We start from the raw sequence: 143,455 nt of genomic DNA, 5'->3' as shown, positions 1-143,455 counted from the left end.
ACGGAACCAGGCTAAGACCACGTGCTTACTTTTCCTGTGCTTTTCCCGTGCTCCATGCTGCCTCTCTCTGCGGCCTTCTGCCCCAGTAAATCACTCCTGTAAGTATCCCTCTCTCTCGGGCTGCAATTATAAGGTGATCCGGGAAGGCCTTGCTGAGAGGGTGAAACTTGCATGAGGCCACTGGCATCCGCGACTTTGAAGAGAAGGAGTTGAAATCTCTTGTTTCAGAGAAAAGGGGACGGAGGTGCAGAGAAGTACCCTGCTTTGGCCAAGGTTCTGTAGGAGCAGGGGCCACACGGGGACTCGGACCACAGCCCTGGGCGTCCACCTCCCCATCCCCTTCTCTCTTTTTTTTTTTTTTTTTAACATTGATTTATTTATTTGGCTGCATCGGGTCTTAGTTGCGGCTCGCAGGATCTTCGTTGTGGCATGTGGGATCTTTCGCTGCGGCGCCTGGGCTTCTCTCTAGTTGTGGCATGGGCTCCAGAGCCTGCGGGCTCAGTAGTTGCAGCGCTGGCTTAGTTGCCCCAGGGCATGTGGGATCTTCGTTCCCCGACCAGGGATCAAACCCATGTCCCCTGCGTTGGAAGGCGGATTCTTAACTATTGGACCACCAGGGAAGTCCCCCCATCCCCTTCTTTACCTGCGGCAGGCTCGGCCTGGCTGTCTAAGTGTAGAGCTGATGTGGCACCAGCCTGTCCCCAGCGTCCAAAAGTCCTTCCGAAGCCTGTGGAAAATCTGGTTTGAGAGCTAATGGCCAGGAACGGCCAGGAACAGCAGGCCTCTACTCCCTGGGACCTGTCCCCGGGCCCCGCCTGCCGGAAGCGAACCGTGTCTTATTAAATCCACAGTCAGCACGCTTGACCCAGACTCTGATCTCAGGGGCGCGGCCCCGTGACCTCACCAAGGGGTTACCAGCTGAAGCCGTGAGCACAGAGCACACAGGGGGAAGGGGAAGGGAATCACAGGGCCCGGGGCCTGGCCTGGGAAGTCTCATTTCTGGGTGGCAGAGAGCAAGCAGGGGTGTCTCAAAGATACGCACAGCTCCAGGTTTCATTCTCGACTTTCTTTGCTGAAATAATCACTGTGTACAAACATGAAATATTGGGTCCCCAGACAGCACTAATTGTGTCTCCTTTGAAAGGACTGGTGACAGGATGTTGCATTGAAATAATTATGGCTTTTGCATGTGAAAGGGGAGGGAGGGGAGGGAGGGAGAAGATCTTATTTGATTATTTATAGTAAATAGCAGAAGCCGAGTTGGATAAAGAGAGAGTTTCCAGTTTTTTGCAGAGAGACAGGCAGCCACCCCTGTCTGGGGCTGTGGAGTGACTTCTGGCCAGACGTGGGCTCCTTCATTAGGGGGACAAGAGACTTTGCTGGACCAGAAATCGAGAAAGATAGATATGCCCTGTTTGACAGGGCAGTCAGGTGGCTGGTAGAATCCGGGTCCCTTGTCCTAATTAATAGTCAAGTGTTAACAGTGTAAAGATTGCCAAGATGTTCCAAATATGGCCCTCCATGACCTACTGGTGTTTAGAGAAGAAGATGTGGGGAGAAGGGAACATCGCGTGTTAAGCACCTACTATGTCCCTGATGGGTTCTTTATCAAGATACCTTTCATTGTCTGTGGCTGTATGTTCAAATATGCAACAAAGCTTTACTGAACACCTACTATAAGCTGCACGGCAAACAATCACAGAAGCTCAGCGCATAACAAAATGAGCATCGATTTAGCTGGGTACAGGGTGGCCGGGACCCACTGCTCTAGGCTGGCTCACCTGGCAGTCTCTAGAGGCGTCACCTGGATGGGTTTTGCCGCTGCAGGTTGGGTAATGGAGCGGCTCAGAGGCTCAGCTCTCTCATCCTCTCTGGGACCAGCATCCTCTCCTCATGGGGATGGAAAAGGAGCAGAAGCACAAGTAAAATCCAGCAAGGGCTATGCCACGTGGTTAAAGCCAAAATCAAGCTGTGGAAAAGCAAACTCCGCCCCCAGAGTGGGAAGAGCTGGGCAGTGGGAGGAGCTAGGAGACTGGGAGCAGCTGGGCAGCGGGAGGAGCTAGAAGACTGGAGGAGCTGGGCAGTGGGAGGAGGTGGAAAGGCGTAGAGGGTGAGGAACAGAAGCCAAGGCCAAAATATGTTGCTCGCACATCCTCTGTGCCAGACTCTGTGCTGTTTGCTTGAGGAAGCCATTGTTTTAGACACTGAGTGTGGGCCACTTATTCATACATTCCGCAAATATTTACTGAGCGCCTGCCAGCCAGCACTGTGGAACCGGCACCGTGGAGTGCTGGAGAAACCCTTGTCAACAAAAACAGATAAGTCACTGCCCTGGTGGTCCTCACAGGGTGTGTAGGCGGAGGAGGTCACAAAACAATGTACCGCGTGCATGAATGTCAGCTGTGCTTAGCGTTGCAAACAAGAGGCTCTTGTGCTAGGGACGCCTATAATACGGGACCTGACCTAGCCTTGGGGGCTGAGGGAAAGCTCTCCTAAGGAAACCACCGATGATGGAGCTGAACCTTGAGAGATGCGTGGTAATGCCCTTGTGAGGAGGGAAGAGAAAAGCATCCTGGGAGGAGGGCTCAGCAGGTGCAAAGGTCCTGCGAGGAGAAGTTTGCTTGCAGAGGCAGAGAAGGGTGGGGAGGCTGGTGGCGGAGCGCGGGTACAGGCAGCACGCTATGAACACCAGCCCCCAGGGCACTGCGGCTGATGGCCCGGTGGGCACAACACTCAGAATCTGGCAGCTCTAAGGGCTGGTGACAATGTCCAGGACCTTAAACAGAGCATATGCTGCCTCTAAAATAGAAAAGACAGTGGCAGAACTGAAGTCAATAACTGTCAACTTGGATCTTGACGGAACCTGTATTTTGTTAACAAGTCATGTGCAGCTCAGAGCAACTCTTAGAGGTCTCTGCTTTTAAACCACAGTAGTGGCAGGACTGGTGCTTCCCAGAAGATGGAGTAGATGTGCTTTTCCCCTCTTCTTCTCACTACATATGACTTAAACCTAATGCTGGCTTACACTTACGTAGTCTTTTCCATCTGCAGGCACTGTTTCAAGTGCTCTAAGACCCATTCTATTAATCTCCCCCATGTACTATGTCAGATATTGGTAAGTGTTAAGGATAAAACAGGGCAGGGAACCCAGGAGGTGCAATTTTAAGTAGAGTAGCAGAGGCGTCGCCACCGGGAAGGGGTCGGTTCACCTAAAAGAGGAAGACGGCACAGCCAGTGCAAAGGCCCGGAGGCTGGAATGTGCCTGGAAAATTTCAGGAACTATTAGGAGGCCAGTGTGGCTCGTGCTGAGTCAGCGAAGGGGTCAGTATTGGGAAACGAAGGCAGAAAGGGCGTGGGGGCGTGTGCTGAGAAGCCTGAGCTGGTATGTTGCATTAAGAATGTACAGACTGGGACTTCCCTGGTGGTCTAGTGGTTAAGAATCCACGCTTCCCCTGCAGGGGGGCGCGGGTTCAGTCCCTGGTTAGGGAACTAAGATCTTGCATGCTGCACAGCCAAAAAAAACAGAATGTGTAGATTGGGAATTCCCTGGCTGTCCAGTGGTTAGGACTTGGTGCTTTCACTGCTGGGGGCCTGGATTCGATCCCTGGTCAGGGAACTAAGATCCAGCAAGCTCCGCAAGCTGTGCAGTGTGGTTTAAAAAAGAAAAGAAAAAAAAAATGTGCACAAGCCGCCCAAAACGGGGGTCAGACACAGGCGGCTCCCTCCGCATCCAAGCTCCCACTTTAGGGAAGTGAAACCCACGGGGCTGTTCTCACGGAAGATGCAGTTTCAATACACCCCTGCCAAGGAAGCAGAGTCACAAGATTTATTCCTTACACATCCCAGAAACGAGGGCACATAATGAGTTGGGGAGAGAAGGGCAGTTCTCTGCCCCAGGTCACCAGCCAGCAAAAGACAGAAAGCAGGGTAGCGGGCACTGATGACTTACACGGTGGTCGGGACAGAGATCGCTAACTTTTTGCGAGCTTAACTCTAAGTGGTTATTTTAAAATGTGCCCCGGGAAGATCAAAGTGGGAACTCGTGGCGGGCAGCCTAAACCCAGGGCCTTATCTAAATGTCCAGACTCTGGATGTGAGCAGGGTTATCAAACCATAAATTGTCTGGGCAGCAACTCAGAAAGAAAAAAGTTGTTTTTCTCATCACAGGAGGTGAGAGCATACAGAGCTTTGAGACCACAGTGAGAACTTTGATTTTTACTCTGAGGGAAGTGGGAGCCATGGAAGGCTCTAGAGCAGAGGAGCAGGTCTTAAGAGGATCCCTCTGGCTGCCATGTGGGGAATGGACTCAGCGGGGCCAGTCCAGGCTGGGACCTGGGTGAGGGCAGTGGAGGTTAGATAAAGTGATCAGACTCTGGATCTATTGTGAACAGAAAAGCAACAGGATTTCTTAATGGATTGGAAGCCGGGAGTGAGAGCCTCAGGCTGCTGGCACTTGGCAGAAAGAGGAGTCGGGGATGACTGAGGATTTTAGCCCAGCAACCAGAAGATGAAGTTAGCGTCCGCAGAGATGGGCAGACGGCAGCAGGAGCAGGTCTGAGGTCGATTTTAAACACGAGCTGCCCGTGAGGCATCTGCAGCTAGCCAGCTTTTCCTCTAAGGACACAGCAGCAGAAAATGTAATGCACTGTCTGGTTGAAGCTTCTGAAAATCTTCACTTGTCAGATTTGTTGCCTCTGGGGATAAAACAAACCGACCAGACCTTTCTCCACCATCTCTCCTGAGCGCAGCGAGCCTCCAACTGGGTCGGCCTCAATCGGCTGGGCAGCTGGCGCCATAAATCACCGAGCGATGATGCCAGGGCCCTCAGAGGACGTCTCCTGGTATGAGGCTCAGACAATAGAAGGGGATTCGGATGAGCTCACACAGCGGCGGGCACATTAGATTTGCCATAAATTATTACAAAGTAACAGGAAATCACAGTGATCTCAGCTGAGCTGCAGAAGGAACAAGGGGAGGGTGGAGGGACCCTCACAGCCCCGCATGCTCCAAACCATCACCTTGCTCTGTGTGTGTGCATACGTGTGTGTGTGCACGTGTGTATGTGTTTGTATCCCAGAGTACACCATAAACAGACGTGGCATGAATGAGAAATGTGAAGGTTGAGAACACCGGGTGATTTCTTTGCTTAGCTACTTAAAAGCTGTGTGTCCTTGAGCAAGTTACCTGACCTCTCTGAGCCTCAGTTCTCTTATCTGAAAAATGGTCGACAATAACTGCACCTACTTCATAACACAGCGAGGGAGGAAGGGTGATAGCCATTCATCCCTAAACCATTTGTTGCCTTTCTGGTTCTCCTCCCCAGCACACAGTAGGATTGCATTTCCCCACCCCTTGAATTTAAGTGAGGTCATGTGACTTGCTTCCACCAATGAAACATGAATGGGAGTGATTGTATTGCATTAAGAGCCCATGCACGGTGCACCATGATTCACTGCGTTCACTTCCCTTCAAATGTTCTGTTTACCAAGAGCAGAGCTGCTCAAGAATATATATATATATTTTTAAGATTCTTTTCCATTATATGTTATTACAAGATATTGAGTAGAGTTCCCTGTGCTATACAGTAGGTCCTCATTGGTTATCTATTTTATATACAGTAGTTTGTATCTGTTAATCCCAAACTCCTAATTTATCCCCCATCCCCCCTTCCCACTTTCATGACTATAAGTTTGTTTTCTATGTCTGTGAGTCTACTTCTGTTTTGTAAATAAGTTCATTTGTATCATTTTTTTAGATTCCACATATAAGTGATATGATATTTGTCTTTCTCTGATTTACTTCCCTTAGTATGATAATTTCATCTTCTTACAAGTACAGCAGTCCTATTGGATTAGGGCCCACCCTAATGACCTCATTTTAACTTAATTACCTCTTCAAAGACCCTGTTTCCAAATACAGTCACATTCTGAGGTACTGGGGGTTAGGACTTCAACATATGAATTTGGGAGGGGACACAATTCATCCCATAATGGTTGGTTACCCTCCTTTGACGGCGCACAAGTCCTGCTGACACTACGTGAGCACATAAGCGATCCTTCCCCAGTTGGGCCTCCAGATGAGACCCCGTCCAGCCAACACCTTACTGCAGCCTTGCAGAGGAACCAGCTAAGCCAGTCCAGACTCCCGACCCACAGAAACTGTGAGATAAGAAGTGTGGGTCATTTTAAGCTACTCACTTTGTGATGACTTGAAAAGCAGCAGTAGGCAATGAACACACTGAGTCACGTCAGCACACTTGTCCAACTTTGTTGCCCTCTGCTGACTCTCCATTCTCCATCCTCGGCACAAAAGCTTCTATTTCCACATTCTCAAGATATTCTTCTGGAAGAACTTCAAGGACCTACATTATTCTTCAGGTTCCTCTTCTGTTTAACCTGATAACTCATCCCACTGGGCTCTCAATCCTTCACTGAAGTGATGGAATTTTGTTTTTATCAAAGTGCTTTCACATGCTTCGTTAATCAATCAGTTCATTTGCTTGTTGGGTTTTTATCTTTTTTCCAGTCCCACAAGATAACTGTTCCCTCCTAAATGCAGCCGGGAAGGTGAACGTCAGAGAGGAGATGCAATCATTGAAATAGACTCCATTCTCTGGGTGCCTTTCACATCAGTAATCCAGGGTGCTCTGCAGCAAACTTGTTGGAGCACAAAGATGCTCTTTGAAAAAGGGATTCGATGGAAAACCGCAGCTCCACTTAGAGATGCACATTGGGCATACTGCAGGCACTGATAAATCCAGCACGGGGAGAAACCACTTCAATGCCTTTTGCTCTGATGCACACGGTGACATTGCAGGGTAAGTAAAATTATCCCTACTTTCCAGATGAGAACATTGGGGCTTATTCTAGCGCCTTGCCCAAGGTCCTCCAGTTGATACAGTCAGCCTGGGAGTCACACCCAGGCTGGGAACACCAGAGCCTGGCCCCATATGACTTCTTAAACCAAGCAAGGAATTGAATAAGGCTTCAGCGGATCCTAAGGGGTTGGTTAAGGTCAAGAATTTGCTGGAACAAGGGCAGGGGCTGACTCAGGGGCCAAGTTGATGTTTTTTTTCTGCTGAAAATATCCCCTGAGTGAAATTCCAACCATCTCCTTTTGCTTTTAAGAACTACAAATACATATATTTTTTAAATTTTTATTTTCTTTAAAATGAAATGGGATGAAGGAACTGGCCATCTGGGCTCTGGTGCCCAGAACTAACATATGGCTTTTTCCCCAGAGATCTTGCTGGGAATAGTAATACTGTTATTAAAAATGGTTCACATCTAGTGAGCCCTCGTCTGTGCGTAGGGCGTGTGCTGTGCTAAGCACTGGACAGTAGTTTCTCATTTAATCCCAACAAGAACCCTGTGAAGTTAGGACTCTTCATGCTCCATTTTGCAGATGAGGAAATTGGGGCATGTAGAGATCAAGTGGCTCGGCGAATACCAGGCCAGCAGCAAGAAGCAAGTGGCCTTCAGACACAGCGGGAGGAAACTTCGTGACATTGTATAGAGAATTGCCAAGAGTATGAGAGATTGTGAACTTTGCCAACATTAACACTGACTACCGGGCCTTGGTTAAAAACAGCAGCTGTTTTCACCACGTGCCTAGTGCTGTTTTCAGGCCTTTGTCTGTACGCAGTTGTTTAGTTCTCAGGACAATCCAAGAAGGGAAGAAATGTTATCATCGTCCCTGTTTTCCAGGTGATGAAACGGAGGCACAGAAACGTGGAGTGCCGTGTCCAGGGTTCCATAGCTAAGAAGTGGCGGAGCTGGGACTCCAGCACAGAGCCCTGGGCCCTTAACCTTGCACCCCACTGCCTCTCTGGGCCTTACCTCTTTTCTTTCCCGTGTTAGCGCATTTTGCAAAGGCAGAAACTGAGCTTCTGCAAGGTGACGCAGGTTGCTCAGGACCACGCAGCTGCGTGGAAGCAAACTCAATACCTATCTGACCCAGAGCCAGTGTTCTAACCACCAGGCTCCCCCATCGCTTCCCGGGAGCACCTGATGCCAGGCCAGAGGTGAATGGGTTTCGCCTTCACTGTACCACATGCAGCTTGACCAGACAGGCCCCGATGGACCCCACCCTTTCCAGGCCCATTGCCACTCTCTGCTGAGATAATGCTGACCCGAAAGATCAGAGGCAGAAGATGGCTTGGTACTTTTCACATCTGCTGCTTGCTCAGCATTCGTGCTGAACTTAAAAAAAAAAAAAATCCTTGAGAATGCCAGAACCAGAGCTGTAGCTTGCTTAAAATGAAAAAAAAGAAAAGAAAAAACTGATAATGTCAGGAATCTTTCTTGCAAGCCAATGCAAATCAAAGGAGCTTAAGCAGAAAAGGGAATTTATTGGCTCAAGTAACTAAAATTCCAGGAATAGTTTCAGCTTCAGGCATAGCTGGATCCAGGGGCTTATATAATGTCATCAGGCCTGAGGGTCTCTCTCTCTCTCTCTCTCTCTCCATGTTGGCTTCACTCACAGATGCCACATGGTGGCAAAATGGCTGCCAGGAGTTTTATGCTACATCCCCCAGATGGGGCTCTAACAGGAAAGAGATGGTCCCACAGCCAAGTCTCCAGGATCAGCCCTAATTGGCTATCCTCGACCAATCACAGAGGTCAAAGGAATGCAATAAGCTGATTGGCTTAGATCAGGATCCTCCTCCCTGGAGTTGGGGATGCACCATTGTTGGACTAAGAGTGGAAGGCTGGATCTCCTGAAGACAAATAGGGCTGCTGTCAGAAGAGGAGAAGCGGGTGCTGTGAAGACAGACACAGACGTTCACTAGGCCAGGAAGCGAATCAGACACTGTGTGCGGCGTCTTCTGTTTGCCCGCCTCACTCTTCTCCTTGCTGCCACCGGCTCTCTGCCTGGAGGCTGATCTACACCCCCCGCCCGCAGCCCGCTGCTCTCCGCCTTCTGTATGGACTTGGCCCATGCGGAGCCCCTGCAGGACTCTGGGGGAGAGCGAGGTCAAGGGCTCCCTAGGGCTGGCTGTTTGCTTCCACTGAGGGGCACCAGGCCTCTCAAGGCAGCAGATGCTACCTCCTCTCTCCTGCTGGTTTCTGCAATTTTCCCTCCCCTCCTCCCTTCCAGCCCCGGGTGATAACAGCTCCTCCATTTCTAATCCAGGATTTCCCCCGGGCGTGCCGACACCTTTGCAAATAGGCCCTTTATTCCACCCTCCTGGAATTACCCTTCTGTGCCTGCGCCTACATTTCCTGAAGTCTGGCTCCCAGAAAAGATGCGGAGAGGAAATCCAGTCCGGGCTGGGACACCTGCCTTCTCCCGTGATCCTCGTGCACCGGCCCCGCCCCCAGGCACCCCGACCCCACCTGACCTTCCCCAAATCCGGAAGCCAGTGAGTTGGGGAAAACGAAGAAGTTCTGATGCTGGTACAACAATGTGAATGTAACTTAATGCCGCTGAAGTGCGCGCTTAAATATGGTGAAATGGTACATTTTATGTTATGTCTGTTTTACCACAATCTATTTAAATGCTTGGGCGGGGGAGAGCCAATACACACGAAGCCTTCGCCACCCAGTGGCCCATTTCTGACCCCCCTCCCCGAAGGGGGCGGTTCTGAAGATTCCTGCTCGGAGGCACTTGATGAGGGAGGCGGTCTCCTCTGAATCAATGCCGTATTGATTCTTGTTTTGTGGAGAGAACAAGGCACAGGCTGATTTCCTTCCAGTGGATCTGAACTTCAGATGCCCACAGGCCTCGGGTACGAAATGATGCAAACCATTTCCGCAGCCAACAGGGAGGCGTCCCGGCAACCCGGCCGTGGCCGTCCAGGGGGCGGGAGGGCAGGGAGAAAGGCGTTTGGCAAACCCGACCTGGGAAGGAGCCATGGTCCCATCAGAAGCCCAATTCCCCTTCCCGGCGCGGGAACTGAATCACCCTGCCCGCGCCCCCTCCCCCACCCCACCCCCCCAGCAGCTGCTCTCCCTCCTGTGGGCCGGGAATGCCCTGGTTCTGAGGACAGACGCCCACGGTCAGCAAATGAAGGATGATCCCTTCCGCTGGGAGAAACGAGGACGCAGACCACACGGCAGCCCAGGTTCTAGATGTTGGTGATAAAGAAGTGAGTCCAGAGACCAGTGGCTGCCTTCACCCAGCTGGCATTCCAGAGCAGCTCGGAAATATAAGTGAGCCACATGCAGAATTAAAAATTTCCTGTAGCCACGTTAAGGAAAAAGAAAAATAAAAAAGCAAAAGAAACAGATGAAATTGTATAGCACACGGAACTCTACTCAATATTCAGTGATAACCTATGAGAAAAGAATCTTAAAAAGAATGAATATATGGGACTTCGCTGGTGGTGCAGTGGTTAAGAATCCGCCTGCCAATGCAGGGAACATGGGTTCGAGCCCGGGTCCGGGAAGACCCCACATGCCGTGAAACACCTAAGCCTGTACGCCACAACTCCTGAGCCTGTGCTCTAGAGTCCACGAGCCACAACTACTGAGCCCCTGTGCCACAACTACTGAAGCTCGTGCTCCTAGAGCCCATGTTCCACAACAAGGGAAGCCACCACAATAAGAAGCCCACGCACCGCCGCGAAGAGTAGCCCCGGCTCTCCATAACTAGAGAAAGCCCGCGCGCAGCAAGGAAGACCCAGTGCAGCCAAAAATAAATAAATAAATTTATATTTAAAAAAAAAAGAATGAATATATGTATAACTGAATCACTTTGCTGTACACCTGAAATAACCCAACATTGTAAATCAACTATACTCCAATAAAATTAAATTATAAAAAATTATTTTAAAAAAGAAACAGATGAAATTAAGTTTAATATTTTATTTAACCTAATCAATCCAAAATATTATTATTTCAGCATCCAATCCACATGAAAAACTATCAGTGAGATATTTACATTCCTTTTTTTCATGTGAACACTTTGGAATCCACTGTATATTCTAATTTGCAGCCCATCCCAATGTGGATGGTCAGTTCTCATCGGAAATACTTGATCTGTAGTTTGATTTCATAAAATGGACAGTTAGTAAGGTAGATGGACCCACCTGAGTTGTTCTGCAGAGACTGAAGTCTTCCAAGCACTGCATATCCAAAAATCCTTTTGTTTTAATATTTGCGTCCACATTTGTCGAAACCAGCTGGGTTTTTCATTGTAAACGTAAATTGATTAAAATTAAGTAGAATTTAAAATTGTTTTGCAGTCTCAACAACCACATTTCAGGTGCTCTACAGTCACATGCAGCTATTGTTTTGGGGCAAGGCAGGAGAGAGACGATTAAAATATATATAAATAGAATCATTTCATGTACATGGAATCACAGAGTAGGTCCTCCTTTTGTATCTGACTTTTTTCATTTAGCATAATTATTTTGAGTCATCCATGTTGCTCCTTTATGTGTTTATATACCTATAATTTTAACCAAATGGAGTTTAGTGCTAACAGAGAAATAAAGCACAAAAGGCAAGGCCGAAGAGGGGTCTGGAGTTCTTTTAGACAGAGAAGAGATCTGGGCAGGCCTCTCCGTGGAGGTGACATTTGGGCAAAGACTAGAAGGCAGTAAGGGTCTGAGCCATGTTTGGATCTAGGGGAATAGGAACTAGACGGTGCAAAGGTCCTGAGGCAGGAGTATGCCTGGTGGGTCCAGGAAGCAGGGCAGAGGTGGGGAGGGCTGGAGTGGATGGAGGAGGGGGAGAAAATGAAATCAGAGGGGTCTCAGGGCCAGATCTTGTGGATCCCGTGGGACTTTGTAAGGACTTGGGCTCCCACTCTGAGAGTATTGGTCTCCGCACTGGTCTCCACTGCCCCTTCCCCAGTCCCTTCTCAGCCCAGTTTGCCCTCTTCTTGTCTGGTTTCTTTCCTGCTGCATAGTTATGCTGAGAGTCACCCATATGGTTATGCGTATCAATAGTTCATTTCTTATTGCTGCTGAAGAGCGTTCCACTGTGTGCCTAAACCACCGTATGCTTATCCATTCACCTGTTGATGGACGATTGCTCTAGTTCCAGTTTTTGGTTATCCCCCAAAAAAGCAACTCTGAACATTCACGTACAAGTCTCCTTGTGAACATACGCTTGCATTTCTCTTAGGTAAGTACCTAGAAGTGGGATTGCTTGGTCCTACGGCAGGTATATGTCTAACCTCTTAAGAAACTCCCAGACTGTTTTCCAAAGCAGTTGCGCCACCTTACATCCCTTCCAGCTGTGGATGAGTCCTGCGCCTCCACATCCTCATCAACCCTGGATACTGTCTGTCTTTTTTTTTTTTCCGGTACGTGGGCCTCTCACTGTTGTGGCCTCTCCCGTTGCGGAGCACAGGCCCCGGACGCGCAGGCTCAGCGGCCATGGCTCACGGGCCCAGCCACTTCGCGGCATGTGGGAGCTTCCCGGACCGGGGCACGAACCCGCGTCCCCTGCATCGGCAGGTGGACTCTCAACCACTGCGCCACCAGGGAAGCCCCTGTCTGTCTTTTTAAGTTTAGTCATTCTAGTTGGTGTGCAGTGGTATCTCATCATGATTTTGGACTACGAGATCTTTCAGGTCCAGAACATTCACTCATGCATTCAACACATATTGGCTGAGCACTCAGAAAGCCCCAGGCACTGCGCTATGCACAGCTATGAATGAAAGCAAGCACAATCTTGTGGCGCACTCCGTTCTGTGTACGAGACTGAAATTTACCAATTGTTGAACCACAGGAGCTTCAGAGGCACGTCATGCTAGGAGAGTGTGAAGCGGAAAGCATGATCTGCTCTTGGGGGGAGGGAGTCGGGGCAGGCTCCTCTGAGGAAATGGCATAGGAGTTGAGCTCTGCATAATGAGGAAGAACTACCTAGCTGAGGGGGAAGGAGGCAGGGAAGAGAACTCCACGTACCAAGGCCATGAATGAACTAGGATGCTTTCGGCTGCAAGTAACAGCTATGAAGCAATTGAATTATCTCAGATAATAAATAAGAAGCCTGGAGAGCATCAGTTTCACGTTGATTTTGGCTCCACAGTCAAGGGACTTCCCCAGTGGTCCAGCGGTTAAGACTCCACGCTCCCAATGCAGGGGGCCCAGGTTCGATCCCTGGTCGGGGAACTAGATTGCACATGCTGCAACTAAAAGATCCCGCTTGTCACAACTAAGACCCAGCACAACTAACTAAATAAATAAATATTAAAAAAAAAAAAAAAAAAAGAACCTAGGAGCTTACCGAATTTCTGCCCTACCAAACTCAGTGGGTCAGCCATGTTTAGCCTCATAGCCATAAAAAGGTTGCTGTGGCTCCAGGCAACACTTACTCACACAACAGTGAACCGAGCAGGAAAGAAGGGGGTGGTAACAAGAAGAGCTTTCTTCTCATGTGCTTCTCTCTTCTTACGGGGGGAAGTCTGTCCCCAGCAGAGTTCCCATAACATCTCATTGGCTAGACCTGATTCTCATGCCCACCTCAGATCTACAAGAAATAGGATTTTCTTGGACCTATCTGATTAATCTCCTGGGAGAGGGCAGCTCATCCTCCAAATAAAATCCAGGCTCTGTTGGAAAAGAAAAACAGGGAAGAGTTGCTGTGGCACCAGGGCCTGCCTGGCTCGTAGATTACTATTTAACTGAATTGGCTGCCATCTTAGGAATGTTCAGGTTGCTGGCCTGAGAGAATTCACCTAAGGCAACATGGCAAAAAGTGAGGGACAGTCCAGGTGGCCTCGTTTCATACGCCAAGACTTGATTCTCCCAAGAGGGCCCAGTGGGAGGCACAGCTGGAAGCAAGGGGTGAGTTACATGAGCCCACCCCAAGGCTTTCTGAGTGAGGGTCCAGGGCCCCCCTCTCCATGCACCACTGAAACATCTGGAGTGGAGCTGGGGGCTGGGCTTGGTGGTAGCTCAAATCCTCCTTGGCATCGACCGCAGCCCAGCCAGCCACTGGCACTCAGCCAGTCCCCTCTCTTTCTCTCTTGCAAAAGCTCTTTGTTTTTTCACTTCCCTGTGGGAAACATCTCAGCGATTCCAGAATGCAGCTCAGAAGAGGAAGGTCAACCTGCAACGGGACTCGTCGAATGTCGGCCCTAACTCCATCCCACCCCCTCCCAGGTGAGGGGAGCCCAGCTGGGTTTGTGTGCAAGAGTCTGTCCACATCTGCGATTATGTGTTCTCAGGGGGCGTGGGTGAAGCATGTGTGAGTGGGTCTGTGTTTGCAGGGGGCATGGACAGCACCTGATAGGTGTGTGCTGCTCTTTTCATTCATTCGGCCGGGACTGACAAACAACCAACTTGGTGCCTGGTGGTTCTGAGTTTCCAAGAAAATAGCAGGAACAAGATTACCCCCAGCTAGCAGGCTTACATTGTCCTGGGGAAAGAGATACAATAAATAAGAAAACAAAAAAAACCAGGGTCATTTTAGATAACACTTCTCCATGCTGGGATGCAAGGAGAGCCTGATGAGGCCTTAGATTCTCCTGTCTAAGAGGTCAGAGCAGGCCTCCCTGCACAGTTGACATCTGAGCCAAAAACTAGGTAAGAAGGAGCCAGCTGTGCTAAGACCTTGGGGAGGCTGGTTCCGGGTAGAAAGTACGTTGAACACGAAAGCCCCGAAGTGGGAGAGTAACCAAGGAAAAGAAAGGAAAATCTGTGAGTGTGGGGGGCAGCGTGTGTGCCGCTGAGGCTGTGTGTGAATATGATTGGAGGGCCTGGATATTAAGTCAAATCAGACCAGGAGGACTCTGTGGGCTTTGTTAGAGAAGATTTACTCTTTCTGGAAACCCTGGAGGCAGCTGGAGCTGTTAAGAAGCTGTCTTTGACTCTAGGGGCTGGGGGGCCGTGGGTGGTGTGTTCCTGGCTGAAGATTTCCTTTTCCAGCCTCTCTTGCAGACATAGGTGGTCAATGAGTGGCGAGCAGTTGTTAGGACAGACTTCTTGGAAACCGTTCTTTTTTTTGGTCAGATTTATTGAGGCATAATTTTACACAGTGTTCAGTAGCATTCCAGCAGTTTTCAGGAATTTTGTGCAGAGGTTAAGCTGTTGGCATCTTGAGATCGGCAGTGCTGGGAGTATCTACACCATGGAAATGGGCAAGCACTACACATCAGGACTTCCGGCTACCTGTTCCTACTCCCCCCAACCTAAAATAAAAAATTGACTTAAAAGATGCAACTGATATACATTTTAGCCTTTTTATGAACAGTTCAATGAATGTTGGCAAATACATAGAGTTTCTGTATTCATCACGATCAAAATACAGAACCTGTATCATCACCCCCCACATTCTCTAGTTCCTTTGTAGTCAAGCCTTCCCCCACCCTAGTCCCTACCAACCACTGACCTGTCTACTGTTCTTCTAGCGTCGTCTTTTCCAGAATGTCATGTAAATGAAATCACACATCTTCTTTCATTTAGCAAAATGAATTTGAGATGTACCCATGTTGTTGAATGAATCAGTGGCTCATTCTTATTTCACTGTATGGGTACATTACAGTTTATTTATCCATTCACTTATTGAATCTGCCCTTGCCCCTCTCCCCTCCTTCCCACCTACATGTGGACGTGATGACTGGAGCTACAGCAGCCACATTGTCACCGTGAGACAAACAGAGGCCACAATAAGAATGGTAGTGTAAAATGGAAGGAGAAACCTGAAGACAGCAGCCCTCAACTGTCTACCTGCCTCCAGAATTCCTATAGTAAAAGAAAAAGCTCTTTTACCTAATCAACTTTTAAATGGATTTTCTATTACTCAGCCAAATCTAATCCTAACTCAAACACTAAGCAAAGTCTAAACTTCTTTCCTCTCTCTCACCCTGTGGGTTTCTCCAGGAGAAGGAAGGGATGTTGGAGGGCTATACACTTTAGATAGGGAGCGAAGACCATTACATGAGACAGATTCATGGGTCAGAGTCCAAAGGACCCTCCAAGCCAAGTGGCCATTCCTTCTCACTCCTTCCAAACTGGGATTCTCCCAGAATTCAAAGAGTATATTAGTTTCCAATGCTGGGTAACAAATCACCACAAACGTATCAGCTGACAACACTGATTTATTATCTCACAGTTTCTGTGGGGTGGGAATGCAGGCCCAGGCTAGCTTGGTCCTCCACTCAGGGTCTCACCAGGCTGGAATCCAGGTGTCAGCAGGGTTGCCATCCCATCTGAGGCTCCGGTTTCTCTTGCAAACCCCCTTCAGTTGTTGGCAGAATTCACTAGGACTGAGAGCCCCACTTTCTTGCTGGGGGTCCGCTGGGGCTGGCTCTCGGCTCTCAGACACCAATTAAGCTGCGCCCAGCATACAGCTTAATTCCTCAAAGCCAGCGGGGTGGGGCGGGGCGGTGGGGGGAGGGGAGGTGGTCTCGCTCCCATTTGCTAATACAAACTATTGTATAACGTAACCATGGGAGTGACTATACATTTATTTATTTATTTATTTTGAACCTTTAACATAAGCTAATCAAGGGAACATCCATCCCTTCATCCTCACACCCCAGCAGTGGGGATTGCACAAGGCATGCACACCAGAGGAGGGAAGGTCTCGGGGCTATTTTAGGATTCTGCCTACCATAGAGGACAAAGCTTTTGGTGGAGGCCTGGCCTGATACAGATGCCAAACCCCAAGTCCCAGGAGGGCACAGAGACACCGCCCCCAGGGTGGTGTCCCCAGTCTCACTGGGAATCCTCCACTGGCCAACCTTGAGCAACAAATTGCTCACTCCTCACCCTGCGTGACCCAGACGCTCTTGAATAATCCAGGGGAAGTGAAGGAAAGCAGGGACAAGCCTGGAGAAAGCCAGACTCAACACGGAGCCTCAGGACTTCCCCGGTGGCACAGTGGTTGCAGGGGACACGGGTTCGAGCCCTGGTCCGGGAAGATCTCACATGCCACAGAGCAACCAAGCCCGTGCGCCACAACTACTGAGCTTGCGCTCTAGAGCCCACGAGCCACAAGTACTGAACCCGTGCGCCACAACTACTGAAGCCTGGGCGCCTAGAGCCCGTGCTCCGCAACAAGAGAAGCCACCGCAATAAGAAGCCCACGCACCGCAACGAAGAGTAGCCCCCGCTCGCTGCAACTAGAGAAAGCCCACGCACAGCAATGAAGACCCAATGCAGCCAAAAAGAAAATAAATTAAAAATAAATTTTAGAAAAAGACAGAGCCTCAAGAGGGGTAGAGGAGGCACCACCCAGGGAACCAGAGGACAAAGGGCCAGAGAAATGTAAAGTTAAGAGGTTGAATTAGATTCGGTTGCGTGTAATAGAGAATCCATTTACTGAGCAGGGCGGGGGCCACAGGGAATTCCTAGTGGCCACAGTCTGTAAATACAAAACAAAGCCAGCTGCCCACAGAAGGTTACCTCCATTTTACAGGTTAAGAAACTGACACTCAGAGAGGTCAAGTGACTTGCCCAGGGTCACACAGCTAGTAAGTCGCAGCACTAGGATTTGAACACATTTGATTTGGCTGATTTTTTAATCAGCTAGTAGTCCTAATTAGTAGATCGTGCAACCCTTGACACCCACTCTGAGTCAAACCGGGGGCTGAGCTGGCCCTCAATGAGCCCGTCCCTTCTCAACAAATGGGCCGAAGTCCCAGCCTTCCTGACAGGAACCCCTGACAAACAAAGATGGCTGGCGCCCACGCCAGCACAAGAAGCATGCAGATGGGGTCAGGAGCCACTAGACCGCAAACGGAAGGAGGCACATTTCTTTCTCCCATGCCACCAACAGACCAGGGAGGATTTGCCGAGAAGTTCAGACTCCTTTGAAGTCTGAGTCACCAGATGAAGATTCTATTTTAAAGCCCCGATAAAGCCAAACCACTGAAACCTCTGAAGCTTGAGCATGCACGCCACCCAGGACCCTGGGGCTGGTTTGGCAGTAACTGAAGAGGGGTCAGAGCTGGCCTGTTACTCGAGAATGATCCCAGCCTGAGGAAGTCATAAGGCTGTGGCCATCAGCCTCCTTTTCCAGGTGAGAAAACAGGGGACAAGAGAGGTTGCACCACCTACCCGAGGTCACACAGCTCATGAGACAGAAAATTGGGAATAAAACCCAAGTCTCCTAATGCCCCCCCAATGCTCTTTCCTCGCACCTCAGAACCAGGTGAGAATTCTCCCTCCTCTGTTGTAAGAATGGTTGCTATTTTTAGCTACACTCCCCTTTCTAACATGAGCAGAACCCTGGAGTTCCTTCACCTGCCAAGGCTCTTCAGTACAGGATGGTCCTGTGAGGCTCCACCCCCTCAAGGGGCAGAGCCTTGACCCACACCTGGCCAATCAGAGCATTGTTAGCCAGGTGATTGGCTCAGAGATGGGCATGTGACCTAAGCTGGTCCAATGAGAGTAATAACTAGGACTTGTTTAGGAGTTACAGGGGAGAAAGTGTTCCATCTTTTCCGCTAGACTTGAACCAAGGCAGACGTGAGTTAAAACAACACAGATTTACTACTGTAGAGCACAGGGAACTCTACTCAATATTCTGTAATAATCTATGTGGGCAAAGCATCTGAAAAAGGGGCTTCCCTGGTGGCGCAGTGGTTAAGAATCCTCCTACCAATGCAGGGGACACGGGTTCGAGCCCTGGTCTGGGAAGATCCCACATGCCTCGGAGCAACTAAGTCCGTGCGCCACAACTACTGAGCCTACGCTCTAGAGCTCGCAAGCCACAACTACTGAGCCCGTGTGCCGCAACTACTGAAGCCCGCGTGCCTAGAGCCCGTGCTCCACAACAAGAGAAGCCATTGCAATGAGAAGCCCGCGCACCGCAACGAAGAGTAGCTCCCGCTCGCCACAACTAGAGAAAGCCCGCGTGCAGCAACGAAGACCCAACGCAGCCAAAAATAAAATTAAATTAAATTAAAAAAAAAAGAATCTGAAAAAGAATGGATATATGGAGATGTATAACTGAATCACTTTGCTGTACACCTGAAACTAACACAATATTATAAATCAACTATAGTCCAATATAAAATAAAAATTAAATTAAAAAATAAAGTAGCAAAAACCTAAAAAACCACACAGATTTATTATCTTATGGTTCTGGAGCTCAGAAGTCTGCAATGAGCCTCACTGGGCTAAAATCAAGATGTCAGTAGGGCTGTGTTCTTTCTGGCCATCCTAGGAGAGAAGCCATGGCTTGCCTTTCCCAGCCCTTTCTAGAGGTTGCCCACATTCCGTGCCTCGTGACCCCTTCCAGCAATGGCATCGCTCTGATGTCTACTTCCGCAGAGTCACACCTCCTCTCTCTGACTGATTCTCCTTCCTCTCTTTCACTGATAAGGACCCTTGTGATCATGTTACCCATATGACAATCCAGGATAATCTGCCCATCTCAAGATCCTGAACTGAATCACATCTGCAAAGTCCCTTTTACCATGTAAGGTAACATAGTCACAGGTTCCCTGGGATGAGGACATATGGACATCTTTGGAGGGGGTCCATTATTCAGCCTACCACAGAAATCAAAACCATGAGTTCTGAGCTGGAGAGAAAGTAAATCCTAGTAAATGTTTTGAGCCCCTGAGTCAAGCTGTACCTGAACCTTTCAGTTACATGATGACTATCGCATCCGTTTTTTGCCTAACCAAGTTTGAGGTTTTTGCTTTGTTTTATCACTTGCAAACAGAGCCTGACTAATACAATCCTGAACCCATAAGAATGTCACAATGAGTAATTACCGGCTTGAGAGTCTCTCTCACATGAGGCGGAAGTTCTCTGAGAGCAGGGACAATACCTTATTTAACTTTGCATCTTCGGACCACGCACAGTCCTGGCATATAGGAGGTACTGAACAAGTGTTTGCTGATTGAATAACAATTTGTATAAACACCCTCCCATGTGCCCTCCCTCAGGGCCATCACTAGGACAAGAGGGCAGAGAGAACCCTCAGCAGAATTTTCCAGGGGTGAACTGCAGGCCAGTGATTTCCTCTCTGGGGGTGGCAGCTTACTCAGAGAGAGGCCCTGAGAGTGACCCAGACAGAAGGCTCAGAGAAGACCTGACCTTCGTGGGCAGCCAGCAGCCCTGCCATCCTGAGCCAGCACTTCCAAATTAATCCAGGAATGGCAGCTGCAGCCCTCCACCGACAAATCTATCTGAGTCATTTCTGGTCAGGAAGCGCCTCGCTCTTAAATGAGAATCACAGCAGGTCCCTTTGTGCACCCGGAAAAGACAGACTCCTCATGTTCCGCGGCTGCAGGGCCAGCCGGCCAAGGCCTGGTGAGGAGGGTTTCCATGGAGCAAGGAGAGGAAATGAGAGAAGAAAAATCTCCCTGGAAAACCTGTCTCTGTCCTCAGAACTGAGCTATCATTTTAATCAACAAAGTCCCTGCAATTTTTGTTCCCACGCCTGTCTGAGAAATGAGGTCTGAGGGAGTGTGCCTTCTCTCTTTCCTGCACCCCACCCCACCCAAACACACCTGCCTGTCCCTTTCCCACCCCACACTAGAGGGTCTCATGTCTCCTCTGCGAACTCCGAAGGGCAGGGCTCAGCCTTTGCCACATCTGCACTAAGCCTTGCACTCAGCTCAAAGTGCATTTAGGTGTAGCGACAATGCAAGTCTTTGCACATGCTGTTCCTTCTACCTGGAACACCCTTCCCCACACTGGCTATACCTTTGACCGGCTACTGTCTCCCACTGATGCTCAAAGAATAAGTAGATGTGTCACTTTTGTTTATTTAATCAACTGAGATTGATACGAAGAATTAATGACATATATACATGGCACTTAGGATGTACCAGACTCTGTTCCTTCTATTATAGATACGCATAACTCACTTAATCCTCACCAAAAGTCTAAGAGGCGAGAAAACTGGCACAACTGGTGAGTGGCGGACAGGCAAAGCTGTCCACAGGGCTGGTTGTTTAACCCCTGAGCTGTACCAAGCTGGGGACTTGTGAGCCTCGGGGCAGACTCCCTGGACCCCTGCATTTTACTCAAGCCCTCTGCTGTGTCCGCCACCAGCCCCCAACAGACCCTGTGCTCCATGAGGACGGGAACTGCCTCATTCACCTCTGAACCCCCAGCACCATCATTGAATGGATGTGTAAATACATAAATAATTGAGGATGCAGTCAAGCCACGTGACCTTGGGCACTTAACCTTTTTGTGCCTCAGTTTCTCTTTTGTGAAATGGGGATGATCAGAGCACCCACCTTGACAAGGGTGGACCTGAGTCCCTCCTCCTACAGGACTTAGGGGGCTCTCAAAAGTGATTCAAACAAGAGATGGGGAGGTGGTCTCAAAATACACCTTTAAGTTTGTGATTGAGGTCACACTGCCCCATAGAGGCCCAAAGGGGTGATGTTATAAATATTAACAGGCTTGCCGGCCTGGGCACCCCCATCAGAACCAGCCATACACTTCACCCAGGACAGTGGACTGGCATGGATCCAGGTAACTGGGCCCCCCGGGCACCTGCCAGGGGATGCAGCTCTGCCAGGTGGGTGCTCCAACCAGCCCACACCTGCACTGTGACAAGCCAGGGGGATCTTAGAGGAGAAGGAACGGTGCCCAGGATGAGTGAGTCACTGAGGCCCTCTGCAGATTCCAGGGGCAGTAGCCAAGCCTGGGAAAAACCGGCGGGGGGGCGCACCCTCCACTCTCCACCCAGGTTGTCCTCCCCACACCCAGGGGAGACTCTGAGGCCTGCCCGGTCCTGATACCTGCCAGGCAGAGCTTCTCCCCTGGTTCAGGCAAGTGGCTAGAGGTCCCACGGATGGTTCGGGACTTTAGAAGTCCAGGCTGCTGAAATTCACCAAGCCAGGAGTCCCCCAGAGAGCTGGGCTCAGAGAAAGCCTCTGAACCCACGTATCTCTCTGATTCTGCTTAACAAGTGTAAGATCATAGGATGAATCCTGGCAGCTTCCTAATCTAATGAAGCCAAATCTGGATCTTGACAAATTATAGCCACAGGGGTTCTCACGCGAGCCAGCATGTGTGGGCTTCCTCTGGCAGAGGACCGACTTATCTTTGGGGACAGGAATTACAATTGCAAGCTGGCCCCAGCGGGCAGCCGACTTCTACTTACACACCCCCAGAGACGGGGAGCTCACTCCTTTCTGAGTTCCTGATCCGGGACCATGAATTGAGTTCGCCTCTGCAGAGAGGACTCCAGCAGCCACCCGCTTGCCCAGCTCTGCTCACACAGCTGCAAGTGCATCTCTGTACTTTGTCAAGTTCACCGTTCATCCTCCCCCAGCCCCACAGCCATTGAAATCAGTCCCAAATTGCCAGGAACCCCAGACCCTGGGCCTCCTAGGACTTTAGAATGAGGAGGCAGACACCCCCAAACAATCAAAGAAAGAAATCTATAGTTACAAATTGTGATACATTCCACAGAAAGAAACGGCAGGCAAAGGAGACAGTGGTTACTTGTAAATATGAGTTTTGACACCAAAATATTAGAACCTCCAGGATATTTCCTGGGCTTGGGGGAATGAGGATTTTTGTCCCAAAAAAGAAAGAAAGGAAAAAAGGAAGGAAGGAGGGAAGGAGAGAGGGAGGAAGAGGGAGGGAGGGGAAAGAAAAAAATAAGGAAAAAGGAGAAAGAAGAGATGTTCGGTCCCCATAACTATAATCTAATCCAGGAGTCAGCAAACTATAGCTGGGAGCAAACCCAGCCTGTTTCTGTGCAGCCTGAGAACTAAGAATGTTTTTTGTTTTTTTTTTTTTTTTTACATTTTTAAAGGGTCGTAAAAAAAAAAATCAATCAAACAAAAAAACAAAGAAGAACACGCAACAGACCTTACGGCACACAAAGCCTAAAACATTTACTATTTGGCCCTTTTCAGAAAAAGTCTGCCGCCTCTGAATCCCACCAGTTTAAGCTCCCGAACAACTTTCCCAGCCTGGACGAGCTGGGAAATGCAGAACGAAGGGACGGACCAGACAGCAGAGAATTTTCCATTTCTGCCCACGAGGCCAAGCATGGTCCATCATAAACCTTTCAAAGCCAAGGCCCAGAAGGTTAAGTGATTTCTGCTCGAGCTCAGTGAGGCGAGGCCAGGGGCCGCGGGAGAATGGATGTCCTCAGACACCAAAGAGAAAGGAGTGGTCGTGCGGCCTCTCTCGTTATCCATTTCTCATCAGCTTTTTAGAAAGCAAGGGAACTAATTTTACCTGTTCCGCACATGGTGAGGTCGCATTTCTGTTTTATGAAATGAAGGAAGAGAAAAGACCTAGTTATGAGTCAGGGTTCTTGGTTCCAAGTGATAAAATCCCAATTCAAAAGGACTGAAGCAACAAAGAGAATTTATTGGACCATGTTATTGAAAAGTCCAGGAGTTGCACAAGCTTCAGGCATAGCTGGATCTAGGGACACCATCAGTATTCATCCTCTCCTTTTGTTCCGGGTTAGTTTCATTCTCAGGGAGGCTCTCCCCTCTGAGGCAAGATGGTACCACCGCATCCCTTCCACTTGCCAAGCCCAGTCTAAAGAGGTTCTCTCCTTAATGTTCCCAAACTGAATCTCATTGAACGCTGTCTGGATCATGTGACCCCTCCCAACCAATGACTGTGGTCAGGGGATGGAATGAGCTGATTGGCCAGGTTTGCTCATGTGCTCCTCCAGGAGTGTGGTGGGAGGGATCCGCCCCACCTGAACCACAGCCGCGGAGAGGAGAGAAGGGAATCGTTTCCCCATACAAGTTCAGGGGGCCGTTATCAGAAGGAGGAACAGGTGCTGAGCCGTCAAAAGCAACTTCTGTTCCCTACAGAAGCCAACTGATATTTCTGTTATCTTTCTTTTCTTTGTTTTTGGCCACGCCGCGTGGCTTGTGGGATCTTAGCTCCCCGACCAGGGATCAAACCCAGGAGCCCTGCAGTGGAAGCACCGAGTCTTAACCACTGGACCGCCAGGGAAGTCCCCCAACTCACACTTCCCAGGCACCTTTGCCGAGTTTCACTACCACCCATTTTATAGTTGAGTAAACTGAGATCCTGGAGGTAAAAAGTCAGTCTCTCAAGGCGACAAACTTAGTTCATGAGGGAGGCAGGGTTCTAATCATCTGAGTCTGACTCACACTCCTGCTGCTAACACTGACCGTCATGCATCACCCATCCTGCCCTCAAAGAGCCGAAGAACCCTGTACACAGTCAGTGCGCAGTAAACGCACATCACATTGAATCGTTATTGAGTGACTGCCCCCCACTGGACCATAAGATGCCTGAGGGTAGAGCACATGTCTATCTCGTTCACCGCAGCATTCCCGCCACCTGTACACAGGAGGTGCTCCCAAGACACGTGGCGAATCAATGCACGTGACCTTAGCATTTAGCACCTAGTAGGTGTTGCACAAATCGTTGGTGAATAAATGAATGAATCTCAGTGGGAGTCAAGCTGCCTGGTTGTTCAAACCTTTCTAGATCATTAACAAGATAGATGGAGATAGGGAGAGGGAGGAGGGGGGAGGGATGAATGAATGAATGAAGAACAGAAGCCTTTTCTAGAGTCTGAAGCACTCAGAGCAAGGTCCATAGATCTTGTCCTAGACAGTAAGAGTGCCGAGGTTCCTTGGAGAGCAAACCCCAGTTTTGGAAAGGGACATGGGGTCTTTGTGAGCCAGGAGGGGGTGGGTGGAGCTGGCAGGAGGAAGCCAGGTCAGCCAGAGCCCAGCCAACCGGCTGTGCCAGGGACACGGCGCCCCGCCCCACTGCCCCTGACCTTGCTTCATCCCACAATAGAGCGTCCATTGTAAGTGGGTAATTGGGTTCCGGCGCATCCCCTCCCCCGGCTGGGGGTGGAAGCGAAGGGAAACACAATCTGTTTTCTATTTGTCACAGCTGCCAAGATGCCACTCCCTCCTCTGTCCCCCACCCCCGCCCCCTGAGCGACAGCCGCGCGGTGACATTCTTTGGCTGGGGCTGAGCGCGGATTAGAGCTGCCGCCCAGGCTGGCTACCCCGGGAGAAACGTGACAAAAACCTAAAAGCAGCCTAGCAGGCCTCCCGGGTTTTGTTCGTATCCTTACCTACGGGGAGCCTAAAATATTGTCCTAATTGGACAAAGGAGGGGTTCACGTCCTGGCTCCTTCTCTTTGTAGCTGTGTGACCTTGAGCCAGTCACCTAACTTCTCTGTGCCACAGTTTCCTCATTTGTAAAATGGGGATGATGATAACCCTAGGAAAGGCTGTAGGTTGTCTTTTTTTTTTTTTTTGTCTGTCTACAGGAAATCCTCTTTCTTTTTTAAAAAATTTTATTGGAGTATTGTTGATTTACAACGTTGTGTTAGTTTCTGCTGTACAGCAAAATGAGTCAGTTATCCATACACATATATTCACTCTTTTTTAGATTCTATTCCCATACAGGTCGTTACAGAGTACTGAGTAGAGTTCCCTGTGCTATACAGTTAGGTCCTTATTAGTTACCTATTTTATATATAGTAGTGTGTACATGTCAATCCCAGTCTCCCAGTTTATCCCTCCCCTACCCAGCCCCCCGTAGGTTGTCTTGAATGTGTTCATCCAGGCAGGGTGCTGGGCATGTAGTGTTTGGTAACAGCTGGTGATCGTTGGATTTGCTGTTTAGGGAGCTGGTGCTTCCCTGTGTCAGTTTGCAGACTTGAGTGTCTTTGCCTCAGACCACTCTGAGGTGGGGGAGTAAAGGGCAAATGCTCAGAGAGGGTCCTCTGTGTGAACCCCGGGGTTGCCCTCTTGCTCTGAGCACTCACATCCAGAGGACCTACTGTGTGTCTGGTGTGTGCCCATCTTAGGCTGATGGGAGAAAAGCAGGGAGGTAAGAGAAGGGACATGAAAAGAACTGCAAGGTTTGGGCTCTGCTCTAACCAACTGAGTTGGGTTTGAAGACAAACAGGCTCTGGGGATGCATCCCCAGGCCCCCAAGTTCTGTAGGAGTTGAGGGAATGCAGCAGGCGTGGAGGGCTTCCTGGAGGAGGTGAGCCAGGTTTGAATCCTGTCTCTGCTGGGGATCTTAGGCAATATCTTCACCTCTCTGGGCCTTGTCATCTTTTGGGGACTTCAAGAAAAACAGTCCAAGTCAGCCAAGCCTTTAACAGACAGGATTAGGGCCATTTATGAGACAAGTTCAAGACATCTTGAAGACATCTTGAACTTGGCTTTTGCTGGAGAAAATCCCAGCAAGGCCTTGGCCTGGATGTTCAGAGTGACCCTGCCCCAGCCCCTGAAGGTCCAGCCAGACCTGCACTGTCTGGCTCCATTCCCAAGCCACTGAACCCCTCAGGCAAATCTTAATCTCTGAGACTCAGTTTCCTCGTCTGTAAAATGGGACACCATGCCCACCAGCGTGACTGGGAGGACTTAAGCCAATATAGACTTGGCACACAGTGACTGCTCAATAAATCACAGCCAATACTCCTAATTTCTAGGGCCAAGTGATGTCTGAAAAAAGGGAGGAGGAATAACCAAGAGGCAGCAGAAGCCAGGGCTTATTTGTCGGTCTCATCAAGACCCCCTCCTCCCCTTTTGATGAATAAACTTGGATGTAGCAGTAATAGCCAGCATTAGTTCTGAATGACCTCAGGTACACAAAACTGGGTGAATCGTAGTCTCCTGACTCACTCCCATTGTTGGTGGGTACCTGGCCTGTTTTTATTTCATAGGCTTGTCTATTTCTTTAGTACTTTCTGTACCATTTAATTTATTATTCCATAATATAGTGGACACTCATGTGAATCACTCCCCAATGCAAGAACAAGGCTATGACTCCTACAGGCACCCATGTGTTCCCTCACCTCTCCCCAGGAGTGAGCACCACTCCTTGATGTAATAAGCATTTATTTTGTCCTCACTCCGGGCCAGGCACACAATCCTGAATTTGTGTTTGTCATTCCCTTGATTTTATTTTATTTTTTCCACATCACGCAGCTTGTGGGATCTTAGTTCCCCAACCAGGGACTGAACCCACGCCTCCTGCACTGGAAGCGTGGAATCTTAACCACTGGACAGCCAGGGAAGTCCCCATTCCCTTGCTTCTTTGGATCAAGGTCATTGGTTGCGTCTGTGGGTATGTGTGCCCGCGCCAGTGGTCCTCAGGCTTGAGTGTGTTCAGAATCACCCAAAAGGCTCTGAAAACAGATTCCGGGCCCCACCCCCAGAGTGTCTGATTCTGCAGGTCTGGAGCAGGGCCCAAGAATCTGCATTTCTAGCACATTTCCGGGGGACGCGGATTCTGCTTCTCTGAGGACAACACTTTGAGAACCACGGCCCTAAATAATATAGTATGGAGTTTTAGCTGTTTGCAAACTTCATAACCAGGGTGTCGTGTTATAGGTGGTCTTCTGTGGCTAGGTTTTGTCACTCAACCCCTGTGATTTTTCTACCAGGGGCAGATTTGCCTCCAGGGGTGGTTGCTCAATGTCTTGAGACATTTTTCGTATCATGACTGGTTGGGCGGGATGTGTCACTGGCATCTAGTGGGTCGGCTCCAGGTATGCTGTTAAAACATCCTACCACACCCAGGAAGCTCCCTGCGACAGAAAGATCCTGCCCCAAACGTCCACAACCTCAGGAGGAATGAAAACAGTTGTCCACACAAAAATCTGTACACAAATGTTCATCACAGCAGCATTCACAAGAGTCGAAAAGCGGGAGCCGCCCAGATGTCCATCGATGGATGAATAAATAGAATACGGTCCATCCATACAAACGAATGTGATTCAGCCGTATAAAGTAACGGAGTTCCGACACATGCCACAGGGTGGATGAACCTTGAAAACATGATGCTGAGCGAAAGAAGCCACACACAGAAGGTCCCATATCGTATGATTCCATTTATGTGAAATGCCCAGAAAGGACAAAGCCGCGGAGACAAAAAGTAGATTGGCCGTTTCCAGGAGCTGGGGACAAGGGAAAGGGGAGTGACTGATGAGAGGGAGGGGGCTTCCTTTCAGATATGATGCACATGTTCTAAAACGGATTGTGGTGGTAGTTGCACAACTCTGTGAATAGACTAAAATCCATCGAATTGTACGATTTAAGTGAGTGGGTTGCGTCCTATGTGAATTACATCTCAATAAAATTGCTATTAAAAACAATAACGAGGGGTTTCCCTGGCAGTCCAATGGTTAAGACTCTGCACCTCCACTGCAGGGGGCGCAGGTTCAATCCCTGGTTGGGGAACTAAGATCCCACATGCCACACAGCCAAAAAGAAAATAATAATAATAATGAGAGAAATGTCAATAGCGTCAAAGTTGAGGGATTCTGCCATACACTGTCTCACTAAGATTCACCCTGTGTGGGCCTGGAGCTGCTGCTTTTTCATTCCCACTGCTGTGTAATACTCCATGGTGTGAACATACCACGATGTAGTTGTCCAATTTCCTGCCAGTGAGTATTTGGTTTGGTCCCAGGTTTTGCCACAGTGAACAGAGCTGCCGTGCACATTCTTGTACCCGTCACTCAGGACCCACATGCAAGAGTTTCACTTTAGGGCTTCCCTGGTGGCGCAGTGGCTGAGAGTCCGCCTGCCGATGCAGGGGACGCGGGTTCGTGCCCCGGTCCGGGAAGATCCCACATGCCGCGGAGCGGCTGGGCCCGTGAGCCATGGCCGCTGAGCCTGCGCGTCCGGAGCCTGTGCTCCGCAACGGGAGAGGCCACAACAGTGAGAGGCCCGCATGCAGCAAAAAAAAAAAAAAAAAAAAGAGAGAGAGAGAGTTTCACTTTGGCACATACCTAAGAGAAAAATGACTGAGTCACAAGGAACAGGAAAGTTTACTAGAAAATGCCAGCCGTTATATGAAGGACTTTCTACTGACGCCAGGCACTGGGCTAAAGATCTACCTGTTTTCTCACCCATTTCAAGAGACGAGAATGCTGAGGCTCAGAGAAGTGAATGAACTGGCCCGGCCCAGGAGGGGCAGACCAGACATAAGCTCTTGGCCACACGTCCTACAGCAAACTCCCCTGCAAGCGTGAGTGACGGGCTTCCCCAGGCAGACGCGCTGCAAGCAGCAAGGGCGTGGGGAGGGGCCTTGCACAGAAGCCGCTTCCAGCCCAGCCTGGGTGCGGAGCTGACAGCAGGTGACAGCTTGTTTAGAAAACAGCCCATTGCTTCTGAGACATACATATGGAAGCGCCTCCAAGAGTCTTCCCAACCTGGGACCTGCTGAACTTTCTGGAATGTTAGGCCAACCCACATCACACATCGCAGCCGTCTCCTCAGGCAACCAGAATCCTCCAGCACCCCAACACCTCTTTCCTGCCTTGTGTCTCAACTCCGAACGACACTTGCCCACCAAGCAGGGGCATGAGGGTGCAGCAGTGATGCCCGTGAGGTCTACTAACCACAGGCCTTGTTCCAAATCCCACTTTTACCACGGACTTGCTGTGTGACCGGGGGACGGTGACTTGACATCTCTGAGCCTATCTCCTCACTTAAAATGGGGACATCGATACAGCAGCTATACATCCCAGGCCCCAAATCCAGGTCTACAAGATAGAACCAATTTTTATTTCTTTCCAATCGACGCAGAGTCAATTCCAAGCCCTCGTCCTCCCAAGATGATAGAAAATTTAGTCTCAGTCTCAGGATTGTGGGTCCTCCATGCTGGCTCCGGTCAGAGACCAAATCTGAGAGGTCCCTCTGGCCACTGGTTCCCACTGAGGACCCGGGAGATGTTTGGGATCCAGGACCATGTGGCCGCTTCTGGTGGGAAATTCTTCAGCATCTGTGTGGTGGGGTCAGGGGGGAGGGAGCTTGCCTGCCCTGGGACCTCTTCGGTCAGGGCACCCTCTTCCTGGTGCACGATGTAGCTTCTAGATCCTGTCCCCTCCCAGGAGCACCGCTACCAAATGAGGTCATCAGGCCTGCTTCCCTCCTGCCAACTCCAGCGTGTGCAAATCTCCCTCCCTCTCTCGCTCTCCCTCCAGAACCAAAGGCAACTTCACAGCCAGTTCCCGGATGCCTCCTGTCCTACAGGAAGAGAACTTCTGCTGGGACCTGGCTGCTGAGCCAGAGACGCCCTCACCCAGCAGCTTCTGCTCCCCTGGGCTGCGACCGGGAATGGTTTGTTCATCTTGCACACCACTTGCTCAACAGGAAGTTGCCTGCCTCCACTTTTTTTTTCTCTTTCTCCCCATTTCTGAGAGCATGTGGATCTGGTTTTCACTCTGCTTCAACCATGCCGTGAAAGACCGTATCCTAGAGGTGCTGGAATAAGCCAGAAGGATCTGGGTCCCCAAATGGCTGCAGAGCTGAACCTCTGGCCCTCCTGGGCATACTCCCCTCCCTCAGACCTCTTACTTCAGAGAGATACAAACTTCTCTCTTGTTTTAATCAATGTGGTTTCTCTGGTTTTTGGTGGGGAGGTGGGTCTTTGTTACAGCAGCTGAGCTTATGCCCTGACTAATACGTGGGGTTTTCACAAAATGTTTGTGATGGTTAATTTTATGGTCCTGACTGGACCCTGGGCTGCCCAGATATTTGGTTAAACACTATTCTGGGTATGGTCCTGAGGAAGCTTCTGGAGGAGACTGACATTTGAATCAGGAGACCAAGTAAAGCAGATTGCCCTCCTTAATGTGGGTGGGTCTCATTCAACCATGTGAAGGCTTGAGTAGAAGAGAAAGGTGATGAAGGGAGAATTCACTCTCTCTGCCTGACTGTCTTCAAGCTGGGACATTGGTCTTCTCCTGCCTTGGGACCCAGACGCAAACGGGAGCTCCCACCATCAGCTCTCCCGGGTTACCAGCTAGCAGATGGCAGACTGTGGGACTTCTCAGCCCCCATCACCATGTGTGCCCATTCCTTATTTATTAATTCCTTATAATAAATCTCTTTGGACTTCCCTGGCGGGCCAGTGGTTAAGACTCCACGCTCCCAATGCATAGGGCATGGGTTTGATCCCCGGTCAGGGAACTAAGATCCCGAATGCCACACAGTGCAACCAGAAAAAAAAAAAAAAAATCTCCTTATAAATAGATGGATAGAGATGCTAGGGATAGAGATATACAGTATCCTATTGGTCTGTGTCTCTAACGAGCCCAGATTAATACAAGGCAAATAGACTATCTTCCAGAAACTTCTACCCTCTACTTGGAAAAAACCAGAAATCAAGAAAATACAAAGGGCTGAAGTCCGCCTTGGAATCCGGGGAAAGAAAATTACAGGGTGAATAAACACGAGTGAGCAGCTCCGCGAAGAATCCTGCCAATAGTTAACAATACCGTATCATATATTTGAAACTTGCTAAGAGAGTAGACCTTAAAAGTTCTCATCACAAGAAAGAAAAACTTGTCACTATGTGAGGGGGTGGATGTTAACTAAATTTATTGTGGTGAACATTTCACAATGTATATGTCAAATCATCATGTGGAACTCCTAAAAGGAATACTATATTTTATGTCTATTATATCTCAGTGAAACTGCGGGAGGGGAATTGAAAAACAAAAGACTCCTGCTACAGCCATGCCTACTGTGGAGGGTTGTTTGAGGGATGAAGGGGGGAACGCATGCACACAGGGCAGCTGGCTCGTGAGGCCTGGCCTGCACTGAGTGCCCTGTAAGTGGCAATGAACCTTGGGGCAGGGGCACCGAGCACGTAGGATCCTGCCTTTGAGGCTTCCCAGGACATGTGATGCTGGGTACCTCATTTCACAATGGCAACAAGTAATTATTGAACACTTGCTGTGTGCCAGGCACTGTTCTAGATTCTGCGGAGATGGTTGGGGGGTAAGAAATGCCTAGTCACAGTCCTCTGTGAGCTGGATCTGGGGACCTTGAGAGGTCCCAGCACGGGGCTTCTTAAATGCCAGGTTGACCAGCTCTAGGGTTCAGCAACAGACATGGAAGCCCACAGCAGATGGAGTGACGTGGCAGAGGTGGGGGGAGGGTGACGAAGCTGGCCAGGAAATGCATAATGGATTAGACTCAGATAATTAGCATCTCCAGAAGGGAGAAGAAAAACCCTGACTTCTGTGATGGCTCAGCAGAACAACTATCTCTAATAAATACTAACCCTTCTAGCTTTCCTGCTAATGGTCACGTGGTAGGATTTTTCTTCTCTCCTCTCACCACCGCTCCAGAAGTTAGGCATGGCCGTGTGACCTGCCTGGACCAACGTGATGTGAGTGGAAGTGATGTAAGTTGCTCCTGAGAAGAAGCGTTAAGAACCAGTGAACAACTTCCCCCATGCCCAGTGACGGTCCATGTTGCACATGGCACGTTCCATCCGTCTGTGTCTCAGAACGAGGAGCCCATGCAGCATAAATGAGACACGAACTTTGGTTGTTTTAAGCCGCAGGATTCCCGGGGTTGTTTGTTACTGCAACGTAACTGAGCTGACGCTGACCTGTACACCTCCATTTCACAGATGAAGAAACAAAGTCTGGAAGAGGTCACATAGCTTACCCACAGTCAAACATGGGGCACAGCCAGGACTCAAAGCCAGGCCTGCCCATCTCTGCAACCTTTCCGGAGGTGGGGTGTCTCCACCCTCAACACATCCAGCCAAACCCCGTGCTGCTAACCCCTTCAATTAGAGCCAATTTCAAGGTCTTCTGGTTTCTAAATGAACGGCCCCGATCATGTTCACTGAAGGCCCTGTCTTTTCAGGCTGCTCATTTTATCAGGAGCCGCCAACAAGATAAATGGCCCTGTAACTTATTGTTCTGCTGCAAAGCACCTCGCCGCCAGTGGCAGCACAGATGCCAGGAATAAATCGCATCTGATCTTCCGAGAGTCAGGCTGAGCTCCCTTGAGGGACGTCAGAGGCCGGAGGGTGGCCTGGAGTAGCCACGGACCCTGGGGGACTTCACTGAGGACCACAGAGCTGCTGGGAGGTCTTCCTCAGGACCCCAGAGGTCTGGGGTGAGATCATTGGTTTCTAATCTTCCCAGCATCTATTTCCCCTTCTTAAGGTTTAACAGCAACACTTTTTCTTTGGGGAAAATCATCTCTCAGTCCGGATGGGTCAGGTGGGGTCATGACTTTCACCCAGCTTCAGAGAGTGGACACGTGATCTAGCCCAGCCACTCGCAGCCCCACGTCCTGTCACTGCCACGATTGGTTCAGGGTGGGGATATACCCTGGGGTGATGGGACTCGATTCTCAGATTTCTGTTGAAACTCTAAGAATAGAGAAGTTGTCTCTTTTTTTTTTTTTAAATAAGAGGAGTATATTTATTTATTTTCTTGACTATAGATCTAATATTTTATTTATTTAAAAAAATTTTTTAACATCTCTATTGGAGTATAATTGCTTTACAACGTTGTGTTAGTTGTTGCTGTATAAAAAAGTGAATCAGCTATACGTATACATATATCCCCATATCCCCTAACCTCTTGCATCTCCCTCCCACCCTCCTTATCCCACCCCTCTAGGTGGTCACAAAGCACCGAGCTGATCTCCCTGTGTGATGCAGTTGCTTCCCACTAGCTATCTATTTTACAGTTGGTAGTGTATGAGAAGTTCCCTTTTAACAGTGGTTGCTTGCAGAATGAATGTCTTTTTCATTGTGCTGTCTCTAGCTGCTGGCACAATTACATGCATGTAGTAGGTGCTCAGTAAAATGGGCTGAATGAATGAGTAAGCAAGCTGGAGTCAAGACAGCTGGGTTCTTGTTTGGACTCGGCCAAATCGACTGTGTAACATCAAGAATCTCTCCTCATCTCAGTTTCCTTGCCTATGGAAACGGAGTTAATGATAGCACTTACAAATAGCTGGTTATATCGGTTAGCTATTGCCACCAATATGCTGTGTAACAAATAACCCCTAAATTCAGTGGCTTAAAACAACAATCGTGCATTATCATTCACACATCTGTCAGTTGCATCTGAGGGGTCACCTGATCCAGGCTGGGGCCTGGCTGGTTAGCTCTGCTCCACCTGTGTCTCACCCTCTTGGATCAGCTGGCTAATCCAGGGTGTGTTTGTCACATACCATGGCAAAGGTGCAGAAAAGTACAAAGCCCCTTAAGGGACAGAGCTAGCCCAGAATCACTTCCACTTCTTTTTTTGGCTAAAGCAAGTCACGTGGCCACACCCACAGTCAAAGGGTAGAGAAACGTGCTCTATCCCTTTGGTGAGCAGAAGTGTCAAGTCACACAGCAAAGAGCATAGATGCAGGGAGGGGTGAAAAACAGAGCCCTAGGGTGCGCTCCTCTACGCAGATGTGACCATCTTTGTTTATCTGTTTCTTTGCTCAGTGTCTGCTTCTCCACCGGAGTATAACTTCCTCCTGTGTTTGGCTCCTTACCTACTCTGCTCCTGGCGGTGGTGGTACCTCCGGCCCCTAGAACAGGGCCTGGGACAGCGGTGGTGTTCAGCAAACACTTGTCAAAAGACGAGAAGCTGTCCCCAACCTCCCTACACTGTCATGAAGACTAAACCAGGTCAGGCATGCAAGCAACACTCTGGGAGTTACAGAAGCCCTCCCAGAGTCACGATTCTGACCCCACCTCCACCTTAAATCTCTGCAGGGGACAGGGGTGACTGTCCCATCTCCGGGACGGGGTCCAGAGCCAGGGGTCCAGTTGTGGTTGGCGGCGTCACATCCACATCTTGGTCAGTCTGTGTCTCTCAGCCTGGCCTGGTGGTCCTGGAGAGGCCCCACGGTGCAGCTCAGACCCCATTCCCTTGGATCGGGAATTTCAGGTTCAACTCCGCGCCAGGGACACAGATCTCTCTGGGGTAAGAAGGAAGTGCCCCGAAAGGCCCCAGGAGAGACAGCCCGCTGTGGCCGCTCGCTTGGCCCAGAGCCCCTGAGGCCACAGTGCCGCCTTGTGTGGTTTCCCTCGAGCCCTCCCTCCTGTCTGCTAGAAACAGCAAAGTCACGGACCCTCTGCCCCTCCCTGTTTGCCCTTCCTGGGGGAGCTGCCCGCCCCTCACGTCCATCTGGCCCTCGGTGTCTCCATCCCTCCAGGTGGACTGGGCTCCCTCCAGCCCTGCACACAGGAAACATCTCCATTCTGCCCCCGCACTGCACACTTCAGCACAAAAACCTTCTCCAGGCCCAGCCCGAAAGAACCAAATGTTCCTCTATTATGCAAGCTCATTTCTCTCTTCCTGGCGGGCCCAAATTGCAATCTGCACCAGGGGAAGAGAAGGCGACGGAGGCCTGAATCGGGGAGCCGAACAGCTGTGGCAGGAAACCCTCCCCCCCCAACCAAGGCTGCACTGTCACCGGGCCCCTCCCCTCCCCAGGACCCAGCAGGACACATCAGCAGAGGGGCACTGTGTCAGTGCCTGTCACCAAGAGCTAACCCAGCTGTCCTTGGGGTTTGCCCAGGACAGATAACCCCTGGCTACGTTCAGAAAGAGCAGAAAAGCGTCACCCTTAGCAGTACATCAGGAGTGGGGTCAAAGGCAGGAACTTTGCATAAAACAAGGCAAGAACTTTGCATAAAACAACACATGGGTGTCATTTACTCTGTGCCAGGCTTGGCTCTAAACACCTTCTCATTTAATCTTCATACTCTCTGAATAGATGCCCGTATTATCCCCCTTTCACAGAGGAGGAAACTGAGGCTCAGAGCGGGTGACTCAGCTGAGAAAACACAATTAGGAAGCAGCAGAGCTGGGATCCGCACCAAACAGTCGGGCCCCAGGACAGAGCTTGTCCAATAACTGCTGCTCTGTCAAATGTGTGGATCCGTTTTTACGTCCCAAAGGGTTTCCCGCGAGGCTAAAAGCCACACGACTTGTGAGCCAGCAAAACTGCTTCTGGGTGTACAGTTGACCCCTGAACAACATGGGTTTGAACTGCATGGGTTTGAACTCTCATGCCGATTTTTTTTTTTAATAAATGTACCGTGTACACTACAGGATTGCACGGTGCAGGGCTGGTTGAATCCATGGACACAGAACCTTGGATACAGACAGCTGACTACAAAGTTATACTCAGATTTTCAATTGGGAGTGGGGGTCCACACCCCTAACCTCCACATTGTTCAAGGATCAACTCTATACGCAAAAGGATTGAAAGCAGAGGCTCGAAGATATACTTGCACACCCGTGTTCATAGCAGCTTTTTTCACAATAGCCAAAGGGTGGAAGCAACCCAGATTTCCATCAATGGATGAATGGATAAGCAAAGTGTGGTCTATCCATACAATGGAATATTATTTAACCTTGAAAAAGGGAAGGAAATCCTGACACACTACAACATAGATAAACCTTGAGGGCATTATCCTAAGTGAAATAAGCCAGTCCCCAAAAGACAAATTCTGCATGATTCCACTCATATGAGGTCCCTGGAGGAGTCAAATTCATAGAGACAGAAGGCAGAAGAGTGACTGCCAGGGCCTGAGGGAAGGGGATGGGGAGTTAGTGTTTAATGGGGACAGAGTTCCAGTTTTGCAAGATGAACAAATTCCTGCTTGCCCTCCTGCACCTCCGCCATCACCGTGGATCACATCCAGGCTAGCCTGCTGGTAGAGACACATGGAACAGAGCAGAGCTCTCCCAGCAATCCATGCAGAGGCCACCCAAGATCAGCCAACAGCCAGCCACCCCCAGACATGTGCATGAGCCCAGCTGAGACAGAAGAACCCCCAGCCAAGTCTAGCCCCAACTGTTGACCTGCAGATTCATGAACCAAATGAATGCTTGTTGTTTGAGGTAATCAATATCTGGGGCGATTTGTTACACAGCATTATTTTGCCAGTAGATGACTGATACAAACTCACATAAAAGGCCTCCAGCCCTTCAATCATTTATTCAGCTGCTCCAACACATAAGTTTTAAGCACCTACTCTGTATCCAGGACAGAACAGCTGGCAAGGCCCTCCTGGAGCCCACCGTTGAAAGGGGGGAGACAGACTAAGATCCAAGTACTTATGACAATGTGATTAAGTGAAGGTCTTAAGTATAGGGGCTGTGGGAGAAGCACATGAGAAGGGCACATATCTCAGGCTTGGGAGGTCAGAGAAGGCTTCCTGGAAGAGCAGTTGTTGAAATGAAGGCCTGAAGAAGTGGGAGACGGCCAGGTGACGTTTGTGTGTAGGTAGAATCAGGGAAGGGTGTCCCAGGCAGAAGGAACAAGGGTAAAGGCCTTGGCCTGTTGCGGGGACAGAGCCTGGCTGCTTGGAAGAATGGCAAGGACGTTGAGAAAGTTGTGCTGGAGCCATTTCTGAGCTAGGACTTTATCCTGAGGGCCGGGGGGCGGGTGGATTTCAACCGTATGCTGCATGATCAGATGTGCACTTGAGAAAGATCACTGGGCAGCGGTGCGGAAGGGGTGTTAGCTGAGCATGCACTTAAGCTCAGCTGTGAAAGCTGCCTGGAGAGCCAGAGGTCCCTGTGCCAGAGTGCAGTGCGGACGGTGCCCGGGTCACCAGGAGTCGCCAGTGTCCCCGCTGTCTCGGCTGCCCTTTCCCGGGCTGGCTCCCTCTGGGGTAGCGATGCAGAAACTGAGGTTGTCCCCGGGCACCAATGAGGAGGCAGAGAGGAGGCCTTCTGCCACATGTCCGCCCTCTCCCCACCCAATCAGCAGGCCATCACCAGCTGCAGAAGACGCCCTGCCCAATCGGGAACCAGGACACCCCCCACGGGCCACCTCCAGCGCATCGGTGGAGAGTGAATTTGCTGATTCTGGGCAGTGACAGGGCCAGAACCCTCCTGCCAACCCCATCCAAACGTGGCCACCTGGCCCTGCCCCCGGCACCCCTGCCCCAGCTGGCCTCCCTCTGTATCCCCAAGACCCCGCATCCGTCAAACACGACCATCCACTGGCATCCGTCACTCCAGAGAAAAGAAATAAAGATGTTGCCGTAACGTTGTCCCAGGATTAATGTCCCTGCTGTGAAAACAAACGTCGCGTCTTCCCGCCAACATTTATTTTTGATAAATGCTGTGACTTTGCCTTGACATTTCGGAAGCAGCGGGAAACCATTACCCGGTGACAATGTTCTATTCCACTGACATTATCTCTTAATTATAATATGCAAGTAATGCTGAAAAAAATGGCCCATAAATAGCTCGTTTGGAGTTGCTGCATTCTGTCCTGTCGAGGAAATGCTGAACGATTTCATTCAGCGCTTGCAAATGAGGGGAGACAAATGAATCTCTGGGGGCTCCGTGTGTGTCCTGCCTCTTCAATGACAAAGCTCACAGGGTGGTGGGAGGTGGCAGGGAAGTGATGATTTCAGGGCATCAGCTGGGCTTGCACCCCAACCCCGTCCCATCCATCCCCATCCCCAAATCGGAGTGCACTTCACCCTGATCACAATTAATAAGGCTTCAACTCCAGTCCTGCAAAACGGTTTGCTATGAGCATAGAGGAGAAAGGTAGTGCTTTTTTTTTTTTCCCCAGGAAATTAATTCCGTTCAGGGGCAAAGAGGTCGAGGGAAGAAAGTCTGGAGGAAATCCCATTTTGCAACTCCTCTGGGTCCTTAAGAGCCAAAGAAACATCTGCTGAAGTTCAGAGGGAACAGCGTTCCGGGAGGGGGTGCCTGGGGACAGGGCACGCAGCGGCTTTGGAATGACGCAGGAAAGAAACCTGGACACCCCTTTGGAACTGGTGGACAGCGGAAAGGGGTCAACCAAAAGTCAGACTCATAAGATTAACATTTATGGGAACCTGACACTTTGGGAGCAAAAAGGGCCGAGTGAATTCACGCTTTGGAAGTCTCAGTGCTCCAAACACAAACCAGTGAAAACTCAAACTCTCAACCAGCGGTTCTCAACCAGGGGTGGTTTTGCCCTCCCCCCGCGGGGGGGGGGGGGCATTCGGCACCGTCTGGAAACGGCTTTGGTTGTTACAACCAAGGGTTGGGCACTACTGGCATCTAGTGGGTAGAGACCAGAGATGCTGATGCCCAAGATGGTCCCACCACAAAGAACTGTCCGGTCCAAAGGTCAACAGTGATGGTGATGAGAGGGGAGGGGTTGGTGAGTTTGTTGGAGAAGACAAAGAGCCTTGATGGTGGTTGAGAAGAATCTAGAAATAGCTACCCACTTTGTGAAGAAAATGTACAAATACATAGCTTAAACATCCGGGGGGGGCTCTAAAAGGAGGGAATACAACCTATAGTTTCTAGATGGCGGGGAAAGGGGAGCATATGAAAGCCCATGCTGGGACTTCCCTGGCAGTCCGGTCGTTTAGACTCCGCGTTTCTACTACAGGGAGCACGGGTTGGATCCCTGGTTGGGGAACTAAGATCCTGCGTGGTACGGCCAAAAAAAGAAAGAAAGAAAGCAGCCTATCCTGGAGTATAAGTACAAAAACCAACCCTGTCTCGGTTGAGTTTTCTCATCTGCCCGTTGAGACTGTTATTATGTTTTCTTTTTACTTTACAGACCAGGAAACGGAGGTTCCCCAGGTAGGAATGCCCAGTCACTACGGCAGTCAGGGAGACGCAGGGGTCCCGGGAAGAGGGTGGCCTGGGCTCAGATCCTGGCCACATCGCTTGCCAGCTGGTCACACTGGGTGAGCAACTTGACCTCTCAGGGCCTTTGTTTCCTCATCTGTAAAATGGGCTCATAAACCTGCCCCACGAGTTTGCCCCAGGAATGAGCTGAGATGGCCCTTATACACCAAGCAGGAGATAGGAGCCAGCCCCAGTGGTTTAGGAGATTTTAATCAAAGGAACCACGGACAGAGACGTGGGCAATGCTGGGCAGGGGTGGTGAGGCAGCCAGGGGCCGGCACCAGTGCGGAGCTGTTGCCAGGGGAACAGGGAAAGGGGCTGGGGAAGGAATATCATGCATGGAGGCGGGGGAGAGACCAAGCCAGGTTCTGGGAATTAGGACATGGACATCGTGAGGGAGGGGACACACAATCATCATCATTACCGTTGGCTCCGTCCCACGCCCCCTCAATCTGGTTTGCTCCCCACTGTTCAATGCTGCTTCTCAAGAGAAAACCTGGAGCGTCGAGGGGTCGTTTTCAAGGTGGCAGCAGGATGGAAATGAGGCGCTGCCCTGCTTCTCAGAACGTGTTCCCGCATCCTGGACAGCCCCCTGCCAGCTTCTAAAAGTCTGTCCCAAGAGTTCAGGTTCAGTGCAAGGTTGAGGGCTCAGATGCCACCAGGGCACGTCAGCATTTATCGAGCGCAGCTGGCCTGGGCAGTGACACGGAGAATGTGTGTCCCTGCTCAGAGCAGCCACGACCCCAGGGGAGGGGGACGGGGACAGCTGCCAGGGAGGCACGAGGGCCCATTGTGGCCAGATCCTTACTAGATTTTGCAAAAGTAGCTGAAATGCAGATTTTTCCATGAAGTCCCTTGATTTTTAAATATTGGCCACTAATTCAGGTCCCACCCTCCTTAAACACTGCATAAGCCAAAGACAACAATCCTATAGGCCACTGGTTCGCACCCTCTGGTCTGGTCCACGGCCATTCCTCTCCCTTGGGTGATGACCTCACACCGGCCTGGAGTTACCCTAGAACTCACCTGCCCCGGGTCACGGCCGGAGACACAGCCATGGTGGCTCCCTGCCAATGGGCCCCAGCGAACATGCACCTGAAGCTCGCTGACCCTTTACCTGTCCCCAGAGCTCTGAGCCAAATCATCTCCACAAAGACGCCCCAAGCCAGCTGGCCACCTGGCTAAGTCAGGTCACCTCCCTGAGCCTCGGTGCCCTCATCTGTATAATGGACCTCTGTGAGGCGCTGTGATCATGGAATGAGGGTGTCCAGCAGGGCCCGGAACACAGCAGTTCTCAGTCACCAGGGCAAAAATCATCGAAACCAAAAGGAACAATACAAGATGGCCTTGGCTGGATTCTCTGGGAGAAGAGAAGGGGCCCCAAGGCTGTCTTGTCTGTGTTTTCCTCTTGTTCCCAAGAATATCATGAGAGCTTAGCACAGGACCTGAGGGTAGAAGACCTGGGTTTGAAGCCCAGCTGCCCTACGACCCTGCTGTGCAGCTTTGGCCAGCTCACTCAACCTCTCTGAGCCTTGGTTTCCTCACCTGTAATCTGGGATGAATTTCTCCTTGTAGGAGGAATTTGTAGGGACTGAAAGGCATAAGATTAAGGAGCACTAAGCACATGAAAAGGCACTTGAAATGTTAGCGTCCTCCCAGAAATTCCCCACGTCCTCTTTTCACCTGCTTCCTGGTTTAGGTATCGAAGAGCTTGAACCAAAAGCTTTACACCTTTAGGTGTTCTGAGATGTGCGGTGCCTTCCTCCCCAAGTTCACGCAGATGTGTCTTGTACCAGCTCTGCGTCTCCTGCTCCCCAGGCAGTGTCAGTACCGGCCTCTGCCCAAGGCCTGGCTGTTAATGACATCACGGTGGGCAGCCTGGGGTAACCTGACCACAACCTGCCTGCTTCCTCCTCCAAGGGGAGGGGCTCCCCAATCCCTGCTTCCCTGCATCTGTGGACTTTCCTTCAATCCACCTGGAGGAGACAGCCACCGGGTGGCTAGAAAGGAAACTCGGTGGGTCAGGGATTTGGGTCTCTTTTGTTCACTACTCTATCCCCCAGGGCCTGTTTCATTGAATCCTTACTACATTCCCGGGAGGTGGGTTGTATCAGTCAGGATGGTCTAGGTTATGGTGCAGTAACAAACAATCCCCCATATCTCAGTAGTTTAAAATAACAAAGGTTTAGTTCTTGCTCACATTAGAGAAGTCAACATGGGGCCATACTTTGTGGAGTCCTCATTCCAGGACCTGGGCTGGTGGAGTACCCAAAATCTCAGACATTGCCTGTCACAAGGGCAGAGAGAAAAGGAGTTCTGAAGGTTCTCAACCCCACAGTTAAATGCTGCAGCCCAAGAAGTGATACTCCACTCTCATCTCATTGGCCGGAATGAATCACATGATCCTATCCAACCATGCAGAGGCCAGGAAGTACCTTCCTCCCAGGTGCCCAGAAGGTGAAAGTAAAAAGATTTGGTGTACAGACTACCAATGGCTACCACGTTGGTATTTTTATTATCCTCATTTTTATAGATGAGGATATTGAAGCTCAGAGAGGTTAAGTGACTTGCCTAAGATCACACAGCTAGTAAATAGCAGATCTGGGATCCAATACCCTGCTCTGTCTGACTCTAGAAACTAGTAACTCAGCCATTATCATTTATAAACCCCAAAGTATGAGCTGTTCTACCCTGTTTGTACATAAGATAAACACATTCTGGGAGTTCGCTGGTGGCCTAGTGGTTAGGATTCCGGGCTTTCACTGCCGTGGCCCGGGTTCAGTCCCTGGTCAAGGAACTGAGATCCCACAAGCTATGCAACGCTGCCCCCAAAAAAGATTAAAATTCATTTCAGTGAATTGGGCTGATGCAAGACACCTACCTACACACCTCCAGAAAGGGGCGTATCACCACCGTCACTTATACTTAAATTACACAACTAACAAGCAAAGGCAAATACTGCTCAAAAACAAATAGACGAAGTCCTGTCCAAGGCATGTTTGCTTCAGCCCACAGAGTATTTTATTTAATTGGAATATGTTGCCAATAATTAAAAATCAGGAGATTTCAGGTTTTCAAAAACCATTTTCTCTTGAAATTAAAAAAAAAAAAAATGGAAAGACCTGGCAGGAAGAGCCTGCATTCCCATAAGGCAGTCGTCAGCGTGACCGAAGACAAAGCTAGGTTCTCAGATGACAGAAAGGCAGCCTGGACTGGAGTCTGCAAGGAGGGGTGTCAATTAGCCCAGAACCCAAGACACAAAATCCTGCTCTCTTTAACTACAGATGTAACAGCCTCACTTTCACACTTTAACATAATTCCATTGAAGTCTTAGCAATAATGGTGTCAACCGTGTACCTTTAAAAATGTTGAAAATGTGCCACTTTGGGGAAGGAAAGCATCGGCCGTCCCCACGCATACCCACCCGCTGTCTAGCTAAGCTCTGGGCAGGTAAAACCTTCCCCCACTAGCTACCCTACCGCTCAGAGACCAAACATCTGGGCTTCCGGGCGTATTGACACTGCTGCTTTGCTCTGTGGGCTGAACTCGCCTCCACTGATCTAACACACCATTTAAAGAAGCTAGTTTTTCACAATAGGATAGCCACCGGATGATTCAAGTGTGAGACTGCCCATGCCGTGTGTGACAGTGACATCTCCTGGTGATGTACAGTTTCACAGCTCAGCTCTACTAGACCTTGTAAATATTTAGATAAACTGCGTCCTGAACCTTCCTGTTTGTTTCAGGAGTACTTTGTGACACATTTGAAAGTCTTTTCAGGACTTCCGTGGTGGTCCAGTGGTTAAGACTCTGTGCTTCCACTGCAGGGGACACGGGTTCAATCCCTGGTCAGGGAACTAAGATTCCTGCATACGTGGCCAAAAAAATTTCTTAAATAAAATAAAGTATTTTCAAACTACTTTCATCTTGAAGTGCATAAAATGTCCTTCTGTGTGACCCCCATGAGGACCTGTGAAATCAACGCAGCAGGAGTTAGAGTGCCTGTTGGAAAGAAGAGGGGGCAGGGGTGCCGAGGGGGCCAAAGTGACTTGCCTGCAGGACACAGCATGTCCAGGCCTCTTTTGCAAACAGCTCTGGCTTCCAAACCCCACCACCTGCCTAATCTCTGGGGCTGATCTCATGGGAGAAACCACATCCTTCCCCCAAACAGCTGCTGCTGCCACAGCTGGAGACCATAGGGCTGAGTATACCATGAACAGGACCAGAGATCTTAGTGTCTCATCTGGGAGTTCCTGTCCCCTAAAATGCAAGCAATTCCAGCAGCCCAGGGAATAGCAGATGGAAGACACACAGACAGAAGGTCCCAGAGACCAGAAGAATGTTCCACAGCTCTGAAAGCCTGCCACAGGCTGGGCCACCACGTGAATGCCTTCCACACCGCAGCGTTCCAATCCATCTGCTGGGATGCTTTCCCAGGGCAGTGGAAGTCCCATTTTGTAATGGAAGTGGAGGAGGTAAGCGAGATCCAGTTTGCAGAAATGTGCATCGTGGCTAATGTTGTTCCCACATCTGTCGCTTAAAGTCGAAAACAAACACCTCCGTCTCGAAGGCCCCCCTTCGTGCTTAGCCGAAGACTCCGGATCTTGCCAAGTTTGCAGCAGCTCAGGCTTCACGGCAAATGTGTCCATAAAACCTGGAAACATTCATGACTCCAGACTCCAAGACACAGCCATTTGGCCTTCACCCTCTGGGAAGACACGCCAGACCTGGAACCCTCAGAAGCTGGCACCTGAGACAAGTCAGAGAAATGGCTCCCACCGAAGCGGTGGACCGTAGCCGTCCCTCTGGCAAAAGTCCTGGGTGGCTTCCTCCAGTCTCCCCTGCCCTCCCTTTGGAGTTTTGTTGTGGGTATGAGAGAGCCAAGCGCTATTTTTAGAAATGTTTATTCTTAATCCTCTCCTTCCCCTCCCATTCTCGACCTCTCTGGAATGAGCCTGCATGTTCCCTGCTGGAGGCTTTTCCGGAGGAGTCAGTCGCTGGGCACACGCTGGATGGAGCTGGGATTGAGTTTGGAGTAAATGAGTTTTTCAATCTCAGATCCTCCAGAATCAGGACCCGTCTGTACAGTTTGCTTGGAAATGACGTTCCTCGAAGCTGGTTTCCCCAGCGTGATTCCAGAAGGGGATACAAGAGAGTAGGAGTCTCTGGTGGAGACTCCCCAGCAACAGTCACGCGTCCTGGTTAACTGGACCACGAGGAGATGAAGACAGCAGCAGCTGAGCACACGTGCCTTGGACCTGCCCGCTGAGCTTCAAATCTGGACCCTGACACTTTCCAACCATAAGACCTTGGACGGGGACTTCCCTGGGGGTCCAGCGGCTAAGACTCCCAATGCAGGGGGCCCGGGTTTGATTCCTGGTCAGGGAACTAGATCCCACATGCCGCAACTAAGAGTTCGCATGCCGCAACTAAAGATCCCGCAGGCCGCAACTAAGACCCAATGCAGCCAAATAAATAAATAAATAATTTTAAAAACAAACAAACAAAAACTTGGGCGTTTACGTTGCCTCTCTGCACCTGTTTCCTCTGTAAAAGGAGGACAGTGACGATAATAGCGTTTACCTGGGTTGTGAGGAAAATGAGATGCGCTCAGATCAAGGATTTAAAACAGTGCATGGCACGTAGGAAGCCCTCAGCCCCGCGGCCTGGGCCCTGCATTCACCAGGAGCCATTCTCCAGACCAGGGTGAACGTACTGTCCTTGAGCCCGGCCACCCAGACTGAAAGAATCGTAGTCATTTCCCATCAGCTAATCCTGCCCTCTGTGGACATTGCTAATTAATAACTTTATAGACCCTATTTTTCACACAGGAATGCTACACATATTTTTATGCGTAGAGACTCTTAACATGTTCCATGGAAACATACAAGGAGCACAGGTTATGCAGCCCTGGTCTGTCAATTTTTCTTTTTCTTTCTTCTTTTTTTTTTTTTACTTTTAATATACCCAGATCCTCAAAATAGAGACGTGGCTCAGACGTGGCTCAGGCCCCCAGGCTGGCCAGACAGGCCCAAGGTGAGCCCAGGTCTTTGTACGCTGGACCAAGAGCTGCCGTTCGGAGGGCGAGCCCACAGCGCCCCCTGGTGACCAAAGCTTACACTTCCAGCATCTGGCGGCGCCCTGGGCGGGTTCTGAGGCCTGAATACAGGAGGCGGGTGAGGGGGGGAAAGGAGGGAGGGGTGCGGAGCGGAGCAGCTGCACGTGGGCGGGCTCTGCACTCTCTCCTCCGGCAGCCACACCCCCCAACGCCACCACTCCCCAACGAGTCGTTCTTTTATTCCACAGAGACTTTGCACACACACCTTCCAGCCAGGCCCTCGGGGATGCAGCCGGGAGCCTCACAGACCCAGCACCGACCCTCAGGAGCTTACAGTCTGGGGGCGGGGGCAGAGCGTAACCAACTGCTTACACACAAATAAAGATCAAAGCCCAAAGGGCAGAGGCCTTGAGAGTGAAAAGCAAAGGGATGCAGCCTCCCCTAAAGGGATCACTTAGGCAGCAAAAAGGACGGAGAAGCCAGGAAGGTGCCTCAGTCTCCCCACTTGTAAAACTGGCCTGATTCTATTGCCCCACCATCTCACGGGGCCTCCGAGGGTCCCGTGGCAAGAGCAGGGGGCAAGAGAGACTTTGTAAACTGTAGAGTGCCTCCTGCCGAATGTGTCTGCATCCCGCCTGCCCCCCCCACCGCAATTCCCCATACAGCCAATCAGCGATCACGTTGCTGCCCAGCTTAAACCCTCCAATGGCTCCCATTGTACTAAAATCCAAACTACAGGGCCCTGCTGTGTTTAGCCCCTGCTTAGCTCTCCAACCTCGTCAGCCTCTCAGCTTACCACACTCCAGCCACGCCCCACTCATTTCTGGTCTGTGTGTCGCTACCCCAGGGACTTTGCACGTGCAGTTCTCAGTTCGTAACGGGCTCTTTTCCTGATCCCTTCAAAATCCTTCGGGAATCAGCATAAATGGCCCTTCTCAGAGGTCACGTCTCTCATCTAAGTAGCACCTCCCTCCCCCAAACACCTCCTCTCCTCACAGCACCTGTTTTCTTTCATTGCTTGCACCCATCACTCTCTGGAGTTATCTCACTTATTCATTTACTTGTTCACTGTCTCCCCCCACCCGAAGATAAACCCACGAGGGCAGGGACCTCTCCTGCTTTTTCCACCACTGTTCTTCTGAGGCAGATAACACTGGTGCTCTAACAAATCCAAACAGACACCTTTTGACTGTTTCTGAGTCCCTCTGGTTTCCGGATACTTTCGCATTCAAAACCTAGTACCTGCTGGTCTTCCAGTTTGACTCCCTCTCAGTGCCCAGCCAGTGCTTAGCACCCAGTGGGTATCTAATACATGCTTGCCGGAGGCTCAGCATCTGAGATCTTTCACAATGGTCCTGGACCCCGTAGAGCATGCTCACACAGCCATTTCTATTCCACCCTCACAAGGCTTCTTGGGGATTCACAGAGCAGCGATCTTCACTCTCATGGGTGGGAAACCTGAGGCTCAGAGAGGTTACAGATTGCTGCAAGGCTGCGCAGCCGCTGGCACAACCGAATTAGCATGCAGGCAGCCTGCCTCCAAGGCCAGAGCCCTTTCCTTTACATGCTAAGGAAGCGCGAATATCCCATGACCCTGGTTTTATTTTAGGAGTGTCACTCTTGCCCATGGGACCCTTGGAGAGCGTCAAGGTCCCTTTGAAAATCTGAAGAATATTAAGAAAACGCTTCCCAGGAAAAAAAAATGCTCAGACATAGGCATAAAATGAAATCTCTGGAGGTTGCAATTTCCTGAAGCCAGACTGTGACCCCCAGGTAACACCCCACAATTTAAGGAATGTAAGAGATGATCTCAGCACCTCTGAGAACGCGGACCTCTGAACAACCTGTGTGCGCAGCTCGCCCCCCAGTGGCCGAGCCCGGAATTTCCGGGAATTGCCCAGAAGCGCAGAATCGCAGCCAGAAACCGGGAAGGATTTTCCCAGCAGCCCTCGAGAAAGGAACTTGATCCTCCAGGTGTGGGAAAGCCGCCCAAGGATTTAAACAAGGGATGAACCTACTGATAGTTTATATTTCAGGAAGACCTGTCAGGCCGCTGCTTGGAGAACTGACCGCACAGGACACTTGTGGGAGCCAAGTGGGCCAGGCTGGCAGAGACCCCAGGGGCGTCAGTCAGGACAGCTCTGGAACAGTTGGCTCGAATGCAGGGTCCCCAGTGCTGAACCCATCAGGCAGGGCCGCCAACTCTTTTGAATGCCACACTGACCCTGCCAGGCAGGTATTAGATTATCCCTCCCCCTTTTTTTTTCAGACGAGAAAAGCCACCCTAGTAACTTTAGTCACAGTGCATAGCGAGCACTCGATAAATACTGGTGGAAAAAGTGACCATCTGAGTTAGCGAAGGAATGGAGAGTAAACATCTTGGTTAAGCAATTTTCCAGTTTCCCGTGCAATTGCAGGTACCAGGGATTACATTACAGGCCTTTGGGGTTTAGGGGCTCCAGCAACTGGAGCTAGGACTTGTAGTATTCTAGAACATTCTAGTATCATCTAGGGTACAGACGCAGCAACCCAGGAATTCCAAGAGGGGGGAGAGCTGAGTGAGCAGAAGTGACCAGGGAGGCTTCCTGGAGGAGGGGCAATAGTTGGAATTGAGTCTTTGATGATGGCCAGGACTGAGCCAGACAGAGGAGGGGAACCTGCCACACACTTACTCCACAGGCAGAGTGGAAAGATGAGGGAGTGCAGGACACGATAGGCACAGTGAAGTGTTCTCAAATAGGGCAGGTCTGGTAGCACCTGGAGGAACATCTTTAAGCTTTAACAGTTAAGTATTTTTTTTAATATGTTTTCTTTTTTTTTTTAGCGTTACGCGGGCCTTTCACTGTTGTGGCCTCTCCCGGTGCGGAGCACAGGCTCCGGACGCGCAGGCTCGGCGGCCATGGCTCACGGGCCCAGCCGCTCCGCGGCATGTGGGATCTTCCCGGACCGGGGCACGAACCCGTGTCCCCTGCATTGGCAGGCGGACTCTCAAACACTGCGCCACCAGGGAAGCCCTATTTTTTCTTTTTTAATTGAGATAAAGGATGTACAATATTATGTAAGTTTCAGGTGTGCGACATAGTGGTTCACAATTTTTAAAGGTTATAGAATCCATTTATAGTTGTTGTAAAATATTGGCTGTATTCCCTGTGCTGTATAGTATATCCTTATAGCTAATTTTTTTATACATAGTAATTTGTACCTCTTAGTTCCCTACCCCTATCGTGCCCCTCCCCCTCCTCCTCTCCACTGGTAACCACTAGTTTGTTCTCTACATCTGTGAGTCTGTTTCTTTTCTGTTATATTCACTAGTGGGTTTTTTTTTTAAATATTTATTTACTTATTTGGCTGCACCGGGTCTTAGTTGCAGCATGCGGGCTCTTAGTTGTGGTATGCGGGATGTAGTTCCCTGACCAGGGATCGAACCCAGGCCCCCTGCATTGGGAGTGGGGAGCCTTAACCATTGGACCACCAGGGAAGTCCCACTAATTTGTTTCATTTTTTAGATTCCACATAGTTAAGTATTTATTTTCATGGATACTAGAAAAATATAACTTGCCTGTTGGACCCACAAGTCCAGATAAAACTGCTTTTTCAAAAGAAACAAACTTTTTACAGAAAAATTTTCTTTTAAAAGAAAATTTAAGTAAAAAAGTGGCTCAAATTGAAAAAAAATATATTGTTAGCAGAGTCACATAGTGGGTGGGGTTGCGGTGTAAAGTGAGAGGGTAGGAATCAAGCCTCAGGGTCAAAGACACCCCTGAGAATTCCTGAGGCCACGAGGAGGTCTGATGCCATGTCCCTTAAGGTGGCCTCACAGCCCGTCTTTCCCGTGTGGGACCAGAGGGCAGTTTCCCTCTGAGCCCTGGATGAAGTCATTGGCTGGGTTTAGGGACCACAGTTGTACCAAAAAAAAAAAAAAACCACACAAATCAGCTTGAACCTTATCAAGGTGTTCACAAGCAAGATGTTCACACAATGAGACATGTGGAGGGTAAATTCACCTCTTCCGTCCCAACACACACACACACACACACCAGAATGCTTTGTGGAGATTGTCTCTTTTTTCTCTTTATGAGCAGGCAGGGCTGAATGCAAAAGTTGCAGGTGTCTGTGATGCGGCTTGGACACAGGGAAGTCAACAATCCTCTCAGTGGTCATCAGACTCAAACTGGGGAACGCTTTTCACCTTCGGGTCTCCCAGGGATCAGGGCCAGGCGGCAGGCGCCCTTCCCCAGGCCCCCGACCCCGCAGCAGGCAGGCACAGCTCTCCCCAGCCCTCCAGCCCCGACCTGAGGGACACTCCCAAACACTGGCTTCGAGAACTGATCTAAAGATTGAGTAATCTTTTTGCAGTTCTTTTGCAAGTCCGTGGTTTCCACTTTGCTGCCTTCTACAAATGTGAAGAAAGGTCAGATGGACGCGTCAGCTGATAAATCAGTAAAAATACTTTTTGATGACAGATTGTCACCTGATTTTTGCCCATTACTCAGCAGTATTAAGAATTGAGTGACTCTATTAAGATATTCCTTCCACTGCCAGCTATGTACTTATGTAAACAAGGCTTCTCTGCACTTATACAAAATAAGAATAGAATCGACGACAAAATTGGTCGCATCCTGGCAGTAACAGTCATTCATAGATACATAAATTCGTTGGGGGTGAAGAGGAAATCACCAGCTCATTAGGAGATGTATTTCCCTGCAAATAAAAAACACAGTGTGATACCACTACAAATGACGACAGTTTTTTAAAAGCTGGAAGTGCCAAGGTATCAGCCTGTATGCAGAGCAGGTGAAACGATCATACCTTGATGGTGGGAATGCAGAATGGTGCAGTTACCGTGAATATTGTTAAACACAACCTATATCACGTGTTACCATATGACCTAGCACTCTCACTCCTAGGTATTTTACTTAAGAGAAATGAAAATCGGGAATTCCCTGGCGGTCCGGTGGTTAAGACTCGGCGCTTTTGCTGCTGTCGGCCCCCGTTCGATCCCTGGTCAGGGAACTAAGATCCCGCAAGCAAAACAAAAGAAAAAGAAAAGAAAATATATGTTCACACAAAACCCTGTACATTCGTGTTTTTAGTAGCTTTATATTCATAATCGTCAAAAACTGTAAACATCTGAAATGTCCTTCAACTCATGAATGCTTGGAAACCTGTGGTACGTGCCTACGATGGAATTCTACTCAACGATCAAAAGCGGGGTCGGGGGAGTGGTCCACGTGGATGCTATGCTTTCTAAACAAGAACTGAATTCACACAGAATTTATATAAAATGTTAAATATACACAAGTTTAAATTTTAGGGACTTCCCTGGTGGCGCAGTGGTTAAGAATCCGCCTGCCGATGCAGGGGACACGGGTTCAATCCCTGGTCCAGGAAGATTCCACATGCCACGGAGCAACTAAGCCCGTGCGCCACAACTACTGAGTCTGCGCTCTAGAGCCCGCGAGCCACAACTACTGAAGCCCACGCACCTATAGCCCGTGCTCTGCAACAAGAGAAGCCACCGCAATGAGAAGCTCACGCACCGCAACGAAGAGTAGCCCTCGCTCACCACATCTAGAGAAAGCCCACGCGCATAGCAACGAAGACCCAACGCAGCCAAAAATAAATAAATAAGTAAATTTTAAAACAAGGGAAAGGCAATTCTGCAGCCCAGTCCCTGAGAGACATTCATGGCAGTAACCAGAAAGGAGCTACTGGCTAAGAAAAGAAGAGCCCAGAACTTCCCAGGGGGCCCTCCCATCCCCCCTCAAACAGGCTGTCACAGACTCAGTCACTTTTTAAAAAGGTTTATTATTTCAACTGTGAATTATTTTTAAAAGATGATAAAATTCATTTCTCTTCCAGTAGAAAAGAGACAGAGGCTTGCCCTGGAGACCAGGAGCCCCGGGCAGACAGGTCACCCGACCAGACACCCAGGCTGATGGGCCCGGGGCTTCTCCACCTCCTCCCCGGCACCGAAGAGCTGAGGACCCTGGTGGGGGGCGGCTCAGGGCACAGCCTCCTGCCACCCCAGCCAGGGAGTGGCCGGCTCAGTATACACGATGATGTCAGTTTAGGCTGGAGGGAAGGGGCGCAGACACCCAAATCCGGCGCCTGTGTAGACTTCAGGGAGATCACGATCCTGCAGGGGGTTAAGGATGTGGTCGGCGGCATCTCCGTTTTGAGGCCCAGATGGGTGTCCAGTGGCCACAGCTCCGGGTCCGGGCTGGGCGCTGAGCCACGGCCCGCGGCCCACCTGGCTGGTGCACAAGCACTCTGCACTCCTGGGCTAGGTTTCGGGACAGCGGCCACAGCCCCTCGGAGTAAAGGCCCTGTCCTGCCTGGGCGAGCCACCAGGCGGGGGCTGCAGTGTTTCGAGACTGACGGAGAGGACCGCTGGGGAGAGGTGACCTGAGTCCTCAAGAGCTCAGGCTCGCTCACCCAAGGGAGGGGACCCTGTGCCCACAACACCTGTGGTCGGGCCTGTGGATCACTTGGAGAGAAGGTTCCGGAACAGTCCTTGTTGACGAGCCTCTCCCCAAGTCCTCTCAGCAGCGGCTCCATCCCTGAGTGTCTGCACACACCTGTGCACACACGTGGACACGTGCTGGGGGTGTGTGCAGTGTGCGACAGGCATGTGGTAGCAGGGGGTGGCTCAGACTTTGGGATTAGTGGGCTGTCCGCTGAGAGAGTCCTGAAGAAGCGGGGTGTAGGGGCTGGAGAGCTGGTCTGGCTGAGTAGCCAAGCTGGGCTGGCTGGCGGCATCTTCGGGACCCTGTGGAGAAAAGGGGAGGTGCTGCATCACTAAGCCCCGCCCACCAAGCCCCGCCCGGACCCTGGCTCCGCCCCGTACATCCTCCACCAGCATGGAAACCCCCCTTGGAGCCCCCATCTGCACCCCCCCCATCAAGCTCGAGATGAGAGAAGACTGGAGTGACCTACAGACTCCTGGGACTCCACTACAAAGGGTCTCCTAATCTCATGAAACACCATCTTGCCATGCTCTCACCCATCTTAGAGATGGGGAAACTGAGACCCTAAGAGACTTGCCTAATACAGTGAGAAGGGCAGAGCAAGGAGTCCAGGGCTTATATAAGCAATACCGTTAACACAGAAAAGCTGGAAACCACCTAAATGTCCACTGATATCAGAATGCATTTAAAAGACAGAGTTACAAGATCGTAGTCAACCTACACAGCTGTCACACAGAAAACTGAAGAGGGGAAATCCAGCTGCGGAGTGATTCATATAGTTTGACACCACGGAGGTAAGCTTTTTAAAAATTATCTGTCGTTCGTGGATACATATATACAGACTTAGAGGGGAAGAAACATGCAAACACCAAATTCCTAGCGATGGATGTCTCTGGGGAGAGGGGGAGGGGCAGTGGGACTTGGCGAGGGGGGCAAAGGACACACAGGGAAAAGGTGAAATACGACAAAATGTTAGCAGGGTTGTTGGGTCTGGGTGAGAGGGAACTCAGAGCGTGCAGTTCATCTAGTTTTACATTTTTAAGTTTCTCAATTTAAGGAAAATTTTAAAGGTAGCCATGATGATAAGAATTGGGGGCAACTTTTCATCCCCCCAGGCCCTGGCTTCCTTCCCCTCGAAGAACGGAGACGCTTCCTTGCCCAGCAGCTGTGGTCGGAAAACCCCGGACGCCCCTACCCACCTGGGCCTTTGCTCACAACCCCCAGGGGCCTGCTTCACCGCGGGGTGGGGTAAATCAAACCCCACTCTGGGTGGGGAGCGTTGGGGGACTCCTGACTCCTTTCCTCGGGGACAGAGCTCAGGCTTCCGCGCACCGAGCCACATTCCAGCCAGGGGCAAGGAGGGGTGGTCGTGCGCCTCTGCCGACACACTCCCCGACACAGAGGCAGCATGGGACAGCGGGGGTCGGGGGGCGGGGGATTCTTAGCGATGTGGGCCCAGAGAGCCACGACTGGAGAAAGCCTCGCTCAAAAGTGCAAAGGGGAGGGCTTCCCTGGTGGCGCAGTGGTTGAGAGTCCGCCTGCCGATGCAGGGGACACGGGTTCGTGCCCCGGTCCGGGAGGATCCCGCATGCCGCGGAGCGTCTGGGCCCATGAGCCATGGCCGCTGAGCCTGCGCGTCCGGGGCCTGTGCTCCGCAACGGGAGAGGCCACAACAGTGAGAGGCCCGCGTACCACAAAAAAAAAAAAAAAAATTGCAAAGGGGAAACTGTCTTCCCAAGAAAGACACATGTACAAACCTTCAGGGAATACACTTCCGTTTAACTGAGGAATGAGGACTTGGAATTAACGAGAGAAATCATGAGACTGCAAGAGGTGATCCTGGAACATGTCCCTGAAGGGCTGCCCAGTACCATTGTCCAGGCTATTCACTGCACAAGGGCACCCAGCCAAGTGGGTATAAACGGGGTGTACTCTGTTTGCCAAGCCCTCAGCCCTAAAGCAGGCCATGTCTGCACAGAGGAGCTGTCTTTTCTTATTCGCACAAAAACACCCTTCTGGGCTAGTGGAGGCCCCATGTCCTCCCTTTCCTGGAGCAAAGCAGCCCCTCAAGGCCACTCCCATGCCCAGACGCGGGGCAAGGTATAGGACCGTCCCCAGGGACTCAGCACAGGCTAGAGGCCGAGCTGCAGGGATTCCAGGTCTCCAGGACCACTGGCCGCTTCCCAGGTGCCTGGTCCCCTAAAGCAGACCCGACAGGACACTGCCTTCCCCAAGTACACGTGACCGGGGGGTAGGGGTCTCATCCGGGCCGAAGGCTGACCTGTCTTCCAGAAGACAGAGCAGTAGCATCTCTTTAATCAAAAACTTCCCTAATAACTTGACATTTGGATTCTGCTGGTAAATCACGAAGAGACTCCAGCTTTGGTTTTGTTTTATTTTTATTTTGGGGGGGGCAGGGAGCAGGACATCCTGGCTGTGTCCAGGGAGGTGCAGCCATGGGGCTGAGACCTCACAAACGCCAGCTCTATCTATGCTAAAAGCAAATAACCCCCATCTCTGTGCCTGAAGACCCCACCCCTGCACTGCGAGAACGCCAGGCAAGTTTCTGCAGAAGGGAATCGTGGCTGCAAGGGGGCAGGGGTGCCAATGGGGCCAAACTGTACACAAGAAGGGCGTCCCAAGAGGAATTCTGGGAGAGAGGAAGGCAACGGGGGGCTCGTCTCCAGCTAGGACACCCTGCCCCCTAAGCTCAGGAAGACAACCCCCTTAACACCCAGCCCTGACGTGGTCGGGCTCTCTTATCCCCAGATGGGCAGTAGGAGCCCCCCAGAGCCTGGCTGGGGGCACAGCGGTCCCTCCCTCCCGCTCCTTGCAGGGCTGGCAGTACCTGCCAACAAACACACCCACGCCCAGCGCCCATGTTCTATTTTATCTCCTCCTCCGGCCCTGGCAATCCAAGCAAACTGGAAGCCGCCAACTGGTCCCAAAGAGTAGGGCTGTCACCTCATCCCCAGCCTGTGGCTCTCAGGAAAGCTATTTAAACCCGAGCAGGCCCAGCCCCAGAAGCTGGAGAGGTGGTACATTTTTCAGAAACCAAAAGCTATAATCCGAGGCATAAGCATAGGGCGACTCACCCCCGCCCAAACCCCAACCGTAGGGCCCAGAGCTCTGCCTGTCACATCCCCTGGCGGGACTCGGCTCTCCTAAGACCTCAGACCTAAAGGAACACAGCCCAGGAGGTGAACCCCCAAAGGCACTAGCCTCCGTCTCCCGCAGGTAGGCTGCCCGATGAAGGAGGGCAGCCAGTTAAATGTCAATTTCAGGTCAACAGCAAACAGTTTTTCAGCAGAAGCGTGTCCTGATAATTCCATGGGACACACTTAGGCTAAAAATCACTCACTGTTTCCCTGAAATTCACATGTAACTGAGCGTCCGTTTGTTGTTGTTTCTGGGGCTGTTTGTTTTTGCTCAGTCTGGCAACCATACCCTCAGACCGAGTCCTAGATCTACACTTGGTGCCCAGGTGATGCCTAAATTCTTTTGTCTTGGCCAGTCATCCGGATTTATTTAAACTTATCTACATCAGGATCCTGTTAGGGGGCCATTAAAATACAGATTCCTGGGCCCCACCCATGACGCTATTCCAAGAGGTCTAGAAGGATGTCTGTGGTTCTGCATTTTTTCGCAGACTTTCCCAGAAGAGTCTATATCGCACCAGAGGTCTGAGAAGCAGCTGAGACCTAAACCTCGATCCTGCCTTTCTAAGACAACCTTGCAAACAAGACAGCAGCCCACTAGTCACCCTCCATCGCCTACCACGCCTGGGATCACTCGGAACGTAAGAAGACAACAAAATACACAAATACGTATTTTCAATCTGTAGACACTCCAGGTGAAGTTCAGGCTGAAGAGATGTGTGAGATCCCAAGCGTTTCAAGCCGCCAGAGTTCTACTCACTATGGGAGGGGATGGGGGGCGAGAGGTGTTACCTGGTACCCACCTACAGTCTTGCTTCTTGCAGTACAGTCCCCTTGGGAGCTGATGTCATCAGGGATTCAGAACAGGCCTGAATGGCCTCCTTATCCTTTGAGCCCTTTTTACTACTACTCCAAAATAAATAGCACTTCTCCTAGAAGATAACCAAGCTAATTTATAGTTGACGTTGCAGCCGAACACACACGGTTTTTACACGGTTCTCCGATTTTCAAAAAGCAGAGGGTGGGGTACAGAATTCTAGAGTCCAACCACCATTAGTGACTGGAGTTGGCTGAGACCTGGGGAGTGATGGTGTCTCTCACCAAAGACAGAAAGACGAGCATCTTCAGGAAACACACTTGGTCAGACGGGCAAGCTGAGCTGAAAAGGGTTTGTCAGCCTGAAAATTTGAGCCGAATCACGGAGGGGAGATGGGCCGTGCTGGGCAAGGTGGCTTGGCCGAGACTCAGAGAGCTGAGCAAGTGGCATTTTAAGTCTCGTGCTCCACTGACTGAGCTAGTGGGTGGCATCTTAAATCGACCAGAAACAGTGACATTTCTGTCTAAAAAAAAAATTTTTTCTTTCAAGAATGACTTGACAAGAAAAACGTCTTTGAAGAGAAATTAAAATACGTTGAGTTTAACGACATGCCATTCTTTTTTTTTTTTTTTTTTTTTCTCCCCTATCAGGACAGATACATAAAAACACGTAAGGCCTAACCCCTGCTAAACCAAAAAATACGTAATGGGATAAATTTCAACGACTGGGCCTCCAGCAAAACCTGCGGGGAGGGGGCCTCAACCATGGTCAGTAGAGACGATGATATTCTTATCGGATTTGGGGGACACGGATGGGGGATGTGAAGCAGGGAAGCTTTCACATTGTTCATCCTCACCATCTTCCCCCTCCCCCTTCTGACGGACCATTAGGAGAGACAGAGGACAGAGGCTGTCTGGTCCAGCCCCTCACCGCTGCTCCCCTGGGCCTCACTCCTGGAAACCCATGCTGGCCCCAGGGAGGTATCCATGGGTTGGGGGCTAGGGCTTCTGGCCCCTCTGTCCTCCCAGCATAATTCATTCCAAAAACCCTAGGGAGTTCCCTTCTGCTCTGGCTGGGGCAGTGACAGAGGACCGGGCCCCCAACGTTCACTGGGGGCTCAAAACACCAGAGGCCCTGGTACCCTCACACCAGTGCAAACCTTTTCCCCCAAAGGACTGGGAATTTGGAAGGGAAATCAGGTTAAGGGTCTGAAAGCCCAGGTTAAGAGCCTGGAAAGGTTTATCCTCGCCCCAGCAAACAAGCAAGTTAAGCGAGCGAGCGTGCGAGCTGCCTCCGAGGAAGAGGAAGAAGAGAAAACGCTGTTGGCCGGAGCTAAAGCAAGAAAGCAGGCGTTGCAGGTGGCCCGAGGGGCAGCAGGGGAGCTGCGCAGCCCCCGACCGAGGCTGAGGCCTGTGGTTCCAGGACAACTCGGGGGGCAGGGGGCACTGGGGGGGGAGGTTCTGGTTCATGGATTCAAAATGGCCTTTCAAAACTCCCTGCCACTGAACAGGGTCCCCTGTCCACCAGGTAGCTGCCCACCGATCCCCGCTGCCCCGGGGGCCTTGCATCCACGGGCCTTGTCACCATGTGACGGCAGTAACTTGCTTAAAGCCCCCTGGTCTCCGGACCTCACATCCTACTCATGTCTGTATCCCCAGAACTGTGCACAGCGACCCCCCCATAAGCTGTGAAGGTGTCAGTGAATGCCATGAATGAATGAATGATGCAAATCAAGAAGGTGTATTTGTTGGAACTTCCCTGGTGGTCCAGTGGTTAAGACTATGCACTTCCACTGCAGAGGGCATGGGTTCGATTCCTATTTGGGGAACTAAGATCCTGCATGCCTCACAATGTGGCCAAAAAAGGGGGGCATTTGTTATTGGCCCCTCTTTTTCCTGCCTCTGAATGGTAGATGCCCCAGGGCTGGCTCTTCAGGGCTCTTCTCCATCCGTGCTCCCTTCCCCAAATACCTGCTCCTATCCTGGTCCAAGCCACCATCCTCGCTCACCTGGGCCTCTTCACTGGTCCCCCTGCTTCCGCTTTCCCATCTGAAGACCAAGCGGCCACACGTTAACTGACCTAGTCACTCTTCTCCTTTACAGCTTCCAACAGCTTCCCGTCACCCCCAGAATCAGTTCCAAGCTGCTCACCCTGCATTACAGGACCAGGCATGACCTACGTCGGCCTCTCAGACGCCACCTCCTCCCCCGCTGCCCCCATGCCCACTCCCCTCCAGCCACCCTGGCCCTGCGGGAGCCTCCAACACACCTCACCCACCCCTGCCTCAGGGCCTTTGCACTGGCCATTCCTCCACCCGGAGCACTCTTTCCCTGACTCTGTGCTGAGCATTCACTTCTAAGCTTAAATTCGACCTCTTCCGAGAAACCTTTTCTGACATTATCTCTATAGTTGTCGCCAACGCCCTGGGATGCTACGGTGTCCAACTTGGTAGCCACATATGGCCGTTGAGGCTTCGAAAAGGGGCGAGTCCCAGTCAAGACCTGATGTAAATGTAAAATACACACCGGATTCCAAAGACTTAACCAGAAAGAAAATGTAAAAAATTTATATTTTTTATATTGATTACACGTGGACATGGTCATATTGATATTTTGGATATATTCGGGTTAAATAAAAGATATGATTAAAATTAATTCCCTTTTACTTAAGGTGGCTATTAGAAAATTTAAAATCACACACGTGGCTCATGTTGTATTCGTATCAGACAGCACTGCCCTAAGCCCATCACATTTTCTATTAACATCGGTGAAATCATCTCTTCTGTTTATTTACTTGGTTTCCACCTGTCTTTCCAACTAGAATGCCAGTCCCTGCACCCCCCTTCCCCCGGGAGTAGCAACTGCCTTGTTCACTGTCGTGTCCCTGTACCTGCCAGAGCCTGAAAGCCAGCAGCTGCTGACTTGAAGAACAAACCATTCAAGTACCAGGTCTCCTGATCCAAAACCACCTGCAGCCCCTCCAAGGGAGGGTCCCCAGGCCTCCCAGAACAGGCAGAGAAGTGGCAACAGAACATGCAAGAGAAGCAAGGATGCGGCAACAGCTCCCCAGCCCAGGCGGAGACCTAGGACTGCCGCCCGAGGCGGGCTGCAGGCTGAAGGTGTCCGTGGGCACAGCAGGAAGGGGCTGCTGGGGGATCTGATCTGAGCCCCTCCTTCCCCCAAGCAGGCAAGCAAGGGGCCACTCGGCCCCGGCCAGGCTCTGGCCACCACCTACTTGGCTCCGGATTTGGTAGACGATGGGGATGAGCAGCAGGACGCAGCCCAGGGCAAGGAGCACGTACTGGGCATAACGCAGCACCTTGGGCATCAACACCAGCTGGGTGTAGAACGTCTGAAGGGTCTCACCCTCCATTGCCCCGCTCTGGCGAAGGAGAAAGACAAACAAGTGGACTGGTGCCACGTACTGTGGGCTGAGGGTGCAGACGCCACCCCACACCACACCCCTCTGTCCCCCAACCCCTTTCCCATCTCAAGCCCACTGGCCAGAGCATGCGATGGATGGAGCCAGCCATGCCTCTTATTTCCTCTGGGGCCACACAACAGGACTACATTTCCCAGACTCCTTGCAGCTAGGCAGGCCCATATGACTTGTTCTGGCCAATGGGATGGGGGCACAGTGATGCTGCAACTTCCACGCCTGGCTCCCATATGATTCTCTCCATCTCTTTCCCAATTTACTAAATGGAGACGGATTCTGAAGATCTCCAAGAGGGCAGGACCAGAAGATGGAAGGAGCCTGGATGTCCCTGAATGTCTGCGTGGAGCAGAGCTCCGCCTGCCCCCCATCAGACTGTGATGTGAGTGGGAAGTGAGCGTGACATCTGAAGCCTGTCTGATCCAGCGGTTAGCTCACCCTGATTTAAAACGAGCTAAGCCAGAAGGAACCCTGAAAAGCTGGGAGAGAAGAAATTTCAATAAAAAGTTGACACCCTGAAAACCAACTTCCCTTCATCTCAGGAGAAGGGGCCATGTGCATTAACAAAATTATTTTACACCCTGACCAGGGACTTTACAGTTTCATGCAGCTCCTGTGTTCCTCATCTCGTGTGATCCTTTCAACCCAGTGGGATAACTGACATAAAGTGCTTGGAGAGGGCGAAGTTTCTAACAGATGGTTCTGCATTACTCAGTCCAGCTCCCCCAGCCTAGCCTCCCCACCACACACAGCCTCCTGCCCCAAATGCCCACATCAACTCCTCACTGAGGCATCAGACACCACGCCCTCGGGTGCCCAGTACCCGGGGAGAGGGAAGCAGCCTTACCTCTCCAAACCACATCAGTGGCAGGATCACCGGCTCGATCTTCCCAGTTTGTCTGGAAATAAGCGAGACCAAGCAAATGAGAAGTTATGTCAGGGTGTCTTAGATCAGGCAGCTCTCGACCTGCGATCGGAAGCCCCAGGGTCAGGAGGAATTTGACGTTGCAGCAACTTGGTCGGCATGGGCTTGAGCGATGGGCATCTCCTGACAGGGCGCAAACTGACGACCCAACAATGTCTCTTTAAATGAAAAATTCTTACGTGGAGGGGCTGCCAGGGACCTAGCTGATACCCATGTGTTCTTTTTTAGAAACAGAATCCCGATCTTATTCCGGATGGCAATACGCCCAGACAACAAACAACACGGTTTATGCTGATCACTTGCTTTCCTTTGGGGAGTCTGGAATCTGGGTCCGTGCCAAGCAGAAGGCGCCTACGTGACCAGCCCCCAGTAAACACCCTGGGTGCTGAGTTTCTACTGGGCATCTCTGGTAGGGGACATTTCACACATGTTGTCACAACTTGTCACTGGGGAAATGAAGCGTGTCCCGGTGTGACCCTCCTGGGAGAGGGCTCTAGAAGCCTGTGCCTGGTTTCCCCAGACTTCACCCCGTGAGCCTTTTCCCTTTGCCAATTATGTTTTGAATCCTTTCTCTGTAGTAAATCACAGCCGTGACTATTAACTACATGCTGGGTCCCCTGAGTCTTCCCAGTGAATCATCAAACCCGAGAGTGGTCTTGGGGACCCCCGACACAGTCAGCTACTAGATAGCTGTGTGACCTTGGCCATGCTACTTACCCTCTCTGTTCCTCCTCTGTAAAATGGGGATTGTAATGGACTCCTCACAGGGCTCTAGTGAGGACGGAACGTGACACCATGAAAAATACCCAGCATATAAAAAGTGCTCTAGGGGAGTTCCCTGGTGGCCTAGTGGTTAGGATTCTGGGCTTTCACTGCTGTGGCCTGGGTTCAATCCCTGGTCAGGGAAATGAAATCCCACAAGCCGTGTGGCACAGCCAAAAAAAAAAAAAAAAAAAGACATATAGTGCTCGATGTTTATTATTGTTGTCTTGTTGTCAAATGCCTGCAAACAACTGGACAAACAAATATTCTGTAACTTCACCATTCCTGGGTCTGCTTAAAGAAGGCACAGCTGGAGGGGAGCTGGTACTCTCTCAGGGGACAGGCACCAGAGTCAGCACAGAAGGTCAAAATCCTCAATCACAGTTCTCAAAAAGCGCTTGTTCAATAGAGTACTGTGCAGTGAAATGAATTTACACCGTATCACCTACAGAGGAGACAGACACGGAGGACGCTCTGGAAATACAATGGCGCATCCCCTTCACTTCAGCCTCTTTAATCTGAGTTTGTAAGAACTGATGTCAATTGAATGCACAGAGTGTGCAACCCTGCTGCCTTTATCTTGTGAGCAAACAGCACAAAAGTTCCTCAGACAAGTCACAGCCAGACAGCTCTGCTTCCGGGCGGGCGGCGGTCTCCAGACATTTCCCACACAGGTTCCTCGACAGCCCTGGGAGACGCTGACAAGCACTGCTGTTGGACCACCGCCCTTGAGACCACCATCCCAGCCCACAGGGGCAGCCAGGCAGCTGTGCGGCCTTGGTTCCGAACAGATGGGAACACAGAGGCCCAGAGACATCAGGGTGCTGGCTCAGGGCCACCAGCAGGCAGAATCCAGCCACCCAGACAGACTGCTGGCTTGAGCAGCATTTGTCAAAAATCTGAATGAACTCCCAACAGGTGGATTGTGTGCTAACATCCAGATTTTGAAAAATGCATTTGCAAATGCATAGGATGTGGCCACACTGAGTGCGTGGGCCCTGGCGCTGGACAGAGGCTGGCCCTTGGTCCCATCCCCACGGGTTCCACTTAGTCACCTGCCGGCCCTGCACATCCAAGTTAGCAGCCCAGGCGCTGAGGGACGGGAGCCCTGTGGAGCTCACGTCTGGGCAGCAGACACCTAACGCACGCGTGGGGCTGTTTCACCCGCCACAAACGCTTCAGGAACAAACTCTCTGAGCAGCCTCAAAATGTAAAAATGAAAAGCTAGTGGGGGAGTAAGGATGAGCTGCACTGACATGCTCACCAGCTCAGACAAAGTGTTATTCTTTCCAGCTGAGAGGCATCTCACAAAACCAAACAGATGCTCACATTCCTGCAGCCCAGGATCTTTCTGGGGGAATTTTTTTTTTAATGAAACTATTTCAAATATGCTAAGAAGTACAGGGGACTTCCCTGGTGGTCCAGAGGTTAAGACTCTGTGCTTCCAAGGCAGGGGACACGGGTTCGATCCCTGGTTGGGGAACTAAGATCCCGCATGCCACACAGTGCGACCAAAAAAATTTTTAAAAATAAAGAAGTACAGACCCTGACGTAACGACCAGTGTGCTCCCTCACCCAGCTCTAGCCTAACTCGATGTTATAACAAGAGCTGGCAAGGATGTAGAGACACTGGCACCTCCCACGCTGCTGGTGGGAGTGTAAAATGTCGCAGCCGCCCTGGAAACCAGTCTGGCAGCTCCTGAAACGCTTAAACATAGAGTCACCATATGACCCAGCAATTCTGCTGCAAGGTGTCTACCCAAGAGAAAACACACATCCACACAGAAACTTTAAATATTCAAAGCGGCACTATTCATAATGGCCAAAAAGTAGAAACAACCCAAACGTCCATCAACTGATGAATAAAAACATGGTCTTTCCATGCAATGGAATGTTATTCGGCCATAAAATGGAATGAAGCAGTGACACAGGCCACAACGTGGATGAACCTTGAAAACATCATGTTAAGTGAAAAAAGCCAGACACATATTATATAATTCTATTCACATGATATGGCCAGAATAGGTAAGTCCACAGGAACAGAAAGTAAATTAAGGGTTGCCTGGGGCTGGGGAAATGGGCAGTGACTGCTAAAGGGCGTGGGGTTTCTTTTGAGGGGGTGGATGGAAATGTTTCAAAATTGATTGGGGTGATGCTGCCCAGCTCCGTGAATGTCCTACAAATCACCGAATTGTGCACTTCTAAAGGGTGAGTTTTATACTGTGTGAATTAAATCTTGATAAAGCGGTTACTGAAAACCAACTCCAAAAAAAGAAAAAGAAACCCAGTGCTTAAAGAATTCCTCCCATCAAGTGAACGGTCTCACTTCAGAAGACTGTTTGCTAAGTTTCCACTTACAGACACTTGGTTTTGGCAGGATTTAATTTTTGCTACTCTGTCGAATGGGAGACAGCTTGGATGGAAGAGTCTGGCTAATTTGGGGGACAAATGTCAAGAGAGTACAGGGCAGGGATGTCAGGATGCAGTTTGGGCTCGGCTGAGAGCTAAGACCCCCCTCAGGGGTTCAAGGGGCAGGGACCAGATTCCATATCCCGAAGGACCATCTCTCTCCCCAGATGCCAGGTTCCGAAGGACATGGCCAGAGTCCCGAGTCCCTGATCTCTCAACAGCAAGGCAGCCCGGGGCTCCCAGACCCCACTCACCCGATGCCTTTCACAGACTTAATGTAGAGGCTCAGCTGCAGTTTCACAGAGCAGTTCATGGGGATTCCGGTGACCTGCAGTGACAAGAGCAGTGAGGGGCCCGGCTTCCCTGGAGCCCTGGGGACCCCTTCAAATGGCCCTCTCCCTGGTCACGCTCAAGAGGGTACGTATCCCAAATGAACTGCCCATCCGATGGGGCTTCCGCTACCCATTCAAAGCCCTGATGGGTAAACACATGTTCCCCAAATGGCTCTGATGTCCACGACCTCGAGGGATCCCCTCTGGTGAGCCAGCCTCGCTCTGGATGGAAAAAGAACTAACCCTTTCCATCTGTTCTCTTGCATAATGCATCCCCCAGTGCAGAAGGACGTTTCCCAGTCATCGCCCCTCCCTCCAGCCTCCAAATAAAATAAAATAGATTTACATGTTAATAAAGTCACTATCTTCTCCATTCACCCCCCATTCCCTCCCCACCAGCGTCTCAAAGAGAAAGTCTGCAGGGAGCTGGCTCGGCTCCTAGTGCCTCTGCAATACACCTCCACCTGACCTCCATTTCAACAGAGCTGGCCTCAGGCTCGTGCCAAGGGCAGGCGACGCTATTTTACAGAGAGCCCAGTGATATTTTGCGTTCTTTACTTGGAGATTTTTCTTTTCTTTGGCTGCACTGCACAGCTTGCGGGATCTTAGTTCCCCGACCAGGGATCGAACCCGCGCCCCCTGCTGTGGAAGCGCAGAGTCCTAACCACTGGACAGCCAGAGAATTCCCTATTCAGAGACATTTTTAATTTCCGATTTGAGGTCATGATAGAAAGCTTCCTTTGTGCAGGAATTTTTTTTTATGAGATTTTTTTTTTTTAAGTAGTAAGTCAATAACACAAAAAGTGACACACATATAGGACCAAAACCAGGAAGGTGCTTCCAGAATGATGTCAGGAAATGAGAGTGGAAAGGAACCTAGGTTTGAGGACAGACTGCTGCTTCTTAGCTGAGACTCTTCTCATCTGGAAAGTGGAGACAACTCTGCCCACCTCACAGGGTTTCTGCAAGGGCAAAATAAGGGATGCAAGACAGCCACACTCAGAGCTATAAATGCTGTGCTGTTATCACATACACCAGTGGGAGAGGGCATTATCTTCCAATATAGCCTGGCATCCTGAGGTCCTTTGGGACCCCAGGGGCACAGAGCAACTGGCCAAAGGCCATGCTCCCAGGACGGGGGAGAGTTTGAACTTGAGAACCCGGTGGGATGGGAGTGAGATCACCCGTGTGCAAAAGAGCCAGCAGGGGTGAGGCTGCCCTGCTAGCAAGGCTGTCCCTGGCTGGTGTCTGCGATCCTGGATTTCAGGAGGGCTCCCACCTCTCCCTGACAGATAAGAAGGGCTCACTGTACCAGGACAGTTTGTACAAACACTGTGGTTTATGCTGACACCTGATTTCCTTTGGGAGTCCGGAATTTCGGTCTGTGCCAGGTAGACAGCGCCTATATGACCAGTCCCAGTAAGAATCCTGGGCACTGAGTCTCTACTGGGCGTCCCTGGTAGAGGACACCTCACTCGGGGAATGAAGGGTGTCCTGTGTGACCCCTGCCCTGGGAGAGGGCTCTGGGAGCCTGTGCCTGGTTCCCCCAGACTTCACCCCGTGCGCCTTTCCCTTTGCTGACTGTGCCTTGTGTCTTTCACTGCAATGCATCACCGCTGTGGGTACCACCATATGCTGGGTCCTGGGAGTCCTCCTAGCAAATCCTCCAACTTGGGGGTGATCTTGGAGACCCGACACATCCTGCTTTCTAGACTCTACATTCTGGGGTCTCCACTCAGGCCACTTCCTTCTCCAGGAAATGTGTCTCCTTCCTTCCTTGACTGTCCAGCCCCCTCTTCTTGGGCAAAGCCCCGCCTGTCCCCCACCACCCCGCAATCTCAGAACAGAAACTTGGACCCGTGAGCCCACGTCTGTCACCACACACACACACACACACACACACACACACACACACACACACACACCGGTTTCAGGAGCAGGAAAGAAGGCACCAGAGAAACTGCTTCCAGCAGGCATTCTGTTTTCCGGGCTAATGAGATCAGAAACCAGCAAATCGACCCCATGACCATCCTCCCCAAATCGACAACAAAATCCAAGGCCACTTCCTCTCCCCGTCTGCCCCTGACCTGAAATGAGAAGTAGAAGTCTACTTCTGCATCAGCTGATGTGCTGCTGCAAAACAGCTGTTTGCATTTCTCCAGCCTCCCAAACTTAACTGTTTCTCTCTCAATGTGGGGGAAAAAAAAGAAAATCCACGCAGCACAATGCAAGTCACCAGTGACAACAGAGAAAAGATCTTGCTCTTGCTGGAATACCCAAAAGCCAGCAGAGAGAGAGAAAGAGAGAGAGAGAGAGAGAGAGAGAGAGAGAGAAGCAGTGAAGTGGATGAACTAAAAGAGAAAGTGGAAAACCATTTGTTAGCTTTATAATAAAAGCCTTTTAAAAACTGGTTAAAAGTTTAAGACAGTATGGAAAAGCCTTAACACAACTAACAATAAAGGATGAATTTAACATAGAGCACGCAATAGATTCCTATTAATAAATTACTATCAACTTAATTCATTAATACCCACTTAATTAACTACATATTAATACAGGACAGAACGTAGTGGGCATTAAAACAACTGTTCGTACAGCCAATATTTTAAATAACTGTCAATGGAGTATACCCTTTAAAAATTGTGAATCACTACATTACACACCTGTCACTTGTATAATATTGTACGTCAACTATACTTCAATTTTTAAAAAAAGGCTACATACTCTGCGGTTCCAACTATATGACGTTCTGGAAAAGGCAAAACTACAGAGACGGTAAAAGGTCAGTCACTGCCAAAGGTTGGATGGGAGTGAAGGTAGGAGGGGGATAAGTGGGTGGAACACACGGGATTTTTAAGGCAGCGAAACCATTCTGCAGGAGACTGTAATGGTGGATACAGGTCACGATGCATTTGTCAAAACCCATAAACCTGATGGACACAGAATGAAGCCTAATGTAAGCTATGGACTATAGTTAATGAAGCCTAATGTAAGCTATGGACTATAGTTAATAATAATGTTCATTCATCGACTGCGACAAATTTCGTGCCAGGGGAAAACGATGTCTGGGAACTCTCTGTATTTTCTGCTCAGTTTTTCTGTAGGCCTAAAACTATTCTAAAAACCAAAGTAAGGACTTCCCTAGAGGTCCAGTGGTTAAGAATCAGCACTTCCACTGCAGGGGGTGCCGGTTCGATCTCTGGTCGGGGAACTAAGATCCCATGTGCCGCATGGTACGGCCAAACAAACAAAAATGAAAGTATATTAATTTTTTTAAAAAACAGACATATGGGGCTTCCCTGGTGGCGCAGTGGCTGGGAGTCCGCCTGCCGATGCAGGGGACACGGGTTCGTGCCCTGGTCCGGGAAGATCCCACATGCCGCGGAGCGGCTGGGCCCGTGAGCCATGGCCGCTGAGCCTGCGCGTCTGGAGCCTGTGCTCCGCAACGGGAGAGGCCACAACAGTGAGAGGCCCGCGTACCGCAAAAAAAAAAAAACAAAGAAGACCTATGTTTGAATTCGGCCTCATCCCTTACTCACTCTCAAGCACTAATATCTCAGTAAATCAAACCCATATTTACTGAGATACTAGTACTTCTGTGGTAACTACTAGAATCCAAGCGATTAACAAGACAGAACAGACCTTTCCCTTATGGAGCCAAGAATCCCATTTACTAGCTGTAGCACTTAACTATTTGGGCTACAGTCTCCCCATCTGTAAAATGGGAAAAGCAATGCCCACCTCTCAGATTATTGTGAAAATTAAATGAGTTGGTGTGGGTGGAAGCATCTAGAATTATGCCTGTAGCATAATGAGCATTCTATAAATATTTGGTGACTGTGAAGTGTGTGCAGTCATAGCTGACTTCACTAGCTGGATTTTTATTTATTTTATTTTATTTTATTTTGTTTAGTTTTTTAATTTGGCCGAGCCGCACAGCTTGTGGGATTTTAGTTCCCCGACCAGGGATTGAACCCGTGCCCTCGGCAGTGAAAGCACGGAGTCCTAACCACTGGACCGCCAGGAAAGGCTCAGCCTGGATTTTTAGTGAAAAAAAAAAAGAGAGAGAGAGAGAGCTAGAAGGTGGAGTGCTGGGGGCTGGGGATTGAGTCAGCGGCTTAGAAAATCTGAGGAGTACCAAGGAAAACGGCAGGGAACAGCACTGGGTAGAAGAGCTTCCAAAAAGGCCTGTGGGGGAGACCACAAATGTCCACTCAGGAAACAGAAACCCACAGAATTTATTTAATCAATGATAAAAAGCCACCGAGTCCAAATGGGCAAATTTCCAGGGAACGGAGGCACTAAGAAAAGAAGCAACTGGGTAAAAACATGCCCACGGGAGGGCCACACGTACAGGTCTGATACCCTCCTGGTCCCTGTTCGCAGACAAAACAACACACAGGACAAATTCCCCAGAACCCAGTTTATCCACAAGATGTTCCAGGCTCTTGTCCGCACCTAAAGATCTTTACGGTATGCTGGCGCAGCCAGAGGGCTGCCTCTGGCTAATTTGCAGGCTGATAATTCCTAATTAATTTACTTTCTTATAATCCTTTTATAGAGACAATTTCCTTATAAAGAGATAAAGTCCTTGCACTATGAAGTCGGGGCAATTTGAAGGCTTGATAGCCTAGAAGCTATCACTGCCGAAGAAATCCAGGCTTCCCATCACCCCCACACTGGAACATTTTGGTGCCTAGTGGGGAGAGGAGAAAGCCAGGTGTGCACCAAACAGAAATCCCCGCGCCCACCCACAGGCTGACAGGCAGGGGCTCACCGGGTGGACGTCCAGGAACAAGGAATGCTCTTCTGGGTTAGGGTGGAGGCCAGACACTGCCTCTGCCAGGACTGGGTCAGCGTTGTAGAAGTGAGGATGGGAGAGAAATAAGGGTGCGTCTAGAAGGCAGAGGGGCAGAGAGGGGATGTCAGACAAAGGCAGCATGTTGGCACATCCAGAGACCTGCCCCTGTCACACCCTGAGCTGGGCAAGGGGATGCGTAGGTGATGAAACACAGCCACTGCCTGCAGTGCACCCCCCTCATGATGATGACGAGATGCAAACAACAATAACTAGACAGAGAGAATCCGTTCAGTCTGCAAATATTTACCAAGCGCCCAAGAGGCACCAGGAACCGGAACCCACCCAGCAGGGGACAAGCTCGGTGCCACAGGAAGGGTAACATAGGAGCTGCTGCTTCTGCCAGGAGACATCAAAGGAAGGAGAAGAAGCCGGCTCAAAGATGCCAGACAGAGAAGGTGAGGGAATGGCGTTCCAGGTGGAAGGGATGGCAGAAGCCAAGGCAGGGAGGTGGGAAGGTGCGCGGTGCATGTGGAGCAGACGGCGCCCGGAGGGGAATGACGGCAGCTGAGGACAGAAAGACTCGGACTTGGGTGAGAGGAGGGGCATCTGGACCGCCAAGCCAAGCAGCCCAGACTGTCTTCTGCAGGCGACACGGCAATGATCAGAGATGCTCAGGTGTGCACACCTGCAGCCAGGTCTCCCTAACGTCCACGGGAGGGGAGAAGACACACCTGTTTTGCTCCTTCTCTCCCAGCAGCTGGTCTGTGGGAGGGACGCCAACGTGTGAGAACAGGGACTGACCTGGGTCCCTCTGAGTGGGAAATTCACACCCAGACACCCGAGGCTGAAGCTGTCCATCAACTGACCAAGCGAGGCAAACGCCAATGCATGCTCGTGTGCTCAGGACAACACACAACAGGCCCGATGGACAGCAAGTCAGCGGGGAAAAGAATAAGCCTCTCTCAAAACTGACGAGGATCAAGAACCGGCACATCAGAGACAGAACGCAGACTGGCGGTGACAGGGGCCGGGGCAGAGAGATGGGGAGTGAGTGTAAATGGGTACGGGGTCTCCTTTTGGGTTGATGAGAATGTTCTGGAACTAGATTGTGGTGGTGGCTGCACAACGTTTTGAATGTATTAAATGTCACTGAATTGTGCACTTTAAAATGGCTAATTGCGGGGCTTCCCTGGTGGCGCAGTGGTTGAGAGTCCGCCTGCCGATGCAGGGGACGCGGGTTCGTGCCCCGGTCCGGGAAGATCCCACGTGCCGCGGAGCGGCTGGGCCCGTGAGCCATGGCCGCTGAGCCTGCGCGTCCGGAGCCTGTGCTCCGCAGCGGGAGAGGCCACGGCAGTGAGAGGCCCGCGTACCGCAAAAAAAAAAAAAGGCTAATTGCGGATTAGTGAACTTCACCTCGATACGGAAAAAAAGAAAGAAAAAACAAACAAAACTCACAAGGTCTTCTTCCCTAAAACCAGCAGCCCGTCTGCTGCCAGCCAGGTGACCCGCATTCCTGTTTCTGTGTGTCTGGCAACCTCCAATGTCTAGATTCTTTCTGCTTTTCTTAGCAAAGCCAAGCACTGGTTTGGAATAAAAGCTGAGATTTAACCGCTGTCTGACTTCATTTTTCCCAGAGTCCTTTTACATTCATTGCCTTAATGCTTCTCAACATTAATTTATTCATCCTAGTACCTCTTTGATGTGTTGCCATATTCAGCTACCCCCTGCCCTGTTACACAATGTGCTTCTCTGAAGCAACTGCTATTGCTCTACATAAACAGCTATATTTTCAAGGACGAGCTTGCTATCTGCGGCATAACTGGCAAACACTTGCCAGAATTAGAAAATAAATATAGGAATAAATACAATGCGGATGAATGAATGTTGCAGATTCTAACTAGAGACTGTTACCTACGTGAGACTTAGACCCTGAGACTTTCTCTTTCTCTGTCAAAAAGAAAGACAGACGAGTGTTAGACAGGTACTTTCTTCTGGAAGTGATCAGGACAGAGAGAGAATGGAAAGCAGAAGACCTCTCTCACCACGTAAGTCAATGTTATATAAAGCTACGTCTTTGGACCTTTGAAGTCTTGGGCACCACCAGGGACAATGTTTCACAATTTGGAAAACCCTGTTTCCCATTCTCCCCTCTCACTGTGAAAGGAGATCAACAGAGCAAACACAAGGACCGCCCCCCTCCCTCGGTAAGGGAAGCAGTCACCGAGCCAGGCCCTTGCAGGCGGCGCATCTCAAACAAGCTCCATCCTGCCTCCAAGGCCAGGGTGGCAGGGTTGGGGGGAGACTGACACAGGCTGGACCGACTTGCCGTCACCTTCCCTTGCTTCAGCTTGCTTGGTTGTTTTTTTTATTAATTATTATTATTTTTGGCTGTGTTGGGTCTTCGTTTCTGTGCGAGGGCTTCCTCTAGTTGCGGCGAGCGCGGGCCTCTCACTGTCGCGGCCTCTCTTGTTGCGGAGCACAGGCTCCAGACGCGCAGGCTCAGCGGCCGTGGCTCACGGGCCTAGTTGCTCCGTGGCATGTGGGATCCTCCCAGACCAGGGCTCGAACCCGTGTCCCCTGCATCGGCAGGCAGATTCTCAACCACTGCGACACCAGGGAAGGCCAACTTGCTTGGTTTTTTAATAGCATGCATGCATGTACGTGTTTCTTTCTATTTTATTTCCAAACAGACTGAGAGACAACACCCAAGTAATAAATGGTAATTCATTTATAGCTTTATGGCGCATCTAAGCAGACCTAATGGCCCGGGATCACCACAGATTAAGGGCCTCCACTGAGCAAGCCTCAGGACCCTACACAGCACAGAGGTTGGAGGAGGAAGAGTTCTCTGGGTCCGAGAACTCCTCAAGGCCCAGCAAGGGAAATGTGTGGGTATTTCTTATCTTCAGATGAAATGCCACAGAAATACAGACACAGGTGCACCCGAAGACATGTATGAGAGAACGTTCTTAGCAGCGCTGGGGTAACTGTCCACAGCAGAACCTCGTCGGATGCCCATGAACAGCAAAAGAGGTGAGGAAATGGAGGTGTGGTCCCACCGTGGAATACTATATAGCAAGGAAGAGGGCACCCACGACTGCGGGGACGGACCTCACCAATGCAAAAGTGGGCGAAAGAGGACATAAGTAGAGAAAAAGGAATATATGCTTTAGGATTCCGCTCACATAAGCACCAAAGGCAAGCAAAGCCGTGCTGCCAGCAGTCAGGCCAGTGACGGAGGGGGAGGTCACTCCTGTCCTCTTTCCCCATCACTTGGTGGAATCTCAAAGTGCACGTGTCAGTTGGGCCTCTCCCTGTATATACGTCTATTTCAACGTAAAAGAAAAATTTTTATTTGCATAATACGTACATAATTCCCTTGCACTTCTGAAGTTCTCTAGGCATGTGTGCTAAGATGAGGCCGTGCGATGTTCATCCCTAGCCCTTGGCAGTGGACGGATATGTAGTTTCTGCCTGTCCAGCACCCACTCTTTCTCCTGGAACCTATACCCCGAGAAAGCCCCTCCCCTATTTTCAGCCGCCTGTCACGTGGGTGCTGGCCCCACCCACTGGAGCCAGGGGCTGAGCATGTGACACAGCCTGGCCAATCAGCATAGGCCACCCTTGGACACTTACTGGTTCACAGCTGGTCGTGTGATGCAAGCCAGCCCAATCAGAGCAAACTCTAGAACTTTTGCTGGAGTGAAGAGGAGCCAGTTGTCCCGTTTCTGCAGGACCCAGAGCTGGGAGGAGGTGAGCCTGGAGGCTGGAGGGGAGAGCCTGCCTCGCAACAAAGCGATCTGGAGGAAAACTGAGCTAGCACATGGCGAAAGGCGGCTTCGGACAACAGCTGAGCTCTAGAGCTATGCCTAATGCAAAGGTAAACCGAGAAGTACCCTTTTAGGCCTAATCAGGCTGGTGTAGCACCTGCCACTTACCACGGCAATCGTGTAGCACACAGCCCACCAGGTGTCTGCACTGTCAGCCCACCTACAAGCAGAAGTTCCTGTAAACACCAGTGAAGAAAGAATGAAGCGAACAGGGAACAAGGGCAGGTGGGCCAGAAGAGGCCACGACAGAGGTGGGCACTTCCAGGCCCCAGCTCCAAACCCTTCACGCACGGAGCACCTCACTGCCTGAACTTGGGGAAACCATCCAACCTGATGGCAGTCCTTCCTCCCAACCCTGCAGCAAACTACGCCTCCCAAATTCCCATCTCCAGCTGGAAATGTGGTTCCAACCAAACGGGCCGCAGAAGGCGAGACCTCGGAAGATAAGGCGTGGCTTCTTGTCCTACCAGCTAGGGTGTCACACCCTAGCCTCGAGCCTCAATTCCCTCGGTGCAAGGTACACCCACACATCCATACGTTCCCGTACTGTGTGAGCACCCTCTACATACTGGGCCCAATTCTAGAAGCTAAGGACAGAGTCCTGCGTGGAGTTTTTACAAACCAATACAGGAGACAGACAATAAGTGAAATAAAAGACACAGTGATTTCGGGGACAATCAAGGGTGAAACGACAGGAGCAGCTGGGAGGCGGGGCAGGGGGGCAACTTCAGGATGGAAATCAGAGAGCAGGCCTCCTGGAGGAGGTGGCATTTGAACAGACCAGAAGCAGGTAAGGGAATGATTCACACAGATCTACAGCAGCCTAGGGAACAGCGGATGCAAAGGCCCTGAGGCAGGACCAAACGAGCTACATCCTAGAAACAGGGAGAAGGGGCGGGGCTGAAGAACATCAGTGGGGAAAGTACGGGAAGAAATGACATTAGAGAGACTGGCAGAGGCCAGATCCTGACGGCACTGGGGCCTCTGTAGGGATTTTGCTCTACACGCACGGGGCGCTAGTAGACATTTCAAGCAAAGGATTGGGTGGCAATCCGAGATTTTGAAAGGTCCCCTGGGCTGCTTGCTGGAACAGTGTCCAACAGAACTTTCTACGATGATGAAAATGTTCTCTTTTTTCACTGTACGTCCCACAGGGCAGTCTCTAGGCACGTGTGGGTGGGAATCATTTGAAATGTGGCCGGTGCAAGGAATGCACTGCCTTTTTAATTTGATTTCATTCAAACCAATTTCAATTTACCTTTTTTTTTGGGGGGGGTGGTGGTGCCGCACCATGCAGCCTGCAGGATCTTAGTTCCCCGACCAGGGATTGAACCTGTGCTCCCTGCGGTGGAAGCGCAGTCTTAACCACTGGCCCGCCAGGGCAGTCCCCGATTTCAATTTAAATAACCACACGAGGCCAGCGGTGACCGCACTGGACAGTCTGGGAAACGGATGGTACACGGGGCGGCCACAATGCAAGAGGAGGGCCAGCTAAAGGGCCCTGGACCACGAGGCGGCGGGGGAACGGAAGAAAGTAAGGATGCAGGCAGGGCGCACAGGGCTTGCTGGCGACCTGGATGAGGGTTGGGAGAGGGAAATCGAGCTGACATCCAAGTGTCCAAATTGAGCATGTGAGGCGGGGCCGTCTCGGGGACTGGCACACAGCTGGAAAACACTGACGATGTCAGAGGACAGTGTGCCAGCGCCAGGGGCCGCATCCAAGCCCACAACTGCAGAACAAGAGTTCACGGAACCATCAGGCTGCTGCCAGCTTCCTTCCCTCCCCAGGTGGGGTGGAAGGTCCTCCCCATGAAGCCTGCCTCTCAAGCCACCTATCACGACCTGGGAGGCAGAACGATGCCCTTCCCAAAGATGTCCGCACCCTCATCCCCGGGACCTGTGAATAAGTTAGGTTACACGACAAAGGAAATTAGGTCGCAGGAGGAATGAAGGCTGCTAATCCGCTAAAAATAGAGAGCAGTGGCCTAGATTATCCAGGTGGGCCTGATATAGTCTCCAGGGCGCTTAAAACTGGACAAGGGAAGCAGAAGAGCTTCAGAAAAAGAGATGTGACCACAGGAGTGGGATCAAACACTTGTGATGTTGCTGGTTTTGCAGACAGAGGAAGGGAAACCTGAGCAAGGGATTCTAGGGGCTTCTAGAAGCTGGGAAAGGCAAGAGAAACGGAGAGTCCCCGTCAACCTCCAGAAAGGAACGCAGCCCGCTGACACCTGGATCTTAGCCTGGAGAGGCCTGTGTCCGACCCCTAAACTACGGAGCTGCTTAAGATCATAAACTTGTGCTGTTCTAGGCCACCAGGTTTGTGGGAATTTATTACGACAGCAACCGATATACCCAAAGCGTATTTTTTTTTTCTGGTTATCCTTCTGCTGCCCTATTTATCTCCAGCCTAATGGGATTATCAAGAGTATGGAGGCCATGGCGTAAACAGACAGATAAGCCCCTCATCACGGGCCACACCCTCCCGCCCTCCCGTGGGGAATGACACATACTGAACCTGCAGGTGCTGACATTCTGAATTCCAGACTCCCGGCACGGGCAGAAGCCCTCATTGGGCGGGTAGACGGACCCGTTGGCAAATAAGGTGTTGGGAGCCACGAAGCGAAAGGTGGGGATGCCTTCGAACACCCCCTGCTCCTTGTAGATGAGCTTCATGGACCTGCGGGGACAAACGATGGAGGATGACACCCCAGAATGAGGTGGCTGGAAGTGGGTGGCCCGAGTTGAGCCACGCCCCACGGGCACGGCCACCCCCCGGGTCCCAGCAGCCGCCGTCTCTCGCCCGGCGAATTGCAATGACCTCCCTTATGGGTCTCCCTGCCTCCCCCGCCTACGCCAATCCATTCTCCGCAAGCAGACAGAGCTTTAAAACAAGGACAGAATATATCGCGACCCCACTTACAACTGCAATTGTTTCCAGTCTAATCTAGAATAAGATCTAATGTCCTCACCATGGCCCACAAGCTTGTAGAGGGTCCAGCCCCTGCCTACCCGTACTGCACCCCACAGGTGGTATTCCTCCCACATGCTCCATCCTGCCCCAGGGCCTTTGTATCTGCTACTCCTGCTGCCTGGAACGTTCCTCCCTCATCCCCACATCAGACCTCAGTTCTTCACTCAGGTCACGGTGCGGTGCCTGGAACGTTCCTCCCTCATCCCCACATCAGACCTCAGTTCTTCACTCAGGTCACGGTGCGGCTGTCAGCTCCGTAGGCAGCAGCAACGTGGCCGACACCCTATTCCCTCTTCTGCTCACCCTGCCGTATTTCTCAAAGGCACGTCTAACCTCGAACATGGGCTGTGGATCAGAACCGCTCCACCTGTGCTGTCCACGGGGGCCACTCAGCACACGTGGCCTTAGAGCCCTTGAAACAGGGCCTGTCCAAGTCAGGATGCAGCTCTACGTGTCAAATGCACTCCACATTTCTACGACTTGATACCTCCAAACAATGGAAAACAGCTCTTCAATATTTTACATCTGTTTACACATTGTGAAATGATACCATTTTGGATCTCCTGGGTCCAACAAAACATCATTAAAATTAATTTCACCTATTTCTCGCTACTCTTCTTTAATGCGGCCACTAGAAAGTTTTAAACTGCAGATGGGACTTGAATTATATTTTTATTGGAGAGTGCTGGCTTAGACAATAGTATCATGTCAATGCTGAATTTCCTCATTTTGGTGACATGATGGGGTTATGTAAGAAAATGTCATTTTTAGAGAACACCCACTGAAGTATTTAGGCGTCCAATGTACTCTCAAAGGGTCCAGGAAAAATATACAGAAGGAGAGAGAGAGAAAGAGAGAAGTGTGGGATGAGGATAAAGCAGAAGGGGCCAAAGAGAAACCACTGGGAAATTGGGGAAGGCGATGCGGAGAAAGTTGCACGTTCTCGCAACTTTCCTCTAGGTTGAAATTCCTAATTTTAAGAAGTGAACACACACACAGCAAAAGCGCCTCCGCTCTCTGACGCTCCCCTGGGGTGCGTGGGCCTGAGTCCCCCGCCAGGACATGACTCCCAGGGAACCATTTGTCTCTGTGGGGACCCCAGTGTCTCGCAAAGACAGGGCTCCATCAGGGTTTGCTGGGGAGGCAGGTGGGTCAGAGTTCACATCAGTGAGATCCCAAGCAAAGGGTTTTTCCAGAGTGGCCTGAACAGAGAAGCCGAGGACAGGACAGCACCCAGAGAAGAGCTCTAGGAGCCACTGTCTCTTCTCACCCCTCGGCCGGGGCCACCGCCATTGTTCAGCCCCAAGCTGACCTCCGAGGCTGCTACTCTGGAGACTGGAGGGGCTGCAGGAGAGGCACCCAGATGTCACAGCACCCAATGGGAAATTAGGGCAGCCGAGCAAACAGCACAGGGGGCCCATCGCTTGCCTTATGGCACGGTCCCCGGCAGTCCTGCCCATTTCCTGCCCACCACGACCGAGCTCCAACAACCGCCAGCAGCCTCTGTCTGGGCCTTGCAAAAGCACCAGCGATTGGCGTCTGCCCTTCATGGGCAACCAAAGAGAATTCAAGATGGCGCCAAAGGCCGCCGGACACACAGAGAGACGAGCGCTTTGCAATTCACACCACAAGCCGCTTGATTCCGCTCTGAGCAGCCACAAGGCAGATTTCCCAGGAGGCCCAGAATGTCCCACGTCGGGGCAATTACCGGCAGGCCTCGGGGCTGTAGAATTCCAGCGAGGATTCAGGAGTCATAAACGGCGCCCATATCTGCCCGGAAGTCCCATTAATCATGTTGCACTGATCGGAATGCCAGAAGTTGACCTGTGGGGACGCAAGGCCTCGTAAAGAAATGCTCTCGGGCATTTCCTACCTGACTTGGAGCTGTGACTTCACGGGCCATGTGCCCTGGGGGATGTCACTACCCACTTGACAGAAGCCTGTCCCCTCGGAGAGACAGCCTGGTGCAAGGTGAGCAGGCTGTGTAGACAGCCAGAGACACTGTCGACTGCAGCTCCCCACTCCCTAACCATGGATCCCTGAATGTGCAACTTTGCTGGGGACTCAGTTACTTCATCTGTAAAATGGACCCATCACTCACATCTCCAAGGAGCACAGTGAGCAGGGGACACTGACCTCCTCACCTCTCAGAGAGGAAGGACACTTCCTGAGAACAGATCAGGTTAGAAGGTAGCCCAGTAAGCAAAATATTTAAAATAATGATGGTGGCTACCAGATCTCAAAACAGTAGTTGCCTCTGGGGAGTGAGACCTGCACAGAAAGAAAACAGACTTCTCACATTCTACCCCTCTGTCCTAGGAGAAGGTTTTTAGGCATGTGTACATTTATATATATATATATTTTTTTTTTTTTTTGGGGGGCCACCTGTGGGATCTTAGTTCCCCGACCAGGGATCGAACCCAGGCCCCCTGCAGTGGAAGCACAGAGTCCTAACCAATGGCCCTCCAGGGAAGTCCCTGTACATTTTTATATTGAAAAAGCAAGCCAAAGAGAATTTCAGTAGCGCCCATTCGGAACGGTTACTAATGGTTGCAAATGGTAACCCTGCCTCTCTGGGCACTGATGGGGAATAACCTGTTCCCCCCGCTCAGGTCTTTGCCACCATCACCCAGATAAGCGTTTGGAAGGTGTGAGCACCACCACTGCACAATCATTCTCGTGCATGATAACAAAAGGCCACCAGGTAAAAAAAGCAAGTTGCAAAACTATGCACATAGGATGATTTCACTTTGCTCCAAGGAGAAAAAAAAAAACACACGTGCAAATCGCTACAAATAGGAAGAATATACCCAACGCTGATAACTCTGGGTTTCCTCTGTGACTCAGGTGGGAGTGGGGCTGGATGCGTGAAGTCGTACAAAGTGCACTTTATATCTATTATTTTATTTTTTCATGCGAATGTCTTCCTGTGTTTCTAGCGTAATTTTTTTTTTTACTCAATAATCTTTTACTGCACTGGATGGTTATATCATCAGTGTAATATCTGAAGCATTCTCGTTAGTGAGGCATCAAAGAAACAGTTCTGTTCCCAGCATACACGTAAATAATCAGTGTCTATGCCCCCCCACACACACCTGGAACAAAGAGCTAGATTTTGGGGATTTTTTGTTTGTTTTGGTTTTTAGCCGCATCTTGCGGCATGTGGAACTTCCCCGACCAGGGATTGAACCCGCGCCCCTTGCAGTGGAAGCCCGGAGTCTTAACCACTGGACCGCCAGGGAAGTCCTAGTTGAGCCTTAAACATAGGTAAAATCCCCAACTCTGAGAGCATCTTCCCTGCGGATGCAACCCCCTCGTGTTTTTGTTTTGTTTTGTTTTGTTAATTGGAGCACAGTTGGTTAACAATGTTGTGTTAGTTTCAGGTGTACAGCAAAGTGATTCAGTTATACATATACGAGTATGTATTCTTTTTCAAACTCTTTTCCCATTTAGGTTATTACAGGATATTGAGCAGCGTTTCCTGTGCTATACAGTAGGTCTTTGTTGGTTATCTATTTTATATATAGCAGTGTGTACATGTCAATCCCAAACCCCTGTTTGAAGAGGAAGAAGGTGCACTGGGTGGCCTGCCCTGGCAGCCCCTGCCATCCCTACCCGGCCCCTGTACGGGACGGCCAGCGCCTCTTGCCCTCACCTTGCTGACCCCGTTCCACTTGTCCACGAGATGGATCCTGCTGAAGTTTTTGACCCCCGTGAACACGGTGAAGAGCCCGGAATCAGAGTTGTTGAGCTGCAGACAACGGCAGAGAATGACACCTTTAAGCCCCAGGATGGAGGCAAAGGACCCGGGGACCAGTAGTCAAGCCAGCCCGCTTAGTTACAGGCGGCTCCCTCTTCACCCGGAGGACAGGGGCCTCGTTATCTTGTTCACCGCTGCATCCCCAGCACGTGGGGGTCAAGAGGAGGAAGACTTGGGGGCTTTCTAGGAGGGACACTCCCCTGATGACAGCATCCGTCCCAGAAAGAGTCCCACCTTCCCTCCCAGACTCTAGGAGAGTCTGGTTCTCCTCCTAGGTGAATAGTAGGGCCACCCCGTTACTCCCCCAAAATTAAAATAAAGCATGGCCACATGACCTCTTTGATCAGTGAAAACGATCAATGAGGAGAGAAGTGGTTTGTCACTTCCAGGTGGGAGCTTTGAGAGCCAGTGCATGCAATGTCACCGTGCTTTCTGTCGCTGCTACAGAAACCAGGGAAGTGTGTGTCCAGCTGGAGCCTCCCTCAGCCTGGGTCCCTGAGTGACAACAAAGAGCAGAGGCCCACTGGCCACCCGCACTGGACATGGCATATAAGCAAGAGATAAACTTTTGTTGTTTTAAGCCACTGAGATCTGGGGGCTGCTAAACCTGGCATATCCTGAAGCATACAGGCACACAGGACCTGATGTTTATCAAGTACTTTCTAGGCAGGAAGCACAGGCTTTGGCACTCTGAGGGTATTTCTTAGAAAAAGATTTCTAATTCAGAGCGAAAACATGCAAAGCGTACAAAGAAATGAGTGGCTGCTGGGTCGAATCTAGAAAGCACCCTTCCGAGGACGCCATACAATGTACGGTGTAGCACCCGTTAGGAACTCAGTAGGGGGTGTTGAGTGGCCGAATAGCTACATCGGTTACTGACTGGTTAAGCCAGCAGGGCCCAAGTTCAAAGCCTGCTCTGGCTTCCTAATATCTGTGCATTCTGTCATCCGTCCATTTAGAGCTTCATGAACCCAAACTTTAGCCAATATAAGGAGACAGTAACAGGAGCCTCTACAAAGAGGTACTGAGAATATTAAAAGAGCTAATGTGTAAAAACTGCTGAGCACAGTGTCTGAGAGATAATAAGAACTCAAAATGCTTTATTATTATTATTGTTGTTGTTGTTATTATTATTAATAAATGCTCACCCAAAAGGATACTAACACAATAGTTATAATAGACAAAGTGTGTCAGAGACTGCTAGTCACTACCCGAAGTCCATTCTCCCCTTTCTCCTTCCTAACAAAACCCGAACCTTACTCAGGGCATCAACACACTAGCTAAAAGGTAACATTTTCCAGATTGCCTTGCAGCTAAGTGTGGCCACATGACTAAGTTCTGGGCAATGGAAAGCAAGTGGAAATTGGTTTTCTCCCTCCTAAAGAGGGAAACAGCTGGGACATGCTGTTTTGTCCTCAACTCCCCTGACTGCCCCTAAAACTCCCACCACTTCATACTTCCTGCTGTTGCCTAGAATGTGGATGTGATAGCTGGTGCTCTAGCAGCCATCTTGGACCATGTGGTAATCTTGAGTATGGAAACCACACCCTCAGGAGGGCAGAGCAGAGGAGTAGAAAATTCTAGATCCCTGAAGAGTGTGAAACCACCACAGGAACACTGAACAGTCACTGCCAGACTGTTATTTTGGGATTTCCACTATACATACTCAAAAATAAGTTTTAACATGCTACTCAGTTGGTAATAACTTTCATTTGTTTACAAGTTTACAGTTTGCTTTGACAAGAATCATGTCACTTACCTTAAACTTGCCAACTTACCCACACACCCAGAACCTGTCATCCTAGTCAAAAATGTACTGAGCAGCTACCATGCGCCCAGAACAGAATCACGATTCCTCCCTCCCACTGCCCCCAACACCAGATCAGCGGAGCCCCAAAAGGAGGCTGAAGCTGGAGCAACTCAGAGGACTGGTTACAACTTGTGGTTGAGGGAGCCAAGGTCAGGGATCTGCCTCTACATCAGATCATGATTCAGGATCCCAATCACTGACCCTACTAGGTCAGCAGGGGTCAAGGTTAAGAAAAAGCAGGCAACTCAGAGCAAGGCTGTAGTTGACATGTGTGACCCGCCTCCCTCCCCAGCAGCCACGCCCCTTTCTTTCAGCAACAGTCACATCATTTGCGCCTGGATCAAGCTGCATCTGAAACCACCCCTAGAGTTTTCAATTATATAAGCCAATGAATTCTCTATTTCGCTTAAGCCGGTTTGAGTTAGAGTTTTCTGTAATTTACAACCCACAGCTCCTGGGCCCCCAACCAGCTCCAAAAGCGAGCTGGTAACCGGTTCCCAGGCTGTGTCAGTGGAGGACAAGACAGAGGCCCTGAACGTCTCACTGGGCCACACTTACCTCAGCAAATAACCCGAACTTGCCCTTGAAGGGGAACATGTTTGGGAAGTACTTATTGACGAGGTGGATGAGGGGATCCTCGTAGCCCCACATGATCTCGCTGACAGTGCGGTTCATGAAGGCACGTTCGCCAAGGGTGCCGAACGCCAAGGTCATGATCAGCTTCAGGCTCATGGGCCCATTCTCCATCATCATTGCTGCACTCTGCAGAGCCAGGGGACACCACGGGTTAGAGGCCAGACACAGCTGGTCTGTCCTCCCTGAACTTCAAGCCAGGCTTCCAGGCACAGCCCATCTAGAGAAACGTTCAGGCCTAGAAGGGTCCCTGCAGTGGACACGCGGGGCGTCTGGGTCATCCGGAACCATTCCCTGATCCTTCAGGAATAGGACCACCTGTGCTCTTGAGTTCAGGCCGAGTTAACTCCACCCCTAGCAGGCATGTGGCTTAGGCCTGGCCAATCAGAAACGTTCCTCTCGGGACTTCCCTGGTGGTCCAGTGGTTAAGAATCCGCCTTCCAGAGCAGGGGACGTGGGTTCGATCCCTGGTTGGGGAACTAAGATCCCACATGCCGCGGGGCAGCTAAGCCTGTGCGCTCTGGAGCCCGCACACCACAACTAGAGAGAAGCCCGCGCGCCGCAACGAAAGATCCCACGTGCCGCAACCAGGACCCAATGCAGCCAAATAAATAAATATTTTTTAAAAAAACAGTAAGAAAGAAACGTTCCTCTCTGTGTACGTAGCCCAATCACAGCCAACAAGCCCCAAGGAGCCAGTCGGCTGGGACTGTGGGGTAGAGAGGGGGAGTGCCTGTGGCTGTCCTTGAACGTGGGGTGTGCAAGGCCATAGCCACCCTGAGGGGCAGGTCGGCCAGTGCATGGAACCATCACAGATCCGGGCAACCTTGTTTGCACTCTGCATCAAGCCACATCTGAAACCACTCCTGCCCTTTCAGTAACAAGAGCCCACATATGCCCTTTTTGCTTATGCCAATTCAGAGCACCTTCTACTATAACCTTGTAACCAAAAGAATCTTCATGGAGACTCGACTCTAATTCCTTAGCCCTCCCAAACTCCAAGACCCCAAGCACCTCTTCTACCCAATATCTGGGTGCTTAGAATTTAGGTGAATTTATTTTCTAATCTTTGCTTTCCTCTGGAGATACTGTCTTGGCACTTGGTTTATGTTTTAAAGGCACCTCATCCAAAAGCTAATCTCCACCTGTAGAAAAGGGAACAGAGCCAGCATTTCCTAAAACATAGAGGTCTGACTCCATGGGAACTCACAAGGGTCTCCTTTACGTCATGATTTTTTAAAGGTAATAAATAGATGGTTTTTAAAAATCATAAAAGGATACAAAGCAAAAGTCCCTCTCCGACCCCTGACCCCCCTCTTCCTATTCTTCTCCCCCAAGGCAACCCACTGCTCTGGGCTCTTGAGTATTCCTGCAGAGAGAATCTACACCAGCAGTCAGCAAACTACGGCCCGTGGGCCAAAGCCAGCCCACGGCCTGTGTTTGTACAATCTGGGAGCTAAGAATGTTTTTTTATATTTTCAAATGGTTGAAAGGAAAACAAAAGAAGACTACTCTGAAAAACATGAAAATTATATGAAACTCACATTTCCGTATCCATGAAACAGTTCCATTGGAATATAGCCACACCCACTCATTTATGTTTTTGTCTTGGACTGCTTTTGTGTTATGCTGGCGGAGTTGAACAGCTGCAACAGAGAACGTCTAGGCGTCCAAGCCTCAAATATCTATCTGGCCTTTTACAGAAGCAGCTCACCCTGGTCTAGGCACGTAAAGGCGCTTGTGTGGATGTGGGTGCGTGCGTGCAAGTAGTTCTCCTTTAGAAATATTTGAAGTAGGGGCCTCACACATGTGTTCTGCACCTTGCTTTTCCCCAGTTAGATATGACTAAGAGACTGTTACATGACACCCCCTGCAGCCCTGCCTCCTTTTGCTGGCTTTATACTAGTCCACTGCCTGCCCACGGTAGATTATCACAACATAACTCCACATAACACACGTTTAGGTTGTTTCTAGATGTTTGCTCTGAAAACGTTGCTGAAATAAATATCCTTGAGAACAAACATCTTTGCCCACATGGGTTATTCTGTCAAGAGGACAAATTCCTACCTATGAAATTTCTGAGGTCAAAGGCACATGCAATTTATATTGAAAATCACTACCTTCCAACAGCTCATACCAGTTCCGTGCCTAACGACAGTATCTGTTTCCACACACGCTCCTAAGCCCTGGGCGTTATCACACAGTCTTTGGCAACCGGCTCGGTGGGAGAAAATGACTTCACTGCCAAAACATGTGTATCTCTGAGGGGGGCAGCTGCAAGGCTTTGGGCTGCATTTTCTGAGCTTTTGTTCTGTCCACCCAACGGACTTACCAGGTGCCTTTACGTCTGATCCTGAGCCCAGCCCTGGGCCAGGCCCAGACCAAATGCCTGATGACCTTCAACTGGGTGGACAGAGGACTGAATGGAAGTCTGCGTGCCACAGAGGGCAGACTCACAGCCCAAACTTCGTAGGTTCAAAACCCTAATCTGCTACTCACTAGCTGAGTGACCTTAGGTAAGTCACCTAACCTCTCTGTTCTTCAGTTCTCCTCCTCTACAAATGGAGAAAATAATGGTACCTAACGACCATGGGATCGCTGACAAGTAAACAAGGTAACATGTGTACAGCCTTAAGCACAAGTTCTAACACGCAGTGTTAGCAAGATGCTCGTCCGGCAGGCCTGAGACTGCTCTCTCTAGAAAGGCCTCCTGGCCAGGCCGGCCTTTGGCTGGTGTCTGAGATCCTGGCTTTAGGAGGGCGTTCACCACCCCGTAACTAAGAGGGGCTCACTGCGCCTGGACTGTACCAACGTGGTTTACTGGACCTACATGACCAGCCCCCAATAAACACCCTGGACGCTGAGTCTCTAGTGGGCGTTCCTGGTGGAGGACACCCACCTGTATTGTCACAAGTCACCGCTGAAGGAACGAAGCGTCCGCTGTGTGACTCCCCTGGGGCAGGGCTCTGGAAGCCTGTGTCTGGTCTCCACCCCACGTGCCCCTTCCCTCTGCGGATTCTGTTCTGTCTCCTTCCACTCTACCAAACCAGCCAAGGGCAGGACCACATCTGCTGGGTCCCGTGAGCCCTCCTAGTGAGTCAGCGAACCTGGGGGTGGTCTTGGGGACCATGACACTCATGGCAGGCAGTAAATCCAGCTACTACAATGACTCTCACCTGCAGAGAACGGACACCCTGCCCTTAACCTCCCCCTAAACACCACAGACGACGACACGGACCCCCATTCAGCGCCCCCCCGCCAGTACCTCGTTTTGGAGATTTTAGATTTGCAGAACTGAAAAGAGGAAGACCGTGACTTTGGCCAATATCCCCAAACCAGAGCCCAGGATGCACCCAGGAAGCCCACTGGGCTTAATGCCACCGCAGGGGCCACAGGCTGTGCCTCAAGGGACTGACCGGTGCAGGGGGCAGACAGAGAGACAGAAGGGGCGCCTCACCAAGACCAGGATGTTGGGCATGACGATACTGTCGCTCTCTAGGCCGCGGGACTTGTCAGGCTGGAACTGGAAGCTGCGGTACTCGAGGAAGGACACCGTGTCATTGTCATTGAAGGTGATGTTGCTCTTGTGTCTGAACTCCCTGTGGGCGAGGAAGCCGGTAGGTCAGCTGCCTGGGAGCCAGAGGCCCTCGGATGTCTGCACCAAGCTTGGCCACCTCCCCTCCATCTGTCCTCCCGCCACCTGCCCACTGCAGGACACGGCACCAAAGCCTCTGTAACCAAATCCCAACACGCCCCCTCCCCCTGGCCAAGCCGCCGCTGTCCCTCATCAGTCTCTTCCCGGGCTTCCCTGCTCCTCCGGGGTAGGCAGGGAGGATGGTGGTGAGGAATATGCGCTCTGAAGACAGAGGGTGGGGTCTTGAATCCCGTCTCCATCATTTACTACCCCAGCCTCAGTTTTCCCACCTATAAAATGGGAGTGATGGCACTTCCCTGCCGGTCCAGTGGTTAAGACTCCGCACTTCCGTTGCAGGGGACACGGGTTCAATCCCCGGTCGGGAACTAAGACCCCACATGCCGCAGGGCGAGGCCAAAAATAAAATAAAATAAAATGGGAGTAATAACAAAACCTACTTCATTAGGTCCCTACTTGTGAGGATTAAGTGAGTTAATGGTTGTCAGATGCATTGAAAACATTACAAATCAGCGGCAAGTTTCATTGCTGCTCTGCTGTCATTATTCTCCCTTGTTCTGCAAACTGTTCTCCACAGAGCATCCAGAAGAATCTTTGGAAAGGGGAAATCAGATCACGTCATCCTCTCGCCCACCACCCTCCTTTGCACACAGGATAAAAGCAAGCTCCTACTGTGGCCTCCGGGGTCCTCACCATCTGACACCATCCCGTTCTCAGACTTCCTCTCTCCCACTATCCCCCTCACTCCTAACACGCCAGCATTTACGCTGCTTGGTTTTACCTTACTTGTCCACTTGTTTATTCCCTCCCCGTTCCCCATCGAAATGTCAGCTCTGTGAGGCAGGGGCTTTTGTCTGCCTTTAACAGTGAACGGGGGAACTTCCCTGGGGGTCCAGCGGCTAAGACTCTGCTCCCCCAATGCAGGGGGCCTGGGTTCGATCCCTGGTCTGGGAACTAGATCCCAAATGCATGCCACAACTAGGAGTTTGCATGCCGCAACTAAGGAGCCCGCCTGCCGCAGCTAAGACCTAGCGCAGCCAAATAAATAAATAAATATTTAATAAAACAAAACAAAAACAGTGAACTGGTACAGTGCTTGGCACACAGGAGGCACTCAATAAACGCTTACGGAATGAAGGAATAAATAGGAACTTTGGCAAACCAGACTCAGCTCTGACACAGAAGCCTTTCATGGGTGAGCAAAGCCAGGGTCACAGTTTCCTGAGGGCACAACAGGCAGAACAAGAAGTCGGGCCTCGTATTCCGACGGGCCTCCCTGCCTCTCGGAAAACTGCTCGGGCCAATCCAACGAGCCCAGTAGCCACTGGAGATCTGCACCCTCTCAAAGAAAACAATCAAACGAAGAGGCTGTGGCAGCAGTGGTCAGAATGGAACGGAGCAGGACCCCAACAAATCCTTTCCATGTGCCCCATTTTGTGTTTGTAGGAAATAGGCTTCATTCAGCTTCCTTGACCTCCCCTGAGTTCCAAAGGGTAGATTCAAACAGTTGCTAATCAGGGGAGGGAGGGGATACAGAAACAAAGGAGGAGCAGTCAGGAGACGATAGTGCCGCCTTGGAGCAGGGTCCTGGTTCTCCCTCAAAGGATACACAGAACAATATCTTGGAGTTGTTCTGCAGGAACTAAGGCCCCCACCCAGGTGGAGGATGGTAACTTCAGGCCGAGCACAAGATTCCTGGGACACCACCCAGTTACCTCACCACCAACCAATCAGAAGAAAGTTTTGCACACAGTGGGAGGTGATGAAGGCTCTGACTCGCTCCCCAAATGATTTCCCTTTAAAAACTTCCATGGTCAAGCAGAATCTTTGGAACTGGTTTTTGGACATGAGTCCGCCTTCTCCCCAGGTTGCCGGCCTCCTGAATAAAGCAACCTTTCCTTTTCAACCAACACTTGCCTTTTTTTTTACTTTTTGGCCTCACGGCACGTAGGATCTTAATTCCCCAACCAGGGGAACTGTGCCCCCTTCAGTGGAAGCTCGGAGTCTTAGCCACTGGACCGCCAGGGAAGTCCCAACACTTGCCTTCTGAGCAGCGAGCAGCTGAACTCAGGTAACAATAATATGTTAACAGCTAATGTTTATTGAACACTTACTACATGCCAGGCACTGTGCTGGGCTTTCCGCTAAGCATCTTATCCAATCCTCACAACCACCCACAGTGCGTACTGTCATCCCCATTTTACAGAGCGGGAAACTGAGGCACAGGGAAGGAAAGGCCTGTGCCCACGGTCAGAGAGCTGCTGAGTGGCAAAGCCAGGCGGTCGCTCTCCAAGTCTCAAGCAATAGAGCACCAGATTGGGAGAAGCAGATTGACCCTGAACAAGCCCCACTACTGCGAGGGGCCTGTTTTCTCATCTGTAAAATGGGGTGATGACCTGAGTCCCAGCCCAGCCCCCTCCATCCTCACCTGTACACGTAGGGTCCGCGCTCCCGCACCTGCGGCTTCTGGCCTTGGAGGATCTCATTGGGGTTGACGACATCGAAAAAGTAGACAGAGAGGTAGAAGGGGACAGGGATCTCCTTCCACATGTTGAAGGACAGGCTGCTGGGGTCGATGCGCACATTCTGTGGGGGATGAGAAGAACAGGTCCGTGAGGAGGAGGGCCAGGGCCCCCGCCCACCTACCCACCCGGCTCCCAAACAGCTGCCTGGTGCCAGCCTGTGCTGCAGACTCCACAGGCACATCCGGGAAGGGGCTCCCTGGAGGGGGGTGCTCTGGGGGCAGGAGGAGGTGGGAACGCTGCTCTGGAGTTGACATAATTAATGTTAATAGGTAATATTATTTTTACGTGGTATTTTTTTTTTATAAATTTATTTTGTTTTTTATTTATTCTATTTTTGGCTGCGTTGGCTCTTTGTTGCTGCGCGCGGGCTTTCTCTAGTTGCGGCGAGCGGGGGCTAATGTTCGTTGCGGTGCGCGGGCTTCTCATTGCGGTGGCTTCTCTTGTTGCAGAGCACAGGTTTTAGGCACGTGAGCTTCAGTAGTTGTGGCACACGGGCTTAGTTGCTCCGCAGCATGTGGGATCTTCCTGGACCAGAGATCAAACCCGTACCCCCTGCATTGGCAGGCGGATTCTTAACCACTGCGCCACCAGGGAAGCCCTTATGTGTTATTTTTAAAATGTGTTTTCATAACGGCAGCCTGATTGGGGGACCAGGAGGTGGCCGCTGCTTGACCATAGCACTTGGCACCCAGCGGAAAGTGGGCTCTGTGTGCCAAATGCGTCATTCATTCATTCACTCATTCATTCAATTCATTCATTCATTCACATTTTTTAAAAACTTTAGTATAATTGATTTACAATGTTCCAGGTGTACAGCAAAATATTCAATTTTACATATATATATATTCTTTTTCAGATTCTTTACTATTATAGGTTATTATAATATATTGAATATAGTTCCTCGTGCTATACAGTAGGTCCTTCTTGTTTACCTACTTTATATATAGTAGTGTGTATCTGTTAATCCCAAACTCCTAATTTAGCCCTCCCCATCCCACTTCCCCCTTTGGTGATCATAAGTTTGTTTTCTATGTCTGTCAACACACATTTATTGAGCACCTACTACAAGTCGGGCCCTCTTCTAAGAGCTGGGGATAGGAGAGCGAACAAGACAGACCCAGATCTCCAACGTCGTGGGGCTCTTATTCCAGTAAGGGAGAGGTCTTCAATAATTACGGTAAAGTGCACGCTAGGTGACAGGGCATAGTGAGAACACAGCAGGGACAGGGAAGAAGGCTGCAATTTTAAACAGAGGAGTAAGGCAGGTGAAATGTAAGGAAAAACAAAAGACCAAAACTAAACCAAAATTAAAAACTAAGGGCACTGAGGGGAACACGTGTATTTGGTGGTGGTGGGTAAGTCTATGAAGAAGCCACAGTCTGTGCAAAGGCCCTGAGGCAGGGAGGAGCTGAGACAGAGCATTCGGGAACAGCAAGGAGGCCAGCATGGCCAGAGCAGGGTCTCTGAGGGGAAGAGCAGAAGGAGATGAGAACAGAAGCGGTTTTCCACGAAAAGCCAGCAAGGCAGAAATTTATATAAACTCTAAGTCTCCAGATTTATAAAGCTTGGACAAAACTTGATTTCCTTAAACGGCGGAAGATGACAGGTCTGAAGCTCACTCGGAGAGTCTGTCAGATACACTGGCCTCTAATCCCTGCTTCGCTCTTCAGCTCTGAGCTCCCTGCCCCAGTGACACAGGAGGTCCCCCCAATCCTGCCCCCGCCCAGCCTGACCCAGCCCATCAGATAGACGCTCAATGTTGCAAAGCTAGATGTCTGGGCAGCTTGCGTCACCCTCACCCTTTCTTTGAACGTGGTCTTCCAGGACAAGGACAGCCACCCCCACTGTCCCCAAACAGACTGTCCCAGAACCAATGGGCAGCAGCCCCAGAGAAGGCAGAAGGCTGGAGCTGGAGATCAGGCTCAGCCCCATGTATCCAACCGGCAGGCTCTGGGAAGGAGCAGATTTGGAGGGAGTCTGACCCGAGGGCCCTCCGGGCAAGTTAGTCGGCCCTGAACCTCAGTTTTCCCATCTGTACAATGGGGCCAGTGACTCTATAGCCTCAGCTGTGCCTCATTTGACCTACGTGGCATTTAAATGAAGAAAAGTTGAACTCATTGCCAAGAACAAAAAACTGGGAGATTTAACATAAAACCTGGACTTCAGGGTTCTCTTGAAAATATCAGGAGATCAGAGACTTGCCTTCAGGTGTAACAATCCTTTATTGATAAACACGTCTTCCTACCAGCTACAGGAGTCACAAGGATCATTTTTATAACCCGAGCATCCAGTACCTGCAAATAAAGGTGACTAGTAAACATGGTTCGTACAAAGCAACAAAAACGGGTATTTCCCTGCTGGAGAGGGTATGGAGAAAAGAGACCCCTCCTACACTGTTGGTGGGAATGTAAATTGGTGCAGCCACTATGGAGAACAGTATGGAGGTTCCTCAAAAAACTAAAAATAGAATTACCATATGACCCAGCAATCCCACCCTTGGGCCTATATCCGGAGAAAACTCTAATTCGAAAAGATACATGCACCACAGTGTTCACTGCAGCACTATTTACAATAGCCAGGTCATGGAAGCAACCTAAATGCCCATTGACAGACGAATGGATGAAGATGTGGTACACATATACAGTGGAATCTTACTCAGCCATAAAAAAGAATGAAATCATGCCATTTGCAGCAACATGGATGGACCTAGAGATGATCATACTAAGTGAAGTAAGTCAGACAGAGAAAGACAAATGTCATACATATCACTTGTATGTGGAGCCTAAAAAAAATGATACAAATGAACTTATTTACAAAACAGAAACAGACACAGAAAACAAATTTACGGTTACCAAAGGGAAATTAGGAGGTTGGGATTAACATAGACACTACTATATATAAATCACTTAGTTGTACACCTGAAACTAACACAACAGTGTAAATCAACTATACTCCGATATAAAACTAAAAAAAAAAAAACACGAGCATATCCCGAGTGGGCCTGTGTGTCAGGTGCTTGTTCTAGACTCTTCACTGCACTGTCACTTCCCTGACTAGCACCACGATCCTTCGAGGCAGCCACTATTATTATTATTATCATTATTATTACTATTATTATTATTGGTTTCCTTTGTCAGTTTTAATGAAGACGTAAGTGAGGGAGTTCGGTGCGGGGTGCAGGAGGGTCCACTGTGACAGGTGACAGCTGACCTCTTCAGTGCGAGGGAAAAGGCCACAAGACCCTGGTGGGGGCCAGCCCTGAGCGCGCCTCTCCCAAGTTTAATGCAGGGAGCGGGAAGCCAGCATCCGGGCCTCCCAGCCCCCAGCTCTGGAGCTACAGAGCCCAATGAGGGCACATCCCAGGGCGGCCAGGAGAGGGGAGGAGGGACGGAGTGGCAGCCCCGTGCACAGCTGTAGGGAGGGCCCGTCCCCAGCTCAGTCCTGACACATACAACCGAGAGGGCAATTCGGGTGAGCACGGAGGTGGGGGAGGACATGGTGAACGGAAGGGGTCACCCCCCCTAAAACAAAGGCAGCAGTTGCAACTTCCCTCTGGGCCCCTGAGGTCCCCGGGGCTTGGGTTTTTCCAGCTCCTCCCATGTTTTGTGAGCTACCAGAAATCCAGATGTTTCTATGGCATCTCCCAATTGTTTCAATGGCAGCAACTTATTTTTCAAAATCAAACACACCTGGGGGTTTTCCTGGTGGCGCAGTGGTTGAGAGTCCGCCTGCCAATGCAGGGGACACGGGTTCGAGCCCTGGTCTGGGAAGATCCCACATGCCGCGGAGCAACTAAGCCCGTGAGGCACAACTACTGAGCCTGCGCGTCTGGAGCCTGTGCTCCTCAACAAGAGAGGCCGGGATAATGAGAGGCCTGCGCACCGCGATGAAGAGTGGCCCCCACTCCCCGCAACTAGAGAAAACCCTTGCACAGGAACGAAGACCCAACACAGCCAAAAAATTAAAATAAATTAAAAAATGTGCAGTTCCATCACATTTAAAAAAAAACACACCCGGGAGGCGGGTCACACATCTTAAGGCCACGGCTGGACCGCCGGGATGCCCCTCTGCCACGCCTGCCGGAGCACCTCACCTGCACCATCTCCCAGAGGGGGGGACCTCTCCGTGTTACGGCGGGGGCGGGACTGGGGCCCGCGAGGCTGGGTAGCTCTCCCCCTCCCCACTGGCCCACAACAGGTCCCACCCCAGAGGCCATTTCCCCACCCCCACCCCCCACCCCCACCAGCCAAAGGCTTGGAGAGTGGAATTCAAACGTCAGCCTGGAGTCTGCTCGTGGGGTTGCAGGTGGGGGGGCGGGGTTGTTAGTCATGCAGGACGGAAATCTTTAACCCAAAGCAACAAAGACAGGCCCACAGGGAGGAGCGACAGAGGGGCAGTGCCATCACGCCCTCTCTCCATCCCCCATCCACAGAACAGATACACCCGGGGCTAGTAGGTAGGGGGCCCGCCTGTCCTGGCTTCAGTCAGCGCACTCGGCCAGGAGAAAAGCGACATCGATCCAGTTTCCTTCTTTTGACGTGTTTGGGATAAAATGTAACAGGGAAGAGCCAAATCTGACTCCATGTTGGACCTGTTTCTTTCACTTTAACCTTTGCTTGCCGCTGCTTTTGTTCACTAAAAGGACTGTCTATACAGAACCGCCTGCCTCGGGGAACCCTGTCCCTCTGCCTGAATGTTAAACCAAATGCCTTTGTTCAGGGAAGCATCCGGACCCTGTCCACCTGTGCACGGCTGCAAGAAAGAAGAAATGAACACATCCCCTCCCCGGGGCTGGCCATTCCAGGGGACATTCGCAAAACTTATGGCCTCTGTACTGTCTTCCTCATCTCCTCCCCCTCTCTGTGCTAGAAAAGAAACTGGCATCCAAACCCTGTAAGATGGTTACTTTGAGACATTAGTCGGCTGTCTTCTCCGTCTGCTGGCTTTACGAATGAATAGTTGTATAGACAATGGACTCGAGGACACGGGGAGGGGGAAGGGTAAGCTGGGACGAAGTGAGACAGTAGCATGGACATATATACACTACCAAATGCAAAACAGATAGCTAGTGGGAAGCAGCCTCATAGCACAGGGAGAGCAGCTCGGTGCTTTGTGTCCACCTAGGGGGTGGGATAGGGAGGGTGGGAAGGGGACGCAAGAGAGAGGGGATATGGGGATATACGTATACATATAGCTGATTCACCTTGTTATACAGCAGCAACTAACACACCATTGTAAAGCAATTATACTCCAATAAAAATGTTTTTTTAAAAAATTCATATTCCCTGCCTCAACACCTCGTCTCCAATTTATTGGCCTGTCGTGCGGCAAGCAGAGCGAGCTTGGACTCGGTAGTAAAAATATATAACATGAGATCTACCCTCTTAGCAAACATTTAAATATACAATGCAGTATTGCTAACTCCTATTCATCATGCGTAACTACTGTTACTACTACTACCAATAATAACAAACATAAATAAAGAGGTTGGGAGGAAACTTTCGGAGGTGATGGACATCTTGATCGTGCTGATGGTTTCACAGGTGTACACTTGGTGATGGTTTCACAGGTGTATGCTTCTCTCCAAACTCGTGGTGACGGTTTCACAGATCATGGTGATGGTTTCACAGATCATGGTGATGGTTTCACAGGTGTATACTTCTCTCCAAACTCATCGAGTTGCATAATTATATACATATAGCTTTTTCCAATGTCAATCATACCTCAATAAAGTGGTTTAAAATTTTAAAAAGTTTCCAGTTCCTGCCTCCCTCCCCCAGCCCTGTTTCTTGGCAAAGGTCTGGACACGGACAAGGCTTTTTTGGAATTCCGGAATCCCTCTGTGCTTTCCTAATCTCCTGGCCTGCCCACCCAGTTCAGGGATAAATCAGTGCCAAACCGATGAGTCACCAGATGAAGCCATGTGTCTCTCCCTCCAACGGAAGGGGTTTTGGGGCCCTGGGGTCCCACCCCTGTTCATCGGGCAATCTCCTGTGACCCAGCTCTACTTTCTGGGATAAGTCACTGATCCTCTCTGCACCTCAGTTTCCTCATCCATAAAATGGGTGTAATGATAGCGTCCAAAGTAAGTGGGTATGTAGAGGTAAAGTGCTTAGAACAGGGTCCAGTAGAGCCTGGGGACCCAGAAGATCAGCCATGCAGTTACCTGGCACGAAGTGACCAGCCCTTCCTCCTCCCCCTGTCACTGCCCCACCTCCAGTGGGGGTTGGACTTTGCACCGCTTGCGATCCACAGGATAACTTTGTTTCAGTCACACCGGACCACAGGCATCAGGACCAGGAAGCTGATTAGATAACAGTGCACAGGCCAAGCTCAGGGCCTTTTGACTAACAACGGATTCTATCCCTGCCCCCTCCCCTAAGGTCAAAGATCACAGCCCGAAAACAAAGACTGAGAGAGAAGGCCAAGGTGATCCCTCGTTGGACGCCACTCCATTTTATCCAACCAGATTCTCCAGGCTCATTCTGGACAGTCAGGAGGGCTGCCTGGAAGAGAGGGCATGTGAGCTGGGGATTGAACAAAGGAGTTGGGCTTTGCCAGGGAAAGAAGATGGGGAGGGCGGTCCTGGCAGGGGCCCCGCCTCTGCAAAGGCTAGGAAGCCTTTAAGAGCATGACTTACCTAAATGTCCATCAATCACAAAGATGTTTTTAAAACAACTCAAACATCACAATGGATAAACCAACTGCTGTGCCTCCACACAACAGAATAAATGCTCGGCAATAAAAGGAACCAACTGCTGATAAACGCCACTTGGATGAACCTCAAAGCCTATGTTAGGGACTTCCCTGGCAGTCCAGCGGTTAAGACTCTGAGCTGCCAAGGCAGAGGGCACAGGTTCGATCCCTGGTCGGGGAACTAAGATTCTGCATGCTGCACGGCGAGGCCAAAAAAAAAAAAAAAAATTAGATAAAAAAGCCTATGTTAAATTGAAAGAGCCAGATACAAAAAGCTACATACTATATGATTTCACTTATATGACACTGTGGAAAAGGGAAAACTCTAGAGGGACAGAAACCAGATCGGTGGTTGCCAGGGGCTCGGGGGAGGGAGGAAGCTGACTGCAAAAGGGCATCAGGAAGCTCCTTGGGGTGATGAAAATGTCCCATCCCTTGATTTTGGAGAGATGTATACATGTGATAAAGCTCATCGAACGACACTTAAAAAGGATGCATGTTACGGATGAACCTTGAAAACACGACACTAAGATTTTCTGACAGTTTTATTGAGATCTGATTCAGACACCACACAATTTATCCATTCAAAGTGTACGACGCAATGGTTTTTAGTCTATTCTCAGAGTTGCGCAGCCATCACCACCATCTAATTTCAGAACATTTTCATCACCCAAAACAAAACCGCATTAGCACTCAATCCTCTCCCCCAGCCCCTGGCAACCACCAGTCTACTTTCTGTCTCTATGGATTTGCCTTTTCTCAGATAAAGAGAATCATACAAGTCTTCAAATGTGTCCCTAATTCTCTATTTCTTAAAAACAAGCAGAGACACAAAAGGCCACATATGTCTTCTTTCACTTAGCAAAAGGTTATCGAGGTCCTGATCACTCATCCTTTTTATGTGTAGTTTGTTGAACTTTATGCAATGTATATACCTCATCGGTGTGGCAACTAAAATCAAGAGATGGGACGTTTTCATCAAGGCTTTTTTAAAAGGGTGTATATGAGCACATCTATGTTCACAGCAGCATTATCCACAATAGCCAATAGGTGGAAGCAACCCAAGCGTCCATCGATGGATGAGTGGATAAATGCAATGTGTTGTATCCAGTGTTATTCAGCCTTAAAAAGGAAGGAAATTCTGACCCAGGCTATACGCCATGGATGAACTTTGAAAACATCACTAAGTGAAATAAGCCAGTCGCAAAAGGACACACACTGTATGATTCCGTTTATGTGAAGTGTCTAGAATAAGCAAGGGAGTTCCCTGGTGGCCTAGTGGTTAGGATTCTGGGTTTTCACTGCTGTGGCCCAGGTTCAATTGCTGGTCGGGGAACTGAAATCCTGCAAGCGGCGCGGCGCAGCCAAAAAGAAAAGAACAGGCAAATCCACAGGGACAGAAGGCAGCCTGGTGGCTGCCAGGGGAGCACTGGGGAGGGGCTCCTTAACGGGTATAGGGTTTCTTTCTGGGGTGATGAAGATGTTCTGGAACCGGACGGTGGTAATGGCTGCACAACATCATGAATGTACTAAATATCACTCAACTGTACGCTTTTTAACGGTTTAAATGGTGAGCTTTATGTTAAGTGAATCTCACCACAATTTCAAAAAGAAAAAAGATTAGCTGCAAATTAAAACGAGATATTTCCCAAAAGATGGACACAAATTAAGTCACCTGAGAAAACCAAGTGCGGGTAAAGGTGTGGGGAAACGGAGGTGCCCCAGAACGTGAGCACGGCACGCCCCCATGACCCTGCGGTCCCCTGCTCTGCACACTGGCTCTCAGACACTACTGGCCCCGCCCAGGACCACGACCTACACACCTGGGGTGACTGAAACAAGCTTCAGGAAAGAACACCCGCCTTTCCAATATGATGCCACTTACACTCCCAACGGATTATTTGCTCCTCAGATATTCTCTCCCAGTCCATCCTGTTTTTACAGTGTTGGCCCCCACTGACCCCAATCGTCTCACATCCCTCTATCGGATCACAGCCCACAACTGGACAACTCTGCCCTACAGACAGTCCCACGTGTGTGCGAGAGGGCTGCAGAAGAATCGTCGAGGGACTTCCCTGGCAGTCCAGAGGTTAAGACTCCTAGCTTCTACTGCAGCGGGCACAGGTTCGATCCCTGGTCGGGGAACTAAGATCCTGCATGCCTCAGAATCGTCAAATCTCGAAAAGGAACAGACGGTTCAGCAGATTCTCAGCCAGAGATAAATTGGGTTTCTGCACACAACTGTATCAGGCAAAATGAATGAAAGGACCGGGTCTACCTGGATAAGGCTCAGAGAAAGAATCTTGAGGGAAAAAAAAGGCAAGCTGCAGAAAAGGTAACAGTCACTATTGGCTCTTCACATGAATTTTTCAAACACACAAAATAATGTGGAACATTTTATTTCTTGAAAATGCTATTAACCTAAAAGTTGCCAGCTCAGCATTGGTCTATAAGTCCCTCCATCTGGTCTGGCCCCTGTGGCCTCTCCAGGCCCCACATCCTACATGTCCCTGTCACTCACTCAGGCCATCCATGCTGGCCTCCTTGCTGTCCCCTGTATATGCAGGCACACTCCTGCCCCAGGGCCTTTGCATGGGCTGTTCCCTCTGCCCTCGATGTTTTTCCCGAGGTAGCAGCATGGCCACATCTCTCGCCCCTCCTAATCTTTCCTCACATGCCCCCTTCTCAGGAAGACCCACCCCATCCACTTCAAATTCCTGAACACCCCCCAGCCTGCTCTGGGTTTTCCATAGTCCTTGTCACCTTCCGGCATAATTATAATTAATTGTGTCTATTGTTCTTCATCTGTCTGCCCCGCTGGATCAGAAACCCACCAGGACTGGATCCTCAGCTGCTCACTGATGTACCTCAGGGCCTGGAACAGTGCTTGGCACTCAGCAGGTGCTCAGCAACGTGAGCTCGGGAACAAATAGAATCCAAGTAGAAACGTCTAGGGAGCGGCGATCTGCTTTCTCCTTTGTGTATGTTTTAAAAAGCTCGTAATGGAGGGAATGTGAGGAGGCGGGCGTGCTGCGCGGCTTGCAGGATCTTAGGTCCCTGACCAGGGATTGAACCCAGGCCCACAGCAGTGAAAGCGCACAGTCCTAACCACTGGACCTCCAGGGAATTCCCGAGATAATTTTTTTTTTCTAAATACACAGAGAGCATGGCCTATTTGGGGCCCAAGCAGCTCAGTGGATGTGTGATGGAACAAATGCAAATTTCATGTTTCAAGTAAATACATCTTAAAAATTACCATTTTAATAAAAATGTGAGCTGCAGGCTTCCCTGGTGGCACAGTGGTTGGGAGTCCGCCTGCCGATGCAGGGGACACGGGTTCGTGCCCCGGTCCGGGAAGATCCCACATGCCGCGGAGCAGCTGGGCCCGTGAGCCATGGCCGCTGAGTCTGCGCGTCCGGAGCCTGTGCTCCGCGGCGGGAGGGGCCACAGCAGTGAGAGGCCCGCGTACCGCAAAAAAAAAAAAAAAAAAAAAAAAAAAATGTGAGCTGCAACCTCACAGGCCAGGCCACAGCCTCAGGACTGGGGTAGACAGATGATGAGACTCAGACCACTATCCCATCCAAGGGTGGTCCCACCCCCAACAGACCCCATCTCCTCTCCAGGCCAGGCGGTGAGGACCCTGCCTAGGGAAGGGGCAGAGCAGATGTCCTGAGGCCCAGAGGATGCAGGGTGAGGGACAGCAGACCAGCCTTCTGTTTCACAGAAAGGCCAGCGGAAGGCAGGGGAGAGGCCCAGGCCTCACATGGCTGTCCCTCCAGGGGCCTCAGGCCAGCCAGGCAGGCCTCCTGCACACGCATGGGATGAGCTTGGAGTAGAGAAGCAGGCAGAGGCTGAGAGGGGCCCCATGACTCCAGGGACCTCTACCTTCACCCTCAGGAGCCAGCAGCCAGAGCACGGGACCTCAGCTCACAGAGGCCAGAAAAAGCATCTCTTGCCGGGTCTCGAGGGCCAGGAAGTCCGTGACCCCCAGTGAAACCACCTACCAGGAAATCTCTTCTCGCCCATCTCCCGAGCAGTAAAGCATCTGCGTTAGGCCCCTTGGGCCACTGGAACAAAGTCACACACTGGGTGACTTAAAATATGTAACGCCTCCCAGTTCTGGAGGCCAGAAGTCCGAAATCAAGGCGTGGGCAGGGACGTGCTCCTCCAGAAGGCTCCAGGGCAGGCTCCTAACCTGCTCCTCTAGCTCCTGGTGGTCTCAGGCTTTCCTAGGCGCATCCCTCCAACCTCTTCCTCTGTCATCACATCCCCCCCTCTATGTGTCCTCTTCTTATAAGAACGTTCTTGTTGGACTTAGGGCCCACCTGACCCTTACCTTAATCACATCTGCAAAGACCCTATTTCCAAATAAGGTCACATTCGCAGGTAACGGGGGTTAGGACAGGACTTGGAAGTAGTATTTTTTGGGGGGGACCCTATTCAGCCCAACCCAGGGGCAAAAAGCCAGGGCAAAGCGAAGTGATCAGGGTGTCGCTTGAACCCACAAGTGGCCACTGCCCTCCCACGGTACTCTCCCTGCTCCCAGGATGGCCCTGAGTGCCAAATCCAAAACCCCACTCTCCAGGTGCCACCTCCTCCACGAAGCCTTTGGGGAACTACCTACGATGAGCCTGCTCTGACCTAATTAGGACCCAGGTCATTCTGTGGACAGTCACCCACTCTGTGCTAGACGACATGTTCTGAATTTAAAGATGAACAAGACAGGGCCCCTGAGAAGCTGGGGGAGGGTCGGGGAGCTGGAGAATCCTATCCACCATCTGTAAAGCACTACTCAGGTAGCAAAACACTTCCACCTACCTCACCTCATTACATTCTCAAAGGCCCATGGAACAGACACAGACACTGAAGCTCGAGGACCAATTACCACCCCGATGTCACAGGTGCAGGAAGAGACCAAGCCACAGGTCCTGCACCAACATGCAGGCCAGTGCCCTCACATTTCTCTCCCACTGAGCTCAGAGCACACAGGACAGGAGTTTCGCAAATTAATCATTAATTTTGACCTGGCCATTGAATTGCAAAACCCAATCCCTCCCCCAGTGATAACAGGCAACACACCTCTGACCAGATGGGCCAGGAGGCTGATTCACCTGTCTGAGGCCAGGTTCTGGGACAGGACCAGACCCTTCCCACTCCAGTCACTTCCTACCCCCTGCATCCGAGGGCTCCAGAGATGTCCCCAGCCCCGTGGGGCCCATGAGCGCAGGGAAGACTGCAGCATGGGCTGATTCAGTCTGGAATTTGGGAACGTCACACCCTTGGCTAATGTTCCAACTTCTTTTGGTTTTAAAGGTAAGAAGAATGAAAGAAAAGGTTTTTTATAGAAAACCCAAGCACGTTGCTGAAACAGCGGGGTGAGTTGCTTAAGCTAAGAAGTTGAGTCATGCTTGATTCCTCCATTTCTCTCCCACCCAAAAACCATCCATCAGGAAGTCTTGCTCTAAGATGCACAAAAAATCCATCCAACCACCCCAGCTCCTATCATCATTTGCTCCGACAGATGCAGTCACCTCTTCACTGGTTTTCTCACTTTTGCTTTTGTCCCTAGTCTATTTCCCGCATAGATCAGAGTTACCCTTTTAAAAGGTACCTCTGATCATGATATTCCCCCCACTCAAACACCTCCCACGGCTCCCTACTTATCTTGGAAATAAATCCAAATCTCTTGACAGTGACCTACGAGGTCTTGCACCATCTGGCTCCCTGCAGCTATACCAATCGTAGCTCCCTTTGCCGTCCACCTCGTTCACTCTGATCCAGCCACACTGGCCTCATTGTTCCTGAGCCCACTGGGCAAGATTCTGCCACAGGGCCTTTGCACTGACTGTTTGCTCCTCCAAGGGCAATCTTCCCCCCGATGCCCACATAGGTGACCCCCTCATTTCTCAAGTCTGATGTCACTTTTTCAACGAGACCTTCCCTCAACAATATTAACTGGTTTCTCACTGCACGTCAGGCTCTGTTCTAGGTCTGGGGACTCTAGCAGTGAATGAAATGGACAAAGAAACCACCCTTTCTAAAGTAACCCTTCCCCCATCACATTCTATCCATCACCTGTTTTGTCTTCCCAGCATCATCAACATCGGCAGTTCCTACGTATTTGTTGACAAGTCCCCCTTCCTGCTGCCTGGACTGCGGACGTGATGGACTCAGCTACAGCAGCCACCTTGGATCATGAGGCAGTCTTGAGAATGGAAGCCACGCACAAAGGATGGTAGAGTAGAAAGATAGGAAGCTCAATCCCCGTGGCTTCACAGAGCCACCCCACCTGCCCTGGGCAGTGTAGTCATCAGAGAAAGGTCCATTAGATTCACAAGGAGATCCTACACCATACACCAAAAAGGCTAACATGAAAAAGACTGAACAAAAAAACAAAAAAAAAACCCTACTGGGATAAATAAGGAGTATGCGATTAACAGTTACACACTACTATATATAAAATAAATAAGCTACAAGGATTACTGTATAACACAGGAAACAACATTCAATATCTTATAATAAACTATAATGGAAAATAATCTGAAACAATACACATATAATAATAATTAAATACATATATATATAACAGAAAAAAAAAAGGATAAGAAAAAGACTGACAACAACAAATGTCAGCAAGGATGTGCAGCAACCACGAATGCTCACACACGGCTGGCGGAAGGGTAATTCGGTACGATTGCCATAGAACGCACTGTGGCGTTATCTCCTAAAGCTAAATAACGCAAATGTCCACAAACAAGTGGATGGATGACAAATGCGGGCACCTTCGTACAATGGGACGTCACCCAGCAAGGAAAGGGCGTGGACACAGATGAACCGTACGAGCACAACGTGACGAAGAGATGCTCGACACCCAGGAGAACTCGCTGTATGAGTCCGTTTATGTGCTGTTCCAGGGAACGGGCAAAGCTAATCTCTGGTGATAGGGGTGGGCGTTGACAGAAAGGGGTGCAGGAGAGCTTTCTACAGGTGAGCATGGCAAGTGTGCACGCCCACGTAAAAATTCATCAACCTCCACACCTAAGGTTGTGCACTTTCCTGTATGGATGTTAAATTCAGATATTTTTTTATTTATTTATTTTTTGTGGCTGAGCCGCGCAGCTTGTGGGATCTTAGTACCCCAACTAGGGCTCATACCCGTGCCCCCTGCAGTGGAAGCACAGAGCCCTAACCACTGGACCGCCAGGGAATTCCCTAAATTTAGATTTTTTTTTAATGAAAAAGAAAATTAAAGCAAAAAATTTTAATATGGAGGTGAGTGTTTTTAAGCCATTTATCACTCCCTCAAGGGGAGCCTCAGCCCACAAAGGCTCAACAAGGGGGCTGCGTTCCATCAAATCTGACCTCTGGGCTTCCCTGGTGGCGCAGTGGTTGAGAGTCCGCCTGCCGATGCAGGGGACACAGGTTCGTGCCCCGGTCCGGGAAGATCCCACATGCCTCGGAGCGGCTAGGCCCGTGAGCCATGGCCGCTGAGCCTGCGCGTCCGGAGCCTGTGCTCCGCAACGGGAGGGGCCCCAACAGTGAGAGGACTGCGTACCGAAAAAAAAAAAAAAAAAAAAAAAAATCTGACCTCTGAAGCTCTCCGCCTGCCCCCTGGAGAACAGCGAGGAGACCAATGGGGGCACGGGGGGTGGGGGGCGGGGGGGTCGGGAGCGACCCCCTACAAGCAAGGAGACCCAGCCCTACGTCTGCAGCGAGCTGCTCCCTACTTCCCAACTTCCTGCCCTTCTCCTCCTGCCAGCAGGGGCCCGACACAGCTTCCTGTGCCTCGGTTTCCTCATCTGTAAAAAGGGATTGGAAGCAGGACCAACCTCAACAGGGGCGTCATGTTGACATAACGGGATGAGCACGGCACTCGCCCTCTGTGCACTTCCTCCCCAGACCCAGAAACCACAGTCGAATCATGAGATAAGCATCTGACAAATCCCAATAGAAGGGCATGTGACAAAAGCGCTGACCGGTGCTCTTCAAAATCGTCCAGGTCACCAAAACCAAGGATGGTCTAAGAAACGGGCACGGCCGAGAGGAGCCTGAGGGGACACAGTGACTAAGTGTGACACGGTGTCCCGGACGGGATCCTGCGACAGAAAAGGAAGGTGAAATAGAAATTAAGGAAATCTCAACGAAGTGGCGACTTTAGTTGATACCAATGTATCACCACTGGTTCATTCGCTGTAATAAACGGACCACACTAATTAAAGATGCTAACAACGGGAAGACCAGGTGTGAGGTACACGCTGTACTATCGCCTCCATTTTTCTGTAAATCTAAAACTGTTCTAAGATAGGAAGCTATTGAAACACAAAGCAGGACCTATCTCACAGGGCTACCATGAGGTTCAAATCAGTGCCTGGCCAAGTCACATCAGAGCTTGAAGCAAAGGAAGAATGTGAGCCCCTAGATACATTTTTTTCCCAGAACATTAAAGTCGTTGAAAAAATACTGAAATGTTTAAAAGTAGATATGTTAGGCTTCCCTGGTAGCACAGTGGTTGAGAGTCCGCCTGCCGATGCAGGGGACGCGGGTTCGTGCCCCGGTCCGGGAAGATCCCACATGCTGCGGAGCGGCTGGGCCCGTGAGCCATGGCCGCTGAGCCTGCGCGTCAGGCTCCGCAACGGGAGAGGCCACAGCAGTGAGAGGCCCGCGTACCGCAAAAAAAAAAAAAAAAAAAGTAGATATGTTAAAAGAATATGATTTTACGTTTAAATATTTTACTTAAACGGGAACGAGAATTTGTTATAATTTTACTTCCCTGGCTTTAATGGAAGCAAATTCATTGCATTCATTTCCTATTGCCACTGTAACAAATTATCAAAAATGTACCAGCTTAAAACATCACAAATTTAGTACCTTACAGCTTTGGAGGTCAGAAGTCCAAAATAGGTCTCACCCCGAAATAGGGCTAAAATCAAGGTGTCGGCAGGGCCCGCTCCCTCTGGAGGCTCTCGGGGAGAATCCAAGTCCCTGCATTTTCCAGCTTCTAGAATCCTCCTGCATTCCTTCAGCCTCTGCTTTCATCATGACACTCTTTCTGACCCCCCTGCCTCCCTCTTACCCTTAGGATGACACTGGTCCCACCCAGATAATCCCATCCCCCAAATCCTTAATTTAATCACAGCTGCGAAGTTCCTTTTGTCACGTGGGGCAACACACTCACAGGTCCCGGGATCAGGATGTCTTTGGGGGGGGGCCATCGTCCCGCCTGCCACACCCACTCAGAGATGCGGGGCTTCCTCCCATACAGCCCCTTCCACACCCAGGAGCACCCAAACGCCGCGGCAGAGGGACATTTGTTCCTCATGTACCGCTTCCTTTCCAGAGCATCGCTGTCTGTAGCCAACAGGCAGGGCCCCCGCCGGGGACACGGTGGACCAGGTCCCGCTGTGGGAAGCCCCCTGTCCCGAAGTGCAGCCCCACGCCCAGCCCAGGACGCTCGGTCCAACCCTCTTTAAAAGAAACACAGGGCTGAACACAGTCTGCGTGGGACTTCGTGCAAGTGCTGCAGTGCGGGGTGGGAGGGACTTTGTTCTCCAAGCTTGGATCTGCAGAGAAGCCCTTTTTGGGCTGCAGACGGGCCCCTGCCTCCTCCCGAATTCTAAGACCAAAGGACAGTCTGGCTTCACGGTGACACAAGGGTGTCCCTCAGAACAGGAACTGAGACACCCCCCAAAGAGCTCAGCCAGCTGCAGTGTCAGCTGGGAACACGGCACAGGAGGGACTGAGGGGCCCAAGAAGGCCAGCCTCCCCTCTCCTGGGGCAACATCAGAACCAGGGGGGCGTCTCCCCAAAGCAGGCCTCCAAAAGCCAACAGTTTCCCACAGGACAGATTGGGGGGAGCAAAGGTCAGATGACAGAGCGATTCGGGATTCTAGGGGGCCTCGGGAAGCTTCCTGGCTGGGCAGAGACCGATCGACCACTGAGCCGCACTTCCTCAGCCCCCCAAAAGGGACCCAACTGCAGGGGGTGGGGACGCAGGGCATTTCTGAATAGCTGATCAGGTTCCTCATTTCAAAAACTCATCACTGCTCCTTGGAATTCATTTTCACGGGATAACAGCATGGGGGCAACGTCAGGGGCAGGGGGTCTTCTGCTTCATGTCCTTGTTTACCATGGACCTGTTCAAGCAGTGGTTCTCCAAGCGTGGTCCCTGAACCAGCAACACCAGCATCACCTGGGAACTTGATAGAAAAGCTGGCTCTCAGGCCCCATCTCAGACCTGCCGACTCAGCAACGCTGGGGGGGTGCCCAGACATCTGTGTTTTAACAAGCCCTCCAGGGCTTCTGCTGCAGGAGACAGCTAGCGAACCACCGTGTTAGAGACTCAGACGAACCTCTATACATGCTTCACAATAACTCGGGGAAGGAGAAATGGATGCAGGTGGTGGTACACATGAAACCGGAGGGCACGGGCCTCAATGTCCATTAACGCAGGGAAGTGGCACAGGGCAATCATACTGTTCTCTCTCTCTCTCTTTTTTTTTTTTTTGCGGTACGCGGGCCGCTCACTGCTGTGGCCTCTCCCATTGCGGAGCACAGGCTCCGGACGCGCAGGCTCAGAGGCCGTGGCTCACGGGCCCAGCTGCTCCGCGGCATGTGGGATCTTCCCGGACCGGGGCACGAACCCGTGTGCCCTGCATCGGCAGGCGGACTCTCAACCACTGCGCCACCAGGGAAGCCCTCTTTTTTTTTTGACCACACCCCGCGGCATGTGGACCAGGGATCAAACCCGCGCCCCCTGCAGTGGAAGCGCGGAATCTTAACCACTGGACCGCCAGGGAAGTCCCGTGTTCTCTCTTTTTTTTTCAGGGACATTTGAAATTTTCATAACAAGTTTCTTTTAAACCACTTAAAGATTCGAACCCCTCCCCCACCCCCAAAGAAAAAGACAGGTCTTCTGTCTTCCTGAAGCCAACTCCACAAACTGTCTGATTTGGCCAGTGATGAGTTTTAGATCACATGGTATTTCAAAATATTTGAATTTGCTGACAACATCTTAAAAACGGCAGATAGGGCTTCCCTGGTGGCGCAGTGGTTAAGAATCCGCCTGCCAATGCAGGGGACACGGGTTCGAGCTCTGGTCCAGGAAGATCCCACATGCCGCGGAGCAACTAAGCCCGTGCACCACAACTACGGAGCCCGTGCTCTAGAGCCCGCGAGCCACAACTACTGAGCCCAAGTGCCACAACTACTGAAGCCTGCGCTCTAGAGCCCGCGAGTCACAACTACTCAGCCCACGTGCCACAACTACTGAAGCCCACGCGCCTAGAGCCCGTGCTCCACAACAGGAGAAGCCACTGCATTGAGAAGCCCGCGCACCGCAACAAAGAGTAGTCCCCGCAACTAGAGAAAGCCTGCACGCAGCAGCGAAGACCCAACACAGCCAAAAATAAATAAATAAATAATTTTTTAAAATAAAAATTAAAATGGCAGATAAATTCTGGATTTCCGGCTTCTTCTGAAAAACCAGGAGACGTGCCAGCACTGGGCCTGGGCCTCCCCGCATGGCCCAGCTGAGCTGAGTAGCAGCTGCTCCTGGTGTGGGATCTGCTCTCCAGGTTACCACAGGCCTCACTGCTTCCTATCATCTCACACCAGGTGGCTTCACTCACTGGAGTTGCTGCATGGCCCTCACGGGTATCTGAGTTTGCAATGCCTGTCCTACAGTAACACAGGATGAGAACATGGTACTCATTCATTCATTCATTCATTCCAACCCTGCCTGAGCATCTAATATGCTCAAAGCTGGTCCTCAGTGCTATGGGGGGCAAAGTTCATCAGAGAGGAGCTGAGCAGGGATTGGAAAAATGACAGGTTACTCACAAATGACTCAGACACACAATAGGAAGAGCTCAGCTCATCAAATGTATTTATTGGCAACCACTGGCCAGCACCAGAACATTGTTTAACATTGGCAGGACTGTCAACCACTTTGGAATATTGTTGGGGCACTAGCTACTAAAACTAAAGTCCATGCCCTACATCCCAGTAATTCCATTCCGGGGTATCACCTAAGAGAAAGGAAAACACATGCCCACACAAAGACTTGTCCACAAATGTTCCCAGCAGCTTTACTCCTGGTAGCCTCAAACCAGAAACAACCCAAATATTAACCAGACATCACATACATTCACACAGCAGTGAGAAAGCACAGCCATGTGGGTGGATCTCACAAGCCTAATGTTGAGCAAAGAAGCCAGACCACAACAGTACCCGCTGGGTGATTCCATTTCGATAAACTAAGCTATGCTGGAAGAAGTGAGGGTAGCGGTCACCCTTGGGGCTGGGTAGCAACAGGGGGGAGTGCAAGGGGATTCTGGGGGCGCTGCTGATTACTTGGGGATGTTCAGTTGTGAAAGTTCTGCCTGCCCGACATGTACTAGGCTAACGTTGACAACGATGCCAGCATTTACTGGGTGCCAGGCCATATGCTAAATGAGCATTCGATGTGGCAGGCCCAAAGGCCACCTTTATCCCCTCCTCCCACTAAGTGAACCCCGACTTGCTTCTAGTATTGGAAAGAAAGCCCTAAATCTCAGAGAAAATGGGCCCAGACAGTAGACCAGGCCCATGAGCCTGTCTAACAAATGAGAAGGAAAAGGAGTCTGCTGGCAGCTTCTGAGAAAAAAAAGATCCTCTTCCAATAAGAGGAAGAACTGAACAGAGCCCTCCCACGGCACCATCCCTCCTTCTGGCTTTGAATGATGTGTGTGACAGTGTGATGTCTGGCACTGTGGCAGCCATCATGAGGCTATGAGGGCAAAGCTGAGAGAGCTGCATAGACACTGACCCAGTCCCCTGACATCACTGAACAGCTGAATAAATCTGGAGACATCCACCACCTCCGGTCTCCCATGAAGCACAATAATAAACCTCTGTATTATACCAGCCACTTGGAAGCAGCTTTTCTGTTGCTTGCAGCCCAAAACATCTCATTCGATGCAATGCTTGCTTTCATCTAAATATGACAATTAGTCCGTGAGGTAGGTACGATTATTTGTTTTGTTTTTTTGATGAGGAAACTGAGGCACAGAGAGATTAAACTACTTACTTGCCCAAGGGCACAAACCCAGTAGTGACAGAGGGTCCTCAACTCCAGTCTGCCCCCAGAGCCTGAGCTCTAACATTCTACTGCCTCCATAAAGGCTCACCGCAGGTGTGGACAGATAAGGATCACAGGGAAGGGAGATGACTGCTGGAAGGCGCACGCAGTTCCGATCCCAGGCTCCCAGGAAAATCAAGCACAATCTCACCCTCCACCTGTAAGCCGGGGTCTCACCTGGACCCACCAACTACACTACCATGATGGGAACTCCAGGCAGTCTACCTGTCTGTGCTCTTTAGGACGAGCACAGTCTCCCCCGGGGCTGACTTCTGCCCCACTCTCTCCACATAATTCAGGCAGAGGACAGCCCTTCCTTCAAACACCGCAATTTCACCCCAATAATTCGCAAGAAAGGGCTCAGCAAACTACAGCCTGTGGCCACATCCGGCCTGCTGCCCTTCATCCCGGGAGCTCACAACGGTTTTACATTTTTACGTGTTTGAAAAAAAAAAAAAAGAAGAATACTAACTCAAGACACATGAAAGTTACATAAAGTTCACATGTTGGTGTCCACAAATAAAGCTGTGTGGCACTCAGCCAGCCCCGTCACAGATATATGGTCCACGCAGCTTCTGCACCACGGCTGCGGAGGTGAGAGGCTGAGGCAGAACCTGTTTGGCCCGTAAAGCTGAGAATATTTACTATTTTTTCTTTACAGAGAGTGTGCCAACCCCTGCCCTCTGCCCCTTGGTCCCCTGACCGGCCACATGGAGACGTGAGCACCTCCCCCTCCTCCTCGGTGGCAGCACCGAGAATCAAGTGACAAGGACATGCACTGATCTGAAGAAAGCACCCGGGTGTAAACGGGCCACAAGGACGCTTGCTAAATGAGCTTTCCGCCACTCACCTTGGCCCTGGTTCCAGAACGCGTGCGGAAGCTTGCCAAGGTCTCGTAAGATGGCGCAACGGTGGTTCGAGCCCGGAGGAATCAGAGGCTCAGGGGCTGTCTCCTCCAAAAGCTCAATCTTTTGCAAGAGGCTCAGCGTCCTGTAATCACCCTGGCCAGAGGCTGGGCCATCCGGTCTACCACCTACGAACCCGAACCCGATCCCTGACGCCCGGATTGGCGGGGCGGTGGGGAGGGGCGGGAGGGGGACCGGCACTGATCTCCCCTCAGGTTAAACCCCATCGTGACTTTTTATTTTTCTTTTTTTTTTAGCTGGGCCACTCGGCACACAGGATCTTAGTTCCCGGACCAGGGATCAAACCCGCACCCCCTGCAGTGGAAGTGTGGAGTCCTAACCACTGGACCACCAGGGAATTTCCCCCATCACTTTTTAAAATTGTGGTCAAATACACAAAACAGTACATGGACCATCTTTACCATTTTTAAGCGTACAGTTCAGTGGCATTAAGTACATTCACACTGTCATGCAATCATCCCCACCATCAGTCTCCAGAAATGTTCATCTTCCCCAACTGAAATTCTATTCCCATTAAACACTAACTCCCCTCCCCCAGCCCCTGGCACCCACCCTCTATTCTCTGTCTCTATGAATTTGCCCCCCCCATAGGGACTTCATATAAGCAGAATCACATAATATGTGTCTTCTTGTGACTGGCTTTTTTCACTTAGCATAATATCCTCAAAGTTCATCCATGTTATAGCCTGTGTCCGAATTTCTTTCCTTTTTAAGGCTGAATCACATTCCAGTGTATGGAGGGACCATATCCTGTTTATCCATCCATCTAGTGATGGTCACTTGGGTTGTTTCCACCTTTTGCCTACTGTGAAGAGTGCTGCGGTGAACATGAGTGTGCAAATATCTCTTCAAGTCCCTGCTTTCAATTCTTTTGGATATGTACCCAGAAGTAGCATTGCTGCATCCGATGGTAATTCTATGGTTCAGTTATCTGAGCAACTGCCAGACTTTCCCACAGCAGCTGCACCATTTACATTCCTTCCAACACTGTACAAGGGTTCCAGTTTCTCCACATCCTGACTAATCGCTGTCATTTTTTGACAGCAGCCAGGCCGGTGGGCACGGGGTGATGGTTCACTGTGGTTAGGATTTGCACTCCGCTCATCATGAGTGAGGCGGGGCACCTCCTCGTGTGCCTGTTGGCCACTTGCGTGTCTTCTTCGGAGAAATCTCTATGAAGTCCTCGGCGCATTTTCTAATCGGGTCGGTTTCTGTTGTGAATGAGTTGTCCCACCAAGAATTTAGGACCAGATTTACGGCCCACACTTTCCATCTGCTCTTGACTGCCCTCCCGGATATTTCCATCTTAGAAAACAGCTCCGCCAGCCACTGAATCCCTCAGATAGAAGTTCAAGAGACTTACTTCTCTCCTCCCCTCCCATCCCGAGCCTAAGCCATCGGCATCCCTGGTTCACGCTCCCTACAAGAGGAACCTTGACTCTGTTCCCTCCTTCCAATTATACTGCCTCTGCCTTGGCCCGAGGCACCCACCGTCCTCCCGTGCCTCCTTTCAACCCCCCAACACTGCCTCCCCGCGCCACAGCAGCCAGAGGGCTCTGTAAGACACGCATCAGATCGTTCCCCGCCCCCCACTCAGAACCCTCCACTGGCATCTCAAGGAATTGAAACCCAAATCTCAACTCCTCCCCATGTCCTACAAGGCCCCGGCCCGCCTCTCCCCTCTCACCACCCACTTCTCCCCAAGCCCACGGCCTGCTAATCACATTGGAGTGATAGGTTGCTTTTCACTCCAATGTGACAAGCCACTTCCCACCTCCGGGCCTTTGCACTTGCTGTGCCCTGTGCCTGGCGTGCTGTTCCTACGCCCAACTCCTCAGCAGCTCCAACGGCCCCTCCTCAGGGAGGGCCTCCTGACCACCCACCCAAAGGAGAAGGACCCGGCCTGGGGTGTCCAGGACTGCAGCTCTCCTGCCTGGTACAATGCCCAGCACACAGTACGAGCTCAGAACACACACGCCGAAGGCTGCTTACGTCCCAAACCACAAAGAGGAGTCAAAGAACATCCTCCCTACACCTGCTCCCCGGGTTGAAGGACTTCTGAAACCTCAGCTGGACGCTGCCCCAGCCCCCGGCCTTTCTCCCTCCCCCGCCAAGGACACAGATGGCCAGGACTGCTGACAGCTGTACCCCACTTATCTGGGCTCCGCGGCCACACACAAGCTGCCGGAGCCCAAGGGAGCACGGAGGTGACGTCATTCTCCTGCAGGATAGGACAGGGAGGGCCCGGCTGCCCCCCAAGGACAGGCTCCCACCCAGGCCTATGGCCACAGCCACATCCGTTCCCAAGCCCCCAGGCCATGACGCTCCAGGTGCTGACACACCCTTCATCACCACCGCCCCACCACCCCTACCCCCACCATCCCCACTGCTCTCACCAGGAGCGGGCAACACTCGAAGCACTTTGCTCCCTGAGTCCTCACGACGGCTCCATGCCCTGGATGCTGACATCATCCCACCTTACAGTTGGGGAAACTGAGACTCAGGGAGATTAGGTCACTGCCCAAGCATGGCCAGTTTTCTGAATCCTCAACTCTATATATACTGCCACATATATTCATAATTACAGTCAAAAATTATATTTTTAGGGCTTCCCTGGTGGCGCAGTGGTTGAGAGTCTGCCTGTCGATGCAGGGGACGCGGGTTCGTGCCCCGGTCCGGGAGGATCCCACATGCTGCGGAGCGGCTGGGCCCGTGAGCCATGGCCGCTGAGCCTGCGCGTCCGGAGCCTGTGCTCCGCAACGGGAGAGACCACAACAGTGAAAGGCCCGCATACCGCAAAAAAAAAAAAAAAAAAAAAATTATATTTTTAAATTCTTTTCATTATTCTCTCATTTGAGCAGGTAGAAAGAACAGGTGCTGCTAGAGATGAGGAAACTAAGGCAGGAGGCTCACAATGAGCCTAAGGCCATAAGCGGCATTAGAACCCCGAGGGGCTCCCGACTGCCCGGTTTTCCTCTGTGATGAACTCGTCCATCACCCAGGACCCTGGATGGCCTCCATGAACTAAGTCTGAATTTATTCCGAAAGAAGGTTGGTAAGTAACAGCCACAAGGCCAGCCTGACGTAGCAGCGCTCACTCACTCCCCACTTATCAGCCCACTGATCCCTTGCAGCAACATCCATGAGGCCAGGGCTATGATTATCCCCATTTTACAGATGAGGAAATCAAGGTCTGGAGGGGCCAAGTCACTTGCCCACGGCCAAGGAGCTGGGAAGCATCAACCTGGTGAGAATGAGGTCTGCCGAGGAACAGACCTCATCCAACGGGGGCAGCCCCCAGCCGACAGCGGCCATGTAGAGTTTCCAAACTGTCAGGAGTGCCTCAAAATGTAGATTTGGATCTAAATCTGCCTGTCTTTAAATGCTGGCAACCGATATAATTTTTTTTCATACCAGCGTGGGCCACACAAAACACCTCTCCAGCCAGGTCTGGGTCTGGGAGAGGCTGGGCTGTAACCTTGGGACAAAAGTGAGGGTTCCAGGTTCCGCTTCTACCACCAGCTGTGTGACCTCGGGCAGGTGCCTCAACCTCTCTGAGCCGCCAGAACTGCAGCCAGAAACTAAGCACAACCACACCTCGGAGGGGGTTATGAAGACAATGAACCTGTACCACACGCAGCTTGGTGCCTGGCACATACTAAGTTCTGCCCCAAAACCTATGAATGTGACCTTATTTAGAAAAAGGGTCTTTGCCGATTTAATTAAGGATCTCAAAGTGAGATCATCCTGGATTTTGCGGGTGGACCCTAAACCCAACGATGAGTGTCCTTAGAAGAGAATATACAGAGGCAGAAATTGGAGGGATGCGGCCACAAGCCAAGGAATGCCTGGAGCCACCGGGAGCAGAAGAGACAAGGCAGGATCCTCCCCTACAGCCTTCAGTGGGAGCACGGCCGACACCTCGATTTCAGACTTCTGGCCTCCAGAACCAGGAGAGAATACATCTCTATTCTAAACCACCCGTCTGTGATGACGTTTACGGCAGCCCCAGGAAACATATGCTCCCTGAGAAAGCTCCAGAAGACACACAGGCGTCTCCAGCAGGAAGATTTTTTCTAGAATAGATCCCGACCTGCACCTTCCCTTGCCAACGAACGAGGACTCCTTCCCGCGCAGGCCTTTCATCACTGCTCCAGCAGTAACAGGGAAACAGCCCCGTCCTTTGCAGCGCTCTGTGTACAAAACCCTCAGGGCAGAGAGGCAGGCCCACAGGCCACAGGAGGGCGAGTTCCAAGACCCACCCCTCAGTGCCAAACCCAAGGTGGAAAAAGGCATGCAGGGTCCTCAAGGGTGGGCCTGGGACAGGAGGATATCCCGGTCCCTGTAGACACAAACAATGTTGTTCAGGAAGGAACTATTAACCCAAGTTGCCTTGGGAGCCAAGACCCACTGTGGGGAGAGGCAGTGGTGACTTTTCACATTGTGCCTTTTTTTTTTTTTTTGAGGTTGTAACTCTCTGCACGCTTTCCATCTTTTTTCATTGTACCCCTATTGTACTTCCCTTATTTTTGATGCCAGTGGGGGCTTTCTGGGCAACAGCTGGCCCTGCCCAGCACATCCCATCCAGCTGTCATAAGTGACGCGACCATCCGAGGCTGCTCTACCTGAATTTTAGTCTGTGGGAGGTAAGAAAATCAGCCCCAACTGCAAAAGAGGACATCGGCTTTTAAAGAAAATCAAGTTCCCAGAGAACCCAAGAACTAGGACCTGGATTTGAGCCCGGAGCTCTGTGGGTCTGCAGGTCGGGCAAACACTTGGTCGTGGGTCAAATGGTGTCCCCCAGAATTCACGTCCAGCTGGAACCTCAGAAGCTGACCTTATTTGGCAATGGTGCCTTTGAAGATGCGAACGAGTTACGGATCTCGAGATGACATCATCCTTGCTTTAGGGGGGGCCCTAAATCCAATGACAGGTGTCCTTATGAGAAGAGGCAAGGGGCTTCCCAGGTGGCGCAGTGGTTGAGAGTCCGCCTGCCGATGCAGGGGACACGGGTTCGTGCCCCAGTCTGGGAAGACCCCACACGCCGCGGAGCGGCTGGGCCCATGAGCCATGGCCACTGAGCCTGTGTGTCCAGAGCCTGTGCTCCGCAACGGGAGAGGCCACAACAGTGAGAGGCCCACGTACCGCAAAAAAAAAAAAAAAAAGAAGAGGCAAGGACACAGAGGGGACGGCCATGTGAGGAAAAAGGCCTCGGAAAGTAATACACACATTACAGTTACACAGCAAGGAGGCCACAGTCCCGCCCTTCGCAGGAGGGGACCCCTAAGCCGGTTGCAGACAGCAGGGGGGCATGCGGGGTCAGCCACATTCCCTCTCCGTCCTGCACAAGGCTGACGTCTCCCTCTGAGCCTTTTCAGCTGAAGAGAGGCCCCTCACATCCTCTGTCCTCTCCCTGCAGCTGACCTCAGTCACCGGGGTCCAAAGATTTCTGATTAAACCAAGTCCAAGTCCCGGGATCTATCCCTAGCTTTCTGTGTGTGCCCCCCCACCCGCAAACCCCTCAAACTCTCTGAGCCTCAGACCCCATCCCCCCACTGACTTAGAAAAGGAAGAAGGCTCAAACACACAACTCAGAAGTACACCCGTCACAACCACACACAGCCTAGAATGCCAGACGGTATCGGGCGCTGGAGCAGATGGGGGAGGGAACGGCAACGGCCCTTCTGGAAGGCACATTTGATGGCACTGGCTCCCTGCCTCCCCCTCCCGTGCCCTTCGACCTGGCAGCTCCACTCCCCACACATCCCGAGGAAATTCTTGGGAACTTTAAGATGGAAGGTTCCAGGATGTTTGCTGTCTGGGGGGGAAGGAGTGGACGGAACCAGGAATAAACAAAACATGAGGAATGTAAACTTGGAAACCCAGGCAGTAGCAAGAAGCCATGGGCCAGATGAGAACACGGCACCATAGATAGATTTCCGAGAGCGTGATGGGAGAAGAGTAGGGCTCAGAGCAGGAGTCAGAGGTCGCCCTCTCCCCAGGCTCCGGCAGCCCATGTGCTGCGCGTGGGGCCTGCTCGGCCACGCCCAGCTCAAAGCACTTACCACTTATTAGCCTGCCCAGTCCTCACCTCAACCCTACGGGAAGGTGTGGTTTGTCCCGTTTTGCAGGAGCCTATCCAAACGCGAGACCCGAGGAACCTACCCCAGGTCACCCAGGCAAGTGGCAAAGCCAGGATTGGCCCCCACGCCCGCCTGGCTCCAGAACTGAGCTCCAGCCCGCTGTTCTGTGAGCAGACTCCCGGCACCGCCTGTGGCACAAGGACACACACGTCCTATTTAAAGACATACCACCCAGGGGATGGGTGCCAGGGCAAGGAGGGGTGAGACATGAGAGGGATAAGGGGAAGAAGAGGGAATAGAAGGAGATGAGGGAAAATAGATCAACAGGCACATGTATGCACATATCCGCAGCGGCACTCTTCACAGTGACCAAAGGCTGCAAATAACCCAAGTGCCCCTCAACTGGTGGAGGAGTAAACAGAATGTGGTCCATCTGCACAGTGAAATACGATTCAGCCATAAAAAAGGAGTAAAGCACGGGCACAGGCTACAATCTGAAGACCCTTGAAAACGTGATGCCGAGTGAAAGAAGCCAGGCACAAAGGACCACACAGGGTGGGATTCCATTTATAGGAAATGTCCGGAACAGATACAGAAAGCAGACTAATGGCTGACAGGGAGTGGGGGAGCTGGAAGGAAGAAAAGATGGGGAGTGGAGTTTCACTTTGGGGCGACAGAAACATTTGAGAAGCAGAAAGAGGTGATGTTTCACACTGTGAACGTGCTAACTGCCACTGAATGGTTCACTTCAAAATGATTAATTTTATGTTGTTTGAATTTCATCTCTATAAGTTATTCACTAAAAAACTTGTGGACTTCCCTGTCTGTCCAGTGGTTAAGACTCCATGCTTCCACCACAGGGGGCATGGGTTTGATCCCTGGTCCGGGAACTAAGGTCCTGCATGTCGCAGGGCAGCTAAGCTCGCGCGCCACAACTACAGAGCCCACACGCCACAACTAGAGAAGCCTGTGCGCCACAACGAAGACCCGACGCAGCCAAATAAATTAATTAACTAATTAATTTTAAAAAAGATGGGGTGCGGTTTATTGCAACAACACGGATGGGTCTCACAAATATAATGGGAAGCAAGAACAGCAAGACAAAATAAAAAATACAGAGTATGTGCCTTATTCCGTCAGGGCTGGGCTGCTGTAACAAAACATCACAGACTGGGTGGCTTATAACAACAGACATTTATTTCGTTCGGTCAGGAGGCTGGAAGTCTGAGATCAGGGTGCCGGCATGGTCAAACGAGGGCCCTCTTCTGGCTTGAAGACTTCTCACTATGTCGTCACATGGTGGAAGAGGTGAGGGAGCTCTCTGGGGTCTCTTTTACAAGGGCACTAATCCTATTCACAAGGGCTCCACCCTCATGACCTAATCACCTCCCAAAGGCCCCACCTCCTAACACCATCACTTTGGGCATTAGGATTTCAATGCATGAATTTTGAGGCATTCAGACCATAGCAATATGATTCCGTTCAAGTGAAGCTCAAAACCAGACAAAACTAAGCCCAGTGTTTAGGGATGTAGATGGGGTAACACGATAAAAAGCCAAGCAAGCTGGGAACAAGTCTCCTCTGCAGGGGCTTCTGGAGGGCAGATGAGGGTCTGCTTTTTCATCTGGGGATGATCACAATGGTGTTCGTTTTAGTTATTTATTTAATTGTGTGTGTCTTAGGCACTTTCCTTGAAGTGCATAAGATTTCACAATAAAAAGAAATCAAAGTTGAAAGTCCAAAGCAGGAGGCTGCAGCAGGTGGAATCCAGGGATCCTGGGAACAGGCGGTCTAAGGAAGTCCTGAGGCTTAGAGAGTCTTTCAAAGCTGCCAAGGGATTCCAGCTACAGCGGGCTCCCGGCCGAGTAAAGCCACAGTGACTTCCTGTGCCAGCCAAGAGGCCAGATGGGGCCAGGGGGACCTGGCACAAGAATTTCTTCAAGCCTCAGAGGGACAGGCGGCGGAGATGAGAAGCCCTCCTACCTGCCACCCCATCTTGACCAGACAGGCCCTGACACCCCAGGGCTGCAACGCCTTTCCAGCCCAGAGGATGAGGCGGCATCCGACCCAGCCCATGGCCCCCAAGTCCATGGCGCTGGGAGATGGCGAGGGCTGGAGGGGAGGAGACAGGCTGGCCAAGGGCCGCTGGAAGGATCCGCACGCCTGGGCGTGAGGGCAAGGAATCAGAGCTGAGAAAATGAGGAAGCAGATGGAGGAACAGCTGAGCGAGGCAAGGCCTGATGGAATCACTGGCTTCTTCCAGTCCGAGGGGAGGTTCAAACTCACCTGGGGGCGCAGGCCGGCTGTGGGATGGGGTCACCAAGCTGGGATGGGGGTGGGGTCCAGGCGCCCATCCCACCTCAGCCAGGAGAGCTCTACTCCCATCTGACTCACACAAGGAGGCTTTTGTGTAGGACTCTGTCGGAAGAAAGCGTGCACTCACGAGGAAACAATTAGACAAATCCAGATCGACAGGCATTCCGCCAGAAAAACTGGTCTGGTCCCTTAATAAACGCCAGTGTTGTGAAGGACCCAGCAAAAAGAATAAGGCTGGAGGCCTGGTCTGGATTAAAGGAGGAGAAAGAAACAAGGCAACTGGACACAGGACGTGATTTAAACAATAAAAACCAAAAAACTGCTATAAAGGGTGCTCTTGGGTCAATAAGAGACTCTGAATGTAACCTGAGCATCAAAGAAGTAAATTATTACGAGCTTTCCTGAGTGTGACTGTGGTCTGTGGTTACAGAAGAAAATAGTCTTGTCCTTAAGACACGCACGCTGCAGTATTCTGGGGCGAGGTGTCCTGACGTCTGCAAGCAACTCTCAAATGGTCTGGCAACGAGAGAGACAGACAGACAGAGACTGAGAATGAAAAGGCAGCAAATCGTAAACATTGGTGGAGCTCAGGAAACGGCTTACAGGAATTCGTTGCACTGTTCTTGTGATTTTTCCAAAATAAAATTTTTCAAACTGAAGCATCGAGGTGGGAGAAGAACACTTTCGGCTGCTTTATGGATTATTTCACAAGTTTGAAAGCTCCCTCCTGGGAATGGCTCGTGCATCCACACCGTGGGATGTTCAGTCATCTAGACACCCAGTCAGAGCTACCCAAGCAACCGGGGAAAGTTTAGAGAAGAGACGCAGTGAGAAAAGCAAGATGCGGGGAAGTGGGCGTAGTATGGTCCCGTTTCGGTAAAATGACAGACTAACTAATCCTACTATAGGTGTGTGTATAAGGCTAAGATGATGACAACAGCAAACACTTATGTGACACTTGCCAAGCTGTTATTCTAAGTGCTTTACATGTGCCAACTCCTCCATCTTTATAAGAGCCCTGTACAGGAGATACGTCCATTAATGCCATTTTACAGTGGGGGAAATAAGGCACAGAGAGGTTAAGTTACTTGTCCAAAGACACACAGCTGGGAAGGGGCAGAACCAGGATTTGAACCCAGGCTGTCTGGCTCCAAAGTCTATGCTCTTGAGTCCACCTAAACTCCTGGATGCCAAAACCCTGGCCAAGGGCTAGAGAGAGTCATGCGGGTTTGAGAACCCATGCCTGACCTTGAGACGGTGACATGCCACCACTGCCTTCCAGCTCCCCGTGTTCCAGTCTGCCTCATGCCTCTCACTCAGGTGGAAGGTTCTCATGTGGGCACACAGGGCTCTCTCAGCACACAAAGGGATGCTCCCAGAGGCCCTGGGGGCCTGGCTGTCCAGGCAGGTCCCTCTCACACACAGCTCCTTGCTGTCCTAGGTGAAGAAGGGTGTGCCCCAGAGTTTGGGGCAAGGGCCAACAAGCTGGCAGCCGTTCATCCGGGGGACTGTTGGTGACAGGTGTGCTGGTTCACATTGCAGAACACACCTGCTGGCAACAGCGATTCCAGATCAAGTCCTCTGCAGCTGTACCTGGGCAGATTCTGATAAAGGTCAGAGTCTTTACGCATCCCTCCTCTGCCCCAACCCCTCCAGGGCACACCACTGGCGCCTCCCACCCGGGGCAGACAAAGCCTGCACTTTGGCACACCCCAGCCCTGACACCTCTCCCAGTTTACAACAAACACCTCCTTCCCATCCTGCCAGGAGGTGGGCGGACAGGAATGCAGACAGGGGACCCTGGGGACTTTCTGCCTGAAGAATGCTAACTAATGACTTGCTTTTACAACTACTTGGCTTCTTCCAAGCCCTGCTCCGGGGGCCCATCTGACTTCCACCTACTTCCCCCGCCCACTTGAGACAGTCTTCCCTGCCAGTACTCACTGCTAATTTTCTCTGTGGCCTTACTTAAATCTTTGCTCCCTTTGGGTTCTGGTTTCCCCAAAGAAAAAATAAAAGATGGAACTGAGTAAAATCCAAGCTCCAGATCTAACAATCTGAGTGTATGAAACCTTCCCTGATAAAAACAATTAGCTGATAAGCTACCATCTCCTCCAGAGGTCTTGGGTCTAGCCAAAGAAAATAATCTCTAATACTATAATAACAAGAAGCAATGAGATGAAGTGAGAAAGCTACCCTGGGGAAAAGGGCACATCAATCATTTTTGCTGCCTGTCACCCTTTCCTCCTTCTGCTAACAGTGCCCACACACACACCTCTTCCTTTAGGGCACCACCCCACCCCACCTCAGTCCCTCTGCTTTGGGGAAGAAAAGTCCTCCTTCTCCAGCTCCAAGAATGGGCATGTAATCCAAGCCTGACCAATCGGAGCAGTCCATTTCTCAAGCTACAGTGATTGGCTCAGGGATAAGCATGAGAGACAAGCCCAGCCAATCAGAGCCCAAGAGCATTCACACCACAACTTTTCCCAGCCACTGGGAAAATTCTCTAATTATCTTTGAAGGTCCCTCCATAAGGTTCCCTTTGGAGACCTCCAGGGAAATTCAAAAGAGCCAGTTTCTCCCCCATGTGGTACAGATGGCCATCTGAGCCCCAGATAAAGCTGCTGGCCAGTGATACGAAAGCACACATACAAAAAATGAATTTTTAACTCTTGGATTGCATTCAAGCTGAACTCATTATGGGACCCCACAGGAGGAAGGGCAGAGCACAAGAAGCTCGCTCCCCACCCTCTCTGCATTCTCCAGGCCAACACTAACCCAGTCGACTTGTGGTTTCCTGAGAACAGGTAAAAGATTTTGCCTGGTTGAGCTGATGTGCGATCCTGTATGTACAGAGCAAGTACGTATCACCAGCAAACTGGACCTGGGTCTCCCGACTCCAGCCTCATGAGGTTTCCACTCCTAAGGACAGGAAACGCAAGTGGTTCCACTTTAAGGCTGAACTTGGGCTTAAATGCAGCAGGAGGGAAACACCGCCACACCCCCAGCCCAAGCCACCCATCTGAGGCCAAGATGCCAGCATGAGGATCCCTCCTCCTTCCAAGAGGCAGAGCGAGGCAGCCTCAGACCAGCCTCCACGCCTCCGCTGGCCCCTTAGACAGGACAGATGCTCTTTCTTTACCCACCATCCCCAGATGGCCCCAATGACATCTTTGTAAACCTGTGTTCCTTCCTTCTGGCGACTCCGCCTTCACGTTGGGACAGAGGAGGGGTCAATCAACACTCAGCCAGTAGAAACACCCAGTCACTGGAGTCAGAGAGACGTCTCTGGAACCCAGGCAGGGCTTGTTAAGACTCAGGCCCTGAATCCACGAACACATCATGGACAGCAGGCTCCCGGGTGCTCCCTGGTGCCGGGCACACAGATAGGAGGGGAAGAGCCAGTATTGGAAGCCAAGGAGTCTGGCTTCAAAAATCTGTGCTTTTGAGGATCCCGATTGGAATCGTCTCACTGCCTCAACCCAAGGTCCCACCCCAGCCAGGTCTCTGCCCTGGACCAGGGTCCCCAACCATGGAATACAGTCATGAAGGAGAGAGACATAGGTCCCTGCCTCATGGAACCTCAAGCAAGTGAACAATATAATTCCAGAGCATGGTGACGGCTTGGAAGACAGTAACACGGAATGCTTATAACATAGATGGGGTGTGGTTCATGGGGGGAGGGGGGTCTCTTCTTCAAGAGGTCACATTTGAGCTGAAACATAACAGGAACCAAACATAAAAGCCAGGAGAAAGGAACAGTCTGTGCAAAGGTCCTGAGGCAGAAAAGAACATAGTGTATTGGAGGAAAAGAAAGGCCTGTGAGGCTGTAGCAGGGCGGAAGTGCAGGGAGTGGAGGTAAGTGGCTTACAGGCCATGGTGGGCAGACGGGTTTCAGAGCCCACGCAAGAAGGTTTTCATCAGGGCTGTGAAATGATCCAATGTGCATTATTTTAAAGAGCATTCTAGCTGCGACAGGGGAAACTGACAACAGAGTGGCAAGGATAGGAGCGGACAGGCAGGAGAGGAAGCTCCTGCGGCAGGTGAGAGGGGGAAGGGCTGGATGTGGAGTGGGGGCCGCGCAGGGGGAGGGGCGCGGTCCCCAGGTCCCCGCCCAGGACGACAACCTGACACTCATCGCGAACCTCCCAGTGAGACCACCCTCGTCTTCTAAACATCTGTTCAGTAACTATTTGAGAACCTACCACTATGTGCTAGGCGTCGTTCCAAGTGCTTGGGGACACAGCGATGAACAAAAACTAAGGTCCCTGCCCTCGTGGGCCCGACATTCTCACAGGGAGAAACAGACAATAAGTGATAAACGGGGTGCATAGGTAAATTCCGCGGTATCTCAGCAGGTGACAGGACTACAGAAAAAAACAGCATGGTAAGGAGGGTTCAGAGCACCAGGGAATGGGAAGGGAACTTGCAATATTCAAAAAGAGAGCTCCGTGGGCAAGTGAGATCCGAACAAAGGCCTAAAGGAGGTGGGAGAGTGAATCACGCACATGTCACATCAGGGAAAGAGCTGTGGGCATGTGGGCAGAGGGAAGAACTTAGGAAGGCACATGTGCCAGTAAGTCTGAGGAAGTGCTACAAGGGCCATGTGCAAAGTCAAGGTGAGGGGAGGACGGAAACGGGTCAGGATCGGATGGCAAAGGCCTCAAGGCACAACATAAGGGCTCACCTTGACTCGGAGGGGATGGGGCAGGTTCACGGCAGGGCTTTAAGCAGAGGAGGACGGTGCAATTTTCATAGGATTCCTTGGGCTGCTGTGCTGAAAAACCTGACCAGGGAGCACAGGTGGGCACAGGGACCCTGCAGGAATCCAGGTGAGAGCCGATGGCACCCTGGACCAGGGCAGTGGCCGTGGGTGTGGAGAGAAGTTGGATTCTGGTTTTATTTTGAAGATGGAGTCATAAAATACCCTGATGGTCCAGCGTGAGAAGTGAGAGAGAGTCAAGGCTGACCCCAAGGCTTTCGGCCCGGGGAGCTGGAGAATGGACAAGCAACGGCCTGAGATGGGAATGTGGGTTTCACGGGGAGTGATGGGAAGTCAGGCGCTGGCTAGGGTAAGCATGAGCTGCCTTTGACCACCCAGGTTGAGATATGGAGTTGGCCACTGGATGCTTGAGGCTGGAGCTCAAGGGGAAAGGTCCGGGCCTGGGATATCAATTTGGGATGTGCCAGGACAGGGATGGCATTGACACGTGAGACCGGGTGAGCGCGGCCAGGAAAGGCCTGAGCCCTGGGACGTGCCAATGGCCGGCGGTCAGGGAGATAAGGAGACACCAGCATCTGAGTCCAAGAGCGGCCCAAGAGAGCACACATTAAAGCGTCTAAAGAGTCCTTCTAGAAAAATGGTGCAGATGAGCCGGTTTGCAGGGCAGAAATAGAGACACAGAGGTAGAGCACAAACGTATGGACACCAAGGGCAGAACGTGGCAGGGGGGCTGGGGGCGGTGGTGGGATGAACTGGGAGATTGGGATTGACATGTATACACTGATATGTATAAAATGGATAACTGATAAGAACCTGCTGTATTAAAAAAAAAAAAAGAGTCCTTCTAGAAGCTTCCAGAAAAGGTGGAAGGAACTTCACCCCAAATACCAGGAAGTAAGCACAGGTCAGGCCACTCCTGTTCCTTCCTCCCCCCCAGCACGAAGCAGTCGGGGAACAGGAGGAAACAGTGGGGCGGAGGTGGGGGAAGGAAACAAGACAATGAAGCCAGCTGTGCCCTGGGCCATCAGGGGCCCGGACCTCTGGGTTTGGGGAGGTTCTGAGCAAAACGATCCTGAGCTTCAAATCAGAACCACCTATAACTCAGCAGCTCCTGGGCCCTGGAAATCTCCAAAGCCAAGAGTGAACTTCTGTGTGTTGTTTTCGTTTCTCTTTGCGTTTCAGCTCTGGTGGCCACTCCCAGAGCCAGTGGAGGCCAAGGTCTCATTTGACCAAGGGGGAGGGAGACGAGGCACATGAAAGGACTTCACCTTTTGTCTTGCTTTTGTATTTCTGGCCGACTGCTACAGTTGAATTCTTTGCACCATAAATGTGTTTATGGGGACGAAGCTGCTAGATCTCTGTGGCACAGAAGGGCCGGGGGTGTGGGAGGGAGGTGGGTGCTCAGGCTGGACTCCCCATAACCGAATTCTCTAGTTCTAAGATTATGAGCCAGAAAAGTCAGCCTTGTGGCCGAAACCAGCCTTGGGGGCGGCTTATGACCCCAGGGGCCTCTCTGCTGCTGGCCAAGGGCATAGGATCACCCTTCCGGGCACCATGACCGCCGGGACCCACGGTCATTGACGGAGCAGACATGCCTGTGCCGGGGCTCCAGCGGGACCAAACTGCCCAAGGGAAGCTCTTCAACAAACAAGTCCTCGACACAGACTCACTTCTGTCCCGTTTGCTAGAAGTTGAAGCCAGAACGGGATGATTCCAGGTAGCTGAGTGTCACCAAATACTAGCTAATCACATGAGTCACAGAGCAGAGGCCCAGCCAGCATGAGTCATTCTAGGAAGGGATGGGGAACATGTCCTGAAATGGGAAGAGCCAGGCGCACTGAACACAGCCCCGTGCCGGGCCTCGGGAAGGCCAGACCATGGTGGGACACGTGGCCACACGTCTGTGCACACACCCCAACACACACGGACACGTGTTAACACGTGTGTCCACATGTCCCCGTGTGTAACTGTACACTCAACAGGTGTCAACACACATGTGTGAGGCCACACATAGACACATACATAACCGCACGTGTGAACGCGTGTGCCAGGCTACCACACGCGGGCACACATCATGAGTGTGCACGCGTGTTCGTTCACACGCACGTGTACGCCATCACAGAGACACTGTGCTCCACGCCGACACACGCTGACACACAACACTTGTCTGTGTGTGCGTGCTTCAGCACGTGGCCACATGCAGGCGTGCATGGCGCATGCCGACACACGCTCCTGTGTCACCAGTCAGCGTGTACAGCCGGCACACGTGTGCACACACAGGAAGCCAGAGGAACGAATCTGTCAGCAGCAAAGAGGGGAACAAAAATAACCAACGCTCGGGGAGACTAAAGATAGCCCGTATTTTCAGCTGTGGCTCTGGAGGGATAGGAAGCTCCCGGCAGGAAAGACTAAGAAAAACACAGCCGAATCGGAGCACACCTGCGACCCCACTGCCCCCCGAGAAGGGAGCACCGCCCCACCGTCCGCGGCCACGGGTCAAGTCCACGGCCAGATGGAGCCTGATGTGGTCAGAGGCGGTCAGCCCGCGACGCCGTGACGCCCTCTGAGACGCAACCCTGGCGCTTTGTGGAGGCTCAGACGGACGGCAGGGCACAGAGCTGGCCGAGCAGACCCTGCAGGACAGGCGGGGTCACCCTGAGGGTCGCTGGGACCACGGGCCAGGGAGAGGCTGCCCTCCCCAGCTTCCCTTGGCATCTGCGATTCTAGAGCTGCCCGGGCCTAGCAGACAGCCCTGGAGGGAAGACGTCAGGACGTACTCTGTACTCGCAGTTTGGGGGAGGTGATTATCAGGGGAAAGGCCTGGGAAGGACCCCGCTGCCCCACTGTCTGTGCAGGAAAAGGACAAGGAAAGGTGGACCCAAGCAGAGAACAGGGGAAGGGCCTGCCCTGCCCCCCACGTCAAGTCGAGCTGCTCAGAAATACTGCACAGAGAGTGGGGAGGACGGGGTCCACAGGTGGCAGACTCGCTGGAATCTTGTTTCCGCCACTTCAGCTGTGTGACCTGGGGCAAGTGTCCTTCCGGCTCTGTGCTTCCATTTCCCTCAAGAAGAGAGAGGCAGAGGGAGCTATTTAGATACGAAACGAAGCAACTGAGTACAGGTAAAACACGTAGGCCAGTGTCTAGTGCATAATCAGCGTCCACTGACTGTTCTCTCTCCCCAGCCCCTGCCTTTGAACTGATGGGCAAAGGAGATTCGCCAGAGGGCACGAAGCACGGGGGCAGGGCACAGTGCTCCTGAAGGCTCTCTGGGTGGCCCTCGCCAAGGGAGGGGGGGGCAAAATAGAGTCGGAGGCTGGGGGCGGCGGTGGGAGGGGCTAAGGAGACAGCCCGACCTCAGAGCGCTCAGCGCCCGCCCATCCCACCATCCTACTGTGAACCCCAGCACTGCTCTGGTCCTGAGGACACTGCAGGGACAGCGACAGGACAGCCCGCGCCCCGGCTCATGAGGCAGAAAGAGAATGCACAAATCAACATATAACATGAGGGGGTGACTTTTAGGGACATGAGGGGTGACCTGTACAGGTATCTGGGGATGAGCCTTCCGGGCGGTAGAAAAAGCAAGCCAGAGTTTGGTGGGACCAGGCTTGCTGGGTTCAAGGACTTCAAAGAGATAAGCATGGCAGGTGAGCAAAGGAGCCAAGAGGGGGTGCAGCGACAGAGGGAAGGAGGGCCGCATGGTGGCGGGGGGACTTCAGGCCACTGAAATGACCTTGGTATTCACTCAGAGTGACACGGGAAACCTCAGTGGGTGGTGAGCAGAGGGGGCACATGACCTGGTTGTCTATGGAGACCAGAGATGAGACTATTGCACTAGTCCAAGCAGTGAATGGAGGAGGGCAGAGTGGTGGAGATGTTGAGAAGGGGTCAGTATGCAGATATGCCTTTGAAGGTAAGCCGATAAGATTTGCCGATGGACCAGATACAGGGGTATCACAGAAAGCCTGCAGTCAAGGATGACCCAAGGTTTTTGCCTCTACCCTTGGAGGGAACGAATGGAGATATCACTTATTGAGATGGAGACACGGACGGGAGAAGACTTTGGCAGCTGGAAAAATTCACGGATATAGCACCCAAGGCTGATTCCAACTAGAAAACATAAAAGACAGCAGAGGGGAACTCAGCTTCCCCCCCGACCCCCGGCCGTGGAGAAGGCCACCAGGCCCATCATTGCACATGGTGGCCCAGCAAACGAACCCCTTCCCCTGTGGCCCAGCGGGGCCTTCCCTGGTGGACCAGAGACACCCAGTAACTTGGAAATACACGCCCAGGGACCTGGACTGCGCTTCCTAATCCACGCAAACACAGAGGGCCACGCATGCCAGGCTCTGTTCTAGGCTGTGGATATAAGAGCGCCCGTCCTGCTGGGGTTTGCCTCAGGATTTTTTCACACACACACATACACACACACACACATACACACACACACACACACACACACACATACACACACACACACACCAGCAAGGTAATTTGGGCAAATTACTCTCTTAAACTTCTGTTTCCCTAACTGTGGATGATGACAGTGAGATGTGTGTCCCAGAATTCTCCCAGGACTAAACGAGATGATCAACATTTACAAAGATGCCTGGCGCACAGTCATCCTCGATTATACTCCAGAGTGCATTCGGTCTGCACACCTCTTGTCCAGCCCCACCCATTGGGGGAAAGGAGAAGAAATGAGTCTCATTCTCCCCCAGGGCCTCTCCCAGCGACCTCTATCTCCAGGGCCCCTCCACTGTGTGCCTCCTGCATTCTTCATCTAACTCATTTGGCCATTCTCTGGGGAAAGCTATGGATTCGTTACTAATTTTTAACTAAACACACAATACGTGAATACATTCTCCTTATTTACAAAGAAAAAGTATGAGCCTTCCAGATAATGCATAAATATTCCCCCTGCCACACCCCCAGTCCCCTGAGAGTAACCACTTTCGTCAGTCTGGTGCACACCCTTCCACACCTTTTTCTGTGCCTTTACATGCACTGATAGAAATCCAGTGAAAAGACAGAGTATCGTTTTGTGGAGGTTTTTTGGAGTTTTTTCTTTTGTTTTTTTTTAACATGAGTAGCCTCAAAGCTTTTTTTCAATTAGTAATGTGTTTTTTCTACTTTTCTGTGCCCAGACGTAAATATCTAGCTCCTTCTCTCTAACTTTTACCTAGAACTCCACTGGATGAAGCACTCCTGCTTTAATTCCTATGCCCCTATTGAAACGCAGACCAGATTTGGCAGGGTCAGGATTCCTGCCCGAAACTGCCACGAGCTGTGTAAACCGGGTACCTCCAGAGCAGTTTCACACACAGGTCACCGCCTTTGTACTTTATCATCTTGCCAGGAAACAAACTAAATCCACCCCCTGCCTCAGAGCTGAAGACACATGCCCTGGCTCAGAGGTGAAGTAACTGGCCTGAGGCCCCCGGTCAGCAAATGGTACAGCCAGGTCTGCAAACCCTGAGCTCTGGAAACTGACATCGGTTTCAAAACGAGCCACACCCCTATGCAACCCCACCAGTAACCTGAGAAATGTAAATCACACACATCAGATTAACCCCCCCAAAAAAAATTATAATAAGAAATCGGTAATCCCAATAATGGCAGAGATGTGAGGGAGTGACTAGTTCCATACTCTGTGGATGGGACTGTAAATGCCCTCAGTCTTCAGAAGGGCCATTAGTCTGTGTCCAAATGCAAACTGGACACACCATCTGGACTAGAGGCTTCCCTTCTAGAAATGTACCCAGTGGAAATGTTCGTCCAGGTACACAGAGAAGTATGTATGAGAAAATTATCAGTCAACGGACAAACGGGTAAGTAATTAAGCGTACAGCCATTCAAAGGAATACTATGCAGCAGTGAAAAGTGTGACCGATTTAAATGTTTTGACATGGAAAAATTCCCAAGTGATATCTGTGAATTGAAAAGCAAACTGCAGGCTATTTCGATGTAGTTTCTAGTTCAATAAATGTAAATATATATATATTAATGTGTCTAAATCATGCTTGTGATGTGTACCTCCATAAAAATCTAGAAAGATACTCTCGGATGACAGTGGTACTATCCCAGGAGGGGAATAAAATGGGGGGAACCTTTTTTTCCCTCCACTTGAATTTTTTTTTTTTTTTTTACAAACAAGAATCCATGTATTTTATATACATGGACTTCTTTAACCCCAAAGCATAAAAAAAAAAAGTAGAAATCAAAGCACAAGCCCTCCCATTCAAGTTGCACATGGACACGTGCAGCCAAAGAAAACACCAGCAGGCCGTCCCTCCCTCTCCTAGCATCCCACCCACTCGGTCCCCTGAACACAGATGCCCTTCTTCCAAGGGAAGGATCTTGGCTAGGGCTCAGCCTGAGCTGTCCAAGAAGAAACTGTCACAGGCTGGACTCGCCTCCGTGCCTTCACGCCACTCAGCCACAAACCAATCACCTTTGGGATATTCACGGAGGACGCTGGCTGGCTCTCACTCAAGTTTAAGCCCAGAAATCTTAGTTCCGGGACAACTGAGGACAGTGGCGCTTTCCTCTTTGGAAGCCCTGAGGAGGAGTGGGAAATTAGGTAGGGCATGCCGGTGTGCATGTACACACACACACACACACACACACACACACGCACACAGAGAGAGAGAGAGAGAAAGAGACATCCTTCATCTGATTGAGAGCCGTGAAAAGAAAACACCTGAATTATAGTCCAAGAAGGACTGGGCTGACAAGATTCTGCATCAGCTATAAATCCCACTCATCCCACACCCCCAAAGCAACAGGCTCTCTGCACGGGATCACGACGGGCTTGCCACGCTTACAGCACCCAAGTGATGGTCTCTCCAGGGCTCACACAGTACAGAAACCACAAATTTGGCGGGCGTTTACGGCCGGCTTTCACTGAGATAAAGCTCTCACAGCTACTTTGAAAAGCAAAACAGATACACCCGTTGGCCACCACGGGAGAAAAAGAAGCAGTTCTGGCTGCTCTCAGGTTTCCCCAAGAAACTTTTTCCCGCCACTTCACGGGCAAGAAAAAAAAAAACACTAAGAGAAACTCGCAGCTCAATGTCACCATCGGCCAGGATCTCCTTGCAATCAGATTACAGGATTTAATGGGACAAGATTTGACAACAAAACAAAGGACACAGTGTGGCCAAGATGACTCAGACAACTGCTCACCCAGAGACCTCGAGAAAAACCAAACTTGCTCCATCTGTAAAGCCAAAAACTGGCAGCCAGGTCCACGCAGATGCAGCCTTCATTCATTCGCTCATTCATTCATCTCCCAGGCATCCTGCGCTGGGCACGGGGCACAGACACGGAATGCGGACAAGTCCCCGTTCTCAAGAAACTCGCCTAAAGAAGCCGGTTAAGGGGAAAAGAGAAATCAACTAGCAAGTGATGACAGCCACATCTTTATGTCTCTGGCTGGATCTTGGGCAAGGTGAGCCTCAGTCTCCCCTCCCGGCCCTGCAGGTGCTGGCCTTTCCTTCAAAGAGCTGAATGCTTTTACCTCAAGCGTGATACTCTGCAATCTCTCTGTCCTTCAGTAACTCCAGACTCATTCAAAAATGCCGCCAGACACCCAGGGCAGAGTCTGACGGTCTGAAGGCCAGCTGACAGCCTTCATTTGTCTCCTTGGTTGAAAGGGCAGTGGTGTATAAGGTTAGGATCACAGGAAAGCTCTCAGGCTGTGGACTCCCCGAGGACCCTGCTTATGCAGCCCTGGGCTTATGCCTGCCTCTGTGTGGATCTGGGGAGAAAAGCGGCTTATCGCTGCCAATCTGCATCAGGAAGGCAGCGTCCGGGAAGGACAGAGCAGCCCATTCTGCCTCTGAGAAGGGGTTTGTATGGGGAGGCTCTGGACAGCAGAGACCGCCGTCTGAGCACCCACCGGCCTGGGCACCCATGTGAGTCTCACGTGCACGTGCATGGAGGGTTCCTGTCCTCCTGTGCTCACAGGAAACAAGCAAAGTGCAGCCCTAGTTTTACCGCACACTGTCACAGGCTGCCACAGAAGAGGCAAGAAGCATGTGAGCCCGCTCCTGGGCTCCTCCAGGCAGTACCAGAAACGTGGCCACACTCCAGGACCGCCTCGGACCCCAGACCCTTAGGGTGAGGTCAGGCTCCCAGGTGGTCTCTAATTCAGGCTTCCCCAACCCGGGCCTGCACCTCCAGCAAAAGCCCTGGATGCCCTCCTTGGCCCCCAAACTCAGCCTGCGTCCTGGGTCGGGGAGGTTCCTGGGAAGGTGGCCTGCTGCCCCTCCTCATGCCCTCTGGGCTCTCCGGTGCTCAGGGGCCCCGGCCCAGGACACCCGGCCCTCCTCGGCGCCCAGCGCCCTCCAGCCCCTGAGGGGCCCGCGTGCACTGACCTCCGGCCGGGCCCCTCACCCACCTTGAGGACCTGCTGCTTGATGATCGAGGGCACCATCACGATCATGATAACGCCCAGCACGGCGCACAGCAGCCCGGCGAAGCCCAGCGCCGCGGCCACCCGGCGCGCTCTAGAGCGGCTGCCCATGTCTGCGCGCCCCGGCGCCCGCGCGGTGCTCGCGGAGCTCCGCGCCTGTGGAGGGACCGAGGCGGGGACGAACGTGACTGAAGCAGCGACTCCGCGGACGCGGGCCGCAGCGGCACGGCGGGCCCCGGACCGCAGCGCACGGAGGAGCGGCCCGGCAGGTGGCCAGCGGTTTTATGTGCCATCGCCGGGGCGGACCGCCCCCAGGACGCCCTGGGCACCAGGATCTGGGCGGGCGCCAGCATCTGGGCGGGCGCCAGAGGACGGGGGCTGAGGGGCGGGGCCTAAGCTAGCAAGGGGCGTGGCCGGGGCGGGGCGCGGAGAGATGGTCCGATTGGGGCGGGGCCACGGCCGCCGGCCGCAAGCTCTAGCTTCCGTTTCCGCGGGAGGGAGGCGCGGAGTTCGCGTGGGCTACGTGCAACGTTGCGCCTGGACCCCCTCCACCTCGTAACCCTTCTCCCCTTCCTCACTCCCAGTTGCTCCTCGCTCACCCCTGTCCCTGATCCCGCCTCCCCATCTTCTCCCCCCTCCTCCTCTGTCTCCTCGTCCCCCCCCCGCCTCTCCCTCCTCCCCCTGCCTCCCAGACCCTCCTCCTCCCCTCTTCTCCTCTCCTCCCCTCCCACTTCCTCTGTTCTGAGCGTCGTCACTGTTCGTATTTAGTACGAATTGCCCAACTCTGGCAGGGACTCCAGAGCGCCCGCCCCCAGCTCTGCGACCTCCTCTCCCCCCAGGGCGCCACACACACCTTCCCGCGTGTGCGCACACACATGCTATTGCAGCCTCTCTCTCCGTGGAACAAGCCCAGCAGACTCCCGCCTCAGGACCTTGTACCCCTACGACTTGGAATTCTGTCCCCCCCAGATATCTGCCCGGCTGCTTCCTTCACCACTGCTCCGCCACCTTATCAGAAAGGCTCTTCCCTGCCACCCTGTGTGAAATAAAATAGCGGCCAGTTCTCCCCTCACCCCTCACCCTTATCACCGGGCCACCACCTGGCCTGTTCCACGTTCATATGTTCTTGCGTTCTGACCATCGCCAGGCGCTAGAATGCTCCAGGCAGAAGCTTCGTCTCTTGACAAAGCTTGAGCGCTGCCTGGCTGGGAACCCTTGCTCCCAAGGAACATTTTAGAATGAATCGGCGAGGAGCCTTCTAGGTGGGGTCCTTGTGCTAAGTGCCTGGCCCACAGCGACTCCGTTCTACAGATAAGGAAATAGGCACAGAGGGTTAGGTCAACAAACCCAAGCCCCTGCTTTCTAACGAACAGGGAAACAGACGATTGGCAAGTGAACAAATGAACGATGGATTGCAGATAAGTGCTCCAAGAAAATGAAACCTGGGTGCGTGCTCCGCTGCAGTCCTCAAGCCCACCTGCTCCTAATGCCTGCAGCCCTCCACCCCACCTGGACCTCTGGATCCCTGATGTAGACCAGTCCCCTCAGTCTCTAGTGGGGGCCACGCAGGGATAGGAGGGCAGTGTCCCCAGCCCCTGCGTAAGGCAGGCCAGTCCCTGAGGGCTCAGAATGAGGCCTTCTGAAACTCTTCTTCAACCCTGGAAGGAAGCAGCCTTCTCCCAGGCCCACACTTAAGCAACACAGCCTGGCCTGAGTCAGTATTTATCAGGCACCTGCTGTGACTAGCCAGAGAGCCTTGCCTGGCATTGTGTTCCCCTTGGGAGACCCGACATTGTCCAGGGTACCGGGAGCAGGGAGCCAACCCCTGACCTAGATCAAGATGGCTGGGGCAAAGGTGGCTAGATGAGGCGGCTGTGGTGTCAGATGGGGACAGGTTCCAAGAAGTCCATGCTGCAGGATTTCCTACCCTAGAGTCCTGGGGAAAGTGGCTTGGCCCGTTCTGTGCCTCAGTTTGTTCACCTGTCAAATGGGGATAATAAGAGCCTCTCTCCAAGGGCTATCGCAAGGATTCAATGAGTTGGGAAGATGTGCCGGTGCGTAGAATAGTGCCCCAAGGTGAGAGCACCATGAGGCTAGCTGTTCTTGTTGCTGCCCCGAGGTCCTAACTGACCTGGCTTCTGCTCACCTTTCTGCCCCCATGTCCCAACCTCTGCCCCTTGTTCTCTCTACCCCAGGCTTCTGGGCCTTCTTTCTGTTCCTTAAACAGCCCCAGCTTTTTCCAGCCTCAGGGTCTTTGCACTTGCTGTTCCCTCTGCCTAGAATACACTTCCCCACACCTGACGCCTTCTCCTCCTGCAGGTCTCACTTCAAAGCCTGCTCCTTAGAGAGGCCTTCCCTGTGTAATCTGTCCAAAATGAAAGTCCCAACCCACCAGTCACTCTCTATCAAATCACCCCATTTTATCTAAAATTGTCTTATTCGTTTATCTGTTTACTTCTTTCTCTCCCCAGCTCCCAAGAGACAGAAGCTGGTCTGTTTTTGCGAGTGGATGTAACCCCAGCACCTGGAACAATGCCTGGCACCTAGTACATACTCAATAAAGGCTTGAAATAATTAACCTTTAATTAATCAACCAACTCATTCATTAATTAATATAATTTCATTGAATTCCTTAAGGCCTTCAGCGGCCATCAGCTGTGGGGATTGTTTTATGTTTGCTGACTTTTGTAGTTCTTGGGAATTAACTAATTAACTAAAATCTGGGGTCTGTGCTCGCCCTGACGCCACCCCCTTCTTTGATACCCAGCTTCCCTCAGCAAGGACTGGCTCGCCTTGACCATCTCACCCAATCTAACTTTCAAGTCTTCAAGGTCCAAATGTACGTGATGCTTACCCAAGAGAGCCCCCAAGGCCACGGCAAGAGTGTTCTCATGTCACGCCACACTGTCACTTGACAAGAGAGAAAGCAGAGATGAAAGGATGTCTGAGACACATGACCAGCCGTGACCTCGCTGTGGGGAGTCACATCCACTGGGGGAGTAGGGGGCGGTGACCTAAGAAGCCAGAGAAAAGACTTCATCATGTTTCAGAGAGAGGCTTTGCCAGGATGAGGCAAGACAATGATGCAGAAGGAAAAGAAAGATTAATGATAGTAAAATATTATCAACGTGCATGTCAGAGAAACCCTGTAAACACCAAGTCAGATGACGTTCCTCCTCAGCTCAAAACCCTCCCACGATCGAAAGACAGTTAGTAGGAGTGTTGGCAAAGAGGTGGAGAAATCGGGACCCTCATACACTGCTGGTGGGATTGTAAAATGGCACGGCCACTGTGGAGAACAGTCTGGAAACAGCTCCTCGAAAGACTAAGCACAGAGTTGCCATAAGTCCCCGCAGTTCCCCTCCCGGGTACACATGAGAGAAATGAAAACTGTGTCCGCACAAAAATGTGTACATGACAGCACTCTTCACGGTAGCCAAAAGGTGGAAGCAACCCAAATACCCCCCACTGACACATGGATAAATAAAACGTGAAATATCCCACAATGGAATATTATTTAATATTTAAAAATGAAGTACTGATCCATGCTGCAACACGGATGACTTTGAAAACATTACCCTAAGTGAAAGAGGCAGTTACAAAAGACCACATACAGGGCTTCCCTGGTGGCGCAGTGGTTGAGAGTCCGCCTGCCGATGCAGGGGACGCGGGTTCGTGCCCTGGTCCGGGAAGATCCCACATGCCGCGGAGCGGCTGGGCCCGTGAACCATGGCCGCTGAGCCTGCGCGTCCGGAGCCTGTGCTCCGCAATGGGAGAGGCCACAACAGTGAGAGGCCCACGTACCGCAAAAAAAAAAAAAAAAAAAAGACCGCATACAGTATGATTCCATTTCCATGAAATGTCCGGAACAGGCAAATCCACAGAGACAGAAAACAGGGTAGTGTTTGCCTAGGCTGGGGGCAGAGAGGATCGGGAGTGACTGTTAAGGGCTCTTTTTGGGGTGACGGAAAGTTCTAAGATTGATTGTGGGGATGGTTGTACAGCTCTGTGAATAGACTAAAACCCATTGAATTGTACATTTTACACGAGCGGGTTGTGTGCTATGTGAAGTATAGCATATTTCCTGTGGTTCCCACCTCACTCAGAGTAAAAGCCCAAGTCCTCACCACAGCCCCCTCTGTGAGCTCTGTGGGTCACCCTCATCTCCCTGACCTCGCGTCCCCCTCTCCCCCAGCCCACTCTGCTCCACCTCCTAGGTGTTCCTCAAACCTGCTGCCTTGCCCCTGCCTCAGGGCCTTTGCACTTACTGGTCCCTCTGCTAAACCACTCTTCTCCAAACCTCCATGTGGTCACCTTCCCTTCCTTCAAGTCCTTCTTTATATGTCATCTTCAAAGCAAAGACTTCCTTCCTATCAACCTTCTCAAATTACAACCACACCCACAATCCCCCCATCTCCCTGCCCTGTTTTATTTTTCTCTATTATGCTTACCACCATCCAACACTACATTATTCCTGTATTTGCTTGTTTTATTGGTTCTCTTCCTCCTCTGGAATGAAAAAGTCTCCACAAGGGCAGGAATCTGTCTATTTTGTTCATTGCTGTATCCCCAACTCCTAGAACAGTGCCTGGAACACGGTAGGTCCTTAATCAATAGGCGTTGATAAACAACAGCTATAAGAGCCCAATGGTTAAGAACCTGCAGCCAGGTTACATAGCTGTGTGGCCTTGGGCAAGTTGCTTAACCTCTCTGTGCCCTGGCTTCTTCCTTATCTATGCAGTAGAGATCATCTCAACAGCGCCCACCTCCTAGTCATGGGATTAAATGAGCTAATCCTGGTTACACACTTATTGAGGTGCCACCCTTACATGGGATCATCACTGCCTGCAGGCTGCCACACCTGGTCCGCCCCACCTCAGCGCAGGGAGAATTATTATTACCACCTGGGGCAATGCATGAGCGGTATTGCATGGAAGCTGAATGGCTTGATTCAGAAGAGTCATAGCTGGTTAGTGGCAGGGCAGGGATGGAAGCAAGTCGCTTGGCTCCAGAGCCCAGACATGAATCATTACTCTCTTTGCTGAAGAAAAAGTGGAGAGAGGGGAAAGAGGAAGTAGTTGGGGAGAGTGAGAGAAAGCACAGGGAAAAAAGAAAAAGCCAGCGAGGAAGAGGAAACAATCACGTTTGGCCACGTCTGCCACCTAGGTCGCCACCGGGTGAAGACAGACCCAGAGTTCACATTCGCTGCTCTTATTCATTCAGCCGATATCGACCTACTATGCGCCAGGCACTCTGCTAGGTGCTGGGGACCCAGCAGTGAACATACAAAGCCTTGCTGATCTTCTATTCCAGCAGACAAGCAAGATCAATAAATGGTGAACATAATCATGGGTAAATTTTATAACATGCCAGGGCTGCGCTGCCCTATACGGTAACCACTGACCACGCGCGGCGACAAGACACTCGAAATGATGTTCACGTGAGAGCTGCTGTGTCCTACACACGCCAGGTTTCAAGGACTTACTGTGAAATAAAGATCATAAAATATCTCAACATTTTGATGTTGATTACACGTTGAAATGACAACATTGGGATATGTTGGGCTAATTAAAAATATACTACTGAGATTAATTTCTCCTGTTTCTTTTTACTTTTTAAAATGCAGCTACTGGAATTCCCTGGTGGTCCAGTGGTTAGGACTCCACACTTTCACTACTGAGGGTGCGAGTTCGATCTCTGGTTGGGGAACTGAGATACCACAAGCCAAAAAAAAAATAAAATGCTGCCGCTAAAATTTTTTTTTTAATTGCACATTTCTGTTGGACTGCACTGTGTTAGAGGATGATACATGATTTAGCAGGAAAAATAAGAGAACAGGGTAAGTGCCCCCAGTGGGCAGGGTTGCAATTTAAATGGGGTGGTTGGGGGAGGGCCTCCGTGAGAGGATGCCATTTGAGCAAAGACTTAAGGTAAGTGCAGGAACGAGCCACGTAGATATCTGGGGAAGGTCTTTCCAGGCCCAGGCAACAAGTCAGTGCAAAGGTCCTGAGGCAGGAGTGTGCCTGGATAGATGCTCTTTAAGATGCTGTAATATCCCATTGATGCAAATGACTTCTTAGGAGCTGTTTTTCTTCAGTAGGTGAAAATGACTCCTGCAATTTTTTTTTACAATCCTTTTTTTTTGGCCATGCCAGGCGGCTTGCTTGCAGGATCCTAATTCCCCAACCAAGAATTGAACCCATGCCCCCTGCAGTGGAAGCACAGGGTCCTAACCACTGGACTGCCAGGGAATTCCCAGAACACTTTTTTTAGAATTTAGGAAAGTAGATTTTATTTGACACAGAGTACAGTAGGGCTGCAGGAAGAGCAAACTGAAAAGACAAAGCAGGAGAGACACAGTTCTATTGAACAATTAAGTAACAGAGGGCAGGTCATTAAATGAAGAACAAAACAGTTGAGCTTGATCAAAGAATGCTCTTTTTCTAATGCCCATACTTTTGGAATTCCCGCTCTCTCTTGTCCAGCGGACACAACTACCGTGTTTTGAGGCAGCAGGAGTTGCAGGGGAAGTGCTTAAACTCCCCCATGCAACGGCGCATCTTCAGAAGTAGCAGACCCCTGGTTAGCTTGACATTCTATGCAAAGATTCATAACGTGGTTCCTGCAGGTGGCACAGTTACCAACCACGCTATCCCAGGCTCAGAGGGCTACCACATTTCCCCCTTTTCATGTCAAAGCGCTTCTTGCCTGCACTGATGCTGGTGCCACCCCAGGTATCCACATCCATCACCGCCGCCATTTTGGAAACACACAGACCCTCGCAGCTGTGTGCATGTTAATGCTAGTGGAGGTCTCCGGAGTCCCACCACCACCACCACACCCCCTAGGAGACTCAGCCAAGCCCCTACAAAACCCTGACTCCCTGCAGAATCACCCACCACCTCGGGAGTCTCCAGACGTCTTCCTTCACTAAAAGCTGCCAGTTGAACTTCACCTTTGCCCCCGCATCTCAGGACTTGAGACATGTATGTCTCTCTGGCAAGAGCTAAGTCTCCAACGCAAAACCACCTTCCATCTCAAAGGTGTAAGTGTGTGGGAGAGCTCAACTGGCAACCAGGAGCTAACAACTCTGCTCTGTGTCTGCCGGATCACAAGAGAAAAGCCTCTGCCTGTTCCCACAGCCCAGACGGCTGGAGACGTGAGGATGGTTCCAGTCCCAGGACGCAGGAGGCTCCTCTGAGGTCACCTGGCCCCGCCGGACCTGCAGGGATGAACATCCATCCATCCATTCATGTAGCAGATATTCACCCGGTACCCACACTGTGCCAGGCCTACTGTGTGCTACGGGCAGGGGATAGAATAGTGAACAAGACAGACAGGTCCCCTCTGTCCTGGCCTCACGTTTTAGCAGGGGAGAGAGATTTTAAAACAAAACAAAACACACCTAAGCAAATAAATAAGGATTTTATATGATGCTAAAGTGCCAGTGAGAGAAACAGATGAGGTAACACCACAGAGAAATGAGGGGGTGGAGAGGTGACACCAGAAGGGTGAGACTGGGGAGGACATTCTGGCAAAATACACAGTAAGTGCAAAGGCCCTGTGGCAAGGAGATGTCCCATCTGTTCAAGGAACAGGTAAGCAGAGACGGTGCCATGAAGGGCAGGCGCCTCAGATAGCATGACCACCCAGTTTATATCTCTTGTCCCAATATGATTATTACTAGCACCCTCCCCCTTTTACTCTCAAAGTTTGTGCAATAAATTAATTGTTAGGTTTTTCTTAGGCCATGGTAAACAATTCCAATTTTAGCCGTGGAGATCTCATAGCAGAAGAGTAACTGAAATCAGAGTGATCTGATTTAGATTTTAAAATACCTTTCAGGGAATTCCCTGGCGGTCCAGTGGTTAGGACTCTGCACTTTCACTGCCGGGGCCCAGGTTCAATCTCTAGTCGGGGAAATAAGATCCCACAAGCTGCGCGGCACAGCCAAAAAATAAAAAAAATATATGGGACTTCTCTGGCGGTCCAGTGGTTAAGACCCCACGCTTCCACTGCAGGGGGCGCGGGTTCGAGCCCTGGTTGGGGAACTAAGATCCCACGTGCTGCGCGGTGCGACCAAAAAAACAAAGCTTTCAATGATTGCTAATTTTGAAGGGGTGATAACTGTTACGTGAAGCATTTTCGAGGTGCGTACTGCAGGATGTAGGGGAGAAAGGCCATCGTGACTGAGAGTAGTTTCAAAATAATTCACTAAAAGAGAAAGTGAAGAGGCTGGATGAAGCAGCTGTAACAAAAAAACTTGATAGGTGTTGAATCTGAAAAATGGGTCCATGGAGGTTCATGGTACGATTTTCTCTACTTTTGTGTCTGTTCCTAGAATAGACTGAATGTTTGTACCTCCCACACACACAACACACACACACAAAATTCATATGTTAAATCTTAAGCCACAGCGTGATGGTATTTGGAGATGGGGGTGTCTCTGGGTGGTGATTAGGTCATGAGGTTGGAGCCATTTTGAATGAAATTCGTGCTCGTATAAAGGAAACCCCAGAGAGCTCCCTCACCACTTCAGCCACATGAGAACACAGGGAACCTATAACATCTATGAACCAGGAAGTGGGCTGTCGCCAGACACAGGATCTGCCAGCCCCTTGGTCTTGGACTTCGAGCCTCCAGAACCATGAGGAAAAAAAATATCTGTTGTTTATAAGACACCCAGTCTGCGGTATTCTGTTACAGCAGACACAGCAAACTAAGACAATTTCCCTTTTTTTCTTTAAAGAATAAAAATACTTCTCCCTGACTGCTGCTTGAGGGTCAAGAGTAAAAAGTGTGGCTCTGCTAGGATGAGAATGAGGTTGCCCTGCGCAGCCTGGGTTGTAGTGACTTGGGTTGGGGAAGCCAGGGAGACCTGGACGGATAGAAGGTGTATTTGGGATGGATGGATCAGGGGTGAGGGGTAAAGCCAGGGAAGAAATCTGTGTCATATCAGGAAGGGCTCAGTCATTCAACAAAGATTCATTGAGCATCTACCCTGTGCCAGACACAGTGCTGCGCTGGGGGATCCAGTGGTGGGCGAAGCAGCCGTGATCCCAGCCCTCTTGGAGCTCACCGTACTGGAGGAGAGACTGACAATAGATAATCACAGAGGTCTAGAATTACAAACAAAGGAAAAAGAGAGAGTTCTCGCAGAGCTTGAGAGTGGGAGGTCCTACGCCAGGATATTGTTCTGTCCCTCAAGGACCACCTTCTGCTTCTCCATCCTGACGTCTTCCCCAAGAAGGTGACCCTCAGAAGCCAGGTCAGCAGCCTCCCTTGTCCTCTGGTTTCTAGCTGGCTCTGGCCACGGGGAGGTAGGAGATCTGAAGAAGTTGAGTGAGGGAAAATGAGACGTTCTCCAGCCTCCTCTGGTGGTATGTTCTTAGTAAAGATACCGTTCATGCTCCTTTGCTACTCCGCTTACTGAGAATCCATGTTCCTTCCCCCAGAATCTGGGCTGACACTGTGACCTCTGTCAGCCACGGGTTGACTGTGGCAGAAGTGACCCTAAGTAGCCTCCAAGAGCGGACCTTAAGCCATCAGCAGCTCTACCTTCACCTCCTAAAACACTCCTTCTTGAACTCGGCCACCATGTTGTGAGGAAGCCCAAGCAGCTGTGTGGAGAAGCCACGTGAGTGAGGACCATGCCCCCAGCCACCAGCCCAGCTGGCAGCCAGCATCTGTGGACCTGCCCGGCACCCTGGCATTCCAGAACTATTCAAGCCAGAAGGTGATAAGAAATACTAAATTTTTGTTGTTTTAAGTCACTACCTTTGGGGTGTTTTGCTTTTTTTTTTTGCAGCAACAAATAACAGAAATGCTCAGGCTGGCCACGACCCTTTCCAAGTAAGGCAGCCCCTCTCCTTCCAGGTTCCAAGGTCATTCCCTCCCCTCCAACCTTCAGCCCTAGGAGTGAGAACAGCTTCACAACTCCTTTTGTTTTCCTCACACCTTTAAAACAGTCCCTGTGTTAAAACCTCTTCAAAATCTCCCAGTTTTAATGCACTGTCCCCTTCCGGCTTGGACCCTGACAGATATGAGAACTGATTCTGTGGTGAAAAAGGAACTAATTAGAGAAGAGGAAGAGAATCCTAGAGATAGCATTCTGGGGAAAAGCCTGGAGGTAAGAAAGAATAGTCATTAAAAACAGCAAGTCTGGAGCCAGATAATCCAGGTTCAAATCTCGGCTCACGTGTGGGCATGATACTTACTTCTCTGGACTTCAATTGCCCCATCTGTAAAATGGGGCTAATAATACCTATTTCAGAGGGCTGTGGTGTGAACCAAGTGAGCTCCTATCTGTGAAGCCCTTAGAACTTTAGCGTGCTTATTTAATAAAACAAACAAACTGAAAGATCTCAGGTTGGTAGAGAGGAGAGGTGAGAATATGAGATGTGAGGTCAAAAAGTAAGCAAAGGTGGGACTTCCCTGGTGGTCCAGCGGTTAAGACTCCTGGCTTCCACTGCAGGGGGCACGGGTTCAACCCCTGGTCAGGGAACTAAGATCCTACATGCCGCGCGGTGAGGCCCCCCAAAACAAGCAGAGGTGAGGCCCTCCTTTTCCACCATATGTCAATTCAGAAAGCCTTCACTGGCTGGCCCAGATGGGGTCAGGTCCCTCAATCATTCATTCATTCATTCCACAAACCATGGCATGCATTGGGCCCTGCTGTGAAGAAAGGCAATGTCTTTGCCCTTGTGGTGCTTTCATAGCAGTGGGGGGCACAGACATAAGCAATCAGGCTGGGTAAAATTAGAGTGCCATGAAAATAAAACAAGAAGACGTCGTAAGGAGAGTTACTTGAGATGGGCCGGCCAGGGGAGGCCTCTCTGAGGAGGTGGCATCGGAGCCAGACTTTGAGGGAGAATGTGGGGACCTGTGAAAAGTGCTTAGAGCAGTGAGCATAGCACGCGCCAAGGTCCTGGGGTGAGCACAGGCTGAACACATCAGAAGATCCACAAGAGGCTAGGGAGGCTGCATCTCAGGGAGTGGCAGGGGGAGAAGTGGGGGACCTGGACCAGCGCCAGAGCTGCAGGGCCTTGTGGGCCCTGGAGAGGGGTCTGGGCTTTATACCTGGGCAACGGGAAGACAGTGCAGGATTTAAGCAGGAAGTAACTCGATCCTGTTTGCTTTGAAAAAGGTTCACTCTGTGACCTCTGTAATACACCCTCCCAGAAGCAGTTTCCTTTCCCTGAGAGCATTTTTCTCAGGTGCAGGTGGCATTATAGACCCAGTGGTGTGAGAATAATATCTTTGTCCCCACTGGTCTGGGACCTGTGTGAGACCGTGTCCCCCTTGCTCACAGGAAACTCTCAGTAAACACAGTTAAACAAAGAACCCTGTGAGTGAGTGTCCTGTGGTCCCTCTCGGCACCACCCCATGTCTGCCCAAACAGGAGTTTCTGCTGCTGGCAGCCGTGTACAGAATGGTGTTGCCATCCATTTCTTGCCAAAGAATATTTCCAGAACCTGCTTGGACCTGGGTTTCAGCCACCCCCGGCACACACCTCAACCCGGTGTCCAGAAGCAGTGTCCTCACTGAGGAAAGAAAATGGCAACTTTGCTGTTCTACAGTTGAGGGAATTTTTTAAAAGGGCAAAGGCCTTTTCTATCCTAAAGGATTCTTTGTACCAACGTTGGCCTCAACAACACTCCTGCTTGGCGGCACAGCGGCCGTCCTCTTGCTCTGATGCTGTGGGATGTGTCCCCAGGCATCGGCAGGCCCCAGGCAGACAAGGTGGGTGTTGTAAAGGAAGGGGCCGTGACAGGAGCTGCAGTTTTCTGGGCAGGACAGAAAATGTTCTGTCAGGAGAAACAGCAAAACAGATGGGGACCTGCTGCAGACAGAGCCGTTTAGTTAGGCTGAAGCACGAACACTTGGCTTTCATTGAAGAAAGCCAGTGTATAGCAGGCCACACATGGTGAGAGGTTAAGTGGTTCTCTTGAGTTAGGAAGAGAAGCCTGAAAAACTCCACTCAGATTTCAACAAACCAGCGCTAGCACACTTTGGACCTGAAAACAAAAGCCCTAAGAAATCGAGAGAAAGAGAAAAAGTTGGACTGTGGGGCTTCTGTGTGCTTTTAGATACTTCCCTGAAGGCTGCTGGCATAATCATGCCACCTTCACGTTCCACATTTCAGTTCCTTGAACAAAGTTCACTCCCACCCCAGGGCCTTTGCACCTGCTGTGCCCTCTGCCTGGAATCCTTCCCCTGCCCCTCTTCACATAGTTGGCTCTTCTTCATTCAGTTCTCTGCTCAAATGTCACCTTCCCAGAGAAGCCCCACCCTCCCTCACTCTCCAGCAAACCACTCTATTTTCCTTCTTGAACGTTGTCTGAAATTATTCTGTTGGTTTATTTGTGGACTTGCTTTTGTGTCTGTCTCCCCCCGCTGGAATGCAGCTCTACAACAGCAGGGACCTCTCTCATGCTCTCCAGTACCCAGAACCATCCTGACACATAGAAGACACTCAGTAAACATTCACCGCATAAGTAAATCAATAAAGCTGTTGACTGCGGCTGCTGGCTACTTGCCAGAGGGTTTCACACCTGCAGCCATTGAGATGCTTTTGGCTGAAAGTACTAGAAAGCACCAACCTGAGCCGTTTAACAATGAAGACATTTATTATTTCCACAAACGGGGGAAGTCCTGAGACGGAGCAGCTTTGGGGTTCTCAGTTTCCGTGGTCAAGGATGGACATCATTGAGCACCCACGTTCTTTCCATCTTCCTGCCCCAGCATCTGCTGCAAGGCAAGTTGGCAGCCATCAACCCGGAAGTCCCCCAGCACACCACCCCCATGTCTTATTGGCCAAAATTTGGTCATGTGTCCACTTCTCAGCCAATCATAGTGAGGGAATGGTGTCAACCTCAAACTTAGCTGACCTTTAGAATCCTGGGGGGCTTCAAAGTCAGAGCTCATGCCCCGTTCTCGGAGATTTTCGGGGTCCGGGGTCCAGCACTGGGGTTGGTGTTTTTAACTCCCTGTGTGACCCCCACGTGCAACGGGGGCTCAGAGCCATTCATCTCGGGCTGTGGTTCTCCGTTCTGAGAGATGGGAACAAGATAGAAATGCAAATTCTTGGTCCTTACCCCAGACCTGCTGAGTCAGACACTCTAGGGCGAGGCCCAGTATCTGGGTCTTCACAAGCCGTCCAGGGGATCAGAACTCCTGGGGACTGCGAGAAGGGAGGAGAAGAATCTTCCAGAAGAACAAATGCTTTGAGTGCAGCCTGTGGTTGGGAGGGAGGGACTCCCACGCTGACGCGTCCCCCAGCTCCTCTACCAGGAGACAGGCCCATGGTCTCCCATTCCATCCTTTCCTCTGAGGCTGCTGAGATCTGCAGCAGCTTCAGATGTCCCCGGGCTCTGTGACCTTGATTTTGATTTTGGCTCTCAAGTGTGGCCTGAATTGAAGTTAGTGCAATCAGCTGGGGGCTCCATGGGCAAAGGGCATCTTCTCTTCCAGTTCCTCTCTCCCCAGACCTGCCCCGCAGGGAAGGGAGACAGGTTCTCAGGCGGGAAGGAGTTTATTTCAACAAGGTGTTTACCGGTCCTAAGATACTGGAATCAAGTTCCTGAAACT

At 51.0% G+C, this 143,455-nt stretch overlaps 1 protein-coding gene and 1 pseudogene across 6 annotated transcripts; both read right to left on the bottom strand.

Annotated features, from left to right (window-relative positions):
* Positions 1–51,082: 51,082 nt before the first annotated feature.
* Positions 51,083–132,783, bottom strand: SCARB1 (scavenger receptor class B member 1). Of its 5 annotated transcripts, none has more exons than XM_082667993.1 (13): positions 132,720–132,783; positions 87,491–87,648; positions 84,868–85,009; positions 81,336–81,539; positions 78,863–78,958; positions 76,916–77,031; positions 74,747–74,913; positions 68,380–68,498; positions 63,525–63,598; positions 60,022–60,073; positions 58,974–59,120; positions 55,726–55,854; positions 51,083–52,066 (listed from the first exon to the last, which is right to left on the bottom strand). In XM_082667993.1, exons 1-12 carry the CDS (start codon positions 132,756–132,758, stop codon positions 55,726–55,728), a joined length of 1,443 nt encoding a protein of 480 aa, XP_082524119.1. In that variant the 5' UTR covers positions 132,759–132,783; the 3' UTR covers positions 51,083–52,066. The 5 variants fall into 5 exon arrangements, with proteins under 5 accessions (XP_082524119.1, XP_082524117.1, XP_082524120.1 ...); XM_082667991.1 differs by lacking the exon at positions 132,720–132,783 and adding an exon at positions 129,851–130,093; XM_082667994.1 differs by lacking the exon at positions 132,720–132,783 and adding an exon at positions 99,102–99,200.
* Positions 132,784–136,308: 3,525 nt separating this feature from the next.
* On the bottom strand, positions 136,309–136,625 carry LOC309830746 (E3 ubiquitin-protein ligase RBX1-like; annotated as a pseudogene). Its single transcript has one exon. The product of its transcript is annotated as an E3 ubiquitin-protein ligase RBX1-like (transcript).
* Positions 136,626–143,455: the final 6,830 nt, after the last annotated feature.

The sequence above is a fragment of the Grampus griseus genome (genome assembly GCF_964374135.1).
Source record: "Grampus griseus genome assembly, chromosome: 12".
Taxonomy (NCBI): domain Eukaryota; kingdom Metazoa; phylum Chordata; class Mammalia; order Artiodactyla; family Delphinidae; genus Grampus; species Grampus griseus.
The sequence above is the reverse complement of the archived record's forward strand: the minus strand, read 5'-3'. Positions and strand labels throughout refer to the sequence as shown.

What these genes read in the sequence shown, in the direction of transcription:
- SCARB1 (XM_082667990.1), bottom strand. Translation starts at nt 129,976, where the DNA reads ATGGGCAGCCGCTCTAGAGCGCGCCGGGTGGCCGCGGCGCTGGGCTTC. An exon ending in TCAAGCAGCAGGTCCTCAAG is followed by an intron (nt 87,649 to 129,850) that starts GTGGGTGAGGGG and finishes CATCCCCCACAG; the next exon opens with AATGTGCGCATCGACCCCAG. An exon ending in CGCGGACCCTACGTGTACAG is followed by an intron (nt 85,010 to 87,490) that starts GTGAGGATGGAG and finishes CCTCGCCCACAG; the next exon opens with GGAGTTCAGACACAAGAGCA.